The sequence below is a fragment of the Channa argus genome, chromosome 15, assembly GCF_033026475.1.
Source record: "Channa argus isolate prfri chromosome 15, Channa argus male v1.0, whole genome shotgun sequence".
NCBI classification, from domain to species: Eukaryota; Metazoa; Chordata; class Actinopteri; order Anabantiformes; family Channidae; genus Channa; species Channa argus.
The window spans coordinates 11,925,350-12,058,262 of NC_090211.1; the positions used below are offsets into that span (position 1 = coordinate 11,925,350).

The 132,913-nt window shown below is 39.3% G+C and overlaps 11 protein-coding genes across 26 annotated transcripts in view; 4 read left to right on the plus strand and 7 right to left on the minus strand.

The window, feature by feature from the left end:
* Positions 1-2,295, minus strand: part of gipc1 (GIPC PDZ domain containing family, member 1) — a 3,498-nt gene extending 1,203 nt beyond the window's left edge. Inside the window, exons 1-4 of the mRNA XM_067477196.1 lie at positions 1,837-2,295; positions 889-1,402; positions 605-790; positions 248-428 (exon numbers count right to left, since the gene is read on the minus strand). Of these exons, the coding sequence (XP_067333297.1) occupies positions 248-428; positions 605-790; positions 889-1,188 (667 nt within the window). The 5' untranslated portion in view covers positions 1,189-1,402; positions 1,837-2,295. The remainder of the gene's footprint in view (positions 1-247; positions 429-604; positions 791-888; positions 1,403-1,836) is intronic.
* A 3,401-nt stretch (positions 2,296-5,696) lies between these two features.
* On the minus strand, positions 5,697-10,808 carry dnajb1a (DnaJ heat shock protein family (Hsp40) member B1a). The gene is made up of 3 exons (XM_067478073.1): positions 10,273-10,808; positions 8,575-9,149; positions 5,697-8,403 (listed from the first exon to the last, which is right to left on the minus strand). The coding sequence occupies exons 1-3, from the start codon at positions 10,481-10,483 to the stop codon at positions 8,173-8,175; spliced, it is 1,017 nt and encodes a 338-aa protein (XP_067334174.1). The 5' UTR covers positions 10,484-10,808; the 3' UTR covers positions 5,697-8,172.
* A 3,112-nt stretch (positions 10,809-13,920) lies between these two features.
* tecra (trans-2,3-enoyl-CoA reductase a) lies at positions 13,921-19,763 on the plus strand. The gene is made up of 11 exons (XM_067477913.1): positions 13,921-14,599; positions 15,608-15,659; positions 15,771-15,815; positions 15,913-16,016; positions 16,925-17,040; positions 17,295-17,400; positions 17,530-17,602; positions 17,703-17,746; positions 17,828-17,885; positions 17,989-18,077; positions 18,571-19,763. Exons 1-11 carry the CDS (start codon positions 14,432-14,434, stop codon positions 18,742-18,744), a joined length of 1,029 nt encoding a protein of 342 aa, XP_067334014.1. The 5' UTR covers positions 13,921-14,431; the 3' UTR covers positions 18,745-19,763.
* Positions 19,764-19,909: 146 nt separating this feature from the next.
* On the minus strand, positions 19,910-26,612 carry samd1a (sterile alpha motif domain containing 1a). 2 transcript variants are annotated; one of them, XM_067477910.1, is made up of 7 exons: positions 26,099-26,612; positions 23,216-23,558; positions 22,826-22,968; positions 22,647-22,707; positions 21,876-21,957; positions 21,502-21,616; positions 19,910-21,210 (listed from the first exon to the last, which is right to left on the minus strand). In XM_067477910.1, the coding sequence occupies exons 1-7, from the start codon at positions 26,459-26,461 to the stop codon at positions 21,064-21,066; spliced, it is 1,254 nt and encodes a 417-aa protein (XP_067334011.1). In that variant the 5' UTR covers positions 26,462-26,612; the 3' UTR covers positions 19,910-21,063. The 2 variants fall into 2 exon arrangements, with proteins under 2 accessions (XP_067334011.1, XP_067334013.1); XM_067477912.1 differs by having other exon boundaries at positions 22,826-22,965; positions 26,099-26,611.
* Positions 26,613-28,401: 1,789 nt separating this feature from the next.
* Positions 28,402-41,324, minus strand: prkacaa (protein kinase, cAMP-dependent, catalytic, alpha, genome duplicate a). 4 transcript variants are annotated; one of them, XM_067476229.1, is made up of 11 exons: positions 40,533-41,324; positions 38,765-38,871; positions 34,111-34,172; positions 33,548-33,676; positions 33,232-33,330; positions 33,052-33,134; positions 32,840-32,966; positions 32,632-32,727; positions 32,295-32,417; positions 31,744-31,908; positions 28,402-31,284 (listed from the first exon to the last, which is right to left on the minus strand). In XM_067476229.1, coding segments are annotated over exons 2-11 (1,011 nt in total). In that variant the 5' UTR covers positions 38,766-38,871; positions 40,533-41,324; the 3' UTR covers positions 28,402-31,158. The 4 variants fall into 4 exon arrangements, with proteins under 4 accessions (XP_067332330.1, XP_067332329.1, XP_067332327.1 ...); XM_067476228.1 differs by lacking the exon at positions 38,765-38,871; XM_067476226.1 differs by lacking the exon at positions 40,533-41,324 and having other exon boundaries at positions 38,765-38,906.
* A 609-nt stretch (positions 41,325-41,933) lies between these two features.
* asf1ba (anti-silencing function 1Ba histone chaperone) lies at positions 41,934-47,370 on the minus strand. 2 transcript variants are annotated; one of them, XM_067476235.1, is made up of 6 exons: positions 47,234-47,370; positions 45,974-46,161; positions 45,642-45,763; positions 44,647-44,762; positions 43,688-43,864; positions 41,934-42,735 (listed from the first exon to the last, which is right to left on the minus strand). In XM_067476235.1, exons 3-6 carry the CDS (start codon positions 45,748-45,750, stop codon positions 42,544-42,546), a joined length of 594 nt encoding a protein of 197 aa, XP_067332336.1. In that variant the 5' UTR covers positions 45,751-45,763; positions 45,974-46,161; positions 47,234-47,370; the 3' UTR covers positions 41,934-42,543. The 2 variants fall into 2 exon arrangements, with proteins under 2 accessions (XP_067332336.1, XP_067332335.1); XM_067476234.1 differs by having other exon boundaries at positions 45,966-46,161.
* On the plus strand, positions 47,024-51,012 carry crb3a (crumbs homolog 3a). Its single transcript, XM_067476236.1, has 5 exons — positions 47,024-47,072; positions 47,285-47,377; positions 47,672-47,875; positions 49,607-49,653; positions 49,757-51,012. The coding sequence occupies exons 3-5, from the start codon at positions 47,704-47,706 to the stop codon at positions 49,964-49,966; spliced, it is 429 nt and encodes a 142-aa protein (XP_067332337.1). The 5' UTR covers positions 47,024-47,072; positions 47,285-47,377; positions 47,672-47,703; the 3' UTR covers positions 49,967-51,012.
* Positions 51,013-51,737: 725 nt separating this feature from the next.
* tubb4bl (tubulin, beta 4B class IVb-like) lies at positions 51,738-54,783 on the minus strand. The gene is made up of 4 exons (XM_067476225.1): positions 54,600-54,783; positions 53,507-53,615; positions 53,227-53,337; positions 51,738-53,103 (listed from the first exon to the last, which is right to left on the minus strand). Exons 1-4 carry the CDS (start codon positions 54,654-54,656, stop codon positions 52,046-52,048), a joined length of 1,335 nt encoding a protein of 444 aa, XP_067332326.1. The 5' UTR covers positions 54,657-54,783; the 3' UTR covers positions 51,738-52,045.
* A 1,900-nt stretch (positions 54,784-56,683) lies between these two features.
* Positions 56,684-59,293, plus strand: LOC137099411 (zinc-binding protein A33). The gene is made up of 6 exons (XM_067476224.1): positions 56,684-57,315; positions 57,610-57,705; positions 57,783-58,013; positions 58,096-58,118; positions 58,200-58,318; positions 58,431-59,293. The coding sequence occupies exons 1-6, from the start codon at positions 56,923-56,925 to the stop codon at positions 58,967-58,969; spliced, it is 1,401 nt and encodes a 466-aa protein (XP_067332325.1). The 5' UTR covers positions 56,684-56,922; the 3' UTR covers positions 58,970-59,293.
* Positions 59,294-59,410: 117 nt separating this feature from the next.
* Positions 59,411-62,620, minus strand: LOC137099416 (G-protein coupled receptor 183-like). Of its 3 annotated transcripts, none has more exons than XM_067476230.1 (2): positions 62,540-62,620; positions 59,411-60,721 (listed from the first exon to the last, which is right to left on the minus strand). In XM_067476230.1, exon 2 carries the CDS (start codon positions 60,695-60,697, stop codon positions 59,726-59,728), a length of 972 nt encoding a protein of 323 aa, XP_067332331.1. In that variant the 5' UTR covers positions 60,698-60,721; positions 62,540-62,620; the 3' UTR covers positions 59,411-59,725. The 3 variants fall into 3 exon arrangements, with proteins under 3 accessions (XP_067332331.1, XP_067332334.1, XP_067332332.1); XM_067476233.1 differs by lacking the exon at positions 62,540-62,620 and adding an exon at positions 61,710-61,995; XM_067476231.1 differs by lacking the exon at positions 62,540-62,620 and adding an exon at positions 61,680-61,995.
* Positions 62,621-71,365: 8,745 nt separating this feature from the next.
* gcgra (glucagon receptor a) lies at positions 71,366-102,367 on the plus strand. Of its 9 annotated transcripts, none has more exons than XM_067477606.1 (15): positions 71,366-71,678; positions 80,211-80,417; positions 93,141-93,284; positions 93,771-93,867; positions 94,775-94,882; positions 94,993-95,114; positions 96,051-96,145; positions 96,314-96,503; positions 97,263-97,422; positions 97,635-97,695; positions 98,310-98,379; positions 99,627-99,715; positions 99,815-99,959; positions 100,856-100,897; positions 101,006-102,367. In XM_067477606.1, exons 3-15 carry the CDS (start codon positions 93,231-93,233, stop codon positions 101,369-101,371), a joined length of 1,599 nt encoding a protein of 532 aa, XP_067333707.1. In that variant the 5' UTR covers positions 71,366-71,678; positions 80,211-80,417; positions 93,141-93,230; the 3' UTR covers positions 101,372-102,367. The 9 variants fall into 9 exon arrangements, with proteins under 9 accessions (XP_067333707.1, XP_067333704.1, XP_067333708.1 ...); XM_067477603.1 differs by lacking the exon at positions 80,211-80,417 and adding an exon at positions 91,581-91,747 and having other exon boundaries at positions 92,457-93,284; XM_067477607.1 differs by lacking the exon at positions 80,211-80,417 and adding an exon at positions 91,581-91,747.
* The last annotated feature ends 30,546 nt before the right edge of the window (positions 102,368-132,913 follow it).

A 132,913-nucleotide genomic window follows, 5' to 3' on the forward strand; every position in this document is an offset into this window, starting at 1 on the left:
AATCTGAGAGCCACACAAAACACAATAGTATGCCAAAATAAACAATATAAAATCCAAACAAAGATACATTTTTTTAGTTTTAAGTATGACTATTATTCGCCACTAGTGGATTGTTAGAATACTCCAGTATGGGAAAATGCAGAGCGATTGTCAACTTCATGTGCACATGAAACTAAACTGTCTAACAAATTATGCACAATTAAGCTTAAATTTTCAAGGATATCACTTTTCTCCCTCCCACACCCACCAAAGGCCTTGAGAGGCTCCACCAGCTTGATGGTGAACTTCTTCCCTTTGGGCAACTCCTTTAACATCTTGGCCACCTCATAGTGTCGACAGCCAATCAGGCGATGGCCATTGATCGAATCAATCATATCACCCACATTGATGACCTGGATCTGATGGATGATACTCCCCTCACGAATTCTCTGAAAAGCAAGCAAAACTCAAGTTAATTATCCAACACACCATCTGCTAAATACACGTGTCTTACTGACATTCATGTGCTGCTTTTACTTGTGTACTTAGTCCTGGGTCATGCCTTATTATGTGGATGCTTGTCATAAAGGAAATAGATTTTCTTTTCCACTTTATTGTTCCTCACCTTGATAAAAGCGTAGCCAGCTCCATTATCAGTAATGGTCAACCCTAGTGCATCCTCTCCTTTGAAAATCTCTATTTCCTTCTTCTGACCTTTAATATGAGCAAAAATAAAGTCCTCCAGACCAATCTGTCCTCCCAAAAGTTTATCCATGTCCACCTTGTGAGTGTTCAGTGTGCAGAACATAACCTGTAGAGAAACACAGCAAACAAGACAATACTATCACCTGACATCCTGAAGCAAAGCTATTAATCATTACACCCATGAGAAAAAGTTGAATAACTTACCTCAGAAGGTGGTATCCCAAAGGCCTCACCAATCTTTGCATAGAGCTCCCGCACATTGCTGAAGCCCTCGATTCGGCCTGTGGGGCTGCCATGTGCAAGCTGGGTGTGAAAGATGAGGCGAGGTCGCATGCTGCTGGGTGGAGGAGGAAGACCTTCAGAGGTGGCACCTTCTCCCAGCCCGACAACACCTCCATCTAGGCCATCAATACCTGGTACATTGAGACCTGCACGGATAGGCTCCGCTTCCTCGTTCTCAACTAACGGGGAAGCTTTCTTCCTTCTTCCCAAACCCAGAGGCATAGTAGTCCAACAGGGCAAGCAGAGGGAGCAAAAGAGAGGAGGCTGTTTGGCAAATTATGCTATGTTCAGGTTCAGACAAATCAGCTGCAGATCTGTTAGATGTGGCCCAAAGTCTTACACCTAACACTGTACACAATCACAAATCCACACATCAGAGCAGTTCACATAGCGTTTTTTTTTCTCCTGTCCAGCCTGCAGTGGCGCAGGTCTTCAGCTGCAAAACAAAAAATAAAAACAATTTAATTTTCAAGCATTTACCAAAGCCATGACTGGACAAGCTATTTAAACATTATCTAACGTAACTACTACATCCACTTGAAGAAATAAGTAATGCTGCTAGGTGCTAACATTGAAGTAACAGAATTAAGACAGCTTTTCTTTAAAACTGCACCTTGTAGCTTGGGCAGTAGGAGCAAAGCATACAAAGCTAATGGTAACTTAGCTGCTAATGTTAGTTCAGTGGCACATTTCACACACAAGTTAGCCACGTTTTACTTCTAGCAACACAAACACTGGCAACTCTCAGATGGCCACCAACTTGGCATTTAGCCACGGACGTTAAACCCCGGTGCGGTGAAGGTTTCTGAAGCTTAACTATCGCTGAATGTGATAAAAAGGGAGTAAACATGGCAGACCACTCATTCTTACCGGAGAAGGACTTTTAGCCAACTGTCGTTAGCTCTTCCTGCTAGCTTAACTTGCTAACGGTGCTGCTTTGAATTACCAACATTGACGTGACACTTGCTGAAACAGTGAAATGTGTTTAACTCGTCAGATCCTCGGTCGCTGACTTTGACCGGACAAGCTGCTAACTACATAATCTGGGTTTCGCTATGCTACTGTAGATTTGGAGCTTTTGCCAGTCCCGCAGGGGTGGAACAGTGACGCCTTCAGGTTTCCTCGTAAACCCCGGAGTGCGAGTGTCGGGGCAGTTTAAGAGCACAAAAAAAATTAATAATAACAATAACAACAACCCTGCACCTTAATTTTCAACAATATTTAGACTTATTTGAGGAGTGGATAAATATGAACCACGACTTTGTTGTAAAATTCTTATATAAATACCTTTTAAGTTAGCACGTGTTGTGCCAAAGTCACAAGTTCTACCATTACACTAGATGTATAAACGCGCTTACTAACAGCTTTTCATTGTATGGCGTCACTAAAACGTGTGCGGGGCCAGTCTGTGGATGTGTGAGAGTTATTCATTTAGCCCGTAACGTTCCGCCTCAAGACTTTAGGAAGTCTATGCTGTGAGAAAGCGTTAGTAGTCGTGGGTATGCGGTGCCCTCTGGTGGTCACAGGGAATATCTACATCTGAAGGTGTTTGTTTGTTGTCGTTGTTGAGCTTTGGCTGAAGTATATATATTTCTATGTGACTGATTTGGGGGCGAGAAAACCCAGCCATTTCTTTGTTATTTACTTTGTGACGGTAAATGCTGTTGGATCGCACAGTAAGTTGTAAGTCGATTACTTACTGTAAGCAAAGAGAACATTATTTACATTTGCGAACGCATGTGCAACAGTTGTTACTTAACGCCTTGTTTGCACCATCTCGCCTTGTGATATGATTATGCTGCTGCATTACTCTTTATTCTATGTAACCATCCACATTGTTTATTCTGTTTACAAGTCTTCACAAACGTATGTGCACTGAATTGAGATATTTATGATGCCACGAGGCCACGCCCCCTGCACAACCACACTTTATAACACGACTTCCGCTGCACTATTGCTCATGTTGTTTCATATTCTTTATATTGCTGCATTGGTTATATTTTATATTAGCTACTACCTATTGCTCCTTTTTAGGCCTCTCAAGAACTGCTAAGCCAATTTATTTGTTTGTACCACTGTGTGGGCTTGACAATGGCAACGAAGACTGTGACATTATGTCACTTTCCTCATCCAACTAATAAATTATGGGATGGATGTGTGCTTCTGTTACTTATAATTAGGTCTTATGGTGAGCAGTTGCAATGAATTGAATTAATTAATCCGCTTAATACTTTGAACATAAACCGTAACTACGCACTATGAAAACACCAGAGGGCACTGTAAGCACATGCCAATCTAACATACAGTATGTAGATGAAGTTTTCGCTAGGCCAAAAAGTTTTTTCATACACAAGACAAAATAAATGAATAATAATAGCCAACACTGTCATATTATAAATGTGGATTTATATTAACACCAGAAATGCAGCCATTTCCATTTATTGTTGAGATAATTTTATTCAAAATAAGACACCTTTACTCTTTAGCCTGTTCATCCATTATATGATGAAGTAAGTAATGAATATTACATTGTTTAGTTTGTGTGTGTGTATGTGTGTGTCAGTGTGCAAGGGGCGCCTTGTAGATAGGTATGAGTGTGCATGGACAGAAGCTTTGCAGAGCAGCTGCGCATTAGTTTTTAGTGTCATTGTTAAAGATGGCTATGGGCTGAGAAAGAATGCTGTGGATGTATTGGATGGTGCTGGTTCTAGGGAATCTCTGTCTGATTTTTCTTTGTGAGGGGAAATTTGGATAAGGTGTTTGCAGGGTTAAAAGGGATCAGGGGTCTTTCCCACTCTGGTTTTCTTTTTTTCTTTTTTTTTTTTACCCTGGAGGTGTAGATTTCTGTGAGAAAGGTGAATCAGGCAGATGATTATCTCAGCTCATCACACTACACACAGCAGTCTGTGTTTACAGTGTGATGATTCAGACCCAAACTACACAGCGATGGAATGAGGAGATGACTGATTCAGAGGTTCAAGCTTACAACTGCATCAGTAGCTTGTGACACTCTGTCTGGCCTTCTCAGTGATGAGGCTGGGAGTCGTCAGTAAACTCATGCCCTTTTTGCCCCAAAGGGACATTTCCCTAAGACCAGGAGGCAAGAATATTTGTTGGGGCTTAGTTCTTCTGCCTGGATTTCTACTGAAGGAACCAGGGTCTAAATTTAGTCCTGGGCCATAGTTCTATGTCCTACAAAGGTCCCTGGTTTAGGGGTAGTACTTTGTGAAGGTTCACAAACGTTTAGGATGGGGGGTAGTGCTCTTCAGACAACACTTAAAATTTCACACCTGGACAAAGCAAGTGGATTGTTTGTTTTGCTTGCTAAAAAACACAATAAATGCTCTGTAGAGATTAGCTGCAGTCATCTGAATATGAATACAGGTAACAGGCAGTGGCAGGAGTGGAGAGAGTTGGGACAATTTTTGTTAAATTTTTAAGGAGTATTTAAAGAGTTTAACTGTTCTGTTCAAATGAGCAGTTCAAAGAGGCGCAGTCGGTGAGCTGATGTCAACAAGAAGGATGCATAGGTGTGTGGGTTGTCAAGGTGCTGCAGAAAATGTTGAAAGGCCAGGTTGATGACATTGCCTACAAACCTGTTGGCCCTGTAAGCAAACTGAAACGGGTCCTTGGGGCAATGCTTTATTGATTTTAGGTATTGCAGGGCAAAAGTAATCATCATACAGATGTTACAGAACATTTGGTCTATAGTTAGGGGATAGTTATTTTCAGCTGCAGGATTAATTGGAGGGAGTAGATGTGCTTTGTATTTTAAATCTGGCATAGAAGCACTAGAGCTCATTAGCTAGACGGTGGTCTGCTGCTGGCTGTGGAGGTGGTGTGTTATAAGTAGTTACTGTCTTGAGGTTCTGCCAACACTGACGAGTCCTTTGATGTGAGCTTCTGTTCCAGGTTGTTATGTTGTGCTTGGGCACCCTTTTTGTATGCGCCCCATCCCCCTTCCAGTGGACCTCCATTTTGGTAGACTGCAGTTTTTCCAGCTCAGCTATGAACCAGTTTATTGCTACGGCCCCTACAAGTTTTCCAAGTTGTGAGCTCCTGAGAGAAGCTAATGCATAATGAGACAGCATCAGCACACTCATCAAGACTTTCAGGTTTATGTAGAAACCAAACAAATTTCACTTAAAGCTCTTTTCCTGCACAAGACAGCCAGAGATTGGTATTAAAATAACCAATAACCAATAACCAATAAGTGCAAAGATTGCAATCTAATTCAATATTAATATTTATGGTCTCCAGCAAATGAATGTTAAGTTAATTTTATATATTAGCTCCACCAACAAGCCTCCCAATTTACCATGAAGCCTCAGACCTATGTAAAATTACATATAGGCTACTGAGCTCATTCACATTCCTCAGTTAATAAGCTTTTCCGCACCTACTGAACATTCCTCACACCTGATTAGGCCATATTATACATTTGTACAAACATACTCTAACATACTCTAATGTTCAGTGTGCATTTAGACTCTCAAGGGAATAAACTTATTACTATGACATTACAAGTTCAGTGGTTTGACTCTGTGTGCCTCCTGACCACATATTAAAGGGGCCTTGGGCATGAAACTGAAGCCCATGCTGCTTGGCTCGGTTCACCTCACTACTTTACAAGTTGCACTCACAAGATAAGCCGAAAGGAAAAAAAAGATAACTGTGTATTCTACAATCAAAATAATGTAAAATCATTACACTGACATTTGGGAAGACAATTTTGGGGGAAATGCTTTAATACTTAATTCAAGGAGATGTTCACCGATTTCTTTAATAGGGAAATGTCAATCATCACAGCATAGGAAAGTTCATCAGTTCATACACATTCACCTTGTCAAAAGTCTAAACATTTTGAATCCCATTCTAAAAATGTTTAAAACATAAACAAGAGGTAAAACTAAACACTGTTCACCAGCTTTTCCCTTAAAAAGAAAATACTTGCAAAAACCCTAATTAGCAAAAACATTACACAGGACCGAGATTACTAACACATCTCAACATTCACTCTAAACCAAATGTTGGTATCAACTAAAAACTCAAATCTCAGACAGGAGCAGTGGTAAGTAGTCAGTCTCTAACAGTCTTACTGAAAGTTAAAATCTAAAAATAAACCAACTCATGAGCCAACTTTAATCACCAGTCAGAGACACAGGACTGAATGTTTAACAGAAATTGTTGTTGGGACACTACTACTATCCTGTGTAACTACATATTACCAAGTATAGTACATCTCAGAGTGAAAGCTGTTATATATGATTTGCAAGAAAAGGCAATGTCTGGGGTTTAAAATTAATTTCACTACTCAGTATCTGTATTTATCCTGTTACCGGACTGATGCACCAGGTTTGTCATGTTGACTTAAAAAAAAAAAAAAAAACACCAAGACCTTACTCTTTTTAGATTGAGCAAACAGCCAAAAAGAAACTAGACTCTAAAAGGAATTGAAATCTCATACACACACTCTCCATTCTCTATGGGTACGAAATATTAAGTAAATGGCTTAAGATCTTGGTAGATTGTCAGTACCACATGAGATGCACAGATTCACAAATACAGTATATACATATATAAACATATAATTTGGCACAAAAGCTGAAATATTTTACAATATAAAGTGTGCACTTCTGGATAAACAAAATTCTGTAAAAGTGTAAATTTTTAATAAACGCATAATCCTAAACCTTAGGGCTGCATCAATCTGTAGTTCTTGTTCTTTGTGATACTTACAATTTGGTAAATGGTAATACAATGTACCAATCTGAGAGCAGAGCTATTTTCTAAACCAATTTTCCTGTTCAGAATGTTGTTTATGCAGACATTGGGACTAAAAGGGAAGCTTCTTCAAACTCACATTAAAACTTGAAGACACAAACATAAGCATGATATGTGCTTTACAATGTATTTTGAAAGCTGACTCCAATCTACTAAACTAAAAAAAAAAAAAAAAAAAAAAACATTGTCATGTGCAAGCTACAACTTACAGCACACACGCGCACACACACACACAGAAAAAGGATCTCAGGTGGGAGTAGGAGACATTTTGTTTGAGCAGTTAAACTTAAAAAGCCAGAAAAGGTAAGTTGATATACTTTAGATTAAATTGACTTTGCTAGACAGCTTGTTATTTATATATTTCAGACACTGTCTGATGGTAGGCATAAACATTAGATGATTTATGAGCCAAACACTGGATTTTATTATGACATGGAGAAAGTGAACTGTATGTAATGATGGTTACATACCGACACAAACTGATCTGGTAATCTGATCAGTATTTAAAAAGTCTCTCCTATATGTGATGTGTTCATCTGGGGCGGCAGTGGCAGTTGGTAGAGTGGCCAGCCCCCGACCATAGGGTCAGAGGTTCACGACCTGCTCTTCCCCGACCACATGTTGAAGTGTCCCTGGGCAAGACACTGAACCCCCAACAGCCCATCCCCCATCCTCAGCTGTACAGTGTTGGTCCGAAGCCCATTAGCAATTGGGGATTGTTGCGTCAGGAAGGGCATCCGGCATAAAAACTGTGCCAAATCAACATGAGGACAAATGATCCCCTGTGGCGACCCTGAACTCACAGGATAAGCCGAAAGGACAAAAAAAATAAATAAATAAAATAAAAGTAATGTGTTTATCTCTAAGGATCCACCCAGTTCTTAAGTATCAGTGTTATGTAAGAGCAACCAAACTCATGTCCTGCTGGGTAATGTAGTTATAGCTCGATTCAAAGCTGAGGTATCGTTAATTACCTGTTTGTGCACAACTTTAAAGCTTTCCTGAAACCAAATCCTTAATAAGTAAATTAAAATTTCAAGAGGTGCAATTCTGCAAACTCTTTTAACACAGTTTGACTCTCTTTCTTGTAGCCATCAGCATAATTTGCCACCTTGCATAATTATGAATACACACACTTCAATGAATTTGAAATTTCCTCCCACTTAGCTCAAAATAATACAGACTTTTCACCTGGCAAGGTGCTGCATTGGCCAATCTCATGCATGCAAGCATGCATTCCTGGTGGAGAAATGTTGGCTGTTCTGTCAAGTTTCCAGATTTTAAGACTCATTAAACCCCCACGAAAGTGGAATCGAATCTACCATGGTCCTGGTCATGGTCAATCCTCCAGGCTGAAATGTGACCATACATAGAAGAGTATGTAGTGGAACTTTTGATTTTTGGTCTTTTTATCATTGCAGATCACAGTGGAAGAATCTGCTTTAGCGCATCACGTGAACTTTGGCCCAATTTGTCAGGGAATTTAACAGTGAAGTCCAAGATCATGTCGCCTCTCTTCTCAGGGCACTTTGATAGCGGCAGCCCTTCTCCAACAATACGTTTTTTCATTCCAGGTTTGACAACTTCTCTGGATGTCACAGTGATGATCCGGCCATCCAGTGTCGGGGCGTTGACCGTGCATCCACACAATGCCTGGTGAGGGACAGGGAGAGAATGAACCCAAGATATTGAAAAAGATTAAAAGTTTAGATTTAAGTATTGATAATAAATATTCTTTGCCAAAATATTAGAAAACGTGGTGATTTTTGTCTTCATGTGTGAAACACGCCTTCGAGTTAAGCTCAGATATCATAGTTTACTTACTTCTCTGAGTGATATTTTGGCAGGATAAATTATATCTGAACCCTCTCTTCTAAACACTGGATGGGGTTTGTCTTTAACCACAAACACCACATCTGCAGGAATGTTGGTGGGAGTTTCATCTCCCTCTCTGGGAAAGGTGATTTTTGTCCCCTCCTTCCAGCCACGTTTAATGTCAACTGTTAAAATCTTGTCCTCACTATGCATAGTGCAGCCATCCGGGTTCAGTCTCTTGCGGGAAATCTTCATCTTTTTGGTGCAGCCTGAGAAGACTTCTTCAAGGCTCATGTTCAGCTCATGCACAATAGGTGGGTCTTTCTTCTTCTCACGTCCTCTGTGAGGGCCTCCAGGGTGGGATTTAAAGGAACTGTGAAAGCCACCTAAGCCTCCCATGCCAAATGCTGCAAAGGGGTCATTCATGTCCATATCGTCATCTCCATTCTGAGAGAAAAAATGATCGAAAGGGCTACGGCCACCGAAGAACTCTGCAAACATTGCACGAGGGTCTCCATGGAAGGTGTAGTTGTAGCTTGAACCACTGGGTCCTTCATCTCTACCACCAGCTGACCCCTTTAGTCCTGAAGAGGACATGGAGAAACAACAGATCTCTGTGACTTTATGCTTTAAATTCTAGAGGACATAGAGTAACAAAAATGCATTTTAAATGGCATCTCCACTGCTAAGTTTGGGTAAATATTCCAATTAATATGTCTTTCACAGCTATTTTGGACCCAAATTTACAAATATTTTTTTTATCATGAATTACTTTGTAGATTTTGTTATTTATTTAATATAATTGCAAAAAGTCACGTACAAACAATACTAAACAATATCAAAACAGTCTAAAGTAAAGTCTTCAGAATGCTAACTGCCAAACATATTTCTTTAAAGGAAGACTAAATCAACTTCCAGCTTGCTGTCTATGGCTCTGGTTTAGGGTGTTTATGAATGATCCAATCTGGAGAAAGTAACTCCCAGAGGACATCCTGGGACAGGTTGATTATGCTGTATGCCACCGAAACCCACTCTGTACTGTGGCCTACTCTCTATAGTTCAGATATTGTCATCAGGTTGTTCATACAATTTAGGTTGCAGTCTTATTCAGATGACATAACTCTAAATGAAAGTCTTCCAGATGGCATAATCTGGAGGAGATTTCAACTATTAACATAGAAATAAGTGATGGCTGTGGGCAAAAGGCAAAGTGCTCTTTGATACCATTCATAACAAGCACGTTTAAAAATGAATAAATAATAAGGACACTAGTAATGTGTTTAACTAGTTTTAGCTTTTAGCTCTTTTTTCTTTACTAAAAGGTCAGATCCGTACTTATGTATAGGCACGCTTAAGGCACAAATATATGCATGTTTGAACTGCTTAAAACAGGAACATGATTCTAGTGGCACACTGACAGCACATGCAACAACGCGTTGTTTCTAGAAAGTTCTCCAGCTGCATCTATTGTTTGATTCCGATCATTGGTGAAGAAAGTGTAACAGACAGCGGTGATCTATTAGCAGGATGCAAAACTCTATAAATGTAAGGTAACAGGTTTAGACAAGTCAAGTCCCAGCGCACGGTTTACCAAACATATTAATGACGTAAATATGGGTGTATAAATTAGAGTGACACAAACTAGCGTTTTTCCGATTTAGACACAAGCTAAACCATAGAAGGTAATAATGAGAGTGGTTTCCTCACCTTCTTCTCCGAAGCGATCGTAAATGTCCTTTTTCTTGGCATCACTAAGGACATCATAGGCTTCGGCTACCTCCTTAAATTTATCTTCTGCTCCCGGAGACTTGTTCTTGTCAGGATGATACCGCAGAGCCTGTTTTCTGTACGCCTTTTTTATCTCGTCTTCGGACGCACCTTTGGCTAATCCCAACACGCTGTAGTAATCTTTACCCATGACAATGGTCAGTTTTTTTATACTTCACAAAAACATTGTGAACTAAAAGGCTTCAAGAAGGTCTCTTCGGTCCCACCAACACATCCAGCATGTCCACTATGTAAGCAGCTGTCAACGCTGCTAATAGCTAACCCGCTAACTAAGGCAACTTTTTGTTCAGCACCGAGGCAAAGAGAAAACTGTTTTTTAAGTTTAACCACTGTTTGCAAACAGAACTATGGATGTGTTACCGCCAAGCTGAAGAAACTTCTAGAAGCTGCCGCTGCTTCTTGGAGCTGAGAGCTTTCGGTCCCAACAACTTCCGGCTTTGTTTCTTCTTTTTCTTCTTCTAATGCATTTCCCACATTCTGAACGCTACGAATTGTAGCACCGCCCCCTACAGATAAGAGTATTTCCTTTTTTCTATTTGACTAGATAATTTAATTACTGTATTTAAGCTAAATTCTGTTTTTTTTTCCACAATGCTCATTAAATAAAAAAGCGTGCTCTCTACCCTTTTTTCCATCCTCTCTGACAATATCTATTTATTTCTTTATAAACGCTAAAATACTTTGGTCTTCCCCACGGTTCATTTAAATCAAAAGTTAGCTTTTAAAGAAATTCTTTAGCGATTTTATCGGCAAATTCATTTTTAACTCATGCACGGCCTGGAACCTTTAAAAAAAAGGTATTGTATCCCTGTATAAACTGCACAACATCTCCAAAAGCAGGTCAGAGCTGGCCTTAGATGTGTCATGTCTCTGCCAACAGGCAGCCACAGTCTCAACAAATGATCCTGTCGAAGGTTTCCGACTTTGCTAAACCGCAGCAGAAATTAAGATGCGACCAGATTTTTCTTTAACTTAAAAACTTAAAACATAGTAACACATCAAGAGTGTCTCTGAATGACTTTACTATAGCCTGATTGTCTAGATTAAATTACTTGCGACGTGTATCAATTATCGGGCCATTTACTCGTTTTATGGAGTACGAATGCGCAAGGGATGCGCCCTTGCCCTATATATAATGCTGCTTTTTCTATGAAGTGGCTTCCAATCCCACCCCACCAGGTCTGGCCCCATCCAGCCACCAAGGGCAACCTTGGTGCCGGTCCCGGGCACGGACAAAAAATGGGAGGGTTGCGGCAGGAAGGGAATCCAGCGTAAAAACACATGCCAAATCCACGTGCGTAACATGATCCGCTGTGGCGACCCCTGAAGGGACAAGGTCAGGGGGCAGCCGTTGATCTTTGGTTAGGTCCTCCAGATTTCTCACAGGCCTACTGTAGACTAGACTCGTGTTTTATATGTTTTGGCTTCTGTACAGTACTGTATATGATTGAAATTCTACCATAGGCCCAAATAGTTACAAATACTTTAAGGTTTTAAATGCCAAAAAATTAAGAACCATTTTGTTTGTAAGGTAAAACAGACATTATATTTACTGGGTACTCCAGGATAAAACTAATGCAGTCCAACACATTAGCTTGCAACAAATCCTGCATTTGTGAAAGTTAAAATGTTATTGCCTACCCTGCAGAAAATATTTCAGTTTTTCCACCTTGCTCTATATGGCTTTAGTTTAAGGTGTACATCTTCATTAATGGTTTCAAACTTTGCTCGGAAGTCCCTTTAAATTAAATAAAAATGTAGTGCTTCTAGCTGAAAAACTACTCCAGATGACATCACCACTGAGGAGTTTTTCATCATTAGTTCAGATGATGTCATCTGGAGAAGCTCTGGGAATGCAGGTTGACCATGATTACAAACAAAATAGTGTGAGCAACAAGATGACATGATCTGAACTAAAAGTTCCTCCAAGTGATGTCATCTGGAGTCATTTTTCAGCTAGAAGTAGAGAGATGTTTTCATATAGTCAAAGGAAAGTTTTATGGCATTTGTGTACGTGTTCAAAATCAAGGCGTCCTTTAACAAGAACAAACACATTACCATCTTCAGGATTTTCATTATTACACAGCTTTTGTAACAGGCTGCTTTTGTTTCATGGATACATTAAGAACATTTGCCTGCGATAAACATATAGTATTGACTCTCTATATGATGTATGACTATGAACTTCAAATGCTCGGCTGTGGGTAGGCTGGTACTATAAAGTGGTAATATATCTGGTAATAATGGTAGTGGTAATAATGTATCTTTTTGTCCTATTGTCACTGTGTTTTACAATTAGGTGCTGCTATTCCCAAGTCAACCCACTGCATATCACAGTGAATTGTTTAAGCTTTATAGTTATAGCATCATGAGCAACATTAGTGAAAAGTATTTGCCCTTTTGTTGACAGCATGGTCAATTTAATTTGTCTTTTTCGACAAGAAAATGAAACATAATGACTCTTTCATGTCAAAATGAAAACAGAGCACCACAAAGTGATCCAGAAATAGTTAAATATATAAAACAGAAAATAATTGATGCAAAGCATTCATCCTCCTTAAAGTAACTCACCTAAGACATTATTGCTGCAGCCAATTAGATTTAAAGGAGATCCCCTAAGTCCACTGAATGTGGTTCACTTGTATCTGGAAGGTCCAGTTAATTGTGGCCAAAACTACACCATAAAGACAAATCTTCTGCTGCCTTTAAGCAAATTTGTAAAAAATATATTAAAAGGCAGAAGTCAAGGGATGGATACAAGAACATTTCCAAGTCACTGAATATTCAATGGAGTCAAGTTAAATCAATTTTTAGGAAATTGGAGGAACATGGCACAGTTGTAAATCTGTCTGTACAGTTGCTACCATTTCTGCTACTGAGGCTTGTAACTCCTTCAAGGAAGTCCTAGGTGTTTGGTGGCCTCCCTCACTAGTCTCCTTCTTGCATGGACAGCTTTTGTGGACAGCTGTGATCTAATGTTGTAGTTCACAGAAAATGGGGTCAATATTTTGTAAAAGCAATGTCTCTACAAAATACCATTGAACTGCAGTATTCTTCCCATTTTAAGTCTAAGTGTTGTGATGAGTGAAAAACAAGACGTGTAATTCAGCATATTTTGTCTCTTGAGGCATTTCACTTCCCATAATCAATATAAAAGCATCAGTGTTGGCAGGAATCTTGGAAAGCTAACAGTGCGCTGCTCGCTGCTGGTTCGGGCTACCAGCTATAAATAGACTGCAGAATATAGACATGCAGTTGGGTATGTGATACGATGAGTTGACCCTGCAATAAAAGGCATCTCTAATCTTCTCCCAATCAGCATTTTCTACAGTCTCCCATCGCCACGGACGTCTTTTAAGTATTTCGGGAACAGTGTTGTTCCATCATTGTTCAGTCAGCACACACACTTTGAACCACACTGAAATCAACATGCCTGTATTTGTTGTGGAGTTAAAGAGGTGAAAAGAATACAAGTATCGTGTGTATATTGGGGTCTGTCACTGTCTAACCAAGTGAGGAGCTGAGCAGAATGGAGATGTGTGTTTTAGGGTCTAATGTGAGCAGATTGGAATCTGACACTGGGTACGGCTGTGAGTGGCTTCCCAAGGTTAGCAAGCTGGGGCAGAGCAAATCAGGCAACTTATATTTAGCCCTGCAAATGGCGCACTATGGATTATGTCTTAGGGGTCTCTGGTTTCGTCTTCAATGCGTTTCGTTGCATGAAGTGGGGGTTGTGGATCATGAAGAGGCTGCTGTTCAGGTGAGAAGCAGATTCACTTCATGTTCTTAGAGCAGCTCTATTCCCACGCCTTGCTTTCTTTCCTGCTCACTTGCCTGCACCCTCTTACACATATACACTCCATCTGGAGGAAAAAGTGTCTAACATATTTCTGTATGCTCTCCTTCTGGAGGTGGAGGGCTATTCCGAGAGTCCAAAAGACACCAAAAAGGACACCCTTGAGTTGGACTGACAGTTCAGCTGGGAGCTACTACACATACCAGTGGAGAACAACCAGTGTAACTGCATATATCACAGACTCTACCTTCAGGCTGTTGAGGTTTGGAATTAAACTGTCTCATGGATGTACTTGCATTAGAAGCAAAAAATGCGAATGGAGCAGAACCTGAGAAGAAGCCTGCACCAAGGCCAAAACCAAAACCCCCGAAAAAGGCCAGAAGGATTGTTTACTTTGAGGTGGAGATCGTGGACTTAAAGACCAAGGAGAAACTCTTACTGTTGGATAAGGTTAGTGTCTGGATTAAGGAAGGTTTCTGATTACGCTGCTTTGACTAAAGCATCAATTATGTTCACAGATACTACAAAAGTCATAAAAAGGTGGTTGAGATTGTTTTGCAAGCTTTAGCCTTTCAGATCAATAACTGCAGTTTATCACCTCTCAGTAATTATCTTTTATAGGTTTATGAATCAAGCATCTCACATTTCCGCAAAATGTGGCATAAGCAGTGTGTTGTTTAATTTGCAATTAAGTCTGAGGTGAGAATCTTTTATAGTCATCACTTTTGGCAGACTGGTAGTTGTACGGAGTATCATCTACTTGACAGACAGCTTTGTCACGTGCAGCTCTCTTGAGTTCCGTTTCTATTGAATGAGGGAGCAGTTAGGTGAGAATTGCTTCTTCATCAGACAGGAATCTTCTGTTCCACCTTAATTACCACCTTACCATCAGCCTGCCTGCTGGCTTTACACAAAGCCAGCAGGCAGGCTGGCAAACACACATGAGTAGCAGCTTTTGCAAATGTTTCTGGTCAAATGAAAAATTCAGGGGTGGCTGTAGCTCAGTTGGTAAAGCAGCTGTCCACGGACCACAGGGTCAGTGGTTTAATCCCCGGTCCTGGGTATATGTCGAAGTGTCTCTGGGCAGGACACTGAACCCCTAACAGCCCATTCCTTTTCCCAGCTGTGCAGTGCCGGTCCAAGCCCGGTAGAAACTGGGGAGGGTTGGGTCATGAAGGGCATCCGGTGTAAAAACTGTGCCAAATCACAATAACTTGCTGTGGCGACCCTGAACTCACAGGACAAGTGGAAAGGACAAATAAAAAAATTGATTGATGAATCCAAAAAGTAATGAAAACATCTGCACTTAAGGGCAGTGATATTTGTGTTTTCAATAAAGCTTGCCTTTCTTGTAAATCTAATGTAGTAAATGTCAATGTAAATACGGCCATCTATATACTAATGTTGCTCGTAAAAATACTCTTTCGAGCCTAGTTTATTTTTGCATTTTTACTGCAGGTGGAGCCAACTGCAACAGTTTTGGATATTAAGGCTTTATTTCACAAGTCATGTAAGTGAGTTGAAAATTAAAAATATTTCATTTTTTATTTGGTTGCTCTTAACTAAGTATAAAAAATTCCCTCTAGTATGCGAAGGATAAAGTCCCTTTCTTTACTGACAGATCCACAGTGGCATCCAGCCAGACAGTCCCTGCGTTTGGACCCAAGTATGTTTAATTTTTTCCAGTAAATCCTGCTTGTATTCAACTCACCTGACAGTCAATTTATGTGATGTTGTCTGGTCTTGTCTATCATGTTTCTCAGAGGCCAAGAGTCTCAGGGATGAGGATGTTCTCCAAACGCTTCCTGTGGGAACCACAACCAGCTTTTACTTTAGTGACCTAGGTCCCCAGGTCACATGGGGAACTGTGAGTCCACCTGTGCATGCATATGTAGGATCATACGGTTGCATCTCAGGCTTAAGCTAAGTGTCAGCTTAGTTTCTAATATGTGTGTGTATTCCCACGTTCTTCTAGTTTCCATCACATAATAGATTTGTTGAGATTAGAGTATGGTAATTCAATTTTCAATATGTTTTCAAAGAACCTGCAATACACGGATTTCAATGATGCTTCAGTGTTTTTGGATTCTAAACGGAAACATTTGTAATACCGGAAATACCATGTTTGCATGTTCCATTGAATCATATCCACAAGATGAGAAACAATCTATATCACATGGATGCAGCATTTTCCATCAGCTTACATCATCTGCTTTCCCTCATCTCCTGTAGTGCTAGTCCTTTGTCCTAGGACATATTATCTCATGGCCCCATTTCTCCTGAAAGTGTTTATCCCCTCTGATTTACTCACCCCTGCTTGCCTAGTCTATCCATTCTCTGTCCTCACCAACCCTAACTCATCCCCCCAGTGCCCTACCAGGCTTAAGACGGATGCCATTGTGTGTGGAGGAGCGAGAAGTGTTGGCCAGGCATACTGAGCTAGGGCTCTACTTGAGGTGCCGATTCAGGGATCAGTTTCACTGTCCACTGTGCTGGTGTGCTTAATGATATTAGTGGTGGAAAACTGGCATCACAAACTGTCTTGGTGTCTTATTAGATCCATGGCCACATGTGGAATAGTATTATTGTTACGCTGATTGATTGTCAGTGTTGAGGAGACGTAGGTGGACTGGCTTTGGCAAGTGGCTTGTTAGAGAAGCTTTACTTTTTTTTCACTAATTAGTGTTTTTTCCATATCACATATAAACTGTTACCACTATTAATAAAATGCTGTTGGTGGATTAATAATTGTCGGCCTTCCTTTGCTCACCTCAGGTATTCCTGACAGAGTGTGCAGGTCCGCTGATCATCTACCTAATGTTCTACTTCCGCCTTCCTTTCATCTACGCTCCGAAATACGACTTCACTAGCAGCAAGCACTGGGTCGTACAGTGAGTGTCAACTTGCTTGTTTTCCCAGGAATCTGTTGCAATGTATCACACAGTTCCATGCTTCGCACAGATTCCTCCTGTACATGACAAACAGAAGCATATTGCTATGTTGACAGTGAGTCTGGGCCAAGTATAATGAACTGCAGCATAACAATGTATTAATCAAAGCTAAATGTGTGTGTGTGTGTGTGTGTGTGTGTGTGTGTGTGTGTGTGTCTGTGTGTCTGTGTGTGTCTATGTGTGTCATGTTACAGCTTGGCCTGTGTGTGTCACTCCTTCCACTACATCAAGAGGATTCTTGAGACACTCTTTGTGCATCGTATCTCCCATGGGACCATGCCTCTCAGAAACATATTTAAGGTGAGTGAGTTGCATATTTTCTCTTTGAAGATGATATTCATTCTTGAGTGCTGCGCTCTTATTCTTAGAAATTTGAATTACATGTATGTGTAGTCTTGACAGTTAATTTAATCCCACTTTCTATTCCAGAACTGTGGCTATTACTGGTGCTCAGCAGCTTGGATGGCGTACTACATTAACCACCCTCTCTACACCACACCTTGTAAGTGCTTACCGTCAAATTCTCCCTTCACCTCGTCAGTCACAGTTGACAATTGTCTTAATGTCATATCTTAACCAATATTTTTGTAACACACTGACAGATTATGGGCTGCAGCAGGTGCATACAGGACTTTACATTTTCTTGGTGAGTCTTAGATAAGTTATCAGTGAAGTCCTTTTCCAGATACATGTAGAAGCTCATCTTTGGATGTTTTTATTCTTACAGTTCTGTCAGGTGGGCAATTTTTCCATCCACGTTGCACTTCGTAACCTCAAATCTTCAGGTCTGTATTTTGTAACAATCAGTTCATTATATTTCCATTTTTTAAAGGGATCCAACACTTATGGACAGTGCAGTGTTTAATTTTTGTTTGCTGATCGTCTCAGGTTCAAAGACCAAGAAGATTCCTTATCCCACAAAAAATCCATTCACATGGATTTTTTGGCTGGTCTCTTGTCCAAACTACACATATGAGGTGAGAACATATATGCATCAACTCATACATAATTTTAGAAAAAATAAACATGGATATTTCTCAAATATGTACTAATACATACGAATGGAATGAAAGACAGTGTTGAAATGCTTTCCTTTTTGCATTTTGGAACACCTGCAGATAAATGTTATTATTTATTATTATATTATGAATTTATGTTGTCAATTTTTGTATGTATGAATTTAAATCAGTATGAAAGCATGTAGATAATGAAATGCAAAGGACCTTTTGTTCCATATCTGTTTGGTAATTTGGTTATATGTTTTACAATGAGAAATTTTTTACATTTCTGTACTGAAATACTGACACCAACTATTAATTATAGTTAGCAACCCTCTTGCTAGTACTGTAGTTAATCTTTGTAATAAAAGGTGCACCTTTGCTGCCATCTACTGGTTAGACCCAACACTTGTGCCATAAATCTCAATGAACTCTGTGTGTGTCTGTGTGTATGTTAACTTCTTGCTCACAGCTGGGCTCTTGGATCGGCTTCACAGTAATGACACAGTGTGTGCCTGTGGCTTTCTTCACTCTCGTGGCCTTCATCCAGATGACTGTGTGGGCCAAAGGCAAACACCGCAGCTACTTAAAGGAGTTCAGAGATTATCCAACCCTGCGCTCCTCCATACTTCCGTTCATCCTGTAGAACCTGGAAGAGAAAACAAATGTTGCAGCACATATCTAATTCCTCCCTGATTGGATCTTTTTTGAATGGTGTCCAGTCCAACCAGATGTCAGAAAGTGTGTGCTAATGTTAATAGTGCTGTTGCATTATGATCATATGGACTGTTTGTTACATTTTCTTAAATGTCGCTCAATGATGAGAGGGGGGGGGCAGATGCAGTTGATGTCAGTGTTGGATGATGAATTCATACCTATTGCAGATAAATGAAGCCTTCACAATTAGAGTTAATGCAGCAAAGTCTTAATGTTGTATGTGATCTTGAAGAGAAAGATGAAAAACATTTTTTATTTTGCTACTTTTAATAGATTTACATTATGTTATGTAGAGTGCTTTTCAGATGTTTAAAAAATCTGATTGTTTCAATGACTCTTCACAACCTAATCAGTGCAGCTTCCTACAGAGCTGAGAAATAAAAGGGGCTAATCTGCATTGTCAAACTACTGTGCAGCCTGGAGCTGACTTTGCAGCCTCCTACAGCTCACTACTGATTTGGGCGATCTAACCTTTAGGCTGTGGTGGTTATTAGATCTGGATTAGAAAATGTAAGCCATTATCCACATTTTTCGCCATAGGTGAGCATTGCTTTTGCTCATACATCAGGTGTTTCTCGTACAAAAGGGCAATAATGGAGATAGGTCACTGTTGACAGTTCAGCAAAAGTAACCTTCTTACTTATATGATTATATATTGCAAAGGAATTAAGTTCTAAAAGACCAAGTTTGATCAAACCATTAACATCTCTGAATTATCAATACAGTTTCCTCACTTTTATTGTTGAACTAATCCAATACTCAAGAACAATTTGTGCAGCTATTAACAGTCTTGGCGCAAGCTAAAATACCACTGCTTTTCCATTTTCATTGAACATGCATGTTCAAAAAACACTGCTTCAAATGAAATGTCAGCTTAAATGTAGGAAATTCTGTGTTATTGAAACAAATATATATTCCTGCTGAAAATTGTATATGTGAGGAAAACATTAAATGTTGATCAAAAAGTGTATCTGGAGTGGAAAGTTAGTTTACTATCTTTTAAACTGAAGAGAGCCATCAGATACTAACCCATTAACTGCTTTTATGTTAGTTAATACAAGGGCAATAAAATGTATCAAAAAACAGATAACTGATGAGGGAGACACACGCTTTATTTGTGACTCTGGAAGAAGTCTGAGTGTTACAGATAAAAAGGGAGATACATCAGAGATGTAGACAACAACACCATATGGAATGTTACAATTCAAGTGGCTGGCTTAGATCAAAACAACAAAGTGACACTGAACAAATTATTAACGGGTGATAACATAAAATATTGCATTTGATCAAGGTATCTGCTCTGTAAACAGGCTTTAAGCAGCTGTGTTGAATTTAAAACAATACACTCACTTATACAATTACAATTCTCATGTGTTTATTACTATATTTTGCTCATGTATAAAAGCAAATCCCATGTCCTCATCACGGCTATCTGCAAGTGTTCCCCAAATGCAAATGTATTAAGTTGGAACACAATTTCTAAACAAGAAAGAACAAGACAAGTAATATTGCCTTGCCAGCAAGTAATAGAATATCATATTGTTTAAATCTTGTCTGTTACAGAGACGTGGAAAACATAATCCTAAATCAGCAGCTATTGGTGGCATGTAAGTCAGGAATCAGGTTGTGTTCACTCGTGATCCAGACTGTCCGCTTCCTCAGCACTTTGATGGCATTTAAATCATCAGATCATTTGAGACGAGGGAAAGCACAACACATGTGCTTCGTGTTTTTCTGTGTGACTTACAAACTGCACTAACAGAAGATACCGTAATAGACACAAGGAGCACGCAGTGAGCAATTTCCAAACTGCAACAAAACAACATTTTCTTGTAGACACCCTTTACTCAGCACTACAAGGCTCAGTCATGTCTATGTCCATTAGTGGTCCACTTGGTGCAAGACGCAGTCCTCTTCACTGGCTGCATTTTCCATCTGTTGTTGAAAAACCTAACTGCTCTTCTACTTTAATACGCTGATCGTATTCGTAATTCCGTAATAGTGTGGCCACATGTGTGTAATGAAAAGCATTTGAATACCAAAGACCATAATGAGAGGTAGGATGATGTTTCTGTCAGTTTCTGGTCATTCTCACAGTGAAAGTTAATTCCACCGCAGCCTTTCCCCCTCCACTCACCCTCTATATATTCTCTATATGTACGTGGGTGGCAGGGTCCAGATGGGAGGGGGCACTGCATGCATGTTTGGGTCAATGCAGCATTGTCTTTTCGTCATTTGAATCATCACCTCAGAGGTCTTCGCACTCCAGGAAGTGGGTCCTCTGCAGCACCTTTACATGGCGTTCATATATTTTGAGGGCAGGGCCGAGTCGGATAGACAAACCTGTCAACACATCACTGCGCTGCATCAGGAGAAGGGACTTCCCATCAATTTCCTGTTGGGGAGAGAAAATGTATTTCTCAGTTTTCATCACTGTTAGATTTTAAACTAGGCTGAATGTTTATCTTGTTTTAACAGTATAACAAAAGTGAAATTCTTTATTAAACCCCTAAATCATGTTCTGTTTTAAGCACATCTTGATATACATGAAAGCATAGCCTACGTTTGGAAAGTGTAACAAGCTACAAATTAAATTCCTCTAAAACTGCACTAGGTGATGGGATGTAGGTTGGCTTTCGGTGTACATGCAGCGCCCTCTGTGGTAGTTATGCAGTGGTGCACTAACCTGTGCTCGAAACGCCACAGCCTGCTCTGGAAAACCGGCAGCTGAGAAGTAACTAGCCACATCTGCCACAGTCCACTGCAACAGATTCTGGCTCATATTTTCCTTCTTCACGGAGCTGGAGGAAGATCAGATAAAATCATAAAAATGACCATAGTGAGTCAGCTATTACCATCTCTTCAAGGCTCCGGGTGACCTCATGTGTGTTTAATTGAGGTTACTTTAAGCAAGACAGATGTAAATGTACATTTCAAAAGAGGAACTGAAAAAAGGAGGTAAGACTGTATGGCACTATTGTGGGTGGAAGGAGAGGATGTGATTGGAGGACTTTGCTAAAATGTATTTCTAATGCTCAAATGTAATGACGGGATACTCACACTTCATCCCCTTTACAACCATTCAGAAGACTGTCTTCTGCCTCTGTGAAGGATGATATATCCAACTTCTTCTTAAATGTACCTGTGGTTAAAAAAGAAACAACATTATTGAAAAGGTTCTAAATATTTTACCACCAAAAGTTGTTTTTATACACAACTGACTTAATGGACATCATGACATGCCCTTGGCAAATTTCTTCAGCGAGAATGCAGCAGTGCCAATGATCATTAACATTTCTTGGAGTCACAACCATCTGTGCTTGTTGTTTAACATCCAAAAGCATCAAGATTTGTATTTTGTGTCATTTTAACGCACGACACACAGTGAATGAAAACAAATTCTGAAAATTGTGTTACCTTGCTCAGTTGTGCTCTAAAAGATAAGGTAGACATTTTCTGAATTATTAGGAGTGTTCTGAAAATCATGGGCCATCAACTTCAATCACATTGTGTCAGTCCTGCAGTACTGCAATGTTAATGGTGCAGCACTGCACAAGAGAAGTACAGTGGGGGCTTAAAAATCAAAGAGGACCATGGATGTCAAGCATTCAAAACATTTTCAGAAAGATCAGAGGAAACCACCAGTAGAAAACGCTACATAAAATCATACAAATCATATGGTTTCGTTATTAGTTCCCTTAATATTTGTTTTTTTTGTAAACAATTTTCCAAAATGAGAGAGCAGTCCAGCGATAATTCTATTCTCTGTGAGACTGTTGCAAGCTACACAGCAGCTTTATAAAGTAAAATATGAGAAACTATGTAACTCACAGTTCTCAGATGGCAAAGACATTGGCTGTGGTCGTCTATCAGATACAGTTTTTGTCTCATCCTGTTGAACACAACATAAAAAAATAAATGCAACATGAAAATGTCAGGTTAGAGGCGATGAGATCAAAGGAGACATACAGGTCCAGTTGTTTGTAACAAAAGAAAGTAAGGCCAGTTACCAGTCGTGCTGCATAGTCCGGTACCAATTGGTCAGATGAAAGGCTCCTATCCTCCACCTTTCCACCATCTTCTTTCTTCACGTTCTTCTTTAAAGCAGTGGGGCTGCTGGTCGCAGAGTGGATTGCTGGCTTCATGGCTGCTGCTAACACAGAGTGAACCACTTACTTTGGCATTGCTAAGCCATGGAAACCTATTATTTTCTCCTGCAAGTCTATGTCTAGCTTGTATAAACTTAGGCATCTCTACTGTCAAATTTATGTCACCAGACAATTAATCATCCCTGTGGTTTGAAATTCCCTAAGTGCTACAAAATGAAGCAGAAATCTTGCCCGTAAAACAATATCACAGTGCTCCAGTGCATATTAGACTGTGTCTAACAGGGTGAATACCTTTTTCTCTCTGCATTCCTGGGTGCTGGCGCTCTGCTGGGCAGTCAGCCCAGTCATTGTGTGCGAGGGCCCTGGGGCTGGAGGGGGGCAAGGAGCTGGGCCTCTCACCAGCCTTCTGGAAAGTGGCACAATCCAGCCCTGAGCCAAGGCTGCAACCAGGGCCGGGGCCAGGCCGAGTGCCAGAGGGAGAGCAGGGGGCAGAGACGGCTCGCACAGAGGCACAGTGCACCGAGGCATCTTCATATGTGCGGCCAGGAGAGGGTCCGTCCTGCCCATCCCTGCTCTCATCAGCCCCCTCCTCATCTGCATTGCTGTCTGTGTCCATAGCCACAGAGGTGTCAGCCTGCAAAACAGGAGCATACATGTAATATGTGATTTCCTCCCCACTGAATTCATTTCTAACAGCGTTTATGTGATGTAACGTTTAAAACAGGTCCTGGGTCAATGCAGAATTGATCAAACAAAGCTTACATCAAGTATGTCCTCGTCTTTGCACCAGAGGGGACAATATGGAGTGGATAAGAAACATTTCATCCAGAGAAAGAAAAGCCACCATAAACATTCAAGTTCCTTATCAGACAGCAACTTGAAAAGCTGCGGTCGTGCGAGGTATTGTTATCGTGATTGAGTACTAATTGTAGGCTGAACGTGTCACATGAAAACGCGCTCATACAGATGTCGTAATTTGACCGCTGTGGTGCTAAATTATTGCCCTCCCATGCCTTCGTCCCTTTCCGCGATGCAACGTTCACTCCGCTGACAATTTGTGTGAGCCCCGTCACCAAAAATTGTTTCCACGCAAATTATCACACGTACATGAGCTGATCCTACCCGATTGCTTACAAGTAGTTTCAACATACGCACTTATTCCTTTCGTTGTTTTTTTTTTTTTTTTGACGACGGCGCCCTGAGTGAAAAATTACCTTGTGTGCGACTGCGTGTCCAAGACCCAGCAGTCGAGCACAAGAGCGCACTAAGCCCGCCCCGCTCCTGGTGGAAAGAGCCGCTTATGGCATTCACCCACCTACTGCATTTCACATAACTTTCACCGAGACACCGTCACAAAAACACGATGCCCCGTCGATCTCAACACATGATTTTCATCCCGGCTCACAAACACAGCGAAGTGCGCGGTGCGTCCCTGTTTTTAGAGGCCCCACGACTGACAATTCTAATATAGAAAGGGCCGATGGGAGGCGGATTTTTGTTGTTTTCCCCTCAAATCTCATCCAAAGTGCGCATGGAGTTGGTGAGCCGCGGCAAAAACCTCGCCATTGTGTCTCTGCTCTTTTAACGGAGCGCTCCCCGGGGCCGAGCCGCGGCGGAGCAGACCAGAGATAAACCCCGAGCTTTAACTCGACGGGCAGATCAACGCCGCACTCCGATCGCAGCGATCCCCAGTCGCCTCGAATATAGTCTACTTTGACTTTGCACCGGGTCAACGATTTACAGTTAAAGCGACCGAACAGCAAGAGTGAAGCAAATGAGTCCGTTATCGGACACGTCGCTGTAGACATTTGACCCTCGTTTTCGGGTAAAACCTTAATAACAGGCACCGAGAGGCAGTCTTTTCAAAGTAATCAAGCATCTGGTTTTTGTAGCGACACGCATTCTCATCAGAGAACAAAGTCAATTTGATCTCAGCTTAACCCAAATCGGACAGGCGCATCCGCCATCTAGCGCTGGACGAACAGTTTGCGGTCGCTTCGCGGTAGTTCGGCTCTCGCATTGTTGTCGGCTTCTTGGTTTTATTACAGCGCAGTGGCGTGGTTCGTGTTACAATACAGCCAAGACATAAGTGGCAGGCACACAGATGAGATGCCATAGCTGTACGGGACGATCGAGGCCACAGCAACAGCAAACGCCGAGCCTTGGACGTGACCAGGCTCGGCAGCGTGTCCGACAATGGATCTAGAGGTTCGACTTTATGCACTGCGTTGGCAATCGACCATCGCTCGAAAATGAGACGCATTTTGCACCAACAAACTAAATATACCTTTATTAGAAGTACTTTTGCATCGATAATCATCGATTTCCCTGCTGTTTTACGGGGCAAAACATAGTGATGGGCTTCTTTAAGTCGAGACGGAAGGGGGGAAATCTCGTCGTGGAGAGACAAATAGTGTCTGAACATGAGTGTGGTGACATTTGGTGTTTTGACTTGGATCGATGTCTTCGTGTCTCCCCGAAACAAAAACCAAGAACACAACAATGTCCCAACGTCCCCCCATCAGGCTCCTACATCCGCGGTGTTGGAGACTTTTTTCCTTCACCCACTCCCACATTAACAAGTCACTGACAATGAAAAACATACATTTCCGGCGTATGCTTTCAAAATAAGAGAGTCTCCGGTCGACCCGCATGTTGGCGCTGATATTTCGAAATGCAATTTTCTCCATTTCCGCTCTCAGCCTGTTTATATCTTGCGAGCCTGACACAGCCCCCCTCCCTTTCGCTCAACGCCGAGTTTGGGGCTTGAAAAGCGCTTTCTGCTGCTGATAATGGTGGCTCCACCGGGCTGTCGCGGACAGACAGGATGGTTGCAACTTTTCCTGTCTTCTGTTTGCACGTCTGCCTCGGCCACGCTAAACGCATTTCGGCCGCACTGACTACAGGCGCACCTTCTCTTGTTTTTTTTTTCCTCCACCTCGGTGGCGCTCGAACGAGGTGCAACCGCCGCTCCCCGTCTGCGGCAGTTTTTGGGTGCACTTGCAAATGACTCCCCTCACCACTCCCCGTGTACACACCAACAAGACGTGTATTTTCCCAGCAACTCCGTGCCCGTACCTCGCGTCTGTCCTATCTCCACCTGTTAATTTGCTACGATGTGACAATGACATGTGAGCTTGTTAAACGTGCCTCCACGCATCAACCTCCACATACCTCCAAATCCTCCTCGTCCTGGTCAACCGGACCGAAAGCGCTGTCCCCGTTGCTCAGGTCGGAATGACTGGCTTCTTCCACCGCGCTCCTTCTCGCAGCCATCGACAATGTTGCATCGTCCTTTTTTCTGCTTCTCCTCTGAACCTTGGCGGCGTTTCGGTATGAAATTGAGCCCTTGTAGTTAACTTTTAACACGGTTTGTTCTTGAATCAGTTTCTCCAGTTCTGCGCAGGTTCGGTCGGGCTCGGACCCGTGTCGTCTCCGGACCATTCGGCAAATCCTCTCCAAGTCCGGCCGGGCTTTCCGCGACCGCAGCGAGTCGATAGTGTCCAGGATCCACTCGCGGTACTTGGATTCAGACATCTTTTTGTTCTCTTGATTCTCTTGCTTGTTCTGTTTTTTTTCTCTTACCTTGGTGCGTCAATCATGTACGTTACACACAGTGTTTTTCGTGAGTCGCGGTCCGAGCCCAACTGAGAAGCGGAAACCTCGCTGTACGCCTCCTGCGTTTGCGTGTGCGCTTAAGGTGGAGCGGCGGAGTTACTGCAAAAAGTTTCACTCGAGAGGGGATTTAAGGTGGACTTTGCAGTCCTGCATGGGATCGAGTGCGTGCACTGGGCCCCACATGAGTGGAGAACGTGACATTTTGATGAAGTTCTATTAGCCTTTTTTATTAAGTCCACGGAGCAAATAGAAAACAAGCGGCGAATTTTGGGTTTCGGGTGCTTCCTCATAATAACATGAAATAAATTAGTTAATGGTCATTCAAATGCGATTGAAACTCTCAAAATTGTAACTGGAGTAGCTATATTTTAAACCATACATTTGATCATTTGGAGTTGGTTTAATGGAGGCAAAACATGTGATCCAATAACCTAAGTAAGAGAATGTCAGTGCCATTAAAATCCAAGCCTTTTTAATTCACCAACAGTATGCAAATAGGTTTCTGTGATGTTTATGGTTTACGTACACAGGTATGTTTCCAAACATGACTGAATAGGCAGTGTCAGTTTAGTAAACTCAGGAGTAAAACGGGTTATAGCTACTAATAAATGCTAGTTTTTCCATTATATATGTAGACATAGTTGCAGTCAGGTCTGTTTATATTTGGACAGTGACATGGTTTCCATCCTTCTGGCTCTGTTTACCACCACATCTGAACTAAAACCATCAACATTTTCTTAATGTTAGACTGTCAATTTAGATTTAAAAAATATTTGGACAACCTAATATAAGCATGAAATTAATTGTATACTTTTTGCCAACTTGGTTAGTGACAACCTGAAAGTTTCTTTGCTGGTGAAGCCATGCCAGGCTTGTACTGCAGTTGGTGTCACTTCCTGCTTGTTTTGGGGGTGTTTTGTCTTCAAGTCAATAGCAAGCTCAGCTGGAATGGGGTCAGCTGATCAGCTTATCCATTGCAGAATATGATTTGTTTCATAAAAGTCTCGGCTTGCTCTTGGGTTATAGTCTGTCACCATCTAATGAGTTTTTAAGCATATGGCCCAATATGAACAGATAATGCTGCTCCTTCAGTTGCTCCTTCCTGTTTTCATGCTCATCTCTTATGGATTGAAACAATTCTAAACTCCCTTATCTGCTTACTTCTAAATCAACTAGGGCACACAGCACACCTGATCACAGATTTCCCAAATATGTGGGAGTCTCTGAAATCGTAACAGAGCCAAATGAATAATATTGTATCACTGTCAAAATAGATGTGTAACATACTGTACACCAGGTGGGCCAAATATGAGTGAGTCTTAGAAAGAATTACTATTGATTTAAAGTTTAACAAAAATTACATATTTTACTTTCAACTACTAGTTTGTACTCTTCAATGTCTCATTATTGAGCACTTAATAACTTTACTTACTTTAAAAGGATTTCAATTCCTTAATGGATTCATTTATTACAAGCTCCCTTAACCTATCCTAATTGCTCTTCAACCATATGAAAGTCTCCCTAGGCCTTTCACACAACAGATGCAGATGGATGCAATCCTAAAGAGGACTGCACTGAGGGTGGGAATACATTTGGAGAAGGGTGCTGAAAAAAACTGGCTGGTAATTGTAGTACTGTGACAGGATGAACACTGCATTATTCAATTGCACCTGCCAGCCTCTTAAAAACACTCACTAGTGGATAGGACAGTGAAAATGCAGCATCTGCCATCACCTACAATCATCGTTCCTCTGATCCAGTCACGAGTCGCCCGAAGCTGCAAATATCTTCCAGAAAGTCATGTTTTAATGCAGCTAACCTAATTTAGTCGACAGTGACATAAATCTCACAAACACACATTAGTCTTAACAAGTAAAACTTTATTGGAATGATACATTTTGCAAAATATTACTTTATGTATATATATATATTTTTTAAACATACTCATTGTCTTGTAAGGGAATCTGTCAAGTTCTCCAGAGGGTAAGATAGTTAAGACTGTCAAAGGCAAGGATATAGAGTATTGTTTCCCAGAAGGTACAATAGACTACACAATCACTGTACCCAGGTCATGAGGAAAAGATAACTGTCCTGTTTTTGCTTTTTTCTTTTTTTGAAAATACAATTAGAAAATATGAGCGCAAAACATCTCAAATGTAAAAAGTGTTATGTTTCAGTAAAGAGTGTGTGGAAACTTGATGAAAATAAACAGCAAACATAGGAGGAAAACTCACGATGAGCAGCTGATAGTGTTTTGCTGATTGAAAGACAATTGACAAACACACACACACCTCAGACACTAAGGCACCGTGAATCCTTTAGCGTCTGAATGGGATTCTTCTACCGACCATTCTAGGGTAATTCATAAAAACAAAAGGACCAAGGATTTAACGTGTGCTCTTTTAAAGAATTTGCACAAATCAATTAAATAGAAGATCTGAATGTGCTTCAGTATTTGCAAAAGACTGGACAGGCTGATTGGTGATCCACCACATCGGTCAATGTGATGCTGTGATGCAAATCAGGGAGTTAAATGGTGATGAGGCTGCTAATTTCTCAAACATGTCTCAAGTCCAGGGGACATCTTGCGGTTGAGCTGCTACACCACATGTGAGAAAAACCAAACTCAGAGAAACATGGATTAATTAAAAAATAAAATAAAAATAAGGCCATGTTTCCAAACAGCAGTGACACACCTCAGACAATTCAAGACATTCAAAAAGGTATCCTGCATTTGATCTCAATTACAAGAGACTGCAGAAATAATTAATCAAGCCTACGTAAATCAATTAGAGTCAAAAACATTCTCAAAAACGTCATGTTACATGACTTTAGGACAAATTGACCGATGCACATCAGACTATTCACAGAAGCCTTTCAGTGAGATGGACAAAGTCTAGCACCTATAGGGCCTATGGAAAATGGAGGGGGGTTCGGGTGAAAGCAAATATCCTTCACAAAACCAAAACAATGTGTTCAGTCAACAAACCAGCAATAAGATTTGGTCTGCGATTGTCTTGCATCCACAGAAATAAACTTGGCAAAAGGGGACAACTTTTGGATAGCTTCTTGGAGTCATTTGTTACAAAGAAAGCTGAAATAAAAGCATTTGAATTTCAGCAGCCCCAAAATTTGGATTGGTTGCAAATTTATTCAAAGGAGTTGCATGTAAGGTATATACAAGAGGGGGGACTCATCAATGTGAGAAGCACAAGTTTAGTGACAATTATCAGCGATCTGTCACCTCACAACTGAATAATGAACAAAAGCCCAGAAGAACTTTCTGACACATTTATCTGAGTCTTGTCCCATCGTCAAAATAAAGCAGCTGAGAGTCAATTTTAATATTACATTATCAACAATCTGAGTTACCTCAGCACAAAAAGCACAATGCTCTGCCACCTTTCTTTAAAAGTGATATTGTACAAAAATAACATGCACATTTTGTTGAAATGTTTTGCTACTTTTTTTGCGTATTAAAATCCACCACCATCATAGTTACATACAGAAAACCTTGAAATATTCTGAGTTTGCACTTTTGGCAGAATTTATGTTGTTTATTTATGAAATTGTGACGCAGTTTCACAGCTATGAGACAATGTTGTAAAAGATGTATATTCTCTATATAATGTTCTATGAATTAAATAAACAATAGTCAGGAGTGTGTCCACAATGTTAGTTGCTGCTAAATCACAGCTTTTTAACCCACCCTTGAGCACTAAATAACACACAAGCACAGAGATTGACATAAAAGGACAAAATGATCACCAATAGGATTCTTTTTTTTAAAATGCTCTATTAAATTCAGCTAAGAGAAAGACAGTCTTAAACGCAGACCTCATGTTTACCATTTCTTATGGATCCCCAAAGGGAGAAAGACCAAGATGAAGTTTGCTGTGATAAATCATTTTCACTCAGATCAAAGAGGTCACCACTGCTTCAGCTGCAAGCAGTGAGTGCATCATCTACCCAATAATCATGCCACATTGAGCAGACAAAGGCAGGTGCAGAGAGTTTTCAAGCTTTCAACCAAAACGGGCGCAAGGGCCAATGTCACCATAGCCAAAGCTGTGCACCAACGCTTACGACACAGTTTTCCAACCAGTTGGCAATATGATAGGCACATCTGTTGGACTTGGTATTGCTTGGAGAGATTCATAATGGAGAGATGGAGGGGGAACCAGTGTGACAAGATACAACAATCATTCTGAAAATCTTGTTGGGAGGGCCTGTTCCAAAAAAAAAAAAAAAAACCTAGCAGATTTAGTACCTTAACAGAAAATCAATGCCTCAACCAGCAAAGACTGAAAAACATGTCATTACTCCATCAGAAAGATCTAGCTGTCTTGCTGAACAGCCACAACTTAAGCTACTGCCACAAACACAAAAGGGATAAATAAAATGAATAGGTAACAGTTGAGAAACAACCAAAAAAAGGCAACACTGCTGGTTCTGTTGGATCTTTCTTCACTTTGCCTACCTTTCCACTGGGGGAATTTACATTGTTGTCATCATTACAAATTAGCAAGTTAGCAGTCCATTCTAGCACTTCCTGGCTTCAGACCCCCTTTACTTCCTAAATCCCTGCCTCTCTCGCTGCTACTTATGGTTTGAATCTAGAACTCAGCAAACTCCTTTGCACACTTCTCTGTGAAGGAGACTCTGATTTCCTCTTCCTCGTAGTCATCAAAGTTGCTTGTGTCACCAGGGCCTTTGCACTTAGGAATAAAGGGAGCTTCCACCTGGAAGACATTGGTCAATTACAACATTAGAATAATTTAATGTGTTTTAATGGAGACTTCCAGAGCTACAGCATTCACAGAAACTACTGGATAACATTGGAGTAGGCCAGAGGACATAAGAAGATATATATTCATTTAAGATTGTACAGTGTAACGTTAGACAAAATAAAAACTGAACAATCAACACATCGTAAATTGAATAACCCCTGACTATTAATCTATCATGGCAGAACTAATTATGTGATTATGTGTTTACATTTGCTTTCTCTGAACCCATCTTATCCATTTCTACTTCAATTAGTTATTTCATGAAGTTTCTTGAAGGAATATTAAGTTTTGGCATCTTGGTAAAGAAAATATTATTGATATAATAACTCTGATCTTACTGAATCCACCTGCTATTATTTTAAGAAAATTTCACAAAGCAACATGGCATACACATGACAACTGGCCTCTTACCTTCCTCTGGTAGATGGCAATCCAATCAGTTGTGGCGAACCACTTGTGGCCCTTGATATCATTGACTCCATTCCTGAGGTTGCCAAACCGCTTCGTCAGGTCCACCTGCAGCAAATTTCTCAGCAGATCCTTCAGGTCTGAGCTGAAGTGGGAGGGAAAGCGAACCTGCAAAGCATAAAAACAGTGTGACTGTGTGTTTTCACGCTGAGCATGTTATACCTAAAGCTAAAGAGATATATCAACATTCTGATCGACAACTGTTAATGTTTTTGAGAACCACATAATTAGATAAAAGTCACTTTTTGTTTAGATTATATTTGTGCTTTTGTCACACAACGGTGCCAAGGAAAATAAGAAAATAAGGGTTGCTGGTCTACAAATTAAGTAAACCATTTAATTTCCATTCAATCCATTAGATTTGAAATCAGCCTGAATACAACCACCCCTTGGTTGAGGAACTGTGTTGAATTGTGTACTGCATTGAGCTGCAACTACAAAACTACCCATGGAAATGACAAAGGCATAATTTAGACAGTCTTCCCTAAACTCACCTTCCCTGATACAATCTTTTCATAAATCTGAATAGGCTGGTCTGCAAAGAAGGGGGGGTAACCAGCAGCCATCTCATATATCAGCACTCCCAGAGCCCACCAGTCCACTGCTTTATTGTACCCCTGAAAGAGACAACAGAAGACTTGTGCTTAAACAAAAACTCACACATAGCAATGTTGACAGCAGACAGTAAGCAGCAAATTGTAGTTGCCAGTTCTATAGTTCTATACCTCAACTGTTCTAATTTAAGCCCTATGTAGATTAGACAAGCCCTCTGGACTCGCTATTAAAAAAAAAAGTCAGTATTGTACACTCTAGGCTAAGGTGAACACTTACCTTACTGAGGATAATCTCTGGCGCCAGGTACTCTGGGGTCCCGCAAAGTGTCCAAGTTCGGCCCTTCACCCTTTTTGCAAATCCAAAATCCGTTACCTGAGACAGAGAGCGCATAGCTCTGAGTACCAACCGTGTACTGCAAGACCGCAGAGACCAGTCAAGCAATAACTGTTGTTGAGGTTTAAAAAACCAAACATGGAATCCTTGCCTGTATGTAACCTTGCTGGTCAATGAGCAGGTTCTCCGGTTTCAGATCTCGGTAGATGAGATCCAGTGAGTGAAGGTATTCAAAAGTCAGTACAATCTGGGCTGCGTAGAAGCGGGCGTGTGGCTCACTGCAAAACAGATCAACCAGAATATTAATATCCAACTAGCAGTGCATGGAAATGTTTAGGCGGAGTTAACTAAAAATACATTTACCTGAATCTACCAATTCTCCTTAGGTGAGAGAACATTTCACCTCCAGGTACGTACTCCATTATCATATAAAGATTACTGTTGTCCTGTTGAGACAAAAGCAAAATCTTAATTTGTGCAAAATACACATTCAAACACGAGGTGAACATGCTTTGAACATAAACAGAACTTTTTAATGCATACCTTAAAAGAGTGCTCCAGTCGCACCAGAAAGGGAAAGCTGACAGCTTGCAGGATACGTTTCTCATTCAGTGTGTGCTCTATCTGCTTCAGCTTCACCACCTTGAAGGGGTCAGGACAAAGATGTATTCAGGTAAGGACTTATTAAACGTATCAGAATACACCCAGAAAGAACAGGATCACTATAACCCTAATATGTGTCGCACAGGAATTCTATCACAGCGCGTTCTTTCTTCAAGCAGCTTTATAATTTTCTTAGTAATACAATTTCTACACCATGAAAACGCCCAAGTCAACCATTCACATTCAAGTACTGTACCTTTTGTTTGTCAAGTATTTTCATGGCAAAATGTTGGCCCGTCTCTTTGTGTTTAACCAGCATGACTCGACCAAACGAACCAGTGCCTAAGGTCTTCAAACGCTCAAAGTGGTCCAATGCTGCAGTTTGCTGAAGGGTAGAAGAGGATTTCCAAAAGAGAAACAGGTAGATAAGGTTACGACATACAATGAAAAGCCGTGCTTTAGTCTAAGTGCTTTTCTAGGGAAACCAGGAATGAAATGAACTATCCAGTCAATATAAATTGTGTTTGTTTTGATGTAAAGAAAACACTTGATTGTAGCTTGAGTGTACACGAGATGCACTGATTCCAGAAACAGAGTTCTCATTAGCCCAGCAGAGGGTGCACTGCGCCTCTAAAATAAACGAATTAAATTTGTTCATGAGCAGGATTACTAAGCAATGAGCCCTCAGAAACTGAAGAAGAATGTAAAAACATAAGCCAATACTGTACAGTAATGATATATTTTTTTAAATATTATCAGGAGTATTTAATAGAAAATTATGATTACACAAAATGGATTTATTTTATTGCAATCCTTTACCTGTGCTGGATTCTCCCATTTCTTCAGGAAATCTTCTTTGGCTTTGGCAAGAAACTCCTTCACTGTAATTAGAAAAAAAAAAGCAGATTTAAGCCTGTCAAGGAATTTCATAAACTGAGCATGATAAACAATGTGTCAACATATACATTAACATAAATACTGTCAGCATGATAAACTGGAATCATTCTATGTTCATCTGGCTCCAAACCAAGAGAACCAATTTTGTAAAAGGAGCAGAACTTGTGAATTCAGCTAACAGCAAAGTGTATGATTACACCAATACCGCTGAATGGAAAGATGCAGCAAAGAAAAAAGTAAATTTCAAAGTACCAAAAAGTATTATTTACCCATTTACTACAGCCCACATAATTCATCACCAATGCAGCAAAGTGTTTTAAAAATGCCATAATAAAGATGAATGCAAATTTAAATCAAAAGGTGGGACATGAGATTCATACTTTGTTCAACAAAAGCTCAACACTGTATCACCTCATCATGCAAAGAGGATTTATGATATTGCCAGCATCATGATGTAGAAAAAGGCCAGAGTTTTTCTATATTTTGTGAAAAGTAAATTAAATGCAGCAAAATAAACAAATAGTGCAAAAAAAATCCTCCAGCTAAACATATACAGGAACAACTTAACATCCTGATGGGGAAAACTCACTATTCAAAACTGATTCCCATCTACAATTGGTAGCAGGATGTGGATATCATGATTCATTAGCGGTGCTCATACAGTTTGATAAATCTTGAGTAGTTTAGCACGTAAGTCATTAGAAGTGCACATGTCCCACAGCACAAAAACAGGCATGTATTATGCCAAAGGTTGGTTTTGGACACTGACTAGGCAACAAATTTAATTCCAAATCAACCCCAATTAGTTAAATTTTTGAGTCTGCATTTTGGTCAGGATCAAAGTCATTCCTAAAATGATGCTACATGCCTACTGAAGACCAAAGGTTGTCCAAAGTTGTCACACACTGTCATATGCAGAGACAAATGTTTCTTGCGCTTATCTTTATGAGGCTAATCACAGTGCTCTGTGGGAACATGTAGATAACCAGTCCTTCCTCATTCCTCCTTACTCTCTGTGCACCAGTTTTAAGAATACTAGTTTTCTACTGACATAAGATTATCAAGGTTCTAAATTCACAACTACTGTCAGAATAAGGACATTGGACAATAATTTAAATTTAGTGGAGTCGCTAAATACAGTGAATAACAAAGCATGAGATTAGAACAAATACTACCCTTTTAAATGGAAAAATACACATTATATTGTTTACATTTTTGTAAAACATAAACCAATGTTGGACATTCCGCCTTAGCCTGAATAGGCCTAGGTGGAATTTCTATCTGCCAAAATTACACAATAATGCACAATAGCACCCTAGGGCAGAGTTTCAATAAAGTCAGTCAGCTTTTGATAGTTAAAGTGCACAGTAATTTATTCAGCAGCTTTGTAATATTGTTATATAGTTTATAGAAACGGCCTCCTAAAGTATGAAATAGACACGAATAGTGTGAAGATGTTAAAAACAAGCTGCAACTATCTATACACATGTCATGATGACATTTCTGCATCTCTAATACACATGCACGCAACAATAATAAAAGCTTAATCCTCATCTAGCTGCTGTGACTTCCTGCAAACTCTCCAAAGACCAGCAGCACCAACAATAGGATGGGAGAAAGCCAACTACAACTGGAAAGACCAAAGTTCACATAAACATGTCAAGAGCACTGTAGCTCTCACAGAGGGCTATGGAAGCAGACTGGTCACCAGGGAGAAAACATTTCCCGTGAAAGTTGGTCAACTTCCACTTCCAACAGTAAGAGCCACAAATAGATGTATTCCTGTCATAATGTGGAGCTGATCAGAGAAAAGACTTGCGTGGTGCTAGAAGCTAAATCGCTTGATCTTCATCTTGATCTTAGCCTTTATGTTAGTGTTAGAAGACTTGGCTGCCACGACCACACATGGGAGTTTCAGGTGATATAATTTCGTTTAGCACCATACCTCTCCCGTAATCCCAAATTCCTTACCATCAGGGATGATTATGGGTACCTCTGGTGCTGCAGCATCTGTCAAGCGGGACCCTGATTCACTTGAGCGTGAGGATGACTCCCTTTTCCCTCCATGCCTCCTGGAGCTCTTCCTGTCACACATGAGTACTGCAAAGTCTCCCCTGTTCTTCTTCCTTGAACTCTTCCTCACAGCCACTGACTCATGGCCTATCCTTCCCTCCGGAGAACACCCTGGTCAGATCTGAAGCCCCACTTTTCCACAGAAAACAGACAAATGCCTTTGCAAAAAGGGTCTTCAATTTTTCCTGCGATTGTCACTTTGCTGGGAACCAGGTTCGTAAAAATTCATCCACATCCAGTGTGCAGTCAAACACAGTATAGAGAGCAGAGCTGCGACCATTACACTCACACAGATCAGTTGGACCCTTGCTTGGTTTGTATCAATATTTATTCTGTACACAAGGTACTCTCTGCCGTTCTCTCATACCAAACACACGCATGTACATGCGCACGCGCACACACACACACAAACACACACACACACACACAGGCTATATATTGATCTAAATGGGGGCATAATCACCAATGGGAGGGGTGTACAACACTAGCTGTTATATTTATCCAACCCAGAGAGGAAGTCCTATGGAAAACTAGGCCTAAATAAACATCCTTGAGATGAACTAGATGCATCTAGATGAACCAAAACTACCCTTAATTAGCAGAACCAATGTGTCACATGTGTGATAAAACTTTCAGAGTTAATCTGGATGTAAAAACAAAAAGTAATTAATAAATAAAGAAAGAAAGTAAGAAAGTACGTCTTGCAACACACACTTGCAAAGCAGGAAAACACAAAGCACAGTGAAACTTTTTTTCTTTGTGTCCAAATGCACCACAAATACTGTGTAGTGCCAGGGCGGAATCGATCCTATTAAAATCAATCCCACATTTCTCCCCTGGGCCTCTCTGGCCCACTCTGATGCAGGAACAGAAGGGTTATATTAGGGCGAGCTGACCGACATTTAATTGTGAAGCCAGCCAAAACAGGTCCCAGTCTACACAAGGCCTTGCACAGTTAGCATTCAGCCCCAAGTAGTGCATTAGGCACAGTCACAGGGCAAACAGATCTGCATGAAAACCAGAATTGTGATTGACTTCTCATGTTTACAATCATGCAATCATAGTCATCATCGGAAGACTGGCTCTGGGCTTTTTACTATGTTGAGCAAGCAGTTCTTTAGAAAACCACCAATCGGAAGCTGTTGTATGTGTTACCGTTAGATATCTATTGGCTGGTGACCAACTGAGTAGCAGAGGAGCTGATAAACTGAGCTTATGGTCATGGTCATTTTCACTTCCATTCAAATGCATGTGGAAAAAAAAATAAGAGTGGCTGCATCCATCTGACTGACTCTGTAGTTTGTATACAGGTTTTGATGGTGGGAGGCTAAAATCAATCAACTTATATTTATGTTGAGACCAAAGATGAACATTTTTAATCATAGAAACTACATGCAAAATATTTCCCAAGATTTCTACCATTCCTCTGGAGCTCTTGATTCTGTAGTACAGTGTTATAAGAACTATAACATTTATTTGTTGCAGAGAACAAGTCATTTCAGGGGCATTACTTGTGTGACTGTAGCTTCAGAAGAATAAGACCCACAAACTACTTTTTAAAATAAATGTTACTACTACATCTGCCAGTGTGAGAATCCAATGAAACTACTCTTCCTTTACAATCACTGAACTCCATTCCTGCATTTATCTTTGCATTTCAGGAACTATCTCTGACACTATGACAGCTTGCCAACTTGCCATTACTGTTTTTTGCCATTACTTTTATGAGGTGGTTGGCCTCTCAACAGTAAGGCCCACTGATAACCAGTGGGGGCTTATAACAAAACCCCTTTAACTGGAGACAAGAATCCCAACACAAACCTGCCCCTACACCAGCAAACTGCATGCAGAGCAGAGGCAGGACATGAACCCCACAGATATTTATAGTGTGTAAGACTTGCACTTTGACAGGGTGTCACCTTATTATATGGCCAAAGTCAAAACGCAAAGATTCAATACAACTACTCCTTGTGTGATAACTGGTTATAAGCAGGATCTAGCTCAGGTAATGTGTGTGAAGTGTACAAAGTACAGACAAACATTTCCAAGCTATCAAATACTAATACAAGTCAGATTTAATTGTCAAACCAGTGAGACAACCGACACAAGAGTGTCAGATCAATACATAAAATGTGTCCTGGGGTAAGTTCATTATACTTTATATACAATTAATTCCTTTATTTAAACTGTAACAGAGTAGGTGCCAGTACAACAATGTGCAGCTCTGTGCATGCTTTTGTATACTTGGACATATGCTCTCACACACAGACACAAACATATCTTGGCAGCTGAAAATAAATACCAGTACAATATATGTCCTAAAGTCAAAAGACACTCACCAGGTCATGAGATTATTAAGTAACCCAACAAAATGAATAAATAAAATACAATATGTTAAATGTATTAGCTTTAGCCTGTGACTTCCTAAGATAGAGGGACATTGAATGAACCACAGCTCCACCCCTAACCCATGCTCCTTTCCAGCTCCAGAATGAAAACTCACTCCAGTAGCAAGCCTCTAGCTCCTCCTGTAGTTGGTCATGTCTGCATTCTCCACTGCCTGTGTCCCCTAAACACGGCCTGGCCCGATGAAACAGCCTTCCTGCCAGCCTGTGAATAACAGACATCATATAAGGCTGGAAGTAGCCAGCTGTGTAGAGTCTCAACACTGAAGTATGTCCAGATGGTCTAATAAATGGGAAATCCAGACTATGTGATACCAACAGCTTCTTGAAGTCCACAACTTCAAGCTACCGTGACCAGCAGTGTTCAGTTTATAAAGTAGTAGAGACGACGACCAACTGTGGAGAGCCTGGGCTGGACCTTCCTTGCGCCTTTACTTCCTGTTACAATTCAGTGTCTGTCCGCCCTGCTTCTTCCTGTGGGCCAGAAATCTGCTTTGTATACAAGTGCTGTTGCTCTTCGCTCATCATGTCCAGTCCGGAAAGTTCAGAGGAAACAGACCCTGTTCCCCTGAACCAGCTCTTAACACTCTTTCCTTTGTCTGTAGGTTGCTACAAAAGCATAGGATGAAACAGGCAGCCATGCTGTCCTTTTTCTCAAGCTGTTCTGTGCAAGTGTACACTACCCAGTTAAGGGTCTAGAGACCTGAGTGAGGGGTTAATATTACAGAGGGGCTGAAGACCATTCTTTACACTGACTCTCTAACAGCAACAAGTAGCTGACACTTATTTTGCAGATACCGGTTCAGACTTTGCACACTTGAGTGTTATTTTTGGTGCCATGGATAAAAACATAAAATCGTGTTGTGCCAGGCCTGATTTTGGGCCAATGGTATGGGCTGCAAGAATAAAAACGCAAATTCTTAGATGGAGTTAACAAGCAAATTATCAATGAAATAAAAAGTTGGGGTGCAGTTGCCCACAATACCACTGGTGAAAGGCGAGCATCTCTTCTGTCACAGGCACAAACATGACTACACGCACACGCTCTGTGACACATACAAGTGCCCTTGTTCCAAACGCTGCTCATCACATGATGTTCAAGAGACTCGACTCCAAGTTCTGCCTGGAGAGATCACCCTCATGCATCATATGACCCTATCCTGGTGGCCTTTTCCTTCTCTGGTACCAACCAACTTTGCTCACTAACTATTAAGCACAGTGTGCAAGACTCTGACTCAATGATATAAACATTGTGTGCATGTCCACTGCCTTCCTTCAAATTCCTGCATAAAGCAGTACTTTTTACTATCAACAGATTTTGTGTTCTAAACTAAGTGGGTTAGCTATTAAAACATGCACAGGAAAAATATTATTGCAGTCTTTCAAAGCTTTATGAGTGGAGGAAAAAACATCAGAAAGGGGTGAACCACAAAGAAACCTCTGATTGTTGTGTGAGACTAGTTCGTTATGCTCAGTGCTACCTCCGTATGTATCCTGGGGGTTTTAGTCACAAGCTTTCCCACAAAATCTGTAGAGATAATAGATAATCATCTGGTGTTCAGATGAGCTGAACAACAGATGTAGTAAAACTGTTTGGGTTGAGTTTATATGTATAAATGAATGGCCATACACGATTCAGCATAGTCACTAAATATTAGAACGAGACCAGGCTGTCAAAAACAGTAACGTTAACGTTGGGTGGTGTCATTGTGGAGGGTCACTGGGCCTTGATGCATTAAACATGTGTTGTGCTTTATATTTTGCTGCCATCGTGGGAAACAGGAAATGACTACAGCTAAACGACCCAAAGACAGGCGGTTGAATATAGCTAGATAGCTGCTGAAGCTACGGTTAAAGGGTACTTACCACTCTCCATCTCATTGCCCTTCTTTGCGGTGGGCGTGTTGCCCATGATGGCAGGCTGAAGGTGGAGTCCCTGGATTCCGACTGAGTTTTCTTTTACAAGTCGCTGAGTGATGCTACACCACTAACGTTGTCGCTGGGCTCAATAGGGCTCACAGCTATCTACTAGCTTACAGCTACCATTATTGACTTATGAGTGCAAATATGCTTTATATAATACTTTTCCGTGGTGAGTTCGACGAACTCTGCCCAAGGGATTATGTCCAAGTCTGCAACAAACACCAACGAATAAGGTTGGCTAGGCTAGTGCGGTGGCTAACTGTAGCAGAGGCTGCCAGTCGTTTGCTTGATATCGTTAGCTCCTTAATTTCCAATCGAGCGCAGGCAAATTAAGATGTCAGTTGACCTTCCTTTGTTTCCAGATACGACTTGGCTTGTCCAACATCCAGTCCGGAACATTGGCCAAATCGTCGAAACCAGTTTTCCGTATATCTAGCGTTCTGGCTAGCGTTAGCTTTTAGCGTTCCTCGCAGTCGTATCCTGGCCTGAACTAACCAGGTGTTATCTCAGTGTAGGCAGGCCTTTTCAGTTAAGACGTGAATAACAAAAGTGGTGTCCAAATTATTCTCTTTTTTCCCACTGTTGGTTATTTCGAATCAATAACTGCCCAATCGATTCGGATTAATCCGTCAAGTGCAATAGCTTCCTGGGACCAACCATCTGATAGTCGATTCCCAAGATCAACAGACCCCTTCCATTAATCTCCAGACCGCAAGGGAAACTCCAGTCATCCATCCAACGGGTCACGCCTCTGGCCGTCTTTAATTGGCTACATACGCAGTCACTTAGGTGACAGATGGCGTAACTCCGCCGCTGATTGGATAAGTGTCAATACAGCCAACCATTGCATTGATGGGATTCGTCAGTCAAATTGCTTTGTCCCACCTCACGGACTTGTTAGTAGCCAATACGCCCAAAACTGCAACCATGTTGTCGTCCTTTTGCTTTTAATAACCGATCAGATGTTCCTATGTACCCGATTGAGTTTCGTGCATGACATAAAATCAAACAGCATTCCTGTAGCCATCGTCTTGTTTGCAGTGCAGTATTTTCCTCAACCAGTTCTGCTGCCTAGCCACCTGGTGTACCTGATCTGTGGTTGGATGTGACGTTAACACAGGCTATTTTTTAATAAAATGTGAAAATATAAGCGGATACTCAAGCCGATGTGTGTTACAAGATTGGCACTCTGATATGTCTACCCTTGTCACAAAAAAAGTACTTTGGCGGTAAAACATACCAACATAACATTGTTTTCCTGATTTTGGAACTAACATAAAACATGCAAAGACAAAATATCCCATGTAGGACCATAGTTCTATTACACATACATTCATACACAGATACATAACAAATATAATGTTATTTTATTTGAACACAAAATAGCAAACAGAAAAATATGGTGAAAGTGATTGCTGTACAAAGCCCCTAAAAAAAATAAATCCACATTTTAACTGGGAAAAGGTTCAAGTGCTAAAGGAATTTTAACACAAATATAATATCAGATTATCAAATTCCTGTACAGCAACATATTGCAATTTTTTGCCTATTGCTTCAGTGCTGAAATCCTCTTAAATGGGTACAAATCCATTTTGCACCAACAAAAGGAGGGAAGGTGAACCCCACCAAAGCTCTCTGCTCTATTTAAGTTCAGCTGCATTGTTTCATTTACCATTTTTTTCTTCCATGAGTTAAACTACTACAATACTGCATTCAGCATCATGTCGAAGGAAGTCCCCAGGTATTAGTAACGATTATTCCATAGGTATGTTTATAATGTTCCTTGAAATGAACACTCATCTGGAGCTTGAGGTGAGAGCTCAATTTTGAAAACAAGCTTCAGGGAAATAAGTGCAGCTGTAAGGCAAAAATCGTTACATCCAATAGAATGTCCACAGGGATTCTCATCTTGTGCTATGAGTCATCACCTATGATGTCGTCTTTTGGGTTATGTCTATAAGCAGTCCATGGAATTATCTGGTAGTATGCCTAATGGTGGGGCTTTGCCTGGGTGACAGGATGGAGGGAGCATTGAGATTGATGTTGGCTCCATATTTGCAGAGTCTTCCATTCGCTCCGCACAACCTTCCCAGTTTATATGGAATCTGGTAACGCGTGGGTTTGATGCGAGGATATTTCTCTGGAGCTGAAAAAGAAAAAGGAACATCCCCTTACAGCAGGCAGTTATCTTATCTAATAAAATTATTTCCTGTATTTTTTTTGTTCATGTAGCTGCAACATATAATTTGAGACCATTCAACCATTTGTGAACTTGTTTACTAGCAGGAGAATCTGCTAATTACTGTAAACATCTTTACTAACAAGGAAGAGAAAAACACCAAAATGTTTACATAAAAAAATTGGAACCTAAATTTAAACACAGTATTTGAAAACATTTCACAAGCTAGTTTTGCAGGTATTTTTCCTAACATACATATTGCTACTATCACTAACCAAATCAAAATGGTATTTAAATGATCAAAGAATGAGTACTATTCAGATAACTCTGTAATCAAAACTTAACTACATTTGGCAAGAATAATCTGGTAATATTTCAATCATTCCAATGTTTTTTCCACCCATGAGTGAAAGGCTTCATTCCAAATTTTGGCCACCTCAAAATTGTTACACCTCCAAACAAATTCTTTTGTCAAAACTCACAGTTGCTTACTACTGAAGTTGGCACCTGAATGAAAATCAGGGCTTAGAAAATAGTAATATTTCTTCTTATTTACTTACATAACCCAAGAAAATTCACAGGATTATTAGGACTTTTTGAACTAAACTAACCAACCAATTTTATTCCAACGTGTAGGCCGGCAGAATGAAAAGCTTCAGTTGTACAACATATCTGTGTACCATGCTGCGCTGTGATTATCTCTATTCAGGCTATTGTTGATGAAAAATATGAAAAGGGTCAAATTTTTTTTTGGATCTGTCATCAACTAAGTTTTAATTATTAATAAGTGTTTTTATTGTTTTCTCTGAATAACCATTCAGGTTGACATTTTATAGCTAAAATGCCAAGAGTGCCAACTAAATGATAACAAAGCAGTCACACTATCATCAAAACTAAGAATCAGATCCATTAGTCTGACCTGTGTGTAATCTGGCTTGATTGGAGGATTTTCACGGAGCTCAGGGTCTGTATATTCATTGTTCACATAGTAACCAATGCGAATGAACTCCTGTCCACGGTAAGTGCAGGTAATCAGCACAACGGTTACACCAACTGCATCACTTTCAGGGATCAATCCAGTATTAGGAGCATCAGCCTGTTGAGAGCACAACATGGATACATTTAAAAACATAAAGCATACATTAATTTCAGAGTTTAACTTTTTACTGTTTGACTAAGGATTGCAGCACTATTGTGATACAATAAAATCCTAATTTGTCACTATGAAAGAGAGACATGTAAACATTCAGTCAGACAGTTTTGACTTTGATTTGTTTATATATGGATTTTACATCTCAAAATTATGGTCCTTACAGAACTCGCTGTATACTAATTCTTAATTAGTTGAAACCTATAAAAATTGTGTGGGATATATTCCCTTAGTGGTTCCATTCACTGATTTATGTTTTACTGATCATGTACCAATCACTGGTTTGTGGAAGCTTATGTTTCTGCCCTACTGAGACTTGCGAAAACCCTCATGACAATTTTAAAAAGGCTTTTGGAGGATTAAATAAAGTCTATGTAAATTGTCAACTTGTTAATATCAAATGTATAGTAACTACTTTCTCGACATACAACATGCAGTTTTATGGATGGAAAAAAGGAAACTTTCTACAGTGTGACAAGATATGCAATAACCGTGGATATGCATTAACGTCACATGAAAAAAATAGTGAGACTTGAACTGCTGAATAGTCATCTTATCATTTGAAAAATTAGTGTGGCAGTTGTATTTAAAAGTGCACTGTGAACAATTAAAAACCTGAAGCAGAAGAATATTAAAATAGATTATGAAATCATTGCCCCCGGTATACATTTATGGCTAAAACAAAAAGAAAGCAACTTCTTTAATTAGTGTACTCAAAGCAAACAAACCTGAAACACAAACATGTGCCTCCCAGCAGGTACTGGGCCAACCAGAACAGAGTCAAGGATTTGGTCATACTCTTCACTCTCTGCTGAGCCAACATAAATGATCTTCCATTCCAGGTCTTGAAAACATCAAGATGTAAACAGAAGTCACATTTAGTATGTCGTATAGAGAAACAAAACAATGATCGGCTTAATGCATTGTTAACAATAAATTAGACAGCAGCGCTGTTTTTAATGCCTACTAACAATGCACATATATTACAACATTATTAATGTTAACTTCAAGCTCACCTAAAGGTATGAATGGCATTTTTTTGGCCTCTAAACTTTTTAAAGATAATGGCTGATTAAAACAGATTCCACATTAGACTATTTGTCCACATACACAGACCAGTCATAACATTATGACCTGTGCAATTTCATGCAATCAAATACAGTGGCTCTGCCATGAATTCTACTTTTAGGTTACAATTTCTCAATTTTTAGGTTGAAACTGTCAGAAAGGTGATAATTCTACGATATATCTGTATTAATTAGATCATAGCGGGTAGAGTAGTAGTAGTAGAGTTGTACTGGAAGGGATTAAAATTAGACCTGGTCCCCAGGGTGGCCAAAACATTAGAACCAGCTCTTCTAATGGCGCAATGCCTGATCGCTGTATGAAATGCACCCACCAACATCAGTGACATTTTTGGTCATGACATCAGTGTCATCAAACATTGTGCTTACGGCTTACGAGCACACGATGGGTGAACATTATTGATTTGAAGTTCTAATTGTATTAACCTATTTACGTTTTCCCTAAGAATGTGATCCAAGTTGAGTAACTTTCAGGCGCTTCAAGCCGTCTAACAGCAGCGTTACCAGAAACTTTGCCTCACAGCGACTTTCTAAATTAAGTTAACTTTAGCTAACGTTAACGTTAATGTGGCCAATGTCGCTGTAGCGGTTACTCATCAAAGCAAACTGTCTCATAGTTTACCTGTGACGGTGCCTACCTTCTGGGAGGTCCTCCATACACTCAAACGTTATTTCAAACTGAAAGGGGTTTCCAAAGGGACTCGGGTTATCCAGGACAGCCACATTCAGCACCTGCACCTTCGCCATTGTTGCTGAAGCGCTAAAAATGAGGGGAGGGGGGAGGTGTAAGCAAAAACAAACGTTTAAACCAGTTTCCCGGGGAATGCTTTAAAAGCAGCAGAACACAAGCAAACAGCCGGGCTGTTAACAGTGTCATCTGCCAAATACATGAGGTTTTACTTAGCTTATGCCATATTTACACCAATAAAAGCAAAAATAAGCAAAACAAAACAAAAACTTACCCACTCACAATTATCAATTTTATCTAAATTAGAGGATTGATGTAACACTCTCCCGCCGCTCTCGCTGTCCTACCCAAGGTCCCCCGCGTCTACGGCAAGCGGTAAGATCCATCCATCACAAGACAGGCAAAGTGGCTCTATCGCCCCTTAGTGGTGTGCTACCAGGGGGCTGTAGTTATAATTATTACTTCTCTGACTGGACAAAGAAAATTAGTTTGAAACCATTATAACGTGGGATCAAGTTACCAAGTAAGTTATCTATAGGCTATTGAGTTTCACAATCACCCTGTTCAGCAATATAATAAAACTTTACTTGATTCAGTTGCCCAAATTGTGCATTAGCATAATTGACCAGCTTCTTCACTAATCATCACCTAGAAGATATTAAAGACAATTTAAATCACAGAGCGAAGGATTCTTGAAATATTTAAAAGGGCATTAAAAAATAGACAAAAGTTTGGTCAGAAGCACCACGGATTCCCTTACTAGTACGGGGAGTATTTTCCATAGCATTACTCTGCTTTTCAGAAACGCTTCAGTGCTTTCACACCATCCAAAAGAAATGTATCTGACCATAGATTAGTCCTGAAGCAGGCTACTTTTCTTAGCCCCTCAGATGAAGAGATTAGGCGTGGATTAGAGTCCATTGGACCAGCTGGCAGCCCAATTCATCCCTAAAATATCTCAGGAATGTTGGTATCCTTTGACATTGTTGGAAAACTTAAAACCTAATGGAGGCGCTGTTTCATGCCACCACCATCAGCCAGGTTACAAGGTAAGAGCAGGGAAGAGAGTGAGTTAGTCAAATAAATTAGCGTAGCAGGTTGGAGCATGTGAGAACAACTTGGCAAAAACAGAAGAGACTATTCAGAAGGTTTCGCTTTAAAGCATGTATCAGAAACTAAAGAGGGCAATGCGACACAATTGTCATTAAAAATATTCCAAATAACGTTTATTTTGAGGATTTTTGTTGTGGTAACATCGGGGTTTTTTCCGCTCCACTAAACTGCGTATTCTTTGTACTTTGTCTTTTACTTTTTTCTTCTGACTTTGTACAAAGGAGGATCTGTTCTGTCTGCTGTGCTGCAGGTAGATAACTGCTCCCAGGTAATGTAACACGAAACTGAATCATGTGACCAATGGCGCTTTAAAGAGTAGACGAAAAAAAACCTGCTTTACATAAAACCCCAGGCAGTAGTGCAGACGCTGAAGTATTCCGATATTTTATTCGCGCGGAAAACCTTTTAATATTTTAGGTTGTTACGTACCTGTAATTTTCATCGGATTACACCATATGTTGAAGTTTGCTTTTTGACAAGGTGAGGCGGAAGCAACTTGGATCATTCGTGAGGAATCAACCTGCTCTATGTTTCCCGTTTTGCTCTGATCACCTGGAACCAGCCGGATCAAGGGTATGGGCATGTTTTAATTAGGCTTGTGAAAAAAATTTACAACATACGTCCTTATTATAAATGAGTAAAATAATATTATTTGAAATGACTCGGGGCTGAACTACATTTAGTTTTTGAATACATGCTGCTATTAATAGCATATTACTTTCATGTGGTCTGAGCAGATTTGATGGTGACCTACCATGAGACTGAATGTGTGACTCAGTGTTGTGTAGTGTTAACTTCCTGACTGAACCTGAGATTAAAGGAGCCTGAACATACAGTATGTCTGTACTGACATTTATGTTTCTGCAGCTGTTCAAGTGGTTGGTAAACCCACACAATGAATGCTGGAGCTGAGGAGATGGACCAGAGCTGATGTCCTAAAGTCCCAAACTGCCCTCACTTTGCCCTGCTGGTCACGGGTAGAGATGGCACTGTGTGCGGATGTGCTGGCCATTCCTGGAATTGTGGTTGGGACGTTTTTACTGCTGGTGCTGAGCAGTAATCCAGTGTGGGGTGAGTCAGTAACCATCCCTACATCCTCAACACTCCTACACAAATAACCCATCCTTCTAACCACATACACACACACATACACACATAAACACACTTGTCTTTTGTCAACTCAGAGGAAGGTGACGTCCCAACACCATAATAGATGGTGCACACACACACACACATATAGTGATAAAGAAGAAATGTGAAACATGCATAGACTTGTCAGTATGTTGTAAGAACGTTGGACTAAGAAAAGAATTAAGAAATGACATATAACTAGGAGGTGCAGTCCATTTAGATCTGTTACTAACACACACAAAATAATTTAATTTACCAATATATCTGGTTTTCTCTTTTGAGCATTGTTGTTCCCTCTGACCCCTCTATTTTTGCTATCAAGTTGCACTTTTGTCCTTTCAAAGTTTGCTTTTTGTCTTGGTGAATGATTGACTCAGAAATGTTATGAGAGTTGGATTAAGTTTTCAGAACAATGGTTTCTTAATTAAGTGATTCTAAGGAGCTTTGTAATGCTTAACACAAACAAACAAAACAAGAACAGATTTAAATTTTTCCATATTTGAAACATTGTGTTGTTTGACTCAGCTGATGTTTTTGCTGCGGTTCGCTCTTCATTCCTGAGCTCCTCCTCCTCCACATGCACTTTCCCGCTCAAGTAGTTACTTAGTAGTTTCACGATGTCACTGAGTAATCACGTGGCTGATCATGGATAAAATGTCTGGGAACAGCCTGGTGGGATATCTGCATTTTGGGTTTGTTACCTTGAACGTTTGCATAAGGCTAAAAGCAACTTCTGCTGTATTGTTCCTCTTTTGTGTACTTGTGTGAAATATTGTTGCCACTGCAAAACAAAATGAATTTAACTTAGATGAATGTGTGTTTAAAACTGTGTCAATCATTCATACAGTCTCAAAAGTCCTAGTTAGTTCAGAGCTGCATCTTGGTACAATCTTTATGCGATCTCTGAGTCAGTGATCATTCATCATTAGTAAGAAGTGGAGAGCGGCTATAAAATCTGTATCATCATTCACAAATATATTATGATTTTTATCATATTTTAAAGACCACTCTTATACTCTAATACTGCACTTAAAACAATAGCTCAATATTTTGTCAAAATGCTTATTTTTGTTCTTGTGAGCATTATATGATTAATAATACAGCTACAGATGTTGTGTAAGTACGTACCAGTAAGATTCTGGGTGTGTCTAAAAGTAACAAAAACTGTCTACCAGCACATCTTCAGTTTGGTTACTTATTAACACATTATGTCTCATTACTGAAGCTATACTAAAAGCAATATGGCAATATAACTGTTTTTATTTTCAACACAATTCACTATACAGACAATAAGACTCTTAATAAATTGTTAATAAATTGCCTATACTCACATGTAATATCTGTCAGTCTGTACTGTATTCTTCTGTTGTTGTCCACAGACAAGTAAAAACACATAAGCCATAAGTGTCAGGATATGTGCTGGATTATTTTAGCAAACCACCTGGATTCACTGCTGGTTGTTGGAAACTGGAACAGCTAACTAGTTTATCATCTCAGAATGTCACAGCATTATTTTATTTTAAGACAGATTATGGCAATCATTTAAAAAAAACAAAGTCTAGTATCTAACTAGTATCTAACATACTCCGTCAACCAGTGATGACTTGTCTGAAAATAGTCTTAATTTTTAGTTAATTTTTAGAGTTTGTGATGTTTCTGCTCCTTTCACAGGTAATTATACCACTCCTGGAAGTAACACCACTCCTGACAACACATCTGTGAGAGAAAACTTTAATCCAAATACAAATGTACAAATAATACATAAGAAAACATCCATTGTCACCATTTTGACGATTATTCTGTTTGTTTTTTTATTTAAAGCAACTTAATATTGCAGCTATTGTGGCCCCCACAGTTACCCTGGGTGTCCTGGTCATCATCTTGGCTGTTCTTGGCTGGCTCTTCTGTGTAGTGAAGAAGAAGAGGCAGACTGAAGGGACGTACAGACCCAGTGCTGAGGAACAGTCGGGTGCACGGAGTGTGGCGGCACCAGATGCAATAAAGTTACCAAAGGAGGAAAGACTCATTTGAGCTATTTTGCTTTATGTTTTTGAAACATGTTGTAAGGACTTGGGCTGCAAATGTACACAGCAGTGGGATTAGACTGTCAGCTGATCATTAAAAGAAAAACTATCTGGGAAGAGAGGATAAGTTGACATGTTTGGCACCATAACATGATGCATTTTCTTACTACTTTATTTCAACAAGCACTGAGTAATTCCTGCATGGTGTGGCACAATGAGGACAAGCACAAGGACCCATTTTCTTTTGGATTTTGAGAACAATTGAATATTTTATAGAGTCGTTGAACATTTCTTCTACACGAGTCAAAAAGGAGCTGCAGTATTTTATCACAACTAATATTTTAGACATTTTCTTCTCACCATTTACTATATAAGTACGGATACTTTTCAATTGCATTCAGTTTCGTAAAATCTGTACTAATGCTTTACCTCACATTTCACATTTCTTATGCTACACTAAAGTATAATGAGTCCATTGATTTTAAAAATGCTTTTTTTGCTTAATGACTGTAAATAAACATTCTATTGCTGTGAATTTTTTTTCAAAACATCTGCTGTATATAAAGAAATAGAATATACTTTTTGTCATCAAATTGTTTACACTACAAGTATTTTTTAAGTAATCATATTCAAATTCCAAGTGGATATTATATAGACATTATGTTACTGAAGTCATGAATATAATTACTGTATGTAATCTGAGTAAAGTTATGCAGATAATCACTTTTGGCCGGCAGTGTGAGTTTCAGCCCTTCGTGCTACCCGACAGTCACTGACACACCAAAAGCATTGTTAGGGTTATGATTATAATATATTGATAAATTGGGGTTTTCTGAGTTTAAACTTTATATGGGTCTTTGATTAATTATTGTATACCTAGATTGGAGAATTAAAATGACATTTAACATTTCCTCACTGATATATTCTGTACACAGATTTTCATATTGTCAACAGTTACAAATACCTCACTATCAAAATGCTCATTAAATTGAATGTTATATAATACACTCCCATCTTACTCTGTTTGGATAAGAAATAAAACATTCACATTAAGTGAACTTTTGTACTGATAAAGAAATCCAGTCTACAAGTTAGCTGATTAGGAGCAGAGAATAGCAGAGAAGCTTATACAGTATAAACATGGTAAAGTACATTTTTACTGACCAGACTGGGCTTTCATGTGACTTTCAGATGAAAAGTGCTTAAAATACTTTATCAGTGTGAGCAGGGTTGGCTTCTTGTAGATAAACTGTTCATGTGGTAATGTGCTATATAAACATTACAGCACGGTCTGTTTCCTGACTGTGTGTCTTTCAGCTGATAGAAATGAAAGTCACTGTGGGTCTTTTTTGCAGTATCTATTGTTTTATGCTGAATGCCCCCAGCATTTATTTCTTATTTATGAGTCAAAATTCAATCTGCATTGTGGGTTTTACTTCAGAGACCTTGTTTTCATTACTGACTTAAGGCTAAAATTTTACATGCATTTCTCACTATTTTTTTTTTAAATCTTTGGCATGTTTTTCCACACACTTATGACCTTTTACAGGCTATGTTCACACTTTATTAAATAGTTTTTTATTTTCGGTTGAATTACTTCTCATAGTGCCTTATAGACCAATGACTGCTCTGAAAATTAAAATAATGATTTAATAAACATGCTTTTATGGAACTTAGTAGTCATGATGTGAGAAACTTGAGATACCGGACAGTCAAGTGTAAGGTCAGCTTGTAAGGTCACATTGAATGTGTCAAGAAAAACTCAGAGGCAGTAAAAGTGGCCTTTTAGTCAGACTTTAATAATCCTCCAATGTCAAGGCTTCACAGTTAAAATAACTTTGAATTTGGCAAGGCAATGACAGGACACATGTAACGCCACAAATGTTGTGCATTCACAACATACAAAAACATTTGCATCAAAAACATCACTATTATCAACAAACATTAAAATCTAACACTAGAGCAACAGTGATCTAGATGGTGACAGTTTTTCAGTGTGGCAGACCATAATCAAGAAGATTTAAAGGGATGTGGTTGGGGGATGGGTGGGATGATATGAGGTTTGGCAGTTGGGTGGGCTGAGATTTTAGGCGACTTCCTCCTCTCCTTCTTCCTCGAACTCGCCCTCCTCAGCAGTGGCATCCTGGTACTGCTGATACTCGGACACCAGGTCGTTCATGTTGCTCTCAGCCTCTGTGAACTCCATCTCGTCCATGCCCTCACCAGTGTACCAGTGAAGGAAAGCCTTACGACGAAACATGGCAGTGAACTGCTCGGAGATGCGTTTGAACAGCTCCTGGATAGCTGTGCTGTTGCCGATGAAAGTGGCAGCCATTTTGAGGCCACGAGGTGGGATGTCACACACGGCGGTCTTCACATTGTTTGGGATCCATTCAACAAAGTAGCTACTGTTCTTATTCTGAACGTTCAACATCTGCTCATCCACCTCCTTCATTGACATGCGGCCCCTGAACACAGCGGCCACAGTAAGGTAGCGGCCGTGACGTGGGTCGCAGGCAGCCATCATGTTCTTGGCGTCGAACATTTGCTGGGTGAGCTCAGGCACAGACAAAGATCGGTACTGCTGGCTGCCCCTGCTGGTGAGGGGGGCAAAGCCTGGCATGAAGAAGTGCAGACGGGGAAAGGGCACCATGTTGACAGCTAGTTTACGGAGATCAGCGTTGAGCTGGCCAGGGAAACGCAGACAGGTAGTCACCCCACTCATAGTGGCAGACACCAAGTGGTTGAGATCTCCATAGGTGGGGGTAGTGAGTTTGAGTGTGCGGAAACATATATCATAGAGAGCTTCATTGTCAATGCAGTAGGTTTCATCTGTGTTCTCTACCAGCTGGTGGACGGAGAGAGTGGCATTGTAGGGCTCCACCACAGTGTCGGACACTTTAGGAGAAGGCACCACACTGAAGGTGTTCATGATGCGATCAGGGTACTCCTCACGAATCTTGCTGATAAGCAGGGTGCCCATGCCAGAGCCAGTACCACCACCGAGGGAGTGAGTGAGCTGGAATCCCTGGAGGCAGTCGCAGCTCTCTGCCTCTTTCCTGACTACATCAAGAACAGAGTCCACCAGCTCGGCTCCCTCAGTGTAGTGGCCCTTGGCCCAGTTGTTTCCAGCTCCACTTTGGCCTATAGTCAATCACAAATTGAGTTTGACAATTTAGAAAGCAGATGTAAGAAACAGTCAATAAAACGTTTATGGTCTGATGTGATTATAGATAATTGCACATTAACTAAATTCACAAAGCTTACCAAAGACAAAGTTGTCAGGTCTGAAAATCTGCCCGAAGGGACCGGACCTGACTGAATCCATTGTACCAGGCTCCAAATCCACCAGGATAGCCCTTGGTACGTACTTTCCACCTTAAACCAGGCAAAATGTATGAACAATGTCATTCCATGTAAATCTTAGAATCTTGTTAAGAGCGATGTAAATCAAGAATTTGGATGGAAATCATCAACGTAGCTGGGTAGGCAAGGTCGAATAGTTTGCTCTGCTTGGCTGTGTTTTATTTCTGTATCTATTGCCTACCTGAGGCCTCATTGTAATAGACGCTGATTCTGTCTAGCTGCAGATCACTGTCTCCATGGTAGGTACCAGTGGGATCAATGCCATGCTCATCACTGATCACCTCCCAGAACTGAAAACAGAAAAACGAAACATAGGCATGTTTTAAAAAGAGGGCGAGACAGGCATTAATCTGACCCAATGTGAAAAGAAATACATATTTTTAAATAGCTAAGAGTGTGCTATTTAATTCTCTAGTTGCAATTTGATTCATATGTGTAGTCTATTAGTGTGGAAGCAGAGTCTCAGGAGCAATCAAACAGATGGGAATAATCTAGTGTGAATGCTGAAGCATTCACATCATCATGACATCACATATTTGCTTTTGAAGTTTTTAAAGCTAACTGGCTTTGTAGTTTGGCTAACCGGTATATAAGGAAGCCTAGCTTCATTTCAGCTATTTTAGCAAAAACTGTTCAGTGCTCACTGTTTTTCAGCTTTTCACAAGCATTCACAGTCCATTTTCTTTTTGAAAATGCTTTTTCTAGTCTAGTCTTTTTCTAGTGCTTTTTCTAGTGAGAAAACACTAAACTATTAAAGGTTAACACACTTAAATTACTAAAGCCGTATTACCTCTAATAGTAAAATAGACAATTAGTCAATAGAATACGTTTAAAATGATAACTTTACATTAGTAAATGGGCTGGAAAAAAATCATAGGTAAAAATAGGTCATAAATGTGGAGGGGGAGGGGAGGCTGCTCCCACAGTGACAACAAGGTTACATTACTACTAGAATCAATCATTTGTAAAAGTGTCTGTATTCATCTACAAAAGGCAAAAATATAAAGGGACAATTTTGCATGCAATTACTACAGTAATATTTTGTTAGCCGCACAAATATTCTGTCCATCTTCAGAGCATTGAAAGCCCTGCTAAGAATACACATGAGAAAATAGTCTATGATTGCACGGAGTTTTAAGCCCGCACTGGCATTCCTATAGAGAATTCTTGCAGTATGGATTAGAATGCTCATCTCAGCGTCATCGAGACGTGCCTGTTTGCACATTTCTCATTTAAATGCAAAACCGAACAGAAACAAACAAGTGAGAAAATACCTTTGCTCCGATCTGGTTTCCGCACTGACCGGCTTGCAAATGCACAATTTCGCGCATTTTGGATATCTAGATAGGAGGACGGTCGAGTAGGAGATGGGAATCTGAGCGGCAGGGATTCACGGTAAGACGGCTCCTGCAGACGACTGTCGGGGATTTGTTGCACCGCCTCTGCGAGCTTCTACTGGGCTTAATCGGTGGTGCAATTTGACGTCATCGCCATGGTAACCAAAGACCGGAGGAGAGAGGGAGGAACCAAGATCCGTGGAAATGGAGGATAGGATGCGAGAAGCTGCATCACTCATCAATACGATTCGTATTATTCTCACGGACTGCACCCCCTTCTCCAACTCACAAACTCACTCACACACACACACACACACACACACACACACACACACACACACACACACACACACACACACACACACACACACACACACTCACACACAAACCAAAAATAAATGACTAAGGCATAGCTTCACAGTTTACCACCAAGGTCACTTTTGTGCAGTTGAAACACTTTTGTAGTTACAGTGCCCATTCAGTTCATAATACTCACGTTAATCATACAGTCCTCCTGACTTGAAAGGACAAGGACAATAAAATTATGTGTAACAGCTTAACTTTGAGGAAACTTGGCTCAGAACAGTATCAATTAGGCATTTTCGTGTGTAAGGCCTGCATGTTGAATCCAAAACAATCCAGGATCTGTAGTTTCCAGGATGTGTAGTCCTGTATGGCCAATATAGTCTTCAGGCTTTAATTGTCTGCCTGTCTTCACTGGTTGGCCCACTCCTTCTGAATAAAGTGCTTTACTTAATATTTCACTATACCTTTCATTACAGTTGCATTATAAATCTGCAATCTGACAAATAGCAAAACAATGACATGCACATTTGGCCTGCTGCAGAATACAAAACAAAACACAACAAGCGATGACAGATGTATGGCCAATAGGTCCATCATACATGTTTTCACATTTAGAATCAAAGTATTATTTTCAAAATGTTTCACCTGGAAAAACAAGCTACAATTACGTGATATAATGCAATGGCTCTTCTCCCCTGAAGTACCAAAAATAGTGTTCATCTATTTTTGGCTGCTATCTACTTAAGATTCCCACTTTCATAGCTTGCAGTATATCGGTGAAGAAAATTAAAAGCTGCTGCTGCCTCCTTACTCACAAAAAGTTAGGGATATTCGACTTTCGAGTGAAATTTCAGCGTGCACCTAAAATGCACTATACATTTATAGGTGAACTTAATTTGATCGACCAATAAATGTTCTGGTTTAAAGACAATTTCTATTTAAACAGTCCTCTTCATTATGCTATCAGCATTTTGACACGATGAGACCAAGACAACACCTAACAAATGACAAGTTGCTGAGAAATTGACCTTTTTTTCTTGTGGTATACCCCCCACTGTTAGTTAGTTTTTGTTCCCTTAAATTGTTTAAAATGAAGAAATTACCATTGCATGCTTCTACTTAAATCCCCTACTTTTATGATATAACATCACTGTAGCATAAACTTTTTACATTTTCCATGAATTTCACCCAAAAGTATATCCTTAATGTTTTGTGAGTAGTGTATTTCTCTCCATTGTCATATTATGTGTCAATCACCAGGGCACATATTAGGCACATGCGATCAATAACTATACTGTCTTAAGCACATTAAATGTTTTTAAATCGTATGTTTTAATTTGTGTCTCGTATTACTGTCAGTGAAAGAATATTTATGGTTTCTTTGAGCTACTTTAGCCAGTCACTATTCCCTGCTAAAATATTACAACAGAACGTTTCGGGAGCAATGACTTGTTAAATTTAAGTATGTGTGAAATTAGTTGCAATGTTTTGTTTATACCTTATCACCCCTGGGGCGAATGGTCAGTCGCTAAGTGAGTTGCACCACCGGTAAAAGAACTGCGTAGTGTGCAGCCTCTGCTGTTAACAGGAATGTCAGCACCAAAACATTCACATGGACATCCTGAATGAATACATTCCAAACTTGCAACAAGTTACCAACCAGTTTTAAGCTCTCCGCTAACTGGCCAATAGGACTTTATTTCCTGTTTTCCAGCCCTGTTACACAGAATGTTTCTCTACACTGCTACGTGATTTAAGTTATTCATGCACAGGAAACCTGCCTTTAGCATTTGCTTGCTATGTCAGGAACAATAGATAGGCAGTTATTACACTCTGAAACAGTTATCCTTATTGTGTTGCTCTCAACAAACGAACCGTTAAGGACTTAAATCTGAGGACGTGAATATATTTTGAAGTGTGGATTTCTTTTTTTGGACAAGAAAACCAAAGGATCATGTCACTCCCAGAGGATGATCTTACATGTCCAGTGTGCTGTGACATTTTTACTGACCCTGTGTTGCTGTCATGTACCCACAGCTTCTGTAGGAGTTGTCTGAAACGTTGTTGGGACACAGGGTTACGTGACTGTCCAGTATGCAGGAAAAGAGCCTCCAAGTCCAGTCCTCTCTCCAACCTGGCTCTAAAAAATCTCTGTGAGGCTCTTTTGCAAGTCAGGAGGCAGAGTTCAGTGGTGGCTGAGGAAAGGATGAACTGTGATTTACATGGTGAGAAATTAAAACTCTTCTGCCAGGTTGACAAACAACCCATCTGTGTGGTGTGTCAGTGCTCCAAACTGCATAAAACCCATGCCTGCTCAGAAATAGAAGAGGCAGCGCTAGACTGCAAGGTAAGAAACACTCCAATTACATGCGTTAAACTCACTATACACACTCTGCTTTTGTAGTCTGAAGAGAAACACCTAAAAGCAGAATGTTGTTCCACAAGTCTGCCCTGATTATAATCCACACAGCTATCCTTTAGTGATGAATCCAGAACACACTGTCTAGGTATGATTTCTATGTGTCTTTGGCTTTTGTTTTCTCCATTTGTTCAAACACTCACAGGCAGAAATACCTTGCATGAGAAAACCTCTTTTAATCTGTCTGCTTGGTGCTGACTGTGGCCCGTACAAACCTTTCAGGATGAACTTACTTTATCCCTCAAGAGCTTGCAAGATAAAGTGAACTGCCTCAAAAGAATTCAGAGGGACTCGGAAGACATGTTAAAATATATCAAGGTAGGTTGCAGTAAGATGACAACTCTTACACAGTAATGTATGAGTAAAACGTCAGAATTTGAAACAATCTTCCTCAGAGTCAGGCCCTGGAGACAAAGCGATTCATCAAGAGTCAGTTTGAGCAGCTCCATCAGGTCCTCTACCAAGAAGAGACAGCCAGGTTAGCAGCTGTGATAAAAGAAGAAGAGGAAAAGATTGCAGGGATGAAGGACAAGGTCAAAGAACATTCTGCAGAGGTGATGTCCCTCACAGAGACCATTTCCATCATACAGGAGCAGCTGAAAGAAGATAATATGGTTTTGTTGAAGGTCAACCCAAAATATTTTATTACAGCTTTTGAATCAGTGTGTCTAAAAACGCATCATTTTAACACTGTTTTTTATTTTGCAGAATTTTAAAGCCACTCAGGACAGGTAAAACAACATAATAATAATTTCCCCTCTTTCTTGCTTTCATGTGTTTTGATCTCAGTGAAGATATTTGCTGTTTCACAGATGCAACAGCATGGTGATTGGTTCAGATGACATGTCTGGGTTATTGATTGATGTGACCAAGCATCGCTGCAACCTTAAGTATTTTGTTTGGGAAAAAATGCTGGACCATATTGACTTCAGTGAGAGCATTTGAATGTTATTTTTTATCAGCTTTAAAGTGTGAATGAGTAGGATTGTACAACTTTCAAACCTTGGTTTAAATCCGTCTTTCTGGCTTCTCCTGTCCTTTAGCTCCAGTGACTTTAGACCCAAACACAGCCCACCCCTGCCTCATCCTGTCGGACGATCTTACTTCCCTCAGCTACTCTAAGCAGCCCAGCTATTGCCCTGACAACCCAGAGCGCTTCCACATAAGTGCCGAAGTGGTAGCCATGACCACAATTGGCTCGGGAAGTCACCACTGGGTCGTGGAAACAGGAAGTAATCAGGACTGGCTCCTGGGTGTGGCCTCTTTGTCTGCACCTAGGAACACTGAGATTTCAGCTCGGCCTGAAAATGGCTTCTGGACTTTGTGTTTCCGAGATGGAGAGTTCAGGGTGATGACCTCCCCACCTACCCCACTGACACTTTCAAGAACACCCAAACGAGTCAAAGTGCAACTGGATTACAACAAAGGGACAGTTTCTTTCTCTGATCCTGCTGACAGTACACTCATTTATACATTTAAAGACACATTCAAAGAAACTTTACTTCCATATTTTTACACACAGAGCAGTAATCCATTAAGAATAATTCCAGAGAAGGTACTTGTAACAATGTTGCGTCTCTAATCAGATTAATTATTTATTTTATTAGATATGTAAAATATGTACAGATTTTGTCCTGTTTTGTCTGTCAAAGCTTTTCATTAAGCTGCTGCATATCTTCTTTTTAGTAGGATGGCTTCTAAATTGATAATAAACCTGTCCAAAATACATTACTCCATGTTGTCGAAAAGTTATGTTTGTAGTTTAAGATATTGTTAACAAGTTTTATTTTGGCCCTAACTGGTGTCTGTAAGGTGTCTGTTCTCGTTAGAAAACATTGTAAGACTGATCATTGTGAACTTATGTGTAGTGACATGGTGACTTTGAATTAAATTCCAGCTTCATGAAGTGAGTTTTAATTCATCACGTGGCTGTTCAAGTCACAGGCCAAGAGGCTTTGAAGTGATTTACCTGTCATTGACCTATTTTGTTCACATGATGGCGCCAAAGTCAACCGCATATTTGGCAGATTTCATTACAAGGAGGACTGCAGCTTTTCAGAACAGTTTCAGCTTGTTGAATCATAAAATCCAAAATTGGATTAGATCTCATAAATCTTTTCCATATTGGGAAATATTTGAAGATAGAAAACAGTTTAAAGTACCACTCTTGATTTATTCATTTAAGCCACATTTTGAGATTAATCAAAATAAAGACACATAAAATCATAAAAATTTAATAAAAAAAAATATAAATGTACCTATGTTTGCAAAATTCTGGTTCTACTGTTGAAGCTTATTTAGATATCACCCTTACATTCAGTGCACAATTTTCTTAAAACTAAGCAAGTGTGCTCTGTGCAGGTGTTTTTTTGTTTTTATTTTCTGCAGAAGCATGGGTGCAGCAATTTTTAATACACATGTCACTGAGGAAAGGCACCTTCTCCAGACGTGACAGGTAGACAAGTGGCTGGGTGGTGCTGCTGATGTTGAGGAAGGCAAAGCCAGTGGGCTGCACATAGCAGCGAAACACATCAGGGGAGTAGTAATCTTCAAAAGGGAACAGTGCTACGGGGGGCAGGTAGTTAAACACAATGATACAAAGGATGGAGTACACGGTTTTGAACGCCTTCTTCTTCATGGGGTGCATCTCATCTTTTCCTGCACCACGGGACCTCTTGAGGGCCCACAGGATGCTGATGTTACAGACAATCATCCAGGCGAATGTTGCCAGGACCTCACCGGTGAACACCTTCTCAAAGTTGGGAAGGCCTCCAACGACTTTGGCTCCAGAGTAGGCAAAGGTGAGGCATAGCACGAGCATTGAGAGGCTGATCCTATATCTAACGTGTTTATGCTGACCGAATATGATTGGAAAGAGCACAGCCATAAAGCGATCGATGCAGATACAAGAGAGAAACAATGGGCCAGTGGTGTCTTTTACACCATATGAGAATTTAATAGCAGACCATATCCCTTTGCTTTGCCAGAAATAAAGGTTAAGGAGGTTAAAGGGGGTCATGGCACCAAAGTAGGCATCCATAAAGGCCAGGCAGCCCAAGAATATGTCTGAAGTGGACGGTTCTTTCCGATTACGGATGAGGATTGCAATGACAAGTAAGTTGGCAGGGATTCCCACAACAACATTGATGCACTGGAGGGTCAGGTCAAAGAGAATAGCTTCTACCTGATGATCGCACCCATCGAACACGCTGAAGGCTTTTACAGTGGCATTGATGTCAGCCGTGGTAATTGGAAGGAGCTGAGTCAGGAGAAAGGTTGAATTGAGTGGTGAGGATGCATTTCTCTCCATGTTTGTACAGCAAAACCCAGGACTCTGATAGGAGAAACACAAAAATGGGATTTTAAAAAGTATTTACCCTCTGTAAGCACTCACTTTGGAGACTCACTAAGGGAAAATGACACAACTACTCAGTAAAGCCACATGTTTGTCAAGTAGACTTCTACTTAATTGTGTTTTCTTGCTCAGCACAAATAAAAAAACATGTGTTAAGTAAAACAACATTGTACATTGAAATCCTTGTTTCTAATCTGCTGAGAAGGTTATTCTCAACCTGCAGAGTAAAGGGACACAGCTCCCAGAGAGCAGGAGCCTGTTACAAACATCGTCAGGGCTTCTCCTCGGGCTGTTATCTTGTTATTGTTTCTGTGTGGACTCTCCTCTGAGAACTGCGTCTCCCTATATGCAGGGACATCTAACCCACTTGAGGGAATTGTGATATAAGCACCGCCCTTTCGTGGTAAAATAAAAGGGCAGCTGTTCTCAAATGAAAATGGCAAAGTTTATGCTCTGCACGTAGACAATTGCTTAAGACTTTTGTTAGCAAAGCCAGAGGAAATCTGATAATTTCCTGAACCTCGTAAAAGCCCATTTCTGACATTTAACTATTTGTAAAGCAAATCTCTGACCAGAAAAGGACAATAACCTGAAAAATAAACTTAATAATGGCTGAATTGATGGAATAATAACTGGATTCAGACATGAAGCAAAGCATTATCAGTGTTCTGGGCCCTGAGCTCTGAGTCACTGATCTTCAGCTCCTACAAGAGGACCATGAATGGATAAACACGCTTTAAATATCAGGTTCTGGTCTGGGCATTGAGACTATTTACAATGGCACTGATCTAGGCTAAGTTGCTCAAACTCTGTGAGAGTCCTCACAAGCAGTGCACCTGAGCTCCTCAACTGCGTGGACTATTAGAGCCAGAGGCTGTGATTGTTCCTCCTACGGTCATTTAAGGAGCCTGTTCTGGTTCAACGTGACGTTGTTCACCTTGCTCCCTCGATGGATGGTGTTTCTCACCTCCCTTTGCTGCTGGCTCTGCCTCAGGCCACACACACTCCTGAGGGACTAATCACACTGAAGAGGGGTGAAGCTTTTTTGCCAAAAATGCTTATCCCGGGAGACGGAAGATTTATTCAATTGTGTTTTTCTTCAGGCATACCCACTGAGAACAAAATAAACCCAGCAGAATAATAAAACAACATTTTGGAGCATTTCATTATGTGCTAAAGAAGCTGCATGAATTAATGTCTAATCTAAAAGGCATTCAAGCTAGGTTACCTCTTATTGGTGGTGAACTATTTGTCATTGTGTTATTTGTATATGCATAAGATTCTTTTCCATAAATTCAATTGTTTTTTCACATTTGCAGTTTAAATCATTAAATAGGTAATTAATTATAAGAGTTATTCAACATCACTGCCTTCATGGCTTTTGTAAAACATTTGATACACAGATTTAGTTTTAAAGACAGTTACACTTAAATCTTCTATTGAATTCAGTTTTCAAATGGATCTTCTGTAAGAGCTCAAACTTTTTCCAGTCACATACTCCACTGGATGTTGTGAGGGACATAAAGTAAGTGGATACCCGTGTTAACTCAATTCACTCACATTATCACATATTCACAATCACTCACAATATGTATCCTCAGTCATTTGCAAAAATTTGTGTAACCACTTTCCAAGTTTCACATAAGTCTAAATAAGACAAATTAATTCAATTACTTCCTTTGAATTCGATTACAGAATTTTGTATCTTGCATCTATTTTTATAGATCATGTATTGACTAAAATGTTTAGAATAAAAAAATAACTAGTAAAAGTTCAGATGTTATTGTTTTTACTCACTTGTGTGGTAAATCCTTTGTGCTGTGTAGTAAGTGGGATGTAGTGTGTGTCAAACAGCTACAGGGATTCATTTATAAGTGTTGTGGATTTGACGCTGACCAGAAGGGGAGGATCTCGCACAGTCGGCTTCAAGTCCAAGATTTTTTAAGGCGATTCGATAACTACATCCGACATTGTGTCATTCTCCCACCTGATTGTCAGTCTGAGCTTCACATGTGGCTTCAGGTAGCATCTGGTGTTGCTCTGGGTTTATTGGAGTGATATGTGTCATCCTCGCTTAGCTCTTCAGTCTGCCCTTCTGTTACTGGGTATGCTGAGCACAGTTGTGCAAGAACAATATCAAACCACCAGTGGTACCTGAGTTTGTTTTGTTTGGCTTTTAGCATTAGGGCACGAAATAACACCCTTGCCCTCTCTTGCTTTTGCTTATTTAAAGAAAAATTAGCAGCTGGTGAAGACTCCCTATAAAGTGCTCATCATTTAAGAGCTGGGTGTGGAAAAGGACACTGTTTTTTAAGTGAGCAAAGCCTGTGTGTGAGTATGTGTCAGGGTGGATTGGGATCGATTGTTTCACAGGGTGGTTAATCTCATTTGAGCCTGTGTTTTGGTGAGGTGAACCCAATGTTCTGTTCCCGAAGACAGAATCCAAACTGATCCATTGTCTTATTTAAGTGTAAATTACCAAGGAGATGCAGAGAGAAAGACTCAAAGAACAGGGCAGTCTAGTGTAATTGCTCTGCCGATTATTGCTCTAGGGGAGCACTAGCAGTCTGCACTTCATACTGCACTTTTGGCAAGGGCAGAAGGTTCTTACCAAAAGCACTTGAATTAGATTTAATCCTTCAGGATTGTTTGAGATTTCTTTCTCATAGTTCCTAATTTTGCTTGTGCTTTTTTTTGCACCTCTTTTTACTTTAAATTTAATTACTTACGCAACATCACTGCCTGGCATCACCAACAGTGTCTGTATTACTGTGGATAATTTGTTTATGGAGATCAAAATGAATAAAATATACTTTAATGTTTTCTTTGTAGTATTCATTTAAGGATAAGCTCTTTATCTAAAAAGGACTCAGGATATTTTTTCCAGCTGCTCCAGTGGTTCATGTAATTGTGGCAGAGCTGAGTCACATCTTACATAAACACACTGCAGTCAGAATCACGCATTAGCAGACAATGGGAGGCTAAGATGCCAAAACCAAAATTATAATGAATCAATATCGACATTGCGCAAAATCACAACCACACAGGCCAAAAAAACAACCATGATAACATTATAGAGTAAAACAACAATTAATAATAGAACAAATAATAGTACAACAATATGGAACTATGTTGTAGAAGCTGTGTAGGTCAAACAAGTACAGTATTTTAAAAATTAATTGTACAAGTTAAGTCATGACAAATGCTAAAGTCATTTGTGGGAACATGAATACACAGACATCCACAGTTCAGCAGAGGTTTGCCTCCGGTCTCACCAGGATGAACGATATGAAGGTAACTCCCGTACATTACACCCACCTACTTACTCACACACACACACACACACATGAACACACACCCACTGAGGCAAGAAAAAGCTTATACTTGAGTTCAGTGTAAAAGTGAAACATGCTTGGCTTTGTTTGTTGTTGTTTGTTTTTGTTGCTGTAACAGAAACCTAGGTGCATCATGGCCAATGGAAGAAAGAGAGCTGGAATTAGTAACAGGGCTAACATTTCTGTGGAAGCCCTTCATCAATCAAAAACCTTGCCATCTGAGGTGTGTGAAAGTAGAGAACTGAAGCAGAGAGACACCATGACAGAGAGTACAGAGAGATGAAAAAGGACCAGTAAAAGGAGATCTTACATTTTGTCTTCTGTATTTTTTATCAGTATGGTCGAAGCTGCAGAATAAAGCCAGTTATTATAACTTCTATGATGATAGAAATATCAACTACTGTGCTGTGCATGGATGTTTATGAGGGGCAGTTACTGAGGTCACTCCTTTTTACTGTAAATGTCTACAGTTGAGACTAACTGAATGGCCTGAAGTCAAATTAGGAATGGGCATCCCCCCACCACCAGCTTCCCACCCATTATTATAATTATGGCACTCTAAATATGCAGTAATCACCATAATTACAGCCTCTTAGTCTTGGGGCGGCTAAACAACAAACAAACAAGCCAGAGTTTCATTCAGCAATCGCTTCTTAATCGAGTTAATTATGGAATCAAACAACAGGATGTGATCAAGCATTTTTCGGTTTTAAAATGGCTACACAACAGGATAAGCATCTAAATTTGGCCTTAATCTAGTTAACAGATTCATGTAACATAGACAGGAACACTTTTATTTTAAAAGTGACAGAATGGTATTCCAGATGGACAGACTCCAGTGACTGATAATGTTTCATACTTACAAATGTACACATCCTACCTAATAATCGGTCAGCTTGTTTTGCGGCTTGTTTGCAAGGACTCTGAGCTTTTATATATGGCAAGAATGAACACAACTAAACATCCTGTTATCAATTATTGTTAAAATCTCCAATTATAACCCTCACATGCCTCCAAAGCTCCACATTTCACACTTTTGAATTATATACTTCAGTTTAAAAACTCTGACAATTTTGGGGGGGACATACTTTGAAATCTATAACGTAAGCCCTGCTAAAAGTTTAAAATAGAGACATGGGGAGGTGAAAGGGTGTGTCTTTGTTGGTCTGTGTGTAAATAGGGAGATAACACTATCTTGCCAAATGGTCATTTTTACACTCAGGGACATGGTCCAACTGTGTGACACGAGCTGCTGGGCTCTATTGTACCTCAGTAATCCACATGAATAAACACCTGCCACTGTTCTCAGAATAATTATACACACTGTTTGAACTGCCCTATCAGTGAGTACTGTTCCCTCCATTGGGGAAATGAAGAAAGAAAGTTTATTGCATCCATGGATACACTTGCTTTTCACATTGTCTGTCTGAATCTCCCTAAAGATGCCTTCTCATCAGCAGCTGTTTGGACTAGCAGCATTCCCTGCAGTAAAAAAAAACCCAAACCTTTTTCATATTGTGAAATTTGAAATGGTAGGGACTGGCTTGATGGGCAGCACAGTGGCAGAGGGGTTACCCTGCTATGAATACTAGCAGGCTGGTGGGAGCTTCTTCCTTCTCCAGTTACTGAAGTTTCAGTTCGTGTAACTGGTGACTGTGAACTGCCTGTAGGTGTGAATGCAAGCGTGAATGGTTGTCAAGCCTCATATAGACCTGGTGATTTGTCCAAGGTGAACTTTGCCTCTCACCAAATGATAGCTGTTGTTTGTTTCTGGACAAGCCTGATGAACATCTTTGAAAATAAAGATTTCACAGGTCAACGGTTACATCAATGGACACATATGGGTTCATTTTTCTATTGTTCTTAGGATGTGGTGTGGTGTATTCTGGTATCTGTCTTGTACTGCAGATTCTGCTCTGTCTCATCAAGGCTTCTTGCCATTTTTTGAAGAAGGTGCTCCTAATATGTTCAAGCACAGCTCTCTTATAAGTATAAATCTATACTTTCAGTGATTCCAAAGAAATCTCGAAATGCAGTTAAAGTAAGTTAGCATTATTAAAAGTATCACGTTGTTCTTTCTCACACATACTCGTGATTTCTGTCCTCTGCCTTCCGAGGAGAGAGAAGAGAACACCCAAATGTAGCTTCTCTTCACTGAGCCCTTCAAAAACAGGTTTAATTTTTGAGTGCTATTACTCATAAACTAAGGAACTCATAAAATTTGTCCCTAGCTGCACCTTGAGGCCGCAAATGCATTAAACATTTTACTTTTATCATTCTGAATGTGAATTGATGGATAAAAGCCTCAATCTAAAAAAAAATCTGCTTTCAGTTGCTTGACCTCACATTATGTATAAGAATATTTTTATGATGTCAAAATAATCATATTGTTTTACTGTATGTTTGAGCAACTAGCAAACAATGTTTGTTGACCATAAAGTTTAATAGATGTACTGGAACATGTGTTGATTAGAACAGGATGAATTTTGACTTTCATTTTAAAAATCAACTTTCATGATAAAGAACACCATTGCAAGTTGAAAAATCTATGGTGCAACTCAAAAAGCGAGATACTATCCAAAAATAATAATTCTATCATTTAGAACTATTTTCTGAGTACCCCACTCTGCACTCTGTGAGGATCCTGTAGTTTCTCTTAAGCCCAAATAGGGAGAGTGGTCTGATAAGAGGTAGTTTTCACTCTGGTCTCTGCTGCCATTATGAGCAGAATTGTGTCTAGGCCAACTGCTGTCAGAGGGTTCACGGTGAGAACAGAGACGATGGTCTTTCAATATGACTGTACATCTATCAGCTTGTTCTGTGTGTCAGCTGTCACTTAGATGACCAGTGGTTTTCATGGAGAAATTTTAACGAACCCCTAATTTTAAAAAATGTGAATAGAAATTTTATAGCATGGTATGTATTGTTGTTGCCTTACAAAACACATATTACATTCAGAAATAACATTGTAATTTGTGAGCATACACTGTATGAACAAAAAGACTTCCAGTAAGATTCAAAATAGTTTTTCTATGTCATGGCGCACTGGTCTCATTTTTTGACATGGAAAAATCAGATAGCAAGCTTCAAAGCGTTTGACCAGACTCTGAAAACCCGTTTGTCTCCAAAGGCCCACAGGGACCAGAAGCCAGACAAAGCTGATCCAACCACATAAGACATTGCTATGTACTGCACTCGCACCTGTCTATTCCCACTGCCAGCTTGCTGTTTTAGTCCTTTTCACCTCAGCACTGAGTGTTCCCAACATTGTTCGGGCAGGTTTACATGCTAGTAAACATAGTGTAGCATTAATGTTTTACCTTATCTGAACAGCAGCACTATGTCGAATGTGCACAATATAGTGGTAGTGATGTAAACAAATACCTTAACAACATGAAATACATACGTTGATTCTACTTTGATACTGCAACTGTGCAATGACGTGGACACAAACAGTTGTTTTAGAAGCATAAAACCATGGAGCTGCTCTGTTATCTAGTCTGCTGGGTCTGTTTTTACAACTACATTACACAACCAGAAAACATTACTATTATCTCTGTGGGTTAATTTATTGAACTATTCATACAATGTTTACATTGCTGTCAGGCTAATCACTCTTCAAATATTTACTTTACATACAGTTGCTAACAGATGTGTGTGCTGTAATGCAATGGTGGACATAGACAGCAGTCTGCAGACATAGCAAACAGAGGAAGGAGAGGGAGTTTAGTAAAAGACACATGGAAATCAACCCAGTGTCTTCATGTATGTGTGTGAATATCAGAATATCAGACATATTTATTTTTTTGTGAAGTCATAATAATTCATTTGTGTTTCTTCTTGTGTTGGCATTAGACCATTGGTTCCCTCTGTTGGTTGAATTGAGAACTGCACCCCTCCCCTGCACCCCCCCCCCCCCCCCCCACCCCCCACCCCCGTTAAAGCGTTATAAAGCGTTTGCATTATATGGCCTTTTCTATTTTAAGCCCAAAGTTTCCAAAATGGAAACTAGTTGCAGTTTCCATTTTGTGCCCCGTGGGTTTGCTTAATAAATTAGGTACATGTCTTAATTGTTGGTAATAGGTTATCAATATTGATTATCTGTGTTTGCTTATGAAGTTCCACAAAATTATGATGATCATGATAGTGTCATAATCAAAAAGTGTCCACTTTGTTCTACAATCTGTAACTATTCTTGTCAGTACAGGTAAAAAAAGAAGAAAGATCCGTTAACAAAAGGTGAAAAGGTTAATGGGGCAAAAGCAACAACAAGCATGATCAAACAATAGAATTGTAGAAGAGGACATAAAGTATGAATGCACCATAATTCACTTTAAGTCTTAGGACATACTGCATAAAGTGATATCAAGACACAAGAAGAATTTTACAGTATTATATTTCAAGCACAATTCGGTCTAACAGATCACTGCTTCAACTTTGCAGAGCTTATTGACACATGCAGAAGGTCCCTGAACCCTATTTATGGGCAAAGTTCATGTTAGACAGTGTGTGCTCTGCACTGAGAAACACTGTGTTGTGTTCAGTGATTTACTAGTACTACTAACACCATACACAATTGCATATCTCATTTTCATTTAAGTTAGGAAGAGTTTCATATAGTTTGTTATGCAATTCAAATTCACCGTTGTGAGGTTATTGTTTAGTTTGTAAAGTTTCCAAGAAATTCCTCACTTTAAGGATCTATAATGAAAAACTTGACATTTTCACATTTATTCTGAAAACGCCGACAGTATTCCATGCATTTTCAGTGGCTTGCTCAGTTTAATCCTTTGTGAACACATCAATCTGACCCCAGAACACAAGCCACATTTCTTACATTATGTGATAGATCCTGTTCTCAGAAAATAAATTCAGATTTGGTTTGGCATAAATATCACTAAAGAAGACATTGATTATTTCTACTTGGCATTTCAGTAGTAATCACACAAAATTCAATTCTCATTTGCAGTAAATAACTATTCCTCACATCGTCTGCTCAGTATAGAATTGGAAATGGTAAAAATGCACAGTTTTGTGAAGTGATGACTGAAAGCACATTAAAAATATGAAATGTCCAGCATGGGGGCGAAGACAAAGTTCTCTTCATGAATAAAATATTTATGAAAATGGAATTAAGTTTGGTGACTCAGTCTATAAATACTTTTGAACTTTTTAATTAAATATGATTTAATAAAGTCACTAAATACAAGTGTCTGGCTTTGTTAGGAAGACAATATTTGCACTGGGGGAAAGAAGACAGTGGTAAAAAGTTTTCAGGAATTCAAGGGCCCAGCTACAGGGGGGATGGCAGGAAGACATCCCTGATCAGCACCCACCTCCTCAAGATGTTCCTGTGTTAAAGGGATGAAACTGACAGCATGTGAAGTGTGGCCCCTGCCAAATTATCCTGCAGCTGGTGTATTGGTGCTGGTACAGATGATTCACTGGAACAACGAACAGCAATATTATACAAATACTGCAGCTACAGGATGCCTCATTTTCATGCACACTCGCAAAATATCACTCAGTCTATGAATGATTCAATGCTAAATTACACTTTTTTCCTACGCACAGCAGGCCATTTACATAGCCTAGTGTATGTGTATTTTCATATTTACACACTAGGTGGACCAGGGATAAGCTTAGCACAAAAACTGTATGTAGAAATATTGATTTCTTGTGAAAATGGCCTAAGATTTCAAACATATTTATTCGCCAAGACTTTCTCAATAAATACATCAGCTAACTTTCTTTCTTCACATCATAATTACTATGACCACTATAGGTCACCTATAATACTGTACTGTAGGTCGTATTAACCTGCAGACATAAGCCATCTGGGCTAATATTTTATGGGGAGACCTCTGAATCTCAGGTAATTAACACTCAGCTCAATTGTTTAATCAGCACAAACTAAAAAAAATAAAATTAAAAAAAGTAAAAACAGTGTTTTTGGAGGGTTATGGACTTGGCCATATCTCATGGGACCATAACTTCCTTGAGTTCCTGCTGGTTGCCTGGCAACTGGCTCTGGTCAAGGAAAGAGTTAAGGACATGCCCCCCAAAAATGCAAATTGTCACTTCTACAGTCCTGTTTTATGGAAATTAAATTGAAAGGTATATGCTAAAGGGCTTTAAATATGACAGGGGGGACATTTTGTTCTCTTTGAAGAGAGCCAGGCTAGCTTTTGTCCTTTTTATGAGTCTGTGTAATCTGTGGTGCAGTCCAAATTGGTAATCACATGCACTATCTACATTACAGGTGAGTGAACGTCACATGCACTAGAAAAGTAAAGGGTCCTCACTTAATTACATGTTCAGTAGGTTATTTAATGCACTCCCCATCCTTATCTCCAAACAGGCTAAACTATCTCACATACCATACTATTTTTTGACTTCTTAGGGCCTAATCAAACAGAACCCGTTTTATCCGTCTGGGGTGCCTTTTTTTGTAATTGTTTTCAATCAGAGTGAAGCGTTTAGCGAAGCGCGGCTCATATTTAGCCACTTTACATGCTTCCCACTTTTGCCGAAGAAGCGCTGGATGTCACCAGTGTTTTTTCTCAGATTTTTAAATTGTCCAATCAGCGGAATTGAGAGACCAGATGACTGATGACAGCAAATTACCAAAATCCTAAAATAATTCAGGAAGCAATCATCATGCAGGTGATAGTTACTTATGGTAAAAAAAAAGAAAGATGCAGCACGCAGCTAAAAGGCATTCTAACTGATTAGGGCCAAGTATATGTAATACTGTAAAAATCTCAACATAAAAAAACAGTGTGAGGCACCAAAGGGCTCCTGTCTGATTAGGCTCTTAACGCTGTTCATCTAGTTATGTTCCACCTTATTTGAGGGCATGCCCCCGTCTGGCCACCCCAGTAAACAGTTTCTACATCCACCCCTGTGTCTGTAGAAGTGTGCAAATGTGCAGCTCTATCCATCCTGTACCATGACTGAGCAAATGCGTTGTAGAGGTGGCTTATTTAGCTCGTGACAGATGCATTCTGTGATTTACAAAATGTCAAAGTTTTCTGAAATGTTAGCCCTTTTTATACAAAACACACACTAAGTAATAGAATCAGAACCCAAGTCATGCAAACAAATGAGTCTGGTGAATGTTTTAGATACACACACCTATTTTAACATAAACACACAAACACACAAACACGCACACGGTCTCTCACACGGACACACTTACTGTCGCTCTCTCACACACGCCCCCCCCCACACACACACAGTACACTACACCTTTGCTCCCAGGTTAAATGCCCCTCTGTCTGTTACGTCACACGAGTACAAGGAGGAGCGGTGCGCTCGCGCTAACAACGCCGGTGACCAAATCACATACTGAGCTTAATGGTTGACTTTACTTGTTATTGTGTTTCCTTTCCGCCAACTCAGAAACTGTTCACTTTACTAAAGTCGCCCAGAAGACATCTTTAGGAAAGCTGCACGCAGCCGGTTATTTGGGGTATTTTGAAAGTTGGATTACAGCGGAGCCGCCTGAACTGAGAGGAAATATTTTGTGGCAGATGCTGCTCAGAAGATGAGCCGCAGTGAAAGCAAAGACAGAGGGAATCAGCGGAATCCCGTCAACGGTAATTTGCTTTCAACTCATTCCGTTTCATTTAGTTTTACGACATTTACTTGTGTGGTTAAAGTAAAGTGAATTTCAGTGTCTTCACTCGCATAAAAAACTATTTAATGCCTGTGGTTTAACAATATAACAACAGCACAACGATGCTATTAATAACAATGACTTTATATGGGGGATTATACGACAGTTATTGTTTGAAATTCGAACACTGAAATCCCCAAATAATAACTTGTCAATCAGGTCATTATTTGTCGGTCACCTGTGATTTGTTTCTATTTAGCCCACGTGTCTGGAAACACTGCAGACTCCCAGAAACGGCACTTTATTATCACATATCGCTCCTATTGAAATGCAACCTTATCTAAGCCCTTCTCTGACTGGAATCTGCACTTGGTTTGGTGCCCGCTCTGTAAAAATCCACAAGTGTGTTTGAGCCAGTATAGCAGAGTAGTAGATCATAAAAATATCTAATTAACCCACCAGAGGTTTACTGTTTATCTTGCTTCAGTCCCTTGTGAAACATGACTTCACACTTTCTTAAATTCTGTACATTACAACATAAGTCATTGCTGCATAAAATGCATTATTTTTTGAATAAGGAGCCAAAGTCTAGACATACGTGTTTCTTTGTGCAATTGACATAATGCACAGTCTAGCAATCTTGCTTAATTTGGAGCATAAATTGTAGGCTACATGGGAGTAAACACAATAACTACAGGCACAATGTGATGGAACACAAGTGTATGTAAAATAAAATGCAAATTTTTGATGAGACTATGAGGTTAAACTTTAAAATAGTTTTGTTGTTGGAAATTGTGTTGTTGTACCACTATAGTTTTCTCTAGAGCATATAAGCTCAGTTGAATGAATACAGAAAGAATTTGCACCAACGTAAAGGGCAGAGTTAGTTTAACTCAGAATAAGTGAGCAAAATCAAGTCCAGCTATTCATAACTGGACATTTATATAAATTCATAATTAGTTAGTTATTAGTTAGTTATTCTTAGTTACTCTGACCTGTGGAAAAAATCGCCTGTCTTTTAGGATTTTTTAAATTAGGATTTTTAAAGAAATATTTAACATGCCATGCTACACCTTTTTAATTTTGTCATTTGATGGTTTTCAATCAGACTGTTTCTTGGGTGACTTTAAAGGCGACATTAAATGATCCGAGAGAATTCATATTAGAAAAAATGCGTCTAATCATTTTATCAGGCAGAATACCCTCGTTAGTGGTTCTGTGTGTACAGTTTAACACTTGATATATAAGAATTTAATTGTTAGGGGAGTAAATTGTCCAGGAGTGATTTTGATCCTAATTAGACCCACTTGGGCAGCATCACGCAAGTGAGAGAACAACATGTGGGCCCCTCAGTCCCTTGTGCCTCTTGTATTCCACTGCACAGACAGTGGCTAATAAATGTCCCTATTATTATGTAAACCAAAAACCATATTCATTACAATTCTAACACATCTGTTGCAGTGATATAAGAAATGCATGCTGTAGCTGTGTGCAAGCAGGTGCACGCTGCAAATGAGGACCTCACTGTATGTTGTCTTTAGTTGTAATTTGCAAACATTAGGCAGCAGTCCAGGTGATTTAATGCATATATAATACACATTAGTGTAGCTTTGTGTTGCATAAGGTAATGTTCTGTTCCATAGGAGCTGCTAAAATCAGTAGGGTGAAGTTTTTCAGTATATGGATAAATATGGTGAATGAATAGAAGGGGGTTAGTTATTGCATTTGCATTTGTTTATAGGATATATATATATATATATATAGCAGCATTTGCAGTCAAAAAGCACAAATGTCTCTACTTACCACTTTCTGATAATTTCACCTCCTGTATCTAATGTATGTCAGGACTGTACACCATCTGAGGTTGTTCAGTTCCAGCACCCTGAGGTCTGTCAAAGAAGGGCTTTTGCAGTGTTTTGTGTCTTGGATAAGGAATAACTCACAGAATCCATGTGGAGAAAAGGATGGAATGATACTTTCTCCGTGTCTTCAGTTTAGGTTAAGAACAAATATAGTTAGTTACACCTTCGTGCCATCAGGGCTACACTTGACACAAAGATATAACATATATTTCAGCACTGTCTGCAAAGATCTTTAGTGCTTTCATTATTCACAAATATTGTTCATCTTGTATGTCTTTGATCTGTAACTTGTTGAGTCGAGTGTTGTATACTTAGGCTGCCAAGAAAAGAGTTATCCTGGGTGTAAACATTCAGCTTTCTGTCTGTGGAAACCGTGGCTGCTGGAGAAGTATGGCAAAGATATTTAATGAGGGATAAATCAAATATGGGGAGGACATCTTCCTCAATTCACTCTCTGGACTCCAGAATAGCACATCTTTACAGCTGATGGTCACTGTTAGACACATTGTATGGTGTCTGACAGCTGCTTTGACCTTTTTGACTTATACTTTAGGGATAGACTGCTATGTATTTAACACTAAAAATGTAAAAAAAATGTGTGTAACACTAGAAAAGGCATTTACAGTGCATGACGATGCACTGTGATACATACTTGGCATGTTGCAGGATTGAGGTTAAAGCGAGGTGAACAAATGATAGAGTTGATGCTTGAGAAAGGAAGACAGAGGGCAGCTTCAAATGTCGCTGCTTTTTGTGGTTTCCTGAGTATGAGCAATCTAACGAGATGAAAGCAAGAAAGAGCAAGTGAGAGACAAGATATAAATTCATTGGCTTTGTTTATGTCTTGCTGTGCTCCTTTCCACTTTTTCTTTGGCTATAGTGCAGGGAATAAAGAGAGAAGAAGAAAAAAAAGAAATGGCAAAGGCAAGAGACATGCAAGTAGAAAGAACCTAAACGTCAAAGAGGAACGCTGACCAAGCAAAAACAAAGGATCAGAACTAAAGCGAGAGATGAACAGGAAATCTTCAGCTGGATTACGGTGGTCCAGAGGACAGGTGTGAGTCTTGGTGTCATCACCCATCAAGTTACAGCAGACGTGTTGTGCAGCTTTATGGGCTTCAGGATCAAACCAACCCCCACGATGGGACCAGAAGGACTGGACTAAGAATAGCTTCCACTATAAAGAGCTGTAACTCTGGGTTGGAACAGACTGGCGATAAGGGTCTGTCTGGATACCACTTCTGGGCTCCACTTGTCCTGTGTTCAATGTAACTCATAACACCTTGTCCACAAACACACAGGTACACACTGAAACATAAATGGAAAAACAGAAAAGAATTCCCAAATGGTCAAATAATAATGTCATACAAAAAAAGCCACTTCTTCAGAGATTATGCAGGCATCTCATGAGCTGAATAATAGGTAAACAAATGTGTCGCTTCTGAAAAAGAAATGAAAAGCAGTGAGAGATGTTGCTCCCCTAAGAAATTCCTGTCGGAGGCAGCCACAGGCACGTGTTAGTTGTACAGATATTTAGGCAAATCTAGTGCTACTCTTGAAGCAATTAATGCAATTATATTCATTATTATCACATTATTATCACACTAACATTACAGTATTGTCACTAGTATGCCATTAAGGTGAGGTAATTTTTGCATTTTAAAAATGAACATTCACTTTAGGAATACATTTAAAATGAATTTAATTTACATTTGTTTCACTGGAGGCCCAACGATGCACTAATAAACATATTATTTTATCTTTCTCTCTTTCTTTCTTTCTTTTTAATGCACAATGTGTATGTGCAGATACACGCTTATAATGACAGCTGAATGGGAGGGGTCAGAACCAATCCCTTTCCTGTTAGTGGCAGGAAACATCTACTGCTTATTTAATAGAGATCGACTCCCTGTTTGCTTGGAGCAACAGTTTGACTTTAAAGCACATGCTGGGTTAAACGGATAAGTTAAGAGTTTATTAAATATTCCCAAGTACACTCTGCAGAGTGCCAGTAGCAGAACAACTGTCAGTTCCTTGAAAGAAACCTCTTCAGATAAAACTCTTCACCTCCAGAGCAATATACACCAGCTACTGTAGCAACAGAATATGGCTGGTGAAAGGCAGTGTTGACACAATGTTTAGCTTACGATTTCTTGTTGATGGCGATGTTTTTGATAGGACACATTAAATCATGTTTTGGCTGACTTTCATAATGCTGCTGGTTTCCTTCATACACAGTGCAGAGCAGTGCACACTGAACGTATTTGCCGATCTATTTTGTTCTGATGTGGCTTTCTGGTCTCTGAGTGCCATCTGTTGCCATTTCCTTCATGTTCTCTGTTAAGTACCAACACCACAGGATCACATATGATGTGCAGTACATTCCATCACTTACTGAGGTCTGGGTGGCTGCCAACATCTTACCTTCCTGTACTTTTGAACTAATCCAGACAATGTTTTGAAGTTGCCTGCTGTGCAGCGGGAAACAATATGAAATTAATCAGGCTGACATGCCAAAAGAGTCTCCCGATGGTGGACAGGCGGAATTGTTTATGCAGCATGGGTCAAATGTTGTGGTGGACAAGGTGAACATGAGCAATCTGACAAGTTACGGGGAAGCGACACGCTAAGTTGCACTGTGTGTTCTGACACCTGTTGATTGGGGCCAATATTAAATGTTCCCCCAACAATCAGGTGGCGTAGCTTTCCATAGTAACAAAACATCTCGCATTTTGTTTTCCACCTTCACACACAATGAACATAAGAAGCCTATTATATTGTAGTAAATAACGCAAAACCAGAGATGCAGTGCTCTGGAGATTCGCAATGCATCATTTCGTTCTTGGTTCTGTGAGAGGTTTGCTATTTCAAGCTCACAGCATGAAGACTGACCAGATTGGCTTTTGGATATCAGCCAGACAACAGAACACTTAAATCACATCCTTCCTGTCTTCACTCAATCAGTCCAGGAAAGTCCCACAGAATAGTATAGGGACAAGAGCGCCCCCATGTTTATGAGGTTCAGAGGCGACAGTCTTATGGTTGGAGCTGTTGCTGTGAAGGGAAGTAGAGTGATTAATCTATTTTTATAAATCAATACCTGCTCCCTGTTAATGTCGGTGTCATTAATAATGTCTTTTTAACTTACTCATCCTGTTTACTTGTTATGGAATAGCTGTTACAGAGAATGTAGGTCTGCAGATTAATTATTTTTTAATTAACAATGCCTTTATTTTCACTCTTCAGGCATTATTGTTGCATAAAGAGCAGTTACGGTCTAGACATTGTCTGAACAGTTACCATTAATAATTATAAATCAAAGTGAACAATGTTTTCCCTAGCTGCTTAAAGCCTCTGTGGCTGCTGTATTTGATCTAGTGAACTACTGCTTGCTCAGATTTTACATTTTAATTTCCGTTTGAGTTTTTTTCAAATCCATACCGCAGTTTTGTGAGTTACAAAATACAGACAGAGGTGATAAGAGTGAGACTTTGTTTCAGGTGTCAGGGTACAGTTATGCTCCAACATTTGTGTTGCTGAATTTGTCCGAAAAATTTGGTCGATACGAAACTGGATTTCTTCTGGGTGACCTCAAACTAGTCTGCTCAGATTGCAAATTAAAACAGGAACTATTCTTGTATTTGTAGATTTCTTGAAGTTGTAGATTTGGCTAAATAAAAATCCAAACAGCATTGTGAAGTTGCAAATATTAAACTCACCTTTGGCTATATAATCAACACCTTTGTTTATTTAAAATGAGCATTAGGAGTATGGGAGCAAGACTGGAGAGCCAATTGACTTTGATATTTGAGTTCAAGGAGCCATAATAATTTGGATCTCCCTGTCATATGGTCAGACTTAACTTCTTGGGGTCTCTGGTAACTAGAACTCTACAGACAATCTGTCTGCCTTTTAAAATTCAGCTAGAGCTTTTACTTTGTAGATGGACTGAGATATAGCAATCAGCCAAAACTATAATACCACCACCTGGTGTTTTTTATATAAAAATATATGATATGGATTTTTAGTGAAAAAACTAAAAACTAAAATACGCAATCATATTATTATGGGTTAACCACATGTCAGCACTAGAATGGTAAAAATCAGCCAGCACCAAAAATGATCTTTGACCTTATCTTTTTATTACTTACGGTACATTTTGCCATCATTACCATAATGAATAGAGTTTCAAATACATCAATTTCTTAGTGAGTACTTTTACTTTTTTACTTTAAGTGAAATATAGAAAAATAGATAAGTAGTTTTTACTTTGTGAAAGATTCAAAGCGATACTTTAGTTGAGGTTTTTTGTTTTTTAGCTCTGTACTTACTTAAGTATTGAGTATGTGTACTACTACCACCTCTGCACACAGTGTATCACACCTTGCTGCTCAGAGTGAGTACGCTGACCATGGTTTCTTGACATTATTAAGACCTATTGTGGCTGATCTCTGTATGCAGACTTATATTTAAGAGGTCATACTGGAAGTATCTCTGAAGTCTCTGCTAAGTTATATTGGCATCAGGAACAACTGTGTGATATGATGATGGAAACACATGACTTTCTGCGAGTTGAATAACACAATCAGGCACAATGTGGCTTATATAATTACTCACGCAGCTACATGTTCCAGTGTGGACTGAACAGGAGCCATGTGCATGTGGCCCTGGGGGTCACTATGGCTCAACTTGCGCATTAGATGTAAGAATTTGGAAGGTGGCAGGTGTATTAATGTCTGGCTCATTTCGCACCTAGTGGGGAAGATAACCCATCAAGTCCTATGGGAGGTAAATTCGTCTTCTGTGCACACAGAGGTATTTTCACACGGGGCGGAGAGTGGAGAAAAAAGATTTATTATAGAAGAATCAATACTGGCAGAGATGAGGCAGAGGATTACAAAAAAAAGGCACAACAGGGTTTTGCTTTCCTCTAACTGCTTTGTAAACCCTGGAGGAGGTAACAGTATTGAGCCTTTATGTGTTTGTTCAGATCCACATTGGTGAGACGCTAAAAATACCCCCAATGTGTGTGGGTCGAGGGTCAAGTGCAGTTCCTTTTGCTCCCCAACACAGCCTATTATCGCAGTACAGAGCACAAACAACAGTCATATTATTTCGACAACTGCTCAACTAAAAACTGTGGCTAGCATGCTTTCGCCATGGGCTTTGGGTCACACACTGTCAACTTGACCTTTTTTTTGGTCACAAACAATTGATTTGTAAATTCTGGTCCCTTGCGCATTTTAGAGTGAAAGGTTTTGTTTTATATTCTGTCTGTTGCCCTGTATTCTAATGTGGATTTCTGTTGCTTTGAGTGCAACAATTAAACAACTAATAAGGTGAAATTCTGACTTAAGATCAAAGATTTGTGTCCAATATTGTTGTGTCTCAAAATGTTTCATTAAAATAACATCATATAAATCATATTCATAATGTCAAAAATTTTTTTATGTTTATTTAAGTTTAAAACACAATAAAAAATCAGATATAAATGAAAAAAAAAACATCTAAAACAATAGAAGCAGGTTATAGAGAAAAATATCTAGAGAACGAAACGATTTCATAGAGATTGTATGTCCACAGACATGTCCTGCTTGTGTTGTTTCCACTTGACAGATTGTTAAGAATTGAATAACTATAATTTACTGCAGATGATATCCACATGCAACAAACACAACCAGAAAATGCTTCTGGCAAAAAATAAAAAATAAAAAATACAAATATGGGAAGAAAATGAGCAGTGCCAATTAGTACACCAGAGACCCTCTAAAATAAACAATGGCTAAACAACAAAGGGCTTTTAGTGCATCTGGTATTTTTCTACATTTTTTATGTTGGAAAAATGCAGATAACTTAAAATTATGTTTAGATTCATTAAAAGCAAACAAAGAAAAAACTAACAACATAGAGCCCACACACAGTAGACTGTGTTTCTTGTTCATTTTCAAGACGTCACCAAACTAAAACAGCCCTTCCACTGAACCATTGCTTGTGAATTGGATCATATATTTATTATGGTTTCTGCATCCAGCACAACTTTAGATCATCATTTGGCCAACAGCCGTCAACTAGCAAACGTGCCCAAATCGCCTTGAAAACACAGATGCCACCTTGGCTTATTTTCCTCAAGCGCTGGGAGAAATATGAGTTAATAATGAGCCGTAAGATCATAAGATACATACTGTATATACTGTATATGAATTTTGATACCAGACATGTTTTATCTAGTGGTATAGTGAGTGTAGTTCCTACATGATGCGCTACTGCAGCACACAATGTCCACAGAAGGGGAGACTGTTTCCACTGAAACAGTATGTGTCTTTTCTGAGACACATACTCACAATAACATGTTACATTATTTTTCCTCTCAGGCATAAGTAGAACTGGATGTGTATACAGTATCAGCATGTAACTTATCTTAAAACCTTCACAGACCCAAAGGTTCTTTTAGTGACTGCCGCGATCAACGCTGCTGCATTGCTGCTTGTAGAGCTGTAACAGCTAAAGGATTTGGAATGAGGACTGGATCAAAATTAATGGAATCTGAATTTGAATTTGAATTGCAGACCGTGGCCAACTAATATCTTCCAGAGGAGTGTTTTTGTCTGTGTTTCCTTTCAATGAATGAAGCCTTTCTGCTCGGTTTTCAGTGGCAGTGATTGTTAGTGGGAGTTGAAAAACAACATGTCTTCCTGCGTCACTGAAGAGACTGCTGATGTCAGTGTGTTTTTGACCCCGGGGGCTGGACATGGGCCTCCACACGCTGTGTACACAGTGGGAGACATTGACCTCCATCCACATGTAATACACACTCTGCTGTGGGCTGTCAGAAGAACACAGAGGAGCAGCTACAAGGGGTTAGTGTTGGTTTCAGTGATGTAATTAAGTTACTGCACAAAGCGATATGTTGACAAACTGAAATATTGATTTAAGTGTCTTTAAAAACTTGCTTGCCAAGAAACATTTTTTCAGGACACAATAATGAATCCATAGTTTAGTGTCATGTCACCCTGCATCAGTACTTTTATTTCATAGTGAACAGCAGCAGCTGATTATCGTTTCATAGTTGTGGTTCAGTAGGTCACCTACTACATACCAGCATTGTTGTCATCAGCAAGACATATGGAAATAGCAGTATTCATGACAGGAGCAAGATGGTAACATAATTTTAAAACAACAAAGTCCTTGTAGGAAGAACAAAAAGGAGCTATTAGTTTCTTTATGAAACTGTGTTTTATCTGAAACTAAACCAGAATCTTTTCCTAGCCCCTTTTTGTGCCTAAGCCTAACAACAGAATATAATTTTGCTTGATATTGAGATACCTTACCCAAACCTGCTGTCACCTACTGGCCCATAAATGGGTTGATAATAACATATAACAGCCATTGAGTAGTGTGATATCATCCAAAGAATTTGAAACAGCACTCAGAGCATCTTGGTGTCCCTGAATGGTTATGTATAGCACATGCTGCAAAGCAAAACTTAGCTGTCACCCGCTTTCAATTCAGATCAAGCTTTGGGTTTAAATACACAAACATCAACTATTGTTAAAAGACACTGACTGACAGTGTAATACGGAAAAGTAACTGTTTTATTTTAATGGATGCTACATGTTGCTAGTTTACCGCTGATGACATCTACAGGGGGCGACTGTGGCACAGGAACGTAGAGTGGTCGTCCACCAATCCCTCAATTCAGCGGTCCGATTCCCGGCTCTTCCGGTCACATGTCAAATTGTCCTTGAGCAAGACACTGAACCCCAACTTGGCAACGAAAGGGGGAGCTGTGTTTGAGTGTGATTGTGAGTGCCAATGGGTGAATAAACAGCAGTTTGAACGCCAATAGGTAGAAAAGCGCTATATAAGTGCAGACCATTTACCATTTTCAAGGCAGTGACCGTCTTAAACATAACTATGGGATGAAGAAGAATTGACTAACCTCCAGCCTTAGAGGTTGCACAAGCCAGTGCATGCTGAGCCCAGATCCCAAGCCAAGCAAATATTGGGGCCATATGTATACACTGCATAATCTGTGAACCCCCCAACACACAAACACACAAATAAATGAAAAAAACAACATAATGTTCTGTGCTGTTCATACTTTTATTTTTCTTTTACCTGTGTGTAGGTGACTGACTCTTTCGCTTCTTCTTTCTGAAGGGCACGTTACGTCAGCTGGACACCTATCTCCTGTCAAAGCTTATGTCCTCCTCTACTTTAAAGAGCTGCCATTAACTATGCTCTCTCCTCCTTTCCCTGAGCCATGTTGTCATAAACTAAACACATCAAATATTCATTACACACTAACACAGTGCTGCGATAGAGTATTACTCATGCCCTCCAACATGTGTTGAACTGCTGAGGATCTTTCAAGAGCTCGATAGCCTCATAACACATCCATCCAGCAGCTTTGTCAGGCTTTGGCAATGAGCACTGATCTTATTTGCAAATATAGGAGCAAGTAGAAGAAAGGCACATTTAACTCCAGTCCTCCTGTATAGGCACATTAAATTTTTGAAATGTGCACTTTTAAATTGCTAGGGAGATAAATTGTTGAGATAAATGTTTTCATTTATCTATTTTTATCTAGACTTGTGACCTGGCTCTATTTTGGTTTACAGTATATAGTTACTGTACTGTAGTTACTGTATAGTGACTGTAGTCAGACTGAATTTGTGTGTGTGCATGTGTGTGTACATGTGTCAGTGTGCATCAAATTAAATGCATATTGTACTGTAATACTACAGTTTTTCAATCTATCTACTATGTCCTCTTTGCATCAGATGCCATCTTCCTAAAATAAGCCTGATTCAATCCCCAGATCCAGATGCAGGTAGCTCCTACAAAGTATTTAAAATAATTACACATAACCAACAGGTACTAAGTAAGGCTGAGATTATTAGATGATGCATCCATTAACCAACCATTGTCAGGCAACAAGAATCACTAGTTACAGCTTCTCAAATTTAAAGATTCTTAAATAAGAGATTCAAATAGGTAGATTCACTGATGAAAATAAATTTTGGTTATATCCATGATAACATAAAGTGTGGCCTGTTAACCGTAGGAGGATTTATTCTTGACCTACATTACAGATACTGCTTTTGAGCTGCTTGCCTTTTCCTGCTTACCTTGCTGCTTGCTGTTGCATGACATATTAATATTTTGCTTGCCTTGCACCACTCCTGAATGACTTAAGATGTTGATGCTGCATATCGTCAGCGATATGGGGTTATGGGACATGTTATTTCACAAACTATAAACTACATCTCCAATGTACAGATATGGGACTGAAAACAAACCAGACCAGAAACATACATATATAACATAATATACAGCTCTTGTTCATAGATCACCACTCTGTTTTCTTTTTACTGTAAATCAGACTGAGTGTGCTGATTTGTGTTGGTAGATAATGTCTGTTGCTGCAATCCAGACTGTTTGTGTGGTTAATTCATTCATAAGTGGGGTCATTTGCAACAAGTGAACCCATAGCTCTTCATGGGAGAATAAATGACACTCGAGGCCTATTTAGGTATCGCTGGAGCTCAGAGCAGAACAAAAGCAGTAGCACAGCTGCCTTAAATACCTCAAACAAGCTTTGTGCAGCACAGACAGCTCTTCAAGACTATTTACACAAAGACACCTTATTCACTCTTAAAAAAAAGCTGGAGTCAACAACAAATCATAAGTTATGCTTGAAAACAACACAGAACAAGACTTACACAGGCTCAGTATGCTAAAATTATTTTGGGAGCCTTACAGAGCACTTGGAAGAACGTTTACATAATGATGGCTTTAAGCCTGCACTGGTAGTGTGTCAGTCAGCTGTAACTGTGTGTTTGTGTAGGTGTGTTGCACCCATGTGTTTGAGATGGTAAGTGAGAAGCTAGAGAAAGTGCCTAATTTGTGCATAACTGAAAAGATGGAGCAGCAGATAGCTTGTTTGGCTTTCTCCAAGTGCTAATATAGAACAGAGTTAATTTTGGCTAAGGATGATGCAGATGTTATTGGGAGAAATGAGGTGAAATAACCCAGATGTGGGAAATGGGGGTAAAGAAAAGGAGACGCACAAGCTGTGGCAGCCAAGAGAATTTGAAACAAATCACCTCAATTTAACTTTATGTTTTTATTCAAAGTTTATTCACAGTTATACCAACAAGTTTTGCTGTAAGATTTACAGCTTTAGACACTGTGGCCCTCTGCTTATGTTAAATAATTATGTAATCATTGTATAATATTTTGGACTACATTAGTATAAACAGATAGTAAAACAACACTTATGAAGATTCATTTGGGGTGAATTATTATCAGTTCTGAGAATCTGTAACTTTAAAGACCTGCTAAACACACACACACATATATATTATACTACTATACTATATTATTATATACTATATTTATAAATCTCTCATCTTGTTTATAGGATCAGACCATTCTGCCTCAGAGCCGGTTTAATAAAAAAATAGATAAAAAGTAACATAAAAGACCCACAATGTGGCGTTTGTCTGACATTACTATGAGATAGTCATTTTTATTAGCTGTTTATTCACCTTAGCATGTATGAATACAGGGTCATGCCTAGTCCAGGAATATGGCTCTTTTTAAAATATTTGTTTGGACAGCAGTGCAGTTCAGGCATCAGACTGTACACAGACAGCAGCTACTTTTGAGTGGGATAAATTAAATATTGTATTTAGTGTCTTCAGGGCATCTGGTAAAAATATTAAAAACATAAACAATGCCAGTCTTATCTGCTCCATTACAGTAGTGTTTCAACCAACATCAAGTTCACAAGTGCTTTAATGTACCTCAGGATTCTGCTCCTGGTGTCTCTGAAGCAAAAAGTCCCTGTTTCCTGCTGCACAAGAGATGTACACTGTGTTATGGAAGCAAAGTTTGAGATGGAAAAACAACGCAAAAGAAACATATGAAGTCACTGTCTGCACTGTTAGTTACCAGTTTTCAAATTTTCTAAGTCCGCGTTCTGGCAAGCGGCCACTAAGCACACAATATGACTTCTTCTAAAGCCTTCTACCGGGTCAGTTACGTTTTTTTTTTTTTGTTTGTTTCTGGCTAAATAAAGTTTAAAAGATTCAGTGTATCACTGTGCTGTGCACTTTTAAAACATCCCTTCCTGCAGCAGTTTGATCAATTCCAGACTGATGGCAGCCAAATTCCAGAGCAACAGAGCTGGGGATTACTGTGCGTAAACATTGCCTTTCACTGTCCATAAGAGCTCAACATACAATAGATAAAATGTGGATACAAGAGACGAGAGACATGGTGTAGGGGGAAGACTCTTTCCTTATTCAGCAGGTTTATTTTGAGTTAACTTATAAACATAAAATGGCATAGTAATCCCTCTGTTGCAAGTATTAAACATCATGGTATATCAAATGCCTGTTACATAGAATAGAAGCCTGTTCAGACTATTACTGCATGTGGCTACATTGAAACACACCACTGGATGTGAAGGAATGATGTCAATCTAACTGTCCCATTTCATTGTGTGTGGTAAGTTTTCTAATCATTTTCCTAAGAAGAAAGGGGGTTCAGTGTCTTGCCCAGATACATATAGCCGGGACTGGGGATCGAACCACTGACCCTGTGGTCCGTGCACAACTGCCTTTTACCAACTGAGCTACAACCGCTAGTATTTTCCTAAGGAGAAAGTGTGTGTATAAATGAGATTTTCTTTGCCTTGCTTTAACTTTATATATGTTTATTTCCCTTAACAGACCTACTCCTAGACGGACTTAATTAGTCACGTTTACAATGAGATCTTGGTTCGAATATCTGTTTGTTTGTTAAACTGCAGTTGCTGTCCTTCGTCTCAAGCCCTTATCAAGATTAAGTGAAGTTGTACAGGGTCGGAGCATCATTAGAAAAACTGACACACACACACACACACAAACAGAAAACCCAGATTTTTAAGGAGATGTTGCAATCCTGACATTTACTGAAATGGAAGTGTCATTCAATTAATCAGCTGCTGGAATATGGTTTCACCATTTTTGCTGTTTATCAGGTCGCATCATTACACATAAAAAGGCTGTTGACACCACACACTGCACAGCCTTACCATTCTGTTTTTGGACAGGTAAAGCATTGAGTAAATGTCACAGTAAGAGCTGCTTTTTGTTTGCACACAGCTGAATCAGTGGGTTTTACTTGTCATGCAAACTTGCAAGTGTTGACAGGTGAAACTGCTGTGTTTGCTTTGCTCCTTGCTTTCTTGTTTATGCCAAATTTCCGTCAACTAGTGTGAATGACACAGGGAGATTTGTTTATGTGACAGCCCAGTGCATTTTTACTCTTTTTAAACTCTTTTTCCATTTTTAAACATGAAGATGAAGACACAGTATTAAATTGCTACTGATACTTTTAAATATGGGAGCATTGAATGATGCAACTTACCTGCAACATTTACTTTACCTGCATTTTTTAGTTATCATATATTTTGTCATAGTGACATTTTGTTTTCAAGTAAAAAATGCCAAATATTTGGCAGGTCTAACTACTCTTGGTTTGCTCTATTTGCATTATGTGGCACTAAACTGTACTTTATAACTATAATTACAGTTAAATTTAATGACTAATTTTATTATCACTTAATCTGCAAGTTGTTTTCTCAATCTGTCAATAAATCCTTTTGTATAATATGAAATTTAAAACAAAAATGGAAACAGTGATTGCAACAGCATGAACAGCATTTTTCCTCTCCAAATAAGACCACAGACAGTGACTGCATGATGGTGTTCCCGCTCTTTGCTCAATCTGGCAACATTGTTCCACTGTAATTGTACCTTTGTCTCAATATCAGTTTTTTAATCTCAGGCCATTAATCTTCGTTTATGTTCTGGTAAAAGGGTATAAAGTTGTTGGAAGTTGGAAGCCCCTTCTTAACAGGATGTGTGATTGTGTTGTTTGGCTCAAGATCAATGTAATCCTCTCTTTAAAAGCAAAGAATTTTGTATAATGTAACTCTTTTCTGGTAAGAAGCACACTCCTGGTTGCACCACATTATAAGCTGTACGAAGCTGATGCCTTGTGTGGAGGTTGGCAATTGGCAAACATGTGGGTCAGTTTTGGTGGTACTCAATCATTTAAAGGAGAGAAATTATTGATTTAGGGAGTTAAAAACACAAAGCAACATAGCACAGCCGGTAACTTTGATATAAGAAAATGCAATTAGTGCAATTACCAGAATACACAGTGGAGAAGGAAATGGTGAGCTAAAACAAGAAATCCATAAAATTAATAAAACAAGTGGATGTATTTAATATTGTGTTATTAATATTTTACATGTGAATGTATGTACAGTAAAAAGAAAACAAAAAGCTAAAATTTTACATCAGTACCATCCATTGCACTGCCCAGCTAAAATTACAGCTTTGAGTTCAACTTTAAGTACTAGACAAACTGTGATACAACACTTGAACACATCTACATAGCAATACAGTTTTTAGTCTAAAGTAAGTGAATATTGCTCATTGTATTGCCCTGGTCAATTGTAGTAGTGTAGTTTAATTTTTCACTCATTAAAAACATCTAATTAGTTCTGATTCTCTGTAGTGAAGATCACAACATCTTAATCTCTACTCTACATGACCCAACTGGACGATCAGTTGAGTAATAAATGCAGCAGACGGACAGTGAACATGCTAACTGACAAAAAGCAGAAACAAGTTGAGATTATAGATCCAACACACCTCACGGAGGAGCATATGAAACAGGGTACCAAACAGCTTCCCCACACGTGCTCATGTAAGAAACCCCATGAACACACTGACACGATACAGGCATTTATCAAATGTTATGCAACCAATTGTCCTTGTTACTCACCCAATTTCATCAGATGTAACCTTTGACTTTGAGGTGGGATTTTTTTTTACCAAAGCATGTGAATAACCAGGTGCACAGATGCAGCTTCATTGGTGCATTCAGCCATTGGGTCGTTCAAGCTGTTTGCATCCTGCAAAATAGTTCAGCCACATTAAAAGCTGCTGCAATCTTGTTCAAATTGCTACTGTCCCTCTCACGGTTTCATATCAGTCAAAAATGTGTCAGTAGTTTGACTGTGACATTGGCCAGTGAACATGTCAGTATTGATTGGAGACAGTAAATACTGTACAGGAATATGTTTATACATTTGTACATTTACTGTAGTGACTCAGTGTATATACACTCACTAGCCATTAGCTACACCTGTACAATCTAATGCACAGCATTTACAGCAGCGCTGCCATACATTCTACAATTACAAGATTATAATTTTCTTACGTTTTAAGTTGAATTATTCAGAAAGTTGATAATTCTACTTCGGGTTTATTATTAGGTTAATGGCGGGGGATGGAGTCATACTGGCCCACTCATACATTTTTAATAGGGTGGGCAAAACTTAAGAGCCACCTCTCAATATAATGCACTTCAGTTTGACTCCACCACTAACTAGAACACATATCTAATGACCGTCTTTCACCTATACACTCTGGACAATGTCCAGAGAATACAGCTCTGGACTTTGTCAAGAGTTTCCGTTTCACACATGTAACATGATTACCCGAGTTTGAGGCATTCTCACTGAAGAACCTTTGCTTGATTTTAGTAAGGGGTCAGTGCGTACAAGAGCCACAACATGATATTAAACTATGCTGTGGGAAACAGTGTTTTGTTTACAGCACATCAAAGCTGTGCATCTACAAAGAAAAAGACACCGGGGCAGTCGTCTCATAGAAACATCATCAGCACTCCTATTTGCTTGCTTTAAATCTCCCTGACAACTCAGGACAGAGCAATGTGCTCTATCCATGCACAGACCCACACACATAATCCAGACCTTGAAGCAGGGGATTTGCAGGATAAACTCCAGGTAATCTACAGAGCCTCTCACTTAGAAATTTAATGCGCCTCCAGATAAACTCAAGATCAGGATTCAAGTGCATGTGTGAAAGGGGCTACAAGGTGGAAAATGTAAGTCTTATTATTTTACATGTTGGAGAAGACACAAGAAGTGAAATACCTAGAAATGTGAGATGATTTTCTGTGACTATGAACTTCTAGCAACTACAAAGTGCAATTATTAAACTTTTGCATAATTGAATAAGAGATGTTGATATTCAAACACAACATTGTCTGATGCATTTGACTTGCATATTGAGTGTAGTACAATGTCCCACTGACTTTTTGAAAATATCTTTTAAATGCACTTTATGCATGCAAGAGCAGCTTAAGCATACGTACATGGAATATTTAAGTAGGGCTTTATCAAGCCTTTTGCCAAAATGATCATATTCACTGAGGCATTGAAAAATTAAGATGCAGAAGCCTGTGTAAGACACAAAGTATAAGCAAAACCTTAGATATGACACATTTTTCAAACTCCCTCCTGAAGTAAATCTCTATGCATGTCATGTCTCCCAAAACATCGAGCCCAGACAACTGCCAGTGACCAGATTAGCTGACAGTCATAGGAAGGGTAGTGACTTGAGTTAGGGTGTCAGTGATTGAGAGTTCATAAACAGTACATGTTTAACAGTGCATGCAAATAGACATGTCATGAATTGAAGATTAGTTTTTTCATATTTGCAGCAAAGCTCCAATGGAGGACTACAAGATTCCATACCGCACTGCATGTTTTGTTTTATTTGTCAAAGGCCAGGGGCAAATCAGAGCTTTTTTGAGTTTGTGTTCAATGAGCAGCTGAGCTAAAGCTTCCTGGGAAAACCCAGGTGCTCCTGCTTTTTTTCTTTGTTTCTTTAGGGTAATAGGTTCAAATCAAACAGTTGGACTGGTCTGGTGTTCTTTATTGTAGGCTAATATTCTTTTTAAAAGTAGGACATCAACAGGAAATCTCTGCCAACAGGAATTTCCTGCTGAGTCAAATCTGTTATCATCAATGATGATATGGAGGTTCTTGTGATACTTCAACAAACAGCTGTATCGATACCGTATTGTGTATGTGTGATCACCGAAAGTACAAACAGAGCAATCATATGATCTCTATGCACAGGATTCTACAACACACTGAAAATATATGAAGAAATAATTAATTTAATCAAATACAAGAATAATTACTGCAATGCATCAAACAAGGCACCAGTAGAGTTAATTCATTAAGAAATTATGCTCAATGTATTAATTGTTGCAGATCTTCAGACAGAAAAAGACAGTGACCTGATTAAATCTCACAAAACAATATCACTAAGAAACAGGACAGAAAACTCACGTCTGTGGAGTTTGAAACTGAGACAGACAAACTCCAAATAGCTTGATGGAGCATTTACGCAGTATCTGCATATAGGTATCTAACCAAAGATCAGCTACAGCAGTACCTAGATTTCAGTGATGTCCCAGCTTTCTTGCAGCAGCCAAGAGCATGTAGCTGCATGATGCTCTGTCTCCTCTGAACTCTGCTTAACCCCATTATCAGATAAGGGGGTGCTCATCCAGCACTGTCATGCTCAGATTAACATTTGCAGCCTTGAGGTATGAGCTTGGCAATCTTTGCCTTAATTTATTGAGCCAAAACATGGGTATGAATAACAGCGCTTGACCTGAGTTGTGCTGCATTCATCATTTAATGACCATGTGTCTTTTATGTTGGATATTGCAAAGTGGAAAAAGGAATGTTTTTTCTGATACAAGTAGATCTTAGTTGTGTAAGATGGTTGATGTACAGTGGGATTATTTTGCCTTTACGTTCACCAAAACTGCATGATGGACCACTGCTCAGGGGCATTTTTAGCGCTGTTATTTTATTTTCCAAGAGGTTTGTTTTTAATCCTTGCTGCTCTACATTCATGCACACGTACTCCCCTTTTGTAATTTTATTTGTTAGACAGTATAATCAAATGAAAGGTAAGGACTCTCCAACATACAACAGCAATTGTTAGTGGCCATTGTATTGAGCCATCCAATATGTACTTGAACACAGAGCAGTTTTTGTCATTGTATGGGACATTCAGGTGATTTGCATCCTTTGTTTGCGATCGGCAGTGTATTATTTATACAGTTATAAATGACCAACCATTATTTAGTCGTCTTTTCAATCAAAACGAGCAACGACCTTTGTTTATCTGTTATAACTATTTCTTTTTTGTTAATAACAGCCCAGGCATCAATATTTATTTCCAAGGCAAAGCATTACTATTATCATGTTTGTCTGAATAAATTGGCAATACATTATTTTATACACACAGAACAAATCCCCAGACAGAGCTAAAACATTTTGGCCTGGTAACTTGTTTCGGTATGAAAAACACTAAAGAGACTCTGTTTGCATAACTCTCAGCTGTCATTCCACTTCCTAAATCAAAAGTTCAACAATAGTATTAAAATCTCCAGGGTATTTTCCAGGAACAGGGAGCTAGCAGGTTTAAAAAAAACAAACGCATGTTCCAGAGGACCTTTATTGGTCCAGATTCACAGCGGGCTGAGAGATTCACAGCTAAGTAAGATCCCAGAGCTACAGCTCTGGCAGGATATCATAACAGCAGAATATACAAGCCTAATTAGCCTCATACCTCCAAACCCATTAGCTCCACACCAGCTCACAGTCCATGTGTTTTCCATCGTCTTCTTGCAGACACACTGTACGTGACAAATCTGCGTAAAGAAAAATTGAGAGCGTTAGGGTTTATCTTTAAATATGCTCATTTGCTTTGCAGTCTTTTTCTGAGCAAAAAATTTACATTAGCATAATGCAGAATACTACCACAACTCTGATGTTTGTACTGAAAAACATACTAAACGACATGTTATCCTGAAATTCTGATGGCATCTGTTGTGTGGGGCTGTTGTTTACAAGTATTGAGACATACAAACAGGGTCTAGGGGTCAGAAAGGGCTGAGAAACCCTTTGACACCCGCCACCACTCCTCCACCCCATCTCTCTCTCCTCGGGCAGGACTCTACTGAGCACTGAGTCTGGTTAATCATTGCTCCTGCTGGGTGTTAAGTTGGAGAAAGTAGTGTAAGCAGGCCGGTATGTTAGAACATGTTTTTGTGAAAATTAGGAGACACAGAAGAGAGAGAGGAGAGAGTGTGTGTGAAGGAAGGAAACCAATGGAAATATATCACACATTGGCTAAAAACTCCTGTGACCAGGAGCATGTGCCGGGCCACATTCATGTCAACCTCTCTACTGTACCAGACACAGAATGAAGCCTAATCATTTTCCCCGGTAAGTAACAGCATGGTATCTAACCTGACACACTTACAGATGTTTGCTGCAACTTAACGCTCAGTATGGGATAACACAATGTGGCTGTTGTTTTGTTTGTCTGAAACTTCATGAATTGGAGATACATTCAATTTCCTGATGAGCTGTTAGGGGTGCTGGAGACTAAAAGCCAATATGTTTTTTGTTTTTTTAACCCAAAGTTATATGCTGTTATTAAAACTAAAAACAGAGTTGTGTAATCATAATTGTAACTTCAATACATGTGATGGTGTTAGAGGCGAAAGAGGCAGTTCTGTGATCTCAACTGGTCCAGTCTTGATCTGATGCCAGACGAGACAAGACTGTCTCTGATCCCTCAGGCACCCAAGCCAATCAGTGAGTCTGTGCTACAGCTAATGCTAACTGCTTACGCTGGTTATTACACTGAATGGGCCATTTAGAACGTATATCTCTCTTTGGTTTAGATTTTTTTCTAAAGTCTGACTTCCAGTAGAGCCTATTCAACCAACATTTACACTGTGACTTCAACCTAGAAGCTTGTTGACACACTCGCTGGCTGAAAGAATCTTTGATTTTAACTGAGGCTTTCCACAACCACATCTATGACACATTGTGCTCTTATCTCAAATACCATGCAACCTGTAAACACAGGAAATTCCAAGAAATTCCAAACACATCAAACCAAGCATTTTGTTCTTCCCCGCCACAGGACTGGAACAGAATGGAATTTGAAACGTTTTAGCCAAAAATGTTTCCATGGTCAAGGTGTTTTTTGCAGAAACGTTTCAGATTTCGTGCCGTTCTCCAGCTTCAACCAAATCTCTAAGGGGAGTTTGCGGCGTCGATCAATACACAGGTGAGTGACCTCTGGCACACACTGACATACGCTCAGCTGAACGCTGAGAGGCTTTAAGATGAAAGTGGACAGCAGCCAACTGTGAGTCTTTGAGTGAGTGCAGCTCTGCTGAGCTGCAGCTCTCAGTGACAGGACAAACTGCACTTTCTGCAGTTTTTGGCCCTGTGCTTGATGTTCTGGACAGTGTGGTTGTGGGTAGCCCATCCTACTGCATCATTCAGCTTTACTCCTTGTTATCTCTGGCTTGGCTTAGTGTGAATGAGTGGCCAGGGTGAAATTGGAATTGGGTAGGCGCACAATAAATATTTTTTTCTATATTAACTGAATCTTTTGGGGAACAGAAATTTTCTCTTTATTTGACTTTTTTGTGACTTCAACTCTTGTTAAAGTAGTGAAATGGTAGTTATAGTATAGAGTTGTTAAATATGACCCAACCCTTTCCTGCTTTGGTCCTTTTGTTTTGCATGGCTGAGCTGAGCCAAAGTAATAAGTGTGTTTGCATTAAGCTTTGATGGATTGTGTCTCTGTTTCATCCAGTGTGGCAAGCATAGATAAGCTTCCTTATGAGGTGAAACCCCTTCCTCGCCCTGCAGTTTCCCCTCCCAGCACCACCAGCAGGAATCAGGGATGTCACGGCTGTTGGCCCTTTTGGCAATGCTCATTGTCTCCTGCAGAATCCAGGTGGGTCCCATGTACACAGGCAAGCATAAACATGTACACTTCTACATGCTTTGTCCCATATGACTATAGTATATAAACCACTGTGCAGATCGCTCAACTTCCATTAGTTGCTGACCAGTACAGAATGGAGCTGAGTGTTTAGTTCTGCCATTATCTAAAACAAGCCAGAGATTCATGATGTATAAGCCTAAATAAAATGTCTCTTACTGAGTGTTGCAGTTTGTCCATACAGCACAAGCCCACACATACTGACAACACATTAGTAGGACACTGTCATCTTGATGCATTAAATCCCCACCATGAGGATGGTTTGCTTACTGCGACTGTATACTATATGCCAGCACTATTAATGCATCTTCATGGTTTGTGTGAGGCTCACGTTCTTAACATATTTCCTTCCCACCTGTTTATACAACATCAATAAGTGCACAAATTATGGACCTGGTTAATATGCCTGTCCTCATATGTATTTCACTGTGTCCCTAGGTGTGTCCTGCTGCTACCCTGGATAAGCTGAAGGAAAGTTGGAAATTGTACATGCAGGAGTGTGATCACAACAACAGTCAACATCCACCAAGCACCGGTGAGTAGAGCAAACTTTAAATGTTTGACTACATTGGCATCTAGCTATAATAAGCAAAATCATAATAATTAATTTTTAAATCCAGAGAAAGTGCAACATGATTATAGGGTATGACTTCTAAATTAGTAAATAGTGACCTGAAAACAAACTAAGGATTAAAATATATTTGATTCTTTTAACAAAATTTGCAAACACTAGCATAAAAACCTGTATTTACCCTGATGTTGTAGTTCAGTAGAAGCTATTTAATGCAGTAGAGCAGGTAATGGTTAAGTCTCACTGTCATTGGACTGTGGAGTGGCACCGTAATCCACTCCCTGATCAAACCCTTCATATAATCACACTCTGCTTGGAGCCGCTCACACTTTTCTATTTGTACTGCACTCCCTGTGTGGTCAGGCTGAAAGAGAACTGGTTCCAGTTCGCTCAGTCAACAGAGTGTGAAACTCCAGGGCTAACACTTCAGTTACCTCACTACTTTTTAGCATGTTCTATGGTTGTGGAACAGAACAAGAAAACATAGTTGCGACGTTTTGAAAAACACATCCCTCCTCTCTCAAACATCACAGCACTCACACACCCTTTCTGTCACCCCATGATTATAACTGCAGATTAGCAGGTGCAGAGGTGACAGAGGTACGGATCACTTCATATACCTACTTCATATACATCCTTTGTTTGGAAGATGTGGTATACGTGAAAGATAACCGATGGGGAACTCTGAAGTCAAGATGAAATAACATGATAGATACATATGCCATATTGGCCAGCTGTAGCCATTACCTCAATGAAATGAAATGTCATTATATTCAATATCTTAGAGCATTTCAGGTAGCAGACATTATTGTATAAAGGCTGTGTTTGCAAAGAAAATTTTCACATATATTTCATGGTTTTTGATCCCTAGGCCTCGTGTGCAACAGGACCTTTGACAATTACGCCTGTTGGCCTGATGGACTCCCCAACACAATTGTCAATGTGCCTTGTCCGTGGTATCTGCCCTGGTACCATAAAGGTATTACACGTCTGAGTGTGTAGATACTCCCTATATGTCAACTGTGTTGATACAGAGTAACTTAAAATGCAGCTGTCCTTGCTGACTTTCTAGTAAACAGAGCCTCACAGAGGCTATTTGTGTGTGTTTGTGTGCAGTTCAGCATGGCATGGTGTATCAGGAATGTGATGCAAATGGACAGTGGGTGACTACAAAGAATACAAGTGAATGTGACTCTAATAATCTACATCAGGTAAGAAATAACTTTCTCATTATTGTATTGCAAAGTCTGGAATATGACATCATTAAATCAAATACTGAGAATAAATTACTTTGTACACAGGCAAAAGAAATGTCTGAAAAAACTGTTTGCAAACAACAAAAAAGATCAATTATCACTTTGTGTTTTATATTTGTAAAACTTTTCCCAAAACTTGAAAAGAATTTTCTTTTTTTTTTGTGACATTGCTCCAAAGTCTGTGAAACAGTAATGACCATGCAGAGGGAGCTGCACAATGCGAAGGGAAACCCCAGATAGTAGAAAACATTTTTCGATTAATTTCTTTGTGACTCATATTTAGTTTCCATAAGTTTCCATCCGTGCTGGCCAGATAATTTAAGAAACAGATAAGGTTTAAGGAATTGCAGCAAGTTTTGCCATCTTATAATTTATTTTGTCAAGCCAGATTTGAGAATATTTTTACACATACATATCTTTCCCAAAACTGTCAAGACACCAAATTGTAACGGTCCATGCAATCAAGCATAACTTTTTACTGCTAGAGTAAACATCAGAGATATATATTTCATATCCTACATCTCTGGAATATAAACAGGCACAAACTTTTGCAATAGATTAATTTCTGATATTTACATTATATCAGAGATGGGTTTTCTTGAAGCAGATTGTTAATATCTTTGCAGCACATGTTTGGAAGAAATGCTTTGAAGCATGACATACTGGAAAAGCTATCATTCAGAAAGAGATATGCGTATGTTACCAGATGTTGCCTACTTTGTCACACACACTCTGTCAGTGGCAGAGGTGAAGGGTTAGAGTTTTAGGAGGAGTAGGCAAAAGCAGTTTGAATGTGCTACACAAACATTTTTTCTCTGCATTAAATCATATAAATATCTTGTACTGTAGGCAAAGGAATATCTAACGTATCCATGTTCTTGTGTGTTGCAGCAGTACTATGGCCATATTCGGATCATGTACACAGTGGGCTATTCATTGTCATTGGTGGCTTTGGTGTTGGCACTTGGCATCCTCATATTTTTCAGGTGGTAATAATTATTAGTTGAAACCAAGTCTAAGAATTTAAGAGTTTTTAAGAAGCAATTCTGTAATTCTGTATCAAAAACAAAAGAAACGGAATGTTTTACATTTAAAAGCTCGGTTGTATTTCATCTGAGTGTTAACTTGGTATTATTGTGATGCCTTCTCACCAGGAAATTACACTGCATGAGGAACAACATCCACATGAATCTGTTTGCCTCCTTCATTCTGCGAGCTCTGTCAATCCTCATCAAAGATGCTCTGCTGGATGCCAACATCACATCCCAGGGCCTCAGTAGAGACCAGGAGCAAGGATTCTCCCAGGCATCTATACCTCCAGTGGAGCTGCTGGTAAACAATGAGGTCAGTAGTGATATGCGGCTAAACAACAAGCTGTACTGTGTTCATTAAGGGACTATGCACAAATCATTTTTTGCTAAGGGACCTTTTTAAGGGACCTTTTTACATTTTATAAAACACAAATTTATATTTTTACATTTACATTTTTAAGATTAATTAAATTTGTAGTTTCAAATGAGGTGTGTGCACAGGGGGTCATATGTGGAGAAAAACAAACCTGTTTGTGTTTTTGCTAAATGTTGTGGGAAATCTCTTCTGAAGTCATTTCAACCTTCAGTTTCTTCTGCATCATAGCAAAAAGTTTAACAAAAAAGTTGGCATATTACAACCCAAGTTCACTTCTTTTAATTTAGCTAATTTCAGTTGTAATAGGGAGCTGTTTATTATTGTGAAACTTATAAGTTCTTATTAGATTACACTGTGCAAAATGTATGCTTTGCTGCTTTTTAGTTATTAAAAGTTGGACGAGTTGCACCAACCTACAAATGTATATTGACATTAAAGGGAGGGTATTGCAGTATTTTATTGGAATAAAAATGTGTAATGTCAGGCAGCGTTATGTTAAAATGATAATGAGAACAGAAATTTGAAATAAGGTGAAAATTGTGAAAATATATCTGGTTACTTAGGAGGAAACATCTGAATCGTGGAGGCAGAAGGAGCTCCCATCTGCTCTCACCATTCACCACTAAATAAAGTTTAACATCTCTCAGCTTGATATGATATAACATTTGTATAAGAAAGCTAACTGCTGTGTTGCAGACAACCATCAGCTGTCGCATCGCTGTGGCGATGATGCAGTACAGCATCATGGCCAATAGCTACTGGCTGCTAGTGGAGGGCATCTACCTCCACAACCTCCTGGTCATTACTGTGTTTACAGAGAGGAAATACTTCAACATCTACTTGTGCATTGGCTGGGGTGAGCTGGCCTGTTACGTGCCTGCAAGTGTGTGTTCGTTTAGGTGTGTGTGTCTTTAACTAGTGTAATATGTCAGTGGATAGAAGTTAATTATGTGCTGTGTAATAGGTTCTGCATGAATGGAAATGAAGTTAGAAGAGATAATGGCTAGAAAACTGTTATGCAAAGTGACATGAATGTGTTGCATTTAGACCACTCTCATTTCTTCACAGGTACCCCATTAATATTTCTTGTGCCTTGGTTGATAGCTAAATACTTGTATGAAAATCAAACGTAAGTTTCTTCCTCTTTCTCTGTTTCCTTCATTTTTACATTTAAAGCTCATTCTTACTGATTCCTCACTCATAACAGTGAGGCAGAATAATGAATTTTGCCAATGATGTTTCTCCCAAACATATAAATGTTGACACTCAGCAGCTCACGGTCAATTTAACACATAATTACAACATGAGTTGGCTGCAATTAAGCTTCTCAGACAGACAGGCGTTATGAGCCAGATATGGAAACCACATCAGAACAGAAGCTGTGTTAGCACATTGTTAATTTTTTTTTTGTTAACATTCTGCACCCAATGTTTCTATTATGCAGTCTCTTAGGGCTCTAATCTACACATTCAAGAACAAATTGGGTGAAAGGGATGTAAAGCCACACTTCTGAGCCACAGACATGTTGTGTTGTTAACTAAAGCTTTAAAAGCCCAAAGTGGTGCTGTGTGTCTCCCCTCATTAGCCAGGTGGAGCAAAGCTTTCCACTTTACCAAGACATGCAGAAAAGTGTAACCAAATCTGTAACAGGCTGACTTCATCCAAACAAATGGGGCATGTCTCATATCATGCCCATATTTATGCTTATCTTTCACTGATATTTCCATCAATGTTTCTTCCAAGGTGCTGGGAGCAAAATATTGACATGAATTACTGGTGGATTATACGTTCCCCGATTTTGCTGGCAGTTGTGGTAAGTTCCTTCTTCTCGTTCCCATTCAGTTTTTTCCTGTCTCTTCCTTTTTCTGACATTACACCTCATTTCACTTAAAGGTGTATGTTTTTTTTTTTTTAATTTAAAGGGAATTCACCAATTGATTCCTACATGAGCATCCAGAATAGTTGCATTAGTAACCCTTTTATTTTGCCAGCAATTCATTTTCCTTACCAATGTAAACCCATCTCATTTATTGATAAAGTGTGAAAGGCTGTCTGTGCTTAAAGCCTCACATCTGGAAAACATGTTAAGTGTCATATGGTTTGTGGTTAAATTTGTCTCTTTAAAACACAGTTAGCTACGCCCTATCCTACTCACTACACTGACCAGACCTTTTATTGTATGTGTGTTCTGCAAAGGTCAGTCCTGAGGCTTTATATAAGTCCGATTTGTCATACCTCTTATGTCCGGCCAGTTACTCAGACATCCCGTCTTTTTCCATGCATTAATCGTTTGCTAAGTGGCTTGTATCACAGAGGAATTCCTGTGTTTGAGTTGTCACAGGGGCATGAGGTCTGGTTCTCATTTCACAGTTTCCCTCTTTGCTAATGTTTGTGACTTTCCCCGTAAGATTTTCCTGTTGCAATAATTACTCATAATTCCAAATGTATTTTTCCTCAAAGTCTATGCAAATATGAATTAAAACATATTGTAGTATGCAGAGTAATTACATTTACAGTGCGCTCATAATTTTGCAATTGAGATAACAGATACAAGTCAAAGTTATTTTTATATATAATCCTATAAATTAAATTCTTTGCTGTTGTATTTATTCTATACATCATGTTTTTTTGCTATTATATATAACTATTGTACTGACTAACACATAAACCATTATCTAAAAACTGCATTACAACAAAACAATTTTAAAGACAAGCAACTTTAGACCAACAATTGTCCAAGAAAACCTAATTTTACATACAATTAGGTCCATTGTTTCCCTCCAAGCACCTGTTAATTACCAGTAATAGATTAGCTGTAAACAAAAGGTCAAACCACGAGTGATTTTCACCCGCAGAGAACTTGTTTTTTAAAGTCCATGAGCTGTAAAGGATTTTCTTCATGTGCTGCTGCTGTGTGTAATCATGAGTTGGATCATAGCAAACACAATGTTACCACAAAATGGGATATTAATATGCATGGTACATGAAAATAGTTTTGGTTTTATCAGCTCTGTTTTTAAGATGCAAATAAATTAACTTTGATGTCCATGTCTTTCACAGATCAACTTCCTTATCTTTATCCATATCATAAAAATTCTCGTGTCAAAACTTCGAGCACACCAAATGAGATACACAGATTATAAATTTAGGTGAGTTTAAATACAGCCCGTGTCTCATTTGTAAACTACTGCTGTGGTGTTTTCTTTCTCATCACTCTTTCTCTGTGTCCCTCCTCCTCTCCATCTCAGATTGGCCAAGTCGACTCTAACCTTGATCCCTCTGCTGGGTATCCATCAGGTGGTCTTTATCTTTGTGACAGATGAATCCACGAAAACCACTTTCGGACTTCGTCTCACCAAACTCTTTATCGACCTCTTCTTCTCCTCCTTCCAGGTTGGAACTGGAACCAATGTATCAGTTATAAATAAAATAACAGCATTTATGAAAGTTAAACATTATCATTAATCAGCCTGGGACACAACTAGCAGACAGTGAATTAAGGGATCAGGGGTTCGAGTCAAAGTTGGCTATTGAAATCAGGAAGGTTGATAGTTGAGACACTGATGAGGCCAGTTTTGTTGTACTGAGCCACATTCTATATAGAAAAGTGAGAAATAAAAAATGCACAACATAAAGCCATAAAATATGACCACTGCAAATAGGATTAATCACTGAGGTTTTGAGGTGCTCTGTTTTCAATTTTGAGTTACTCTTAACTTCATAGGATTATGAATGGATATGGATTGTTAAAACAGTAGTAACTCTGTACTATGTTGCAATAAGCCACCAAATCATTGCATCTGCCACTGTTCTGTTATTCCAAATGAGCTCATTTGGCAACTGAAAAGTGCTGTGTTTACTTATTTTTCAGGAGGGATTACATTTACATAATGGGCTGTATGTGCAGCTAACTGGTTGTGTCACACTTTATGTGATGACAGAGACTTTTTTTGCTGTGGGAAAACAGATGAAGTATGAGGATTACAGCCATCCAACAGGCCAAGAGAGAGACAGAAAGAGCTAGGCGGAAGCAATAAAAAATTAAATGCAAAGACAAGCCCAGTTATGGGACTTCTTGAGACAGAAGATACTGTCATCTTCATGTGGTTGCACTCGGTGGTTTAGTTATAACACCACAGACCTGCAACTGCCAATTGTAGCCAGAAAAATGTATACTTATTTGCAGAAGGGAAAACTGACTTCGAGTCATACTTTCATTGTTTCAAACATAAGATATTCACTGTGAATATTAATATATGGGGCTCACTCAGCATCATACGTCTCCACAGGGTCTCTTGGTGGCCATCTTGTACTGCTTTGTCAACAAAGAAGTGAGTGTTCTCAATTGTACGACAATACTTTTTTCAGCCTCTACTGTTTTGGGGGTTTTTTCGTGGTCATATTAAAAACATCTTTCTTCATCTCCATCCACTTATTAGGTGCAGTCTGAAATCCTGAAGAAGTGGAAGCGCTGGAAGCTAGGGCGGAATATCGAGGAGGAATATCGCCACACCAACAGTAATACCCCCAACACAAAGACAGGCAGCCTGTTGAACCACGTCCCTCGACTGCCTCACCTTCTAGACATTGCCAAAACTTCTGCTCCAAACTGCAGCCCTGAAGAGAGGCACATGCTAGTGTCCAGCTGCCATAATGGCATGGTCCACAGCAAGGAGGAAGGCCAGTGTACCTCCCTGCTGCATGAGGGGACCATCAGCAATTGCACCCTGGTGGAGGACATCGGCCTCACGGCCAAGGTGCATGGTTACGAGGCTCAGAGAGGGAACGTGGAAAGCCGCCTGTGAAGGCCGTGGAAAGTCTGAATGTCATGAAAAAAGTTGGTGAGATTCGAGCTCTCACCTCGCGCTGGCATACTGCTCTGGGTGGCTGTGAAGAACTGGGCTGATAGAGTCATCTGTCAGCGCAGAGGAGAGATCACTTTCACTGGGAGCATTCAGCCCTCTGCACAGCCTGAAAATGGAAAACAACCTCCACACTGAGATTTCTAAAACGCTGTGAGCTTCATGAAAGGATTTCTGTAGATGTTGGTCAAACAGTGCAAGAAACTGCTGCCTGTTGAACAATGCAACGAATGGCATCTCAAAGGAGATAAGCCGGCTAAAATTCAGTTATAGACCCCCCCCCTCCCAAAACCTTAAATAGCAACACGTAAAGCAAAACAACAACAACAACAACAGACAGACACAGGGTCCTTGCTTGAGCCTCAGCTTTAATTTGTGTTGTGTATCAAGTTGTTTGTTTTGTGGGGACTGCAAGTTACAAAAACTGGACATTGAACTGCAGATGCAAAAATGACCAAGCAAGTGAGACAAAAGAGAAATGGTAGGGAACAGAGGAGACTGCCTTTTTTATTTTATGTTTTATTTTTCTTGCTTTGCTCTGATATCTGTAAATGGTTTCTTGTCTATACTGACGTCGATACAAATGTACAGAAAAAGAAGAAACATTCTGTTGAATGTACCTCATACAATAAGGTGACCACAGTGTTTTTCCAGTTGCCCCATCCAGGGCCTGTGGGAAATAGGCAGCTGCTTTCACCAGGTCATTCCTGGCTTACATATAGACTTTAGAGGAGGTCAAGAGATGGTATGGAATGAATTTAAATAAGCTAAAATGACCATCGCTTGACTTGCTTAGGCGTTTTACAGTGAAAATGAAAGTAAACCTTGAATACTGCTGAGTGCTACAGTTGTGACCGTGTAAATGTGCCAGGCATGTTTTCAAGGGGAATAGTTGCAAATCTGTGCCATTAAAAATATTTTCTTCTCCCTCGCCATCAAGATGTTGTCTGACTCACATGCCTTGCCGAACTGCAGTATATGATTTTCTACCCAGTAGCCCACTCAACCCTTGAGATGAAAGCTGAGAGGGAAAACCATGCACTTGAATGAAAGATAAAAATACATGGGATGTATACACATGACCTGTATGCATAAAGTATGAGCTCAATGCCGTGAGTCCAAATCGCCCCTCTGGCTTGTGTTTTTTGTTAAATATAGCCTGCTGTGCATACAAATTGCACAGTCGTAAGCTGTGTGAATCATTTGGCGACGATGCGAGCCACATAGTGCCATTAAATCGGTATCTCCATCATGCAAATGGCATACAGTCAGACAGACCCATTTAACGAGGACATGTGTCCAGGTTCTCTATTTGAGCACAACAAAATTGTGTTTGTCATTTGGATAATAGCTCTGTGCATTTGCTTCAGCCAGATGCTGGCGCTGGGTGGGTTAAAAGTAATTGCAGGCCAAGAGTATTTTCATCAACAATTCCCGAGAATGGCAGAGGGGCAGGTGGATATCCAATCCTCAACTGAGCTGGGAGCATGACGCACGCATTGGTGCTGCTATTGCTCAAAGGTGAATTTGCAGTGTTTTTCTCTTTTTGCAGAAGCAGAGAAATGTTTGCATATGAGCACAGTGGCAGAGGATTGACTGCACATGACCTGTAGCAGAGACATGTGTTTAGTTTTGAGCCTCAAACTGTCTCTACAGCGTCTGTGGACACTTGGAACAAAAACTTTGAACCCTAGTAGAACAAAATCTCTCTGGTAGCATTTTTGCGACACCAATAGCTAAATAACCAGTGGTACATTTGCTTCTAAAAACATTTATTTTTAAAAGCAAGGGAACCCTGCTGCAGAGTATTAATTATTAATTGTGTTTATAAATATTTACCAGAACTAACTCAGTTTTATGTATATTTACACATTGTTAATTTATGATATCTAAGTACTGTGTGCATGTGTTTATAGAGATGATTTATTTGTTTGCTGTCACTATATTTTATGCATGCATGTAAGTATGTTTGTGTGTGTGTGTATGTGTGTGTGTGTGTGTGTGTGTGTGTGTGTGTGTGTGTGTGTGTGTGTGTGTGTGTGTGTGTGTGTGTGTGTGATTTGATTTTCAGGTGGGTATAAATGTGTATAATTTCAGTATTCAATGTTTGTGGATTTCTTACAGTAGGATGAATCATTGGCTGCAGCCAGAGGAGTGATGAGTTGAAACAAACCAGTGTCACTGGCTTCACACAGAGCACAAGTCAGAGGTCATCAGTCCCACTCTAAAAGTGCACATACAAAGTGCACCACAGGACATTCCCAGAAGTTATGCCTATTTAAGGCCTAAAAAGAACTCAGCTCTGTGTTTAATTCTGGAAACTACTCTCTGTGATTCCTCCGTGCAATTTTGTTGTACAAGGCTAGATTTGAGCATAACAACAACAACGACATGTTTCTCATTCAGATAAAAGCTCTGTGTATTTCAGCCAGGCTCTGGTGCTGACTCTGTTACAAAAACTGCAAAGTGTAGGGTATTTTCCTTCTCTGTATGCAATGGATTGTAATAGAGAAGCTCACACTGGCGCTGCTGTTGCTCAAAGGTGAATTTACAGTGAATTTCTCTTTGTTGCAGAGCAGGAAAAATGTTTGGATACTGACACACAGTACCGAAGAAAATATGTGCACCTTTAGTAAAATAGGACTCAGTAAAGAATACAAGTACTTTGCTAATTTTATTGCACACATATAATTTAAGCTGTGACCACAACCGTGTATGTTTTAGAGCCAGCAGTTTGGGTCACTCTGCTTTCTGTTTGAATGTATTCTTTAAAAGCCCCAAATGAGTATGTTCCTCTGTCTCCTTAAAGATGTTTATGTATATTATGTTAGTATAAACTGACTTGTGTTTAGGTGTAAACAGTTCATCATATATTGTGTCAGCTTATCAGACTCTGTCCACATGGTGAAAGAATAAATTACAACATATGTGAAAGACAATTTTAACTTGTTGTGCCTTTTGTATTAGCAAACATTGGTATTGATTCTGCCTTGAGGGCAGATGCTGTTTGGCAGCACACATTGCCCCCCCATATCTACCCCCCGGTGACCTGAAAAGTGTGCTTTTTTTCATTTCTCTGACTGTTACACCTATAATTGTGTGTATGGCTGTGTTACACACAACTAGCTGATTGCCGTAACGGTTTCCAGGTGCCATACAATAGCTAGAAGGGGCCCCGCTTAGGAATTTTTTGGAAAAAGCTATGTAGTCCATTTATAGGAGGTTTTTGCAAATTTTGCAAAAAGATCCACTGGATCTTTCTTTGGTTCAGTCTCTCAAAGCTGCCAGTATGCTTGATCCAAGCTTATTGGATCAGTGAATAGATTAGGAAACCCCTCCTCTCAAACTTTTGTAATATTGGACTAGACAGGTACAATTTCTCTCAAAATAGTCTGACTTTTACGCCTGCTTCATGTTCCCTTCCAACTGTGCAGAAGTGAGAAAGGAATCAGAGTTTGAACTTGCTTTTTTAACTTTTTACATGAATGTCAAATTATTGTGCCTTTTAGAATAAATGTTCAGAAAAAAATATGCTTTGGACAATCTCCCTAACTATGACAAACCCTGTCTTTGAGCGTGGCTATTTGAAATTGTCACACAGCATTATGAACAACTTCTTTCTGACTAGCAGAGCACCTTCTCACACCATACGTACTGTAATAAGTGAGAAATTAAAGACTCCGGAATGGATTAGGCACAAACGATGACCCAATGTGTAAGAATAGATCAAACATTTTATGCTGAGCACCGTGAAATTGCAAAGCAGTTGCTTTTATCATATTATCACAGGACAAAAAGAGAGTTAAAAAGCTCACTGTGTTGATTCAGGCAGCAACGTGAAATCAGTAGCACCACAGGCATCAGATGACCATCACCTGACCTCCCCAGCAGATTGTAAATGAGTTCACTGTTTTCACGTATGACAGGAGCCACACACAGCATGATAAGGAATGACTAAAATTCTATGCAAAAGACCCCTCATGGCTGCTTCTTCAATTGTGCATGATACGATTAACAAATGAGCAGCACATGTTTGAATTTGATGAAACATGGTTGAACTTTTCCCCACAGCAAAATGAGAGGGAGAGAGAAATCTGGCAACTGTGAAAGATTTGAGAGCTGCCAGATTTCTATGGTAATATTGACTCCACATTTCAAAAAAACAAAGAAATCTCTTGCAGGCCTTGGTATATTTATAGGGGGTTAGTAGCATGCTCTTGTTTGCCTCAAGAGCCAATTATGTAGTATGTTAACCAGGGTTGCTTTTTTCAAGACAAGACCACAAGGGCTTGTGAAAATGTCCTTTGGGTAAAACAACAGGAGAAGTGGTGGAGACAGCCTCTTTTTTGCACTGTACAATGCACATGGAGTAAATATACTGGAGGAAAGGTCAATTGATGTGGTGCTTATGTTTTATAGCCTATGAAATGGGTTCTTTCCTGATGTGGACAAACAGATTATGTGTGACTGGGCTGTAAAACCAGTGAACTCTCCACCGTCTGCTCTCTGACAGGGTTTCAGGGCAGCTTCATGGCTCTCATGCTATCGTCACTTACCAGGCTCCTCAGTGCGCCGTAGCTGGAAAGACAGGATTTGTGAATGAATTTTTAACATCCACATATCTCACCAATTCACCAATCTACTCAAAAACTATAAGTTGGAATGCAGTCATGTAAATATTACTTAATCGGTCAACATAGTGAACTCTGCCTCAGGCTGTCATTCTCTAAACCTTTACTTCACAATTGCTTGAGAAGTAAATAGAGCTTGAGAGATAGTATAAATTATATATCTGTATAAAAATATTGCTGCAGTCATACACATGGTCCAACACACTCTTAGTGTGAGCTGTTTATCTGAGGAAGAAATTGTGTCATATTGGTTCAGAGCGTCGCAGTCACTAAATATGCTGAACTGTAACAGAAAACCTTTTCAAAAAGTAATGACATTGCCCAGAGCACAGATGCAATAAAATCTAAGATGTCACATTTCTCATATAAGAAATGTTGCTCTCACAATAGAGTTTGTATTGTTCCTAAACTTTCTTTGTAAATTGCTGCATCCTTCTGTTTCATCTCATCCTCTCTGTGTCTTTCTCCTGACATTTGATTAAGGAGAAAAAGAAGTAAAATTGCAAATAATAAAGCACATTTGAGCACATGTTAAATACATTAGAGGCTTATCTAAAGTGGTCTTTGTTAACTCACTTTAGCTATTGATCACTGTAAAGTCTGCGCAGTCTTCATCTTTCATTGTGGTATAAATCTGTTTATCAGGCAGCTCCCCCTTTGTCACGTCACTCTTGTGACATATGGGCAACGGGAGCAAGCACAAGTAGTGGCAGCTCTCACAAACAAAAGGAGAAAAATAAAACAAACGTGAAAAACGGTTCACTAATCCAGCTTTTCTAAGGTAATACATTACAGAATTTACTGTATCTTTGCAAAAACATTTTACACTCAGGTCTTTTGTCAGAACGTTGAGCTTGTCTCATATCGAAGTTGATTTCTGGCAAAAAAAAAACAACATTTATCATGTTTCAAGTGCTGCTCAGCTAAATTAGCATCATTTACTCTGTTTCACACATGGTAGAAGAGAGGAGACGAGATGAGAGGAGAGGCCGGATGCATGAGTTAGGCTAATGCATAAGCGTCATCATTCAGGTTGTTAGAGCTCATTAGCTGTGTTTGAGGGCCTGTGTTATCGCCCAAGCAGAACAGAGTCCCCTGAGTACACACACTCTGGATCAAAGCAACCCAATATAACAAAGCCACTACACCCTCATGTAATATGACAATCTTCTCTGCTTATGTACACAGACACACACACACACACACACACACACACACACACACACACACACACACACACGCACAACCTCATCTGGGAGATTCCCCTCATGACAGCATAATAGTCTGTCAACACCCCTGCACAGTCTGGTCACTAGGATGCTAAATTAAATCAACTAAATGTGCAATCAGCTCAAAGCCAGCTAACAAAGAATATGTCGGAGAAATCTAATATCTCAGACAGAGCGGTGGTCGGAACGGAAGGACTGAGGCAGTGTGACCAACATGGTTGTGGGTAAATTCCCTGGTCTGAATGGGGAGTCTGATAACGTCTCTCAGAGGAACATTAAAACGAGAGTTTTATAGGATGTTACTATCCTGTGTGCAGCAGTGTGGCTCAAAATAGCTTAGGGGATAAACGGTCATGCCTGATACACTATCCCACAGCAGTCATGCCAAAGTTGCCAAATTTTGAAATTTTGCTCAGCGACTGTGGAGCTTATCAAACAATTTCGTCAGAAAGTCAATTTGCATATTACACAAAAAAGTAAAACTATTCTTTTAAGTCTGCTTCATCAATCAGTACAGTTGTTTCCATGTCAAAACTTCTTCTCATAATTTTAGCAATCATGTCAACTTAACAGACAGTTTAATAGCTTTTTGCTTGCTTATTATTTCCAGGCGAGTTTAGAATAAAAAAGACAGTGGACTCCCAATAATTTACTCAAGTCAAGATGTAACCTCTGCGGTAATGGCCACAAAGAAGTCTCTGCAATGAACAAAAGCAATTTTACCATGCTATAAATGGCTCCTTCAATTGCTTTTATCCTGATATTATTTAAAAAGACACTAATTCACTTCAATTATGTTGGAGGTCCGTGTGCTGTTTGACCAATTTGACGATTTTGCCACTCACTGATTCATTCACCCGGGTGGACAAGATAAATTAATAATGGAGCATATAAAACCAGACACTGACTAAACCAGGCTCAGTGGTAGAGCATGGATTTGGGGTACAGGAGGCCCCGGGTTAGAATCCCACCCCACCCACTGTGGCCCCGCCCAGCCATCAAGAGTGACCTTAGTGCTCATGCTAAATCAACGTGGGGGAAACATTGTGCTGTCACGACCCCGGAAGGGAAAAGCCGAAAGCCGTTGATCTATCTCAGGGCCAACCCAGAGAGCCAAGCACACACTTACAAACATTCACACTCACATTCACACCTACTGACAATTTGGAGTCAACAATTAATCTAACTTGCATGTCTTTGGACTGTGGGAGGAAACTGGAATACCTGGAGGAAACCCACACAAGCTCAGAACATGCAAACTCCCCACGGAAAGGCTCCAGCCAGTAGGTGGATTCAAGCCAGAGACAACTGGCCATTAACAACTCAACTGCCATGCTGCCCCAAATCAAGTTCTAGACAAGGATAATTAAAGTGGATGCACCGTTTGGACTGTCAAGGGGTGGCTGTAGCTCAGTTGGTAAAGGCAGTCGTCCACAGGGTGAGTGGTTCGATCCCCGGCCCTGGCTATATGTCGAAGTGTCCCTGGGCAAGACACTGAACCCCTAACAGCCCATTCCCCTCCCCAGCAGTGCAGGTCCAAGCCCGGTAGAAATTGGGTTGCGTCAGGAAGGGCATCCGGCGTAAAAACTGTGCCAAATCAACATGCGGACAATGATCCGCTGTGGCGACCCTGAACTCACGGGATAAGCAGAAAGGACAAACAAACAAACACCGTTTGGACTGTCACAGGAAAGTGATTGAATACTTAAATAAATCTAAGATTTTACTTTTAGATTTTTAAGTTTTCAAAAATAGGTTTTTCAAATAGTGGGTTACTGTGTGTAGACTGGTCAGAAAATGTCACTCTTTTCCATTTCAAATTTAATTTAATCAGTAAAGTGCACAAAGTAAATGTGAGTATACTATGTGGAGCGGATAGTAAAGAGCAATGTGTGCTGTTTCAAGTTGCTGTGACAAGGAACCAAAATTTAAAGTGACAATAAAGCATAACTTTTCCCCAGAAGGGTTTTGTCCTTGTTACTTTGCCAACAAACCACTTCACATCTGCTGTGTCTCTTGTGAGTCAAAGCAGCAAATCAAGCTGCAACAAAGTCACAGACTCATCCATGCGGTCTCAGCGGAAGCTGCAAAGTGAGGTCAGGTAGATACTTTGTGTCGAGATCAGAAAAAGAGAAATGTCTTCTTTCGTCTTGAATTACTCTACATATTAAAAGTCTACTAAAATAATTTTTTACCAGAATACATAGTTGAAACACATCCACACTTGGGAAATGTGAAGCATTAAGGATAAAAGCATTATTTCATATTGACTCATTACTCATTCCCAGCTACATTGTCCTAACTAGTAGGGTAATTAGGAACAAGCCACAACCCTAATTTTATTAGATTTCTCTTCAGTACATAATTTCTTTTATTCTACAGAATGCATGTGGGTTTCCACATTTCATTTGAGCAATACACTTTACCCTGTAAAACACTGGTGGGGAAAATTACATATGAACCAGGCTTCCGTGACATTTGAAGAAGACAGATTCCAGGTATTTACCATTACGTGCTTTAGTCTAAATAACAAAACCTTTTCTACAAAGAAATTTGCAATGATGGCATATGGCAACCCTCCCAAAGACTTTGGGAGGCCAAACACATGGTGTTGTTTTCATGGTTTCTGTGGGAAATGACAGTAGTCATTAAAGACTGGGCAACTAAACAGTTCCCTAGATAGAATTGTACCGCTACCTCAGGCAAAACCACTGAAACTGCTTAACTCTAAAGTCTGTTTAGCCTTGTTAAGACACGACTATGGCTCTTCGTGTCAGCTTTTCTGATTTTTACAGGTCTCACGCTCTTACAGTTATACTAGATTTGACCTGACCGTTGCCATGAATAGTTTTCAAAAACAATAAAACTGATCTCTTTTCTCCACCTTTAGGTCTCTCTGCATAAATTAATAATTTCAAAAAAAGCCATCCACAAAACCTCCAGCTGAGCTCCATAAAAATTTGTGAAAATGTAATTTAAACACAGAAAGAGGATGTTATTAAAACAAAGGAAATGACAATTTAGCATTATCAATGTGGTAAACTACTCAAATTAGCCAGGAAGTGATGATTCCAGATTAATATTTGTACTTGATAAAGTTAACACAGGGATTGACAGGGAGTCTGTCTACAACTCGCTGTTTGAAACTGTAATACAGTGACATTATCATCTGATATACTGTGTTTATTCAGCATGATAATTCATCAGAATTAAACTGCTTAGCTCTTCATTATCTTGATTGCATCATTGAAATGTATGTATTGGATGTGGAAGTACACATCATTATGAGATTAACCCCCTACATTGAGCAACAATGTCCTGACTCAAATGGATTTTCCTGTCTAGAAAAATCAATAAGCCATGTGACTAGGAGCAGCAGGCAGCTTGACAACTGTGTGACCTTCTTAATGTGACTTTCTGATCACTGTAAAATCTATTTAGTAAACCTTAAACCCAGTAAACCATGCAGATTGCCTTGAAGAGAAAAAAAAGGAAACAGCAATAGAAATTGTGTTTTGCAAATGTTTATTAAGTGTATTTACACTTTAGTTTCCTCTACTAATAAAAGATTGCTTTAATTCTGACTACTTGATAGTATGTTAGGAGTACACTGTTAACATACTATCAAGTACTCAGAATTACAATTACAGAGATTAAAATCAATTTATGTTAAATGTATTGTGTTCCATACTGTGTTGGATCTTGATCTGCTTGATCTGCAATTAAATGTAATTGTTAAAATAATTTAAACAAATTGCTTTGAGCAGGGGGATACATTAGCATCATGTTGTTCTGATACCTGGTGAAGGATCACACTAAAGAAACCCCTCCAGTGAACAGAAGCTCAGAGGGGATTAAAGCTGTCTGTGCAACTCTCTGCACATTAATTTACTCAGCAACGTGGTGAGTGAATAAGGATGCACAGTGTAACACTGAACCCCCCTGGTAGGGGGTGTAAACAAACAGGTTAATGATTACCTGTTGGATTCTGACTGTATGCTTCCCTAAAAAGCAGCTTGTTTCAAATATAATACAAAAACACTGCCTCCTTTAAAGTAGTGTGTGTACTTTAGTCCACCAAATGTAACAAGGCCCATTGGTGCACTAAATCCCCTAATACCAACTCTTCATTACTGTAAGTGGACTGAAACACCTTTGGCAGCTCACAATTTTATGTAGTACACACCTGTTGATTTAGCCTGCAAAGATTGTATTTATTTGCTCAAAATGTTATTTTTCACGATGCACTCACCGGTTCAGAGGTTTTATCCAAGAGAAGGAGCCAGGTCTTGTTCTATGAAAATTCAACTCAAAGCCATTCCTTTCATTCTCTGTTTCCATCTAGTATAAGACCTTGTAATTACCAAACAAGCTATTGCCCCCTCTCCACAAATCCACATCCTCTGACCACAGGCTCCTCTCTCGTTGGTTGGCACTCTTCTGTTTGCTGACAAGCCTATATAATTGGTGGAATAGGAAGGACTGTTCTAGTCATCTGAGCCATATGGGTTTATCCCTTATCCCGGCTGCAGTTTCAGATATAAGAGCACTTCTCTCTCCAAAAATCCTACCTGTTGTGGTTGTTGTTTTGCAACATTATGAGCTGCACGGGTTAAGGGCGGCTCCTTAACATTGATGTATGTCATTACTTTGGTAATAGCATGTCTGTGAATTTCACATTTGGGAAAAATAAACAATGATATGTGCATCTAAACAGCACAGTAGTTTCTAAACCACACGACCTTGACAGGAATGGATGCACTAACATGGTCAGACATGTATAATTTTAATGCTTTTGGTTTTTGCAATGATTGGAGCATTGGATGATGGTGATTGCAACTGGGGCCAGCTACAAAAACTAGGACGGGTTTGTTACTGCAATTCTAGAAAAAAAATCTGTATTCTTCCTAAAAACTTTTTTCACCTTATCACCATTGTACACTATATGTTTATGTTATATCTGATGCACTTGCTTATGTAACATTAACAACAAACAAAAAACACATTTGAAGAGAAGAATACACCATGAGGTAAAGGGGCATGTTGCGCAATCTGCCAATACTATTCCCAATTCAAATGTTTTAGCCACCTCATTAATTTTAAATAGGGTGGCCAAAACATTAGATCCACCTCTTCTTATAATGCCCTCTAGTACGACTCCACTACCCACTTTGACCTTAATAATAAACACACAGTAGAATTATCACCTTTCTGACAGTTTCAACCTAAAAACGGAGAAATTATTACCTTGTAAAAGCAGAATTCATGGCAGAGCCACCGTATTTGATTGTATTACACTATATACTAAATCGTCTGAGGACAAAACAACAACAACAACAACAAAAAATCATAAACAGATGAAAAATAAACTCTTTACTGTAATGCTATTGAGCATCACTGGGAGGTGCTGGAGCAAATCATACTGTCAAAGCAGGGTCCACCCTGTCAGTCATGAGCTGTATAACAACAGAATAATGAATTCAGAATAATGGGCAACACTAAAGCAGCTGTGAACTTCCAGTAACACATCTCTTACTGCTTACTGCCAAGCACCACATCTCTTGCTAATGACCTGCATCCATGCTGAAGTGCTGTCTGCCTCATCACTAATATCCATCGCTGTATGTGTCAAGATTGAGACCCAAAACAAGCAGGGTCCTGGAGAGAAGCAGATCCAGCGTGCCAGTAGTCAAGCTGTAAGTGCTAGAAATGCTGAGCAGAATGTGAGTGTAGGGGATGTAGTGGTTTTTGCCCTGAGAGTATAAAAGACATCAAGTCTTCTCTTATATAAGGACCTTTGTTGATTATAGCATCCATTCTAACCACATATCCATTTATTTACTTGGTGTAGCTCTCACAGTACTAGTGGATCTTAGGAGGGGTTATTGTGATGGCTTTTAGAAGGAGTTCATCAGTCACCAGCAAGCAACAGTTAGGCACCTTAGCAATAAAAGAGCAAAACACACTATATCTCCAGTGAAAGTTTCTCATTTGTTACTTCACACCCCACTATTAGACCATTGTACATCATCAAATACAGTACTGGAATATGCAATACAATAGCATGGCTCAGGTTTTGTCAAGAACATTTATAACTATGTCTCCAAAATGTTGTTAGTTATTATTTTTTGGTATCATTTATTCAGAGCCTGCTCAGCTAAAATGCAAGCCCCTACTTGTGGTAGAGAAGAAAGCGTAGACCAACACTCTTTGGAGTTTATCCTAATAATTCTGTTTTATTTGTGCATTCACTGCTGCTGGGCTGCAGCCCAACAAGCTGTCGGTGTCATGTGCAGGTCTGATCAAATTATCTTATATAGAAATAAATTCTAACAGGTTGCATAATTGCTTATCACGTATTTCTGTCGGCTATAACAGAGGATCATATCGTCAGGCAGTCGGAAGGATCATAGGAGCCAGGACCGTGATGATGGAAATGGTTCAGTATGATGCAATCAGGCCACTTGATTGCAGACGGTATCAGGCCACTATTTATGCCAATCTTGCACTCCTTCATGGAGTATAGCATTAATGTTCTGCCCTGAGGTTAAGTGTTTCCAATCTGCACTTTTTAGAGGTGATGGAGCATCATAAGAGCACCACAGACAGTACAGAGTTTTTCTCTTTCCCATTCTCTTGCGCACACTTTATCACTTTGAATATCATCTTGGTTGCCTCAAGAGAATGAAAGCTAGTTTGCCTTGCAGATTAAATTGAAATGTAATAGAAAAGGACTCACATCCCAGAGGCCCATCTCCTTAGAACTGAAATTTAAAAACAAAACAAGACAAACCCTCCAGGATAACAACAACAACAAAAAAAAGATTGGAAAACAGCCAGCAGCAATTTGCCTTGCTCACAACTTGCACTTGAATATCTTTAACATGAAATAAAAAGTAAAGACCTGAATGATGAAAACATGTAGACCTTTTATAAAGACAAAGTAATGTGCCCTAGAAAGGCAAGTCATTTGACTGGTTTGTTGAATCACTCCACCAAATTCAGAGTTTCTCCGGAAACTGAATGAAAAGAGTGGAAATGTAGAGGGTGACTGCTGACTGCTGACTACTGCTGACTAACTTACTACTTAACCGAGAGGCCATCACATCATGTGTTCCATTTGTGGTTAGGATTAGGCAACGTACACCTCGACAAGCACAGCAACAGTAGGCAGGGCCACATCTAGCAGTTTGAGCAGTGAATAACCTTAAGTAGGACAGGAAATTATTATCTTGGTTAGTGTAAGTGAACTGAGAGTCATTTGGAGAAAAGTGAACACAGTATATGGGAATTCAGCTGCTCATCGACATTTAGTAATTTGGCAAAGGCTTTTATCCAAAGTGAGGTACAAAACAAGGAAAAAAGTCAAAGACAGGACATTAAAGCAAAGTGCTTTAACAGGACGTGTTTCCATTACATGAACATTTTTTTTATATTGGTAGCGAGGCTGCTGAGGCTTCATTTGCAGAGGAGAACAAGGGATCTGTTAAAAACACATAGTGAAATTATACATTTTATGCAACTGAATATGCACAAAAAGAGAAAGTGAAGGAAGCACAGATGAAGATAGAGCTGTAACAGAGACATAATTACTCTACAGATGGCTTAAGGGAGTCTTGCTGTTGAATGATCTCAAATATATCATTAACACAATCTAGTGTCATTAAAGATGCAGCTTATCAGTAGGTAGATCATCAGAGCTTACAGATATTAATGGTTAACCACTGCATTATTGCATTTTAAAATACAGAAACAACTGAAGCATTACAAGCCTTAATTGCAATACAAAGAAATGGTTTAAATAGTGTGTGTGTGTGTGTGTGTGTGTGTGTGTGTGTGTGTGTGTGTGTGTGCGCGCGCGCGCGCGCGCGTGCGTGCCCCTGTGTGGTGGGGATGTTAAAGTTAGTTGCAAGAGGCCAAAACTTCCTTAAATTACCAGAGTTGACTCATTTATATTATGGAAGCATATTTCTTCAGATTCTCAGTGTGAGATTTTTCTTTCTGTAACATCATTATCAGCATTTTTTTTTGGATGAAACCGTTTGACATGGCACAATATAACACATAAGAAAGAACTTTTGTTGATGCTGTATATCTGAAAATCTGTTCCTCTTAATATGCCCTCCTTCATCTACTTGCATGAGGATTGAGTTCCTGATTTAATATTATATTAAGAAGCGCAACAAACAGATGGCAAATTATTCTAATTGCAATTAAAAGTGCAGCTAAATGTCTTCAAAATAAATTATGTCGTAATTGCTCTTTATGATCAAATCTTAGAGCAACCCAGTGGGAAGAAAGCAGAGTTATATTTTCTGCATGGGACAAATTCGCGAAATTCACAATATTACTCCTCTGCAGTTGTGCTGTTGACAGATTTGCAACATCAGACCTCCCTGTTGTTCTCTCTGAATCTTCAGTTTCATTCACAGCAGGGCTCAGAACGCCAACCTCCTGTTCTGCAACGATGCTCTAAGTGATTTTATTTTTTCAGAAGCTTCTACTGCACTCTGTGTCTGCCCTGATCAGCAAAATAACTGGAGCAGAGACACAAAGATTGTACAGATGGTTCCGTCTAAAGAGTCTAATTTTTCAAGAAGACAGAGGCTTTCAGAGTAAAAGTTAAAGTTATTTAAGTTTACTGATTTCAATAGGTAAAAAAAACAAATAAACAAAACATAAAAACATGAAAAAATAGATTGTACTAAACAAGACATCTCAAAAAACAAAACAATGAAACCAAAATGAGATTTTGTCATTGAGGAAAGAGACAACTAAATAATTAACAAAGGATGAAAAGGTGAAAGTTCAATCTAACTTCTAAACATGCTAAATTGACAAATAATGTTTCAGATCACCTTAACAAGTCTGGTGGAATTAGTGGGACCAGTATGTGAGTCCTGGATTGATCAATAGAAAACCAGTCCATGACATAGCCCACATTTCTATTTCTGTCACAGTCATTGCACCTTTTCTCACTCTCATTGCTCTTCCTCATCTGCTCCAAGTGTCAGCTCCCAGGAATCCATATCCTGACAAAAGAGCCATTTCCTCACACTCTGTGGTTTCCTTATTCCAGGTAAAGGCAAGTGAACATGAAAGTGACGTCAAAATGGTTCACAGCTGTGACAGTTTGACTTTCCAGCCTGTAGTTTGCGAGGGAGTATGTGGTGATGGGAACCACAGGAGTGAAGAGGAAAGAGGTAGGGAGTTATCTTTGGAAGGCAAGGTGCAATTATTCAGCACTGGCACAGGATACACAACAGTTCACACCTCGCTGCAGACTGAGTGGAATTAGATGAGCAGTTCAAGACATGTTGAGTGGAAAGAGAGACAAGGATAATGTCCAGCAGCTGATCAAACATGTTCTGTGAAAAGAGTGTGATGTACTAACAGCTCCTGTCATGGTTAGGTCTGATTAATCCACTGTTTCAACAGCTGGCTGCTGCTGGTCATCTGAGGCCCCCAGACCACATATAACATTAAGCTAGTTGAATTTGCGTAGAACTTTTCATACACAGTGACAATTCAAAGGGGTTCATATCAGCATAGAAGCATTCACACTACAAATGATAACAATTCTATATCATGGCTTGTAATATAATCATCAGCACCAGGGTTATAAATATATGACCCTGATGATTTTTTTGTTTTTCAAAAGCAGGATCTTACAATGAAAACTGTAGAGGATTGAATTATATTGCTATACTCAATCCTAATTTGTTTTTTGTGGCGAAGATTTACAAAGTCACAGTTATGTCAGAGATGGTTATTATAAATTTATAAAGGTTTTTTGTGTAAATTAAAGGAGTGTTTTACCTTTGTGACAGTTGTCAAGGAAATGGAGCTGATAATGAAGTTGTATGTTATGTATGTTTTCAAACAGTAGCTACTGTGAGTTTCCACCATGTTCTGTACTTCCTCCTCCCACAATGAAGTACATATTGAATAAGTTAGGAGAGATTACAATTGTCAAATGTTTTGTTGACTGGGGCTCACTGAAATCGGTTGATCTTACATAACCACTACAGGTTACCAGACCAGTATTCAACTCTATTTCTGCCAGTAAATAAAAAATCAGTTAGATTTTTGCCAAAAGCAGCAACCTGTACTACGACCACTCCTATACAGTATATTACTGGAGGGATACCTTCCAGTTTATTCTAAGATCTGTGCTCTTGATTGAGATACGACAATAAAACATCATCTTGAGAAATCTGCTTTTCCATGTTTTTCTTTCCATTTGCTGAAGATTTGCATACAGAAAAATGCTGGTCATTTATTTTGCATGAACTTCGATGAAACTGTCAAGGGACTAAACCAATTGCATGCTGATGTTTAGTGTGAGCATCCACAGAGTGGCCAGTCTACGACAGTTCCAATTCACGAGGTTTGTGGACATGGAGAATAGCAGCTTTAAATGTTAGATGAGACATGTCACATAATGTATTGTGATCTATATTTTTGTGCCTTAAAACATGGCCAACCAAAATAACTCACTGGCAAGGCACATAGTGAAATACATAGTAAATTCAAACTGAGTATGCAAAACCACAGAGTTTAACCCAGACAGCGGATGTTTTGTGGTACTCAGGTCTAACTTGTTAACCTTAAAGGCATGATCTTCCATAATCGACTCTGAGTCTGTTTTAACAGTGGTCCTCTTAATTTAGAGCTATGTTACATTGTCAGGGGTGACAGAGATGCCACAGGGCCACTGGGCTGCAATTCTTCACAAAACCAAACAGCAACAGTTGAGAACAAAAACACTGAGGTAAAATAACAATTATACAAAAGAAGTTGAACATCATCTAAGGCTTTGCAAACCAGCTGATGACTCTTGCTGGATTATGAATTTAAAAGAATTCATATCTATTTCTGCTTTATATTAGTGATTGTGTGCAATGTAGTTTGAGAGGCTGAACAAAGATGCAAAATATACAAAGTTTCAAACTGTGTTGGCCATGACTTTTTATGGTTAAAAATGATAATGGCTTTATATATTTCATGAACCTCCACTGTAGCTGCACATGAATCAAATGTCTATTTGTTCAGTAATGGCCAACTTGCAGTGCCTCATAATTTTCTCTAATAAAATATTTTTTTCACACACAAACACGCACAAACACACACATACACAAACACACACACATACTTGCACTGCTTGTAAATGATTTTCGAGCACACCATGGCATACCTGGTAATTACCATCAACAAAATACCTCAAAAATGTTACAGTATGTTGTCAACCTCTGAACAACGTGGGTAAGTGACATCATCTGCATTTTATTAAATAAACCTAATTTTGTTCAATCCTTATCCTCCTCAGAAGCCCCTTTCTACTTTATATGTTAGGAGGATTCTCCAGGTCCTTTTTCTTTTTCCTTTTTCTCCATGCTCTAGTGATAACAGTGCTGGCCGTGCCATGGCGGACACATTATCCCTGATGAGATGATTACCCAGTGTCAGCTAGAGGCTCCGTTTGATTATGCATGTTTTTTCTCAACAGGGTGCTTTGCTAACTGATTCTGGGGGAATGTGGAGGTGGGAAGGTGCTACTAAGATGTAATTAATCTTTTTGCCTTGCTGTGGATGACAGCATGAGGTGCTTTACCTATTGCTCATTAAAAACAACATTGGCACTTTCGAAACAATGATGAAAACAGAAGGCTGTTTTTCTTGTCCATGCAAACACAGTTCTTTGCATAAGGTTGTTGAAGTGCACACCTAATAGCATGGGGGCATTTAAAGAAAAATGCTACGTTTGCTTTATTTAGCAAACAGTTGAATGGAGTTTAGAATAAAGTTCCATATATATATTAAAAAATTAAAAATCCCCCACTTGACCCTTCATTGTCCTTCCTTCTTGCTTGGGTCCTGTACCAGAGACCTGGGATCTTGTTGGTCCTGCTCAATGTCTTGCAAGAAGTGAGCAGACAGGGCATACATTGAATGTTATAACCAAGGCTGACAGAGTGTAGAGAAACATCTGTGCCAATACAGTCCCAAAGTCAAAATGGGATACACCTCTGAAGGCGGTTGAAAAGCTAAGAACCTATAGGACTTCCAATAGAGTTGACTCTACAGTTGGTGATGGCCAACAGTGGTGGAGAAGCAGAAGAAGGCCGTAGTCAGTGATGTAGCAATTCCCATTGATAGCGACAACAGGACGAAGGAACACGAGAAGCTGGAGAAATTCCAAAGGCTAACAGTTAGAAAAGGTTTAGAAGTTGAAGGCACGGGGAACCTATTTCCACTGTCACATGCGGCATACTGTGAAAGTATTAGCCTGTAGCACACAAACGGCAGTCCTGTGGTGCCTGTGGGATTATCCAGTGCTAGAAGCTGGAAGAAGGCTGCCAACAATTTCCTTCTGCCAGGATATTGGGGTACAAATGTCACATTGCCAACCTTAAGCAGTTAGCTGTAATAAAATCCTCTCACATACTCTTACAAACATACACAATCAGGCTCTTGTTTATGCTTTTGACATTTTTACTCATCAGTGTTTTGTCTCATCAATGTCTTCTGTGAGGATGAATCTCAGCAGGGATAATTAATCAATCACAGATTGAAGAGGCTCATCGCCCTTTACTGAGAGGGATTAATGGGTCTATTTATGTAATGATGAGTTTTTCACCACGGGTTCTGAAGCTGTGATGAAGGCACTAGTGTGGCAAAATCATATTTGGCTTTGTTGGTCTGTGGGTCAGTACTCATCCTGTTTCACTGGCTGTACCTGATAAGCAAAGACAGGTTTCCCATTCAGGCTTTATCAGACCGCTCAAGTGCCTTCCTCTGGATCATTTACCTGTTCCATTGTTTTCCCAGAGGCTTGTTCATCCGAGAATCACTGGACATAAAATGCAAATAACCCCAGTGATGCGAACAGCTGCTATTAAGCAGCCAAGGCAATCATAACCTCCATTTCAGCCACTTGTGTATGATAATGACTGTCATCACAGGCCTGTCGGGAGACACATACACACAGAGTACACCACATTCCTTCACCTTTTTTGACCAAGCAACACAAATTGCACCTCATTAGATAATCATAATCAGACATGAGGAACCGGTTTTGGAACATAACAATGAATCAACAATCAAACACATACAATATATCTGTAGTTCATTGTACTGACATATATAAACAAAGAGAACTGTGCACTGTGTGTGTGCGTGTGTGTGTGTGTGTGTGGGACTCAGATCAACAAATATGTAACTCCCCTTTATAGTCAATCCAGGACACAAGATGTTCTCTTGCTCGCAGGCATTTATTTCATACATCCTCAGCATGCCGGGAGAACTCATTGACCACATTAACTTATGGGGAAAGAATAAACTTTAAACTATAAAAGTTTTAACTCTGTCCATATCTTTGAGAAACATCATTATACAGCCACGAATCATAAAATGACCGACTCCCCTTTAACCAGAACAATTACATAAGCTTAAACAGTATAATTGATTCTGACAGCAGTTACAAAATAGTAAATAGAAATATATATAGATATATTATCAACAACATGGAAATACGAAGAATCAGCCACTTACATTAGACATGACATTATTAGATTAGATAACAGAATTAACATTTCAATGTTGTAGCTCATGAAGGCAAAGCTACCTTTGCCTTTTTATATGTACTTTTTTGAAAGGGACATGAGCCAAAAAGGTTGGGAACCATTACTTCAAATTTTAACAAAACGTTATTGCATTTTTCAACTATGATGCATATTTTTTATAAAGAATCTTAAAAGCTAACTAGAAACTATAGGTCAGATGAATCAAAAAAGTGTAGTGGAGAAAAACTTATCTTCAGTGCTGTGTGAAGACAAATCAGACACAGTAATAAATGCAGGATGCAGAATACTACAACTGCACAACTTGGCCTCTTGCAGCTCAGTGTGTCACTTCAAACCCAGAGTGCTGACATCTATTGACCTGTCACATTTTTGGCATCCTCTGTCAAAGACACACAACCTCTGTAATGACTAACATCCGCCTCCCCCAGGACAACTTCTTAATCAGAGGCCAAGGTGTGAGCAAAACAATATCCCACTAACTGTGTGCGTAATAAAGCAGACATGGACATCAGCAACACCCGCTCCCGCATGCGTCCAAAAGAACATGTTGACTATAATGGCAGGTGTTATTTCCATCATCTAAAATAGGCATTTATAGATGCATCTACTGTTTATTTTAAATCAAGCCAATTTGGCCAAAGGGGCAGAACATACAAGGAAAGGAAATGAAAGCAATTGTTTTATAATGTGGCCACAAAACAATATTTGACTGTTACCCATTAATGGATAAAGAACTGTCAGCAGGCACATTCATGCAAAACATAAACCTAAGTCAGAGGCAGGCACAATGCTGGTAAATGTGACTTTATTTGAGAGATCAGAATGTCACCCCAGTTTACAACAAACAAGGCTTAAGTGAAGGGGAACGCTGCAATGTTTATTTTCATTTGTACTCATAGTATGTCTCACAAAAGCACATTAGCCTTTTTAAAGATCCACAGACATGTTACCATAACCATAAAAAGCCATTCAGATTTATTGCATTCTGTATTGTCTCTGCCTGAAATGTTGCTGAAATTTGTTTTGGTGTTTTCATGCTCCATTAAAAATGGCATAATGTTGGAGCAAATAAAAAAATAGAGCTTCTTGTGGATGCATGCATGAAAAACATTGCTCTCTGGCCACATCACACTACCATATGGTTAAATGAATATTAATTTAGTTTCTTTTTCTCATATTTTACCTAGTGTATATTGGCCTTAGTAACAACTTCCAGGGACATTTTCAAAATATATTAATATTCTGACTTTCTGTGTGCACATGATTTTGTGAGCACGTAATAATATTTGGACCCATTTTTCACATGTTATATTAAATGTTTTAAGGGGAGGTTAGTAGACATGACTAATTATGGTGAAGGGCTAGATAAATAGGTTATAGTGTTTTGTATGTTTTAGTCATGCAGTGCTGATATTTGTACTTTTGTGAAATACAGATATTTTCTACTGATATTTTTACTTTTTTGACATACAGATATTTTCTAAAGCATAGTGTAAGGTTTTAGATTGATGACAGTGTTACACATTTTTCCAAAATAGCCATTGTTTCAGTTTATGTCAGCTTATGTTTTAAATAGGTAATCCATCACGTCTTCAGTTGTCCTGTTGCACCTGAAATGCTGACTTAAGGGTAACTCATTTAAACACGTAAGCAGTGCATTCAGTTCAGTGGAAAAGCTCTGGTGTGTAAGACATAGTTGTTTACCATTTGGTTGCTATCCATAAGCTGAACTGCCATTTGTAAGCAAATCTACTGTTTGTCAAGTAAATAAAATTCATGCTTTATGTAATTAAATGTCATGGATTATAGGCAGTTCTATAGCTTTTGCATGAAGATTGCTGTTTTCAAATGATTCTGATGCCAGAATTTCTCACCATCACAGAAGGCACCATCCGTACGACTTCTATCACTATTAAGTAAATATGAAACTTTTTTGTGATTTATTGGAGTATGTTTCCCTGTGCTTGCATGAGTTTCCTCTGGGTGCTCTGGTTTCCTCCCACAGTCCAAAGACACGTATGTTAGGTTAATTGGTGGCTCTAATTTGCCCGTATGTGTGAATGTGAATGTGAATAGTCTGTAAATGTTTCTCTGTGTTGGCCCTGAGTTAGACTGGTGACCTGTCCAGGGTGTACCTGACCTCTCGCCCAATGGCAGCTGGGATATGCTCCAGTCCCCCTGTGACCCTGAACAGGATATGTAGTTACACATAATGGATGCATGGGTATTTATATCAAATCCAGAAAACACATTAACCAGTCAAAAACCCTGAAATGATTTGAAAATCACATCAAGATTTTCCCTAAAAAACTTAGAGAGCTCTGGTTTCTCCCAGTGAGTGCTGGTCAGCTGCATAGCAGCCCCCCCATTGGTTTGTGAGAGTGAATGGGTCTGTGGGAAACAGTGTAAACTGCTCTGAGTGCCAATAGGTAGATAAGCACTATGTAAGTGCAGACCATTTAACACCCCTGCTCATTTGCACAAGGTTTAAAGAGGAAAAACCCTTTTGTAATGGCAAAATTGCAAAATGCTGCCATCTGGGGTCCCATGTCCCCAAATTCTTTTTGGTTTCCCCAAACATGTGCCTGGTTTGGCTCTCCTTATGGTGCACCTTTGGGGAGTACATAATTGATGCACATAATTTGCTCTTTGCATAATCTCATGTTCAATTTTGTTATCAATAACACACTAAAAGTGATCAAAACCAACCACATTCTTGCAACTTCAGAAAAAAACATTATTCTATCGTATAGTGCATTAGGGTTTTTGCTTTTGTAGACATCTACATAGAACTGTATTTGATGACAGAGTACTACAGCTTAGCTTGCTATTATAATGTACTGAATAGTAAATGATAGAGGATCTATAGGAATCACTGCTGTCAAAGCTTGCTGAGCTTAATTCAACTCTGAGGTAGTAATCTTGAAGTATTGACTACGTCGACCTGACAGAGGAGTACATGCTATTCAGTATAACTTTTATCTTTGTCAATTTTAGAACAATTGAAAGCCAAAGTTTCATGCGTCATAATCCTAATATCTTTTCCAGGTCAGAAGTGTTTGATCACACAGATTTGAGGTTGGAATCCCTGGGAGAGGAAGAGTGCTCTAATATACGAGTAGGTGATGAAAACAGTGCTGGAGGAGAAAGCCGCTCTGACCACTGGGAGAGCTGCACACACTGTACATACTGATCAGACCTGATTCTTGTGATTTCTCCAAAGCAACCAGCCACTGGAACCAACATTGCAGCTTCAAATTTCTACACTTAGAGTAACGAGATAATGTCTCATTGATTATTAAAAAAGGCCCCAGTTTAGCAACAAATAGTTTTTGTTTAACACATTGTTACAGAGTCCTTATTTAATAGCATCCCCTGAGTTAAAACAAGCAAGAACAGAACGGATGATATAAATCTGCAGATGTTACTTCTTTCAAGGGAGCTGCAGATCTGCATGAATAATCTTTGTTGATTTTCACAAATTTGCATACAATCTCAAATGAAATTTAGAGCAAAACAAGCAGATTATGCCATTAGAATTGGGGGTTAAAATGTTCCACCTAGCACTTCTCAGTCTCTACCATTGTAATCACTTTTCTATTATAGGAAGCCCAAAGGTAACAGGGTTCGGTGTCACTGACTCAGTGTCTAGGCTATATTGGTTTGATAAGCAATATGATTACGTTGGTGCACTAATAGCTCATGTCTGTCCACTGATGTTATTAAGCACTGTGATAAATGCAAAGCCCCACAGTTCAGACATCATTTTTTATAACTTCACTTCCTGCTGCACAAACCAAAATGGACAACAAACAATTGACAGGGAAAATGTACCATGGACATTTGGCTATAACACAGCATGTCTCTATCTCTGCATTTGCTGCTATCTTGGATGTAGGAGTCACATGTAACCTTTCTGAGGCTGAGTGACAGAACCACTGCCAGCTAATATCCTTTGTTAACATGAAATTTAAAACTGTATTCTACAGAACATTCCTTAGGTCCCTGACTTATAAGTGTTGCTCTCCAACACTGAGAAATCTCCATTTGCGTCAGCTGTAGCAGCAAGCAGCAGCTTTTTATTTTGCTTGTTCTTCCTAGTGTCCTTGATTGAAAACGCTCACTAAATCTGCTTCATAATTAGATATGTTGTGGTTCAAATAGATAACAAAGAAAGAAAGTAGGACCAAACTGTTAATAGAACATTTAGATGTTTGTTTCCTATTGGACTAATTCACATGAACTTATATAATATTTCTTATAGTAAATCTACATTCTGTCCCTACACACAGTAACATAAAATGTGTTTCTAGACCAAATACAATAAATCCAACTGATGTTACAATCATCATCCTCCACTTTGCTGTTTGTGTGAAGATCACTGTTCTGGCTGGCTGCAAAGGGCTGGAGGTTTGAATAATGAATGGAAGCATGTAGGCTTAGATCCACAGTCAGACCTTGAGAGAAAAGCCTGGCTCCCGCTCTCTATCCCACAAACTTTTCCATAATGTGAAACCATTGCTCGTTCTCTCAACTCTGTCACTGGTCCAAACCCAGACGATTAACACTGTTACCACCCAGTGTGAAGCAGACTTCAAGACAGAGGAAAATAGGCACATCAGTGTTGTCAAGTGAAAACCTGGGACCAGCAGTATTGGTTATTTACTTTTAAAATATAATTTCATGGATTAATGTCTCCGCTCTTCTGCACATTTGGTTATACAAGCCCATTTGAAACACTTTGGGTAAGTAGTATGGCAGCACCTGTCCTGTTAGAACCTGACAGTCTTTGGCTTTCAGCACATCCTGTCAAGTCTGGTCTGGAGGTGTACAGGTGGTCCTGCACAAACTGGCAAAACTCATGCAGGAGATTAAAAAAGCAAATGAAGATCATTTCCAACCACAGTGGAAGCTGATACAAAAGAGGGTTTTAGAATGAGAAATTAGCCTATTGCCTTGTGCGCAAGAAACTGGAAGGCAGTTGACTGGTACTATTGCATTGCCTGAGTAGCTTTTCATTCTTTTAATATTATTTTTTAATGTAAAATTTATTTAAAGTGTCCATGATATCAGACAGAAAAGGCGACATCTCAACAGACTGTTGCAGTTTTTTTAAGCTTGTCAGCTGACATTAGCATCATTATTGAAACCGGTATCTTCAAATACCAGCTCAATTGTCTTAAAACAAGAATGTTGAAAAGTTACGTTAACGTTAAGTTGAAGTCACAACTTTGCTTTTGCGTTTCAGTTAAGAATTTCTTGCAGTGTTATATTATAAGGAAAATCTAAGAGTTTAGACTTGTGCTTCATTGTTCAATAGTTAGTATGTATCATAATATTACATACATTCAGCATTTCAAATTCAGAAAACTTTATTAATCCCAGATCGCAATTGCTTAGTATTTAATGGTAGTAGGCTAAAATTAGCAGTAAATTAGTCACGTGCCACACAATGGGTCAGACCATCATTAGAAGAACCAGACTTTAGAAGCGGTGGGTGGCTAAATGTAGAGGAGGGCAATTATCTATCCTGAGGTCGTTTGAACAAGTAATGAGACAAACCAAATGCTGATTGAGCTAGTTGTTTGTGTAGTGAACAGTGAAGCAACAGAAGAGGAAGAGGATGAAAAAACACAAAATAGAGGTTGAGGGAGTCCCTTGACCAGCTGCAGGATGTCCACAAGCAAGCACCATAAGATGTCGACCCCTGCCGGTGACTGGTCCAAAGGCACCAACACAGTGGTCAGCAGTCTTAACACCAACTTCAGTAAATTAAATTAAGCCAACATATGAATCATTGGGATGTTTACTGACCCACTGGCTTCTCTCAAAAAAGTGGAAAAGTGGAAACGAAAAGCAACAGAATTAACCTTCATTGCATTAAATTGTTAGCAGCTGCGTGATGTTGTGGGATATGGTTATTCCAACTAAAGCTGGCCTGAAAAACATCAATTCACAGGCCACTTTAACATGCTCATTATATCGTTAACAACCTCTGAGACCTAAAAACGTTAGGTGCAAGTTGTCACTTTTACTGTAATTAACATGTCCTTCTTACAACACATGTTTTAATGTGTAATGGGGTGCAGGAGAGAAAAAGAAATATTTCAGAATGACAGGGTTAGACATCACAGAACTGCTTAATGAGGTACGCTACATTGCATTACCTGATCCTGATGCCTATTGTATTTATCTTTGAAATTCAGCTTCAGACAAAAAGAATTTTCAAACATTAGAGTATAAGGGCAAGTCAACTTTGCCTAATGGATTATTCCTGCTACATTCATTAGTCAGTTCTCTTGGTGTTGACTTTCCATTAGGAGAAAAAAAAAGATCTTTCTATCTGTGTTTACCATTGTAACAATGGAACAGAAACCTTGTTAATGCCCATGTCTCATCAGCCTACAACTAAATGTCTGTTTTTCAACAAACACTCTTTACAGGCCATGCTCCATTTGATAAGACCTTCACAGAGACTGAAACATGAGACTATTTCACAGGAGTGGCTGACAAGAATAAAATAGCTGCAAAGCATATTTGGCAATTTAACACTACCAAGATAAAGTAATGGTCCTTCCTGGTTTTCTACATAAAATGGTCACAAATATTATTAAACACAATATTTGTAACACAAAACTCATGATCTTTTATGACTTTACTTAACATACACAGTGATGGTGGGAAAAATAAAGGCAGCAGTGTTTTAATAACTGGTTGAACCACCTTTGGTAGCAAAAACCAAATGCACGCATTTCCAGTAGCTGTGGATTAGACCTGCACGAAGTTCAGGAAAAAGCTTGGACCATTCTCCTCACATAAGACCTTTAGCTTAGTAATGTTCTTAGGACATCTGCTCTGAACGGCTCTCTTGAGGTCATTCCAAGGCATCTCTATTGGGTTGAGGTCTGGGCTCTGACTGGGCCACTCCAAAGGGCAGAGTTTATGACCCCAAAGCCACTGTGTAGTAGATTTACTTTGGTGTTTAAGGTCATTGTCCTGCTGCATCCCCTAGCTTCTTCTGAGCTTTAACTTGTGGACAGCCACCCTGACATTATTCTAAAGAACAAATTGATATTGGAGCAACAGACCTCCAAACGACGAAGCTCCTTCCATCGTAATTCATTGTTAGGATAATGTTTGCATTTTGTAGTAGTTTGACGAGGTGGCAAACTACAGCCATGCTGCAATGTCAGTTTTTATAGTGCACTGGCTTCCTCTGTAATATTCTGCCATGTATAATATGCCCGTTAAATGTTTTTTGTATGGTTGACTCGTGAACACAGGTGTTGACCAATTTCTATGAATCCGTCATCTTTTTTTTCCTCATTGGGCATCCTGTGTTGTGCCTTTGGAGTGGTCCTGGATTGATGCTTGCTTGTATGTGTTGTAGCCACAGTACCAAATCATATCAATTCATAGACAATATGTCTAGAAACGTCTTTGAGATTAGGCTGGAACTTGTTCTAGCTACATGAAAATAAACACTTAACAATAAAAACATCATTCATTGATGTGACTGCAGGTTTGGTAACACCTGACTCATTTGACATTTACTGACATCAGAGGCCCAGTGTCCCTGTTGGTTTTTCCATCGTCACTTTGTATGTTTGGATGATATGTTTGATAGATATGATTGATCATGACTCCATGTGTTTTATCAGCTTAAAAACATCGTGTTTGATGATATTTGTTACTTTGATAAAGATCAGATCCTATTTTATGACCAATTTATGCAGAAAACCAGAAAATTGCAAACAGTGCCATTACTTTTTCTGGCAAATGTGTAGTCCACAGCGAGCATCCGATCGTGTTAAATCCAACACATAAATGATTTTCCCTGTTGTTGATATATGAACCCACACATCTGGTATAAGAATTATTCTAGTTTGAAATTCTAAATTCTGTTTCTGTTGGGAGGAGTGTTCCAAGAGTTCAGTTCTCAGTTTCAAACCAGAGTCTGAGGTCTCTGCCTTTGTTTCTATATATAATAATAAAGTGTAAACGAAAGGAAGGTAGGCGTATGTGTGTTTGTGTGTATGCGTGTGTGTGTGTGTGCATCATCAACACCATTAACTGTGTTCCCAATGGATGTTTTTTGGTTAGCTTGTGTTCTATCAGCGATAAAATACCTGATAAAGTGAAAGCTACAAACACAAACCTCTGCCAGTGGATTCACTAGGAAGTTAAACAGAAGGAAAGAGAACCAGACATATGGTTCTTATACAGTGCATTATCTGTCATTACCTACCTATGTCATCATGCTGCTCTTTTAGTAAGCTCCATGACAACCATAGATAATAACCATCTCACCATTAGGTGACTTTTTTGCACAGGTTTAACAGGGTTATATAACCTGTCCATTAACTTGAGAGTCCCACTCTGTAACCAATAAAGTCATATTATCTTTCTGGTGTAGATATTTTCTTGACATACACAACAATATCTTGTTGATATCTGTCATTCAACACATTGGACAATGGTTACAAAGGTAATATGTCCTGTTCCCTAACTTTCAAATCATAGGAAGAGCATAAAAATTCGAGCTGTCATGAGTTTGACCCTGAAGACGGCTTTAATCACTCAAATATTGACATCGATATAGACAGTAAGTAAACTCTGGGACATGGCAAAATATCAGGTGTCTTTTAAGGGTGAGCATGATGGATTGTGCATCACTGTTAAAGCTCATACATGGAAAAATATCTGGAACAACATTAAATATTAAAAAGCCACAAACCCTTATACAGCTGCTGAACCACATACAAGTCTTTGCTCAGAATAGCAGTGCCAAAAGAAAAAAAAATCTCTATTTTCAGATGATCATTTTTTACAAGCCTCTTAGTTTAAACAGCTGCTGACTGTCCTCATGAAAGCATTATCATATTGTAATAAAGTGGCAGCTTCTGTGCGGTCAAATACACGCTGAACCAAACAGTTTAAATATGTTTAGGAGAGGCAAGACCTAACAAATATGTGCAGGAGTTGTTTTCATTGTTGTTTCAAACTAATGCATTTAGTTTTTTCACACAAGTTTACTTTTAAGAAATCAATTCGAAATGTTCTCATACAGATAAACAAGTTTGTCTTGACCCTCAACGAAGGTGAAAGGTCTGCCTTCAACCACAAGTGGTAGAGCACATAAGAAAATGCATAATCCTGTTTTAGCAGAGTCTTGCATAAATATGTTAAAATTCTACATCATTACAAAAACACAGTCGCATAGATGTGAATAATATTATTCTGTGTAACACTGTCCCCCAGAGGGCAAAGAAGGCCCTTGTAATAAATGTGATTCCATTTTCTTATATGAAGCTTTGTGTGGAAATGCATTGGTCACTTTTGTTTAGGTTTATTGATTGAGAAATGTGGCACAACAATTGCTTTTAAGGAACAATCTTTGCTCTTAGTTGTTGTTAATTCTGCTATCTGGGGGATTTCTGCTAAGCCGTGTCTGTAAGAAAAGCATTGTTGCATGGAGGACAACTGAAACCGTGTTACACATCATTGACATGTCTTTGACATAACCTGCCTTGTAAAGAGCCTTAAGGCCTAGTTTATCTCCTTCTGGTGGTGGAAAAAAACCATTCAAAAAAGGCACGAAAATGCAAACATACTGCAACAGAACAAGCAGCATTTTGTGAATTATGTAACAAGATGTTTATGTTTTCCATGTTTTCCAAGTCATTGTAGCACCAGACAATTATTTCTTCATTCACTCTATAATGTGAAGCTGAGAGGAGATCAAAGAAAACATATAAAATTTTTAAAAATAAAATTTGTGGACTTTTTAGGGTTCTCACGGTGTAGTAAGAAGTGTGTGTAATGAGGGTAAAATCCCATCGTATAAGAAAACATGCCTTTCTAATATTCTGGAAATATTCTAGCTGGGATTTAAATCAAGACATTGCACTAATTCTGCCCTCTTGAATGTGAATAATGACCTGCTTTCCTCGGAGAACAATACTGCAGCATTTGACACAGTAGATCATAAACGTTTGATAGCTCATCATCTCACTCCCCTTTGATAAATGGTGTGGCTCAGGAATCTATTTGAGGTGCAATGCTACTCTCACTATACCTTCTCCCATTGGGCCCTATTCTGGAAAAGTACAGCCTTTCCTTCCACCGTTATGTGGACGACATTCAAATCTATTTCCCACTTGACTCATAAAAATACCTTTTTTCTTTGTTTGAATGAAATTAAATCATGGGTGGCACAAACTTTAAGCAATCTGTGAGGAATCCCGGACAGCAATCTAATACATCACATCAGCGCTGTTGTCAACTCCAGCTTTTCCCAGCTTCAATTGCTGTCTCAAGTTGCATTTATTAGCTTACAGTTGGACTACTGTAATGCATTATATAGCAGACTTTCCAAATCATCATTGGCATGCCTGCAGCTACTGCAGAACGCTGCAGCACATTTTCTAACTAATACTCCAAGGCACGAACATATTACCCCAGTTTTATCTTCTCTCCATTGGCTAGGAGTCAAATTCAGGATCAATTTTAAGTTTTGCTTTTAAGGCACTGAAAAGTCTTGCCCAACCTTATTTATCCGACCTCGTAAAGCCACTTAGGCAATCATTGCACTCACAGGAACATAGCCTACTGCCAGTCCCTCACATCATATACAAGAGACTGTACTTTCTCTGTAGTATCACATACTCTCTGGAACAATCTTTCATGCCTTTAAAATCAGATTTCAAAACACACCTTTTTAAGCAGGCATTTCATCCAGTGGAGCAGTAAGACACCATATTTATTTATTTATTTATTCATCTATTTATCTCTTTCTATTTATTGATTGGTCTGTGTCTTCTTTTCTGAAAACAGTATTTTAACGATACGTTTTGTATTTAGACTGGGTAGCTCAATTATTTTATGGATGTATTAGTTTTATTGGTTGTTTGATTTTTATTTGCTTTTATTTCTCAAGCATCTGGTTTTTATTTATGTTTTTGCACTTTATACATTGTAAATCTTTTATTATTTTTTACAGTGAAGCACTTTGGGCTAACTGTTGATCATTGGAAAGTGCTATATAAATAAACTTTTATTTGATTTGATTTGATACCCATTCGCTAAAACCCTGAAGATTATTTAACTGCAGGATACACTTTTCAGTGGTATTATGATTTAAATTGGTTAACTATGGTTTTCCATTTTTGGATATGTAATTTATACATGACAGTGTATATCTTGTATAAGAGAAGTGTGTCTTTTTAGCAGTTTGTGGGGACTTTCTAATTCTGCTTTGATTACATATACGCCAAAGAAAGCCTGTATAAATAATATCTTCTAATGCATAAACAGCAACTGTTAGATTTTTAAAAAACAGATGATTCGTATGGCACATATAATGATCTGTGCTGCAATTTTTAAAAATATACTTACGTTTATTGTGCATTACCCACAGATGAAAGCCAATTAATTGTCAGTGTGATTAACCTTTACCATGATTGTCTTGCTATTGAATAACGTGAAAATTAGCTTATCAAATTTGAATGGTGAGCACAAAAGGATGACGCTGCCTTTATTGGTTGGTGACGTCAAACCTATATTTGGTGCTGAGAAAATCATAAATGTAATATTGCATTACAACTTTGCAGCAAAACTGGAGAATAGAAAAAGACAAATGAGTTGGCAAATTTTGAAGTGGGGTTACAAGATTCTTGTTGAATTATCTTTATTTCAGCACTTTATCTTAACTACAGTACATAATAAGTACAGTAGCTACAGTAGCTAAACGGTTAAGTGAGAGTTAAGTGTCATTAAAAATTTTGTACTTCATTTATAATAGGCTATTAATACAGTGCATCCAGAAAGTATTCACATTCCATTTTATGTTACAGCCTTATTCCAAAATGGACCAAATTCATTTTTTTCTGCTAAATTCTACAAACAATAACCCATAATGACAACGTAAAAGAAGTTTGTTTGAAAGCCTTCCAAATGTATTAAAAATAAAAAAACCCAAAACATCCCATGTACATAAGTATTCATGGCCTTTGCCGTGACACTCAAAAGTGAGCTGAT

Coding starts and splice junctions, on each gene's coding strand:
- dnajb1a (XM_067478073.1), bottom strand. CDS start 10,483: ATGGGTAAAGATTACTACAGCGTGTTGGGATTAGCCAAAGGTGCGTCC. Junction 9,150..10,272: donor CGATCGCTTCGGAGAAGAAG/GTGAGGAAACCA, acceptor TGTCCTCTTCAG/GACTAAAGGGGTCAGCTGGT. Junction 8,404..8,574: donor CCAAAATATCACTCAGAGAA/GTAAGTAAACTA, acceptor GTCCCTCACCAG/GCATTGTGTGGATGCACGGT.
- tecra (XM_067477913.1), top strand. CDS start 14,432: ATGGATGTACTTGCATTAGAAGCAAAAAATGCGAATGGAGCAGAACCT. Junction 16,017..16,924: donor CCCAGGTCACATGGGGAACT/GTGAGTCCACCT, acceptor TGCTCACCTCAG/GTATTCCTGACAGAGTGTGC. Junction 17,401..17,529: donor CTCTCAGAAACATATTTAAG/GTGAGTGAGTTG, acceptor TTTCTATTCCAG/AACTGTGGCTATTACTGGTG.
- samd1a (XM_067477910.1), bottom strand. CDS start 26,461: ATGTCTGAATCCAAGTACCGCGAGTGGATCCTGGACACTATCGACTCG. Junction 21,617..21,875: donor GGTTGTAAAGGGGATGAAGT/GTGAGTATCCCG, acceptor ATCTTCCTCCAG/CTCCGTGAAGAAGGAAAATA. Junction 21,211..21,501: donor CTGTGGCGTTTCGAGCACAG/GTTAGTGCACCA, acceptor TCTCCCCAACAG/GAAATTGATGGGAAGTCCCT.
- prkacaa (XM_067476226.1), bottom strand. CDS start 38,891: ATGATGTCTGTTATTCACAGGCTGGCAGGAAGGCTGTTTCATCGGGCC. Junction 33,135..33,231: donor GACTGGAGCACTCTTTTAAG/GTATGCATTAAA, acceptor TTGTCTCAACAG/GACAACAGTAATCTTTATAT. Junction 31,285..31,743: donor TTGCCATCTACCAGAGGAAG/GTAAGAGGCCAG, acceptor AATGTCTTCCAG/GTGGAAGCTCCCTTTATTCC.
- asf1ba (XM_067476235.1), bottom strand. CDS start 45,750: ATGGCGAAGGTGCAGGTGCTGAATGTGGCTGTCCTGGATAACCCGAGT. Junction 43,865..44,646: donor GGCACATGTTTGTGTTTCAG/GTTTGTTTGCTT, acceptor TGCTCTCAACAG/GCTGATGCTCCTAATACTGG. Junction 42,736..43,687: donor TCAAGCCAGATTACACACAG/GTCAGACTAATG, acceptor TTTCTTTTTCAG/CTCCAGAGAAATATCCTCGC.
- crb3a (XM_067476236.1), top strand. CDS start 47,704: ATGCTGGAGCTGAGGAGATGGACCAGAGCTGATGTCCTAAAGTCCCAA. Junction 47,876..49,606: donor GAGCAGTAATCCAGTGTGGG/GTGAGTCAGTAA, acceptor CTCCTTTCACAG/GTAATTATACCACTCCTGGA. Junction 49,654..49,756: donor CCACTCCTGACAACACATCT/GTGAGAGAAAAC, acceptor TTTTATTTAAAG/CAACTTAATATTGCAGCTAT.
- tubb4bl (XM_067476225.1), bottom strand. CDS start 54,656: ATGCGCGAAATTGTGCATTTGCAAGCCGGTCAGTGCGGAAACCAGATC. Junction 53,616..54,599: donor GAAACCAGATCGGAGCAAAG/GTATTTTCTCAC, acceptor TTCTGTTTTCAG/TTCTGGGAGGTGATCAGTGA. Junction 53,104..53,226: donor ACCTGACAACTTTGTCTTTG/GTAAGCTTTGTG, acceptor GATTGACTATAG/GCCAAAGTGGAGCTGGAAAC.
- LOC137099411 (XM_067476224.1), top strand. CDS start 56,923: ATGTCACTCCCAGAGGATGATCTTACATGTCCAGTGTGCTGTGACATT. Junction 57,706..57,782: donor ACATGTTAAAATATATCAAG/GTAGGTTGCAGT, acceptor AATCTTCCTCAG/AGTCAGGCCCTGGAGACAAA. Junction 58,319..58,430: donor GCTGGACCATATTGACTTCA/GTGAGAGCATTT, acceptor CCTGTCCTTTAG/CTCCAGTGACTTTAGACCCA.
- LOC137099416 (XM_067476230.1), bottom strand. CDS start 60,697: ATGGAGAGAAATGCATCCTCACCACTCAATTCAACCTTTCTCCTGACT.
- gcgra (XM_067477606.1), top strand. CDS start 93,231: ATGTCACGGCTGTTGGCCCTTTTGGCAATGCTCATTGTCTCCTGCAGA. Junction 96,146..96,313: donor GGCATCCTCATATTTTTCAG/GTGGTAATAATT, acceptor CCTTCTCACCAG/GAAATTACACTGCATGAGGA. Junction 99,716..99,814: donor TACACAGATTATAAATTTAG/GTGAGTTTAAAT, acceptor TCTCCATCTCAG/ATTGGCCAAGTCGACTCTAA.